Source organism: Cryptomeria japonica, chromosome 10, assembly GCF_030272615.1.
Source record: "Cryptomeria japonica chromosome 10, Sugi_1.0, whole genome shotgun sequence".
In the NCBI taxonomy this organism is placed as follows: domain Eukaryota; kingdom Viridiplantae; phylum Streptophyta; class Pinopsida; order Cupressales; family Cupressaceae; genus Cryptomeria; species Cryptomeria japonica.
In genome coordinates this window covers 586,254,740-586,398,918 of record NC_081414.1, presented here as the reverse complement: position 1 = coordinate 586,398,918, position 144,179 = coordinate 586,254,740, and the positions used below count along the sequence as shown (strand labels likewise).

The 144,179-nt window shown below is 36.6% G+C and overlaps 1 protein-coding gene and 1 pseudogene across 3 annotated transcripts; one reads left to right on the top strand and one right to left on the bottom strand.

Moving 5' to 3' along the window:
- Positions 1-64,729: 64,729 nt before the first annotated feature.
- LOC131071877 (DNA-directed RNA polymerase subunit beta'-like) lies at positions 64,730-65,623 on the bottom strand (annotated as a pseudogene).
- A 32,065-nt stretch (positions 65,624-97,688) lies between these two features.
- LOC131071898 (EID1-like F-box protein 2) lies at positions 97,689-121,178 on the top strand. 3 transcript variants are annotated; one of them, XM_058007868.2, is made up of 3 exons: positions 97,689-98,046; positions 105,269-105,340; positions 119,955-121,178. In XM_058007868.2, exon 3 carries the CDS (start codon positions 120,298-120,300, stop codon positions 121,057-121,059), a length of 762 nt encoding a protein of 253 aa, XP_057863851.1. In that variant the 5' UTR covers positions 97,689-98,046; positions 105,269-105,340; positions 119,955-120,297; the 3' UTR covers positions 121,060-121,178. The 3 variants fall into 3 exon arrangements, with proteins under 3 accessions (XP_057863851.1, XP_057863852.1, XP_057863850.1); XM_058007869.2 differs by having other exon boundaries at positions 105,264-105,340; XM_058007867.2 differs by lacking the exon at positions 105,269-105,340.
- The last annotated feature ends 23,001 nt before the right edge of the window (positions 121,179-144,179 follow it).

The following is a 144,179-nucleotide window of genomic DNA, read 5'->3' as shown; positions in this document are numbered from 1 at the left end:
GTTTGACATGTTGGTTTGTATCATGTATTTCACTTGCATGAGGTTACGACCAACAGGGACATGATCACAGTGTTAGTTGAGCACTGGCATTTGGAGACATGTTCTTTCCATTTACCTACTGGAGAGGCATCGATCACTTTGGAGGATGTATGGTGCATCTTACACATTCCCATTCATGGTGAGAGGGTTATATATGATTGTCAAGTTGGTATAGCTGGCATGTGCAAGCTTCATGAGTGTACAGAGGAGGAGCTCTAGATCAGAGGTCGATATGAGATACATTGGGAGGTGATGGATTACAATGACCTTACCATCGTGTTATGCAGTATAGTAGCAGGTATCTTGATTATTTATAGGACACATGGTTTCCCAGTTCGTTGGGGTAGATTCATACATGATATGATTGTGCACAGATGAGTGTTTGTGTGGGGTCCTTGTCTGCTTGCCACTTTGTACCATCAGATGCATGACATTGTGTATCTTAGATAGGGATCTATTGGATGTGGGGTTACATTGCTCCAGGTTTGGATATGGGAGCATATTGCTATTTCTTGACCGGTTGTGCATATAGAGCTCCAGGATGAGAAACCATACGCATATAGATATATAGCAGGGACTAGGCACAAGGGTGTAGGGAACACCCTATATTGGAGGCATCAATTGAATGGCTTGCAGTACTTCACTTGGAGGCCTTATCTTGGTTGCCCTGTTTGGGCCAGTGATGCACAACACTCACCTTATTGCAAACAATAGATATATTTGACTGGTTGCGACGTTGGTCGCTTTAGAATCATTGATATTCATCTTCCAAGTCGTGCACTCCAATAGTTTGGGGAGATACAAGGCATTCCTGATATGACAACTTATTTTTCTCAAATATGTCAGGAGGTTGGGGATTGGAGAGCGTGTGTTCAACCACGCCTTGCGATTGTTGAGTTTGATGCACTACTTCTATGCAGTGGGGTTAGCGAGTTGGGTTGGTTGATCCAGGGACTACGCCTCAATATGATGGTTGGTGGTTGCCACGTAGACCTGTTCCTTTGACGGATCCTACTGTTCCTATCTCACCATAGCAGATTCAGCACCAGAGGCCACAAGGAGCAAGGGGGAGAGGAGGATGGGATAGAGGAGGAGGACGGGATGGAGGAGGTGGACAAGTTGCAGCCATTGCGGCAACATATGAGGAGGAGGAGATAGAGGAGGAGGATGTAGACATTGGTGGAGACATCAAGTTTGGCAGCGAGGATGGTGGTTCATCTTTTGGATCATCTAGTAGTGAGGGAGATGATGAGGATAGCTCACATGATAGTGATTCGGAGCCTAGAGGGTAGGTCTTGAGAGCGTGGATACAAATCCTAGAGGATGCCTTGGCGAGGGAGAGGCAAGGGAGACAAGATGATAGGACCTTGTTCTAACAAGAGTATCTTGTTGTTGTGACTGAGAGAGATCATTCCATAGCCAAGCGAGATGATGCACGTTGATGAGCATAGTTAGTTTGAGATGCGTATGATCAATAGTTTTCTATAGGTACAGATATACGGACACAGTCTGACGGACTTTACTATGCTACTCAGGAGGCATTGTACTACAGAAATCTCTATCATGGTGTAGTTCCTGAGGGACAAAGAGCTCCTAGTTTTAGTGAGTTCAGACAATGATCGGGCTCTAGCAGGTCTACATCGCAAAGGACCAGTAGCGGGGGTGTTATGGGTCCACCTCAAGAATTGTTAGGACATATTGGAGTAGGATCCAGTAGGCAGGATCCTCCTGGTGATAGAGGCAGTGTCGGCTAACACTATTGATGATGTTACTTGAGTCATTGAGCCTTTGTTGTACATTATGACACATTATCATTTTTGAGTTATATGATATGCAGTTTTGGCAATGATCTATATGCTTGTGCATGTTTCTATTATGTAGTTAGTATATGTGATTTTACTTATGCTTTCTATGTGATACATGATTATATGATGCAGTTTCCTATGATGTGTGATGCAGTTCTATGTGATGGTCCTATATGATGTTTATATGATGATCTTAAAAGAATACAATATTATATGATTAAATGCCATGCAATTTAAGTGTATGTGACTATTTTTAATGATTGAATGCAACTAAAAAAGTGGTTAAAATGATAATGCACTTAAATGAAATGCAACTAAAAGGAATTAAATGATAATGAACTAAATGAATCAACTAGATGAATGATCTAAATAATTGGTATTTAAATAAATCAACTTTACGAATACAATTAATATTTTTGTTTCAAATGTGCCAAAATATTGTTTTATCCTTTTGACTCAATTAAAGTATTAGAAATGTTAGTAGGATGAAAGATGAGATGAGAGAGGAAAAAAAAGTTAAATGATGAAAATAGGAGAAAAAAATGAAGTCAATCCACTAAAAATGATGATCTTGATTGATACAATCAGCATGATAGGAAATGAAATGATATGATATGATTGATGATTAATAATCCTCTTATCTTTATTCATAGTGCAACACATTTTCATCACTGAGCCTTATTTTGTAATAATGAAGCTATGTACATCAGGGTATAAAGAACCAAGACATAAAGATATCTCATTGCAAGAAACAAACACTTAGTAGACTAGGAGTGAACCCTCCATTCTGGGAATAATGCTAGGGGTCGAGGTATGTGTGGCATTCACAAGCTGAACTCTCTTTATCACTGACACCCACTAGAGCCATTACCCCAAAACTTCAATGGTTCACACCACAAACAACAAACAAAGAAAAGGATTGTGTTCATCACAATCCCTCTAGTCACTTTTGGACATCCTTGAGTAGCAGATAAACATTATCTTCACCAATTGATAAAAGATAAAAAACCAAATTAGACAAAACTCGACAACTTTACTGACTATGCCTTTGCTTTGATTTGTTTGATATGATGGTTGATAATGTTTGATCTCAGAAAGTTGCGGACCCCGTTGAAGACTAACCTGTCTGATTTCAAGTGTATCCTCTTTTGTTTAAGACAAGATAAAGATCATTTTGATATGGATAATGATACAATTGATAAGACAGTTTGATCGATTTGGTTATAGATGTTTGATAAGATAGTTATATCTTTTGTTTGATTTCGTGTGAAGTGTTTGTTGGATATCTGCTAGGGTATTTGTTTCTCACGAGACATTTTATTGCAAGTTTTTTGTTTGATTTTTTGATGTTTTTGGATTTTGTGGATTATTTTCGAATGTTTTTGGTTGGTTTTTTTATTTTGTGATGTTTTTTATTTTGTTGTTTTCTTATGTTTAAGTTTTTCAAGATCATTTTTCAAATATTTTTGGTATTTTCTTTTTTTGATTTTTAGGAGTTTTTTCATGATATTATCTTCTTTTTAGGATTTTTTCATGACATTTTACAATCTGTAGGAATTTTTTCAGGACTTTTTATGATTTTTTGGATTTTTTTAAGGACTTTTTTATGATTTTTTGGTTTTTTTCAGTTATGCCCCCAGTATGCAGACCTATAATGACATAATGATACGCAAAAATATGCATGGATACAATGAAGTTTAAGCATGAACTTATGCTAATGCAATATGTCATATGAAGATGTGGGTCCTATTTTAACAAGGATGATTGTGTTTGTTTAGCATTTTGGAATAGACCAATTGAATTGGAGGTGCAAAATATTTTTATAGATGAGCAATCAATCGATCCTCAAGATCCCTTGGAACAAACAAATTAACACATTTATTGACTAGGATTTACAAATAGAGATGGGGAAAACTTCTCCATTGATTCTCAAAACTTTGATCTTCATTTTCCCATGTGTGTGCAAGTGGGTTAATTATCTCTCGTGTTCACTAAAGATCCTTGGCATCCTATATGACTAGCTACGAGCATTATTCTAACTTCAAAAGCATCCTGGATAGAGCCTCGTTGCCAGCAATATTTAAGGGCTCCCATGAGGTTATGCACCGTAGTCTCTCGAATATTGCTCCATTTCCAATAGGCTTCCATAGCCCTAATGGAGTTATTTGCATGTTCCCATAGTCAAACTTTTTGTCGCACTTGTATGTGTGATATTCCAGTTATATATCATTGCTCTTGTTTCCTTGAGATGGATATTGGCATAGAATTTTTTCTTTTCTTACCTTGACTTGTAAGTAATGAAACCTACTTGTGTATGACAATTACAATGGTGCTAAAGAAGAATATTGGATTTTTCACTAGTCATATGATCAACTAGGTGTCTAGAATGAATAAGAGATTTTATTAATGTGTGAGATATAGCAATTGATAGTGTAGATAGGAAAATGGAATACATCAAAGCAATACTAAACTAGCTCAACCACAAAAACTAGATTGCAATGAAATTGATTTGATTACACGCAATGAAGCTATGAAGACAAAATGCTAATAAAATTGAAAACCATAGAAGAAAAGAATCTCCTTCATATCTCTCCATTGTCCTCCTTTCTCCTCCAAATAGCGGATTTGTGGATCTCACCTACAAGTGCAAGAGCAAAGTGTGAAACAAAGATCAATTTTGATAGCGCAAGGATACTAGAAGCGTGGTTGATTCTGATGAGAAATGCATCCAATTTATAGAAAAATTGGAGAGATGACAACAATTAGCAAGAAATCGATATTAGATGCAATTGGACTCAAAAATGGGAAAAATTAAATTTAGAAAGAAATGACATTGCACACTTTCCATGCAAGAGGATAAGACTAGCCATCAAATCTAATGTTAGGATAAGATGCCATATCCAAACTCATGACGAATAAGGAAACATGCTTCCAAATTAAAGAACAAAAATAGAAGCCACTTTAGAGAGATAATGAGTTGGAAATTAGGTGGAAATAATGAATTAGAAATTAGGAAATTAGAAATTGATGAAATTAGAAATTAGGAAATTAGGTAAATTAATTAATGTTTTCATTCATTAATTAATTCACAAAAGAGGGGGAATTATTTAGCCAATTAAATAAATATTTAATTGTGACAAGAAGACTTAGGATAAATGAATAAATTATTTAAACTAGAGGGAAAATGACAAATAGGATTAAATGATTAAATCACAGAACCCTAGGAGATGAATTAGAAATGCAAGGACGATAATTAGGTCATGATAAAAGATAATTGATATAGGGTCAATTCGATAATGATTTAATTATGAAAATTGGATAATTGATAAAGTGTCGATGTTGATTGATAAAGATCAATGATAAATTGATCAAGATTGACAAGGATGCAATTGATAAACGCCAATTGATGAGGACCAATGATTAATCGATCCAAATTGATAAGAGATTGATAAATTGATGATTGATCAGGACTAAACCCTAATTTGACATTGAGAAGGGTTGATGATGTGCAATTGATATGATAATATTGATAATGGTAAAATATCACAATTGATAATGATAATGTTGATAAGACCTAATTGAAAATGCGACAAATGCAAGAAACACGGAAGAATGACAAAATGACGATAAATAATAAAGATCAAGTGTGTGACAAAGAAGAAATGTTAATAGAATGTGAAAACCCTAAAATAAGGTCATGCAGACATGTTAAAGTATGACACCGCAAGCATTGACCATTTTAGATGCCTATATTTTGCCCCTCTTTGAGACAATGCAATTATGAGAGTTGTTTCAAAGAACAATCAAGAAATATGCCCCAAACAGTGACAACATATATGGATGCCCCCTCAAGGAATTGGCCAAAAAAATCCAGAAAAGAGGCCAATTTATCAAAAATAATACCAGGACTAGACCAATATGACTGCAATGACTGACAGAAGAAATGTTAGTTAGAGGAAATTAGATGGAGAAGAGTTAGTGGTGAATAAAAATCTTGCTTTCACAAATGCACAAAGAGTACAGGTGAGAACCTTTATTTAATATTGCAAAATGGATGTAGCACATCATGGCATTGAAGGCCAAAGTGATAATGCAATCCCTTTGTGTAAAATAGACACATTGCAGACAAGGAATGAGTCAAAAACTGCCTTAGGACAATACATGTGTCAAAGGTCAAGGTATGTGCAGCGTTCACAAAGCGAATGTACTTGTCACGGACACCTAAGACATACATGCCCTAGAAATTTATGAAACAGTCCACAAACAGAAAAGACAAAAACAAAAATGATCATGAACCATCTCGACCACTCTAAATCACTCAGTGACATCATCGAGTGACATAGGAACATGATCAAAGATAAATCAATAAAAGATAAGACTCACAAATCCAAGCAAGTCAAATAAACATTTTGATCTTCATTGCCAAAAGGTGATAATGTTGTAGTGAAAGGACAATCATGATGTCTGGTTTCGGGGAATGCAGTACCCCATCTAAGACAGGACATAGTCTAGTTTCGAGTATACCACACCCTGCATAAGACCCATGATAATGTTGACAAAGGACTGATAATGTTGATGTTGTTCTGATAAGACAATTGAATCAGTTTGAAAGTTTGGATTGGTGAATAGTTCATCTGTTAATGTGTGATTTCATTTAAGCACAATGTTTAATGTATCATTTGTTTGACGTCCACCCAAATGTATGTCTATGTACAAAGGGGGTAGTTTATTGGCAAAATGAAATCAAAGCAATTGTTTTTGGAATTTTTATGTTTTCAAATTTTTAGGGTTTTTGAATGTTTTATTTTTTGTGCTTTTTTTCAGGACATTTTACAATTTTTTTGGATTACTTCATAACATTTTATGATTTTTTTGGATTATTTTGGGTCATTTTTTTATTTTTTTATTAATTTTTTCAGGAATTTATTTGATTTTTGATGGATTTTTTTTTCAAGACTTTATTTGATTTTTAGGGATTTTTTATGACTTTATTTGATTGTTTTGAATTTTTTTATGATTTTACCCCCAATGTCTAGCAAGGAAAGGAATATGGACAAATGGATAAAGAAGCTTTACTAAAATGTTGGTGGATAAGGAACTTGATAGAGGCCATTTATTATGGAGATAAATTAGATTCAATTCCCAAGGACTAGTGCATGATGGGATAAGGGACTGGATGTGACAATGTAGGAGAAATGGAAGGTCATGAGGGACATGTCAAGAGTTTATTTGAAACCATGTTTTGCATTTTTACGTCCTTATGTTTGATCAAGATCAAGGAACGGACTTGGACTGGACGATGATAGGATATGGATACGATAAGCAAGATCAAGAATGGATGAGGCATATGGACTAAAGGTTGTGATAGGCTAAAGGATAATGATAGAAGGTTACAATAGGCCAAGGAATATGGATGAAAGGTTATAATAAGCAAGTGGATAAAGACCAAAAGCTATGATAGACTGAAAGTTGTGAACAAGATGCATGATGTTCATTAAGATCCTTAGCCTTGTCAAGATCAAAGGTGGAAAAGGGGAAATGGACATGAGGGACGATAGGACAAGGAAGGGGTATGACATGGATATGATAGGATAATGATGGACAATAGGCTATGAAGGAGGAAACATGCCCGCAAGTGCGGTGTGCAAGAAGTTCATAAATTATGCATGATGCCTGTTTGCAAGGTTTTCATCATGGCACTTGCCCAAGGCACCTGTTTGCTAGGTTTTCAACAGAGGATGAATTATTTTTCTTTACTCTTTTTTTTTCTTTTTAATTTTTTTGTATTTTTGCATTTTTGGAAGAAAATGGACACTTGAAAAAGGATGGAAGAAGGACTCAAGCATCTTGTTGTCTGGATGGTACCCTTGAAAAATTGACCATGACTATTAAAAATGTGCTCAAAAATATTGGTAGGATAATGACATGGATATGAGATGGGACAAAGGGTTCAGGCCAAGGATTGGATAGGATAGATGAAATGACTGAAAAGAGGTGTTGGATAATGGATAGGGGTTGAACTCCAATGTTGGTTCCCACTTTTTCGTTCATCTTGATTTTTGCTGAAATCATACATTTTTTAAAAAATATAATGATTTAAGCTTTAAGAGGTCCCATTTGAAGTAATTAATTGATGAGAGTTAGATCAAAGGATCTTAGATCAAAATTTATTGGATAGAACCTCTCTACTTCTAAATCATACTTGCAATGGAGTCTCATTTGCATCTATCAAGTGCTGATAAAAAACCAATTTTACATTAGCTTTTGGAGGGTTATATCAATTCATTTAGAATTTTTTTTTAAATTATTTAGCCCTTATTATAAGCTTTCTAAAAAGTATAATTTTTAATATATTTTTATTTTATTTCTTATGAATGTAGTGTTTTCACCGAACATGAACTTCTTTATTCAATTCTTATGGAAAAATAGTAAACGTCACCCAAAAAATTGTGAAAAATATTTACGCACTAGTTATTGAAGTCCTCTTTCCAGCAAAAAAAATAAAATTGATTTTCATTACATATACAACAAGTTATGTAATATCAAATGGACATATGTCAAAATTACAGTTAACTCGACTTCAAATCTTAATAAAATATGAAATATTAAAGATAATGTTACAAAACCAATTGCAAACACTAGATATGGATGTTAGATAAACAAATTTGAAAGAATCACATTCATATCTATTATAGAAAATAAGTTATGCTATACATAGTGAGTATCATTCTTTAAAAATGTTAGTTTTTGAAAAAAAACTAGTTTTTGAGGGAGATGGAAAAATGGAAGCAAATTTATTCCAAAAATTATCAAAAAAAAAAATTATAATCTACATACAACATGACACAAATCACTAGTTCACATCATCTACAAATTCCTTACGGTTTAGAAGTAATAGGTGTCTGAATCTGAATTTTTTTTTTGAAAATGAATATTACAGTGTCAAAGTTGGTAAAAAAGTGTAACCCACTATTGTGGGTTCACCCTAGGGTATTGGAAGAATTGGGCTTGAGCTGATGGAATCCTGGCAAGATCATCATTGGCACACACCTTGAGGGATGGTGGACTGACAGAAGATAAGTGAATTCTAGATTTGGAGATTTGGATGGAGGAAAGGCTATGAATTTTGGGGCATAAGGACCCAAAATGCATGAAGGAGGTGATGGAGGAATATATTTAAGAGGTTTGGATGGAGGAATAACAATTTTGGATGCCAAATCTAGATTCTTCTTTAGGCTTATGTGCATCAATAAGCCTCTTAGGGATCCACGTGGTTTTTGATTTCTCATTCTTTTGTAGTTCCTTAGTGCTTGCGCAAGTGTCTTTGGAACCCATATAGATTTTGAATTTTCTTTATTTTGCTCAGTAGGCCTTTGTGGCCTTTTGAATTTTTCTTTTTTCTTTTTAGATCATATTTTTCTTTGTTTTGACATGTAGATTAGATTGGACATGTTGATCCTTGATTGTACGTGGATTGTTGCACTTATAACTTTTATGTTTGGCATCCAAATTGCTTGGAAAGGGAAAGGAATGCATGGATGGATAGGAATGAAATGGAGATCTTTTGGATGGGTAAAAGGTTCTCAAAGATGTGTGCCTTTGCGGATCTTGCATAGAAGATGGAGGGATATAGGGATCAAAATGGATGGAAGAGATGATGGGAAAGGTGTATGTTTGGATTTAGACTTTGTAGGGATACCAATATCTTGAGAGTGAGTTGTGTAGCTATGACCATTAACATTTTATTTGATATGGAGGGGTTCTTTCTTTTGAACATCTACCACTTTTTCTTCATAAAAATTTTGACCCGTAGGATACTCTTTGCTTTGGGAGGAAGATGTGAGTCCATTTTGAGGTAGATGCGATATGGAAGAAATGATGGGATCATGGAGTGGAACGGACTGGACTGAAGTGGAGGAACCCATTGTGCATGTAGGGAGTTCATGAACATCTTGCAGCAACATTTTCAAATCATGAGGGGGATTGGGATCATGAGGGGGATCAAGATCATGTGGTGGACATGGATCAATGATAGGCTCTTCATGAGATGGAATGGGAGGAATAATGGGATCATGAAAGTAAATGAGATCTTGGAGTGTGTATGGAGGATTAGGATATTTAGATGGAGGAACAAAGGTATCTTGTAGAGGATTGAAAGGAATGATAGGGTCTTATGGAGGATTTAAAGGGATGATAGGATCTTGTGGAAGTGAAGGAATAATCTAATCTTGACAAGGAAGAAGATCATTTGATTCCTCTTTAAAGATACTCTTCTCTCGATGTTCAATAGGATCCTTAGGAATGATGGAGGGGATATATTGATCTTGCTCAGGGAGTGGAATGTCAATGGGACTTTGGATGGGATGGACAGGAATAGGGGAATCATCATGAGTGTCTGGGAAGATAGGATCCTGGTCAACAATTGGATGGAATGATAGGGTTTTAGGATCTTGATCTTGATTTGTTTCAAGACTCATTTGCTTGTGCTCTAAATCATCCTCTTGACATGGGGTTGGACTTTGAACATGCATTGGGGATTCTGAAAAAAGATCAATGTTTTCGCATGAAGGAGATGCACTTTGAACATGTATGGTCAATTCTGGCAAGGACACAATGCTTGAACATGAGGAAGAGGGACTTTGAATGGGGTCCTCTAAAACTGGTAATGGCAATAAAGTGCATGGTGGCATTGGGTCTAGTATTTATGAAACATGAAAAGGATGTGCATCATGATTGGATTATCTTAGCAATCAATTGTGGATATCCCTTGGGTAATTTCATCCTTGGGTGTATTGTTTGATGAGGATGATATGGAAGGTTCTTGTAAAAATTTGAAAGGTGTAGGAATAGATGCCACTAGAGAGTCAATTTGTTTGCAGGGGGATGAGGCATTGCTAGACATAAGTGTATTATTTCGATTTTCCTCAAAAGACTCTTGATAATTTCCTTAAGATCCTCGCAATAAGGCCACCTTTCTTTCAAGGTTTTGACATGGTTGTATTTGGAATTTGAACTTTTTTGGTAAGGAGTTGGTTTTGGTCTAATGTCATGTTTTGATTACGAACTAGATTTTGGTCGAATTGGTTTGACATGTTTAAAATTTGGCTTGGTGCATGTTGAAATTTTTGTTCTTGAATGGCTAGTTGTAATTGTCGATACTGATTTGTTGACTGCATTTATTGTTGATATTCGACAATTGGTTGATACATTTGTTGATATGGTATAATTGGTTGATCAAATTGTTGAAATTGCACCATTGATTGTGTTGGTTATAAATATTGGACCATTGGTTGTGCTAGTTGAAAAAGTTAGATATGTTGTGTTGGTTGGACCATTGGTTGCGATGATTGAAAATGTGATTGATAGTAAACACCTTCTTATTCTTTTTGTGGAAGCACATAATGTTGTTGGATCTTCGCGTGAAATTCTTTCATCATCTCTATTTGTGAGAGGAGTGTAGGTATGTTTGATCATTCAATAAGAGATTGTTCATCAAATGACTCAATGTTCGAATCTAGAATTTGAAATTTCCAAAGAGCTTTCATCATTTGCGATCTAATCTTTCTCTATTTCTTGCTTTTTTGTTCTAAGATCTCTTTTTCTCAAGCTATCTTTTCCTCCAATTGTCGTATTTGGACACTTGTTTCATCATAAAATATTTGAGCAATATTGCCTTGTTGTTGGGTTGGATATAATTGTGATTGCCTTGGATTAAAACTTGATTGCATTGTGTTATTCATTGGTCCAATCATCAGTTGATATGTAAAACTTCATTGCATCATAGGAGCTTGGAATCTTTTTTCAATAGACATGTCACTATGCATTGCAATGTTTTTTTTTGTTGGGAATTTTGATTTTAAGGATGATGTATGCAACTAATGTAACTTAGGTGATTGACAATGCAACTAAATGTTTTTAAATTTTTGGACGTTTTGAATTTTTGGAATGACAATGATATGCAACTAAATGCAATCTTAGCAAATGATAAGGAAATATAAGGTTGTATTGTGTTATTCATTGGTCCAATCATCGGTTGATATGTAAAACTTTGTTGCATCATAGGAGCTTGGAATTTTGTTTCAATAGACATGTCACTATGCATTGCAATATTTTTTTTTTGTTGGGACTTTTGATTTTAAGGATGTTGTATGCAACTAATGTAACTTAGGTGATTGACAATGCAACTAAATGTTTTTAACTTTTTGGACGTTTTGAATTTTTGGAATGACAATGATATGCAACTAAGCCTATTTTTTTTTTGTTTTTCAAGATTTGGACAAACTCTTGGAATTCAAACCTAAAGACTCAACCTTGGGAAATTGAAATGAAGCCAAGACCTTAATTGACAAAAGGACAAAGGACAAAATGAAACTAGGACAAATGACAATGTCTCACCTATACGCTTGGATACTAAGCTAGGTGTGACAAAATGATGTTGATGAAAGGATAAATTTTGGACAAGGTAAAGACTCCCTAACAACAACTTAGGGTATGACCCAAAGTTTTGATTTTTTAAGTTTGGAAAACCTAATTTTGAGACTAAATGCAAGAAGGAAATGATAATGACAGGACCCAAGGATATGATATGATCTAGGGATATGATATGATAAAATCAAGCCAAGACAAGACTAGAGTTTATGAAAATGCAATGATAAGGATATTTGAGGACCAATGACTTGAAATATGCAAAATGCAACCTAAGCCAATACCTAATTTTGGTATGACAATGGCAATGCAATGGAGACTTAGGAAAATGATTCCAAATTTAAGTGCAAAGGAATTATGACAATGCAATGGAATAAATATGAAAGGAAATGTGAATGTCCTTGTTGGTATTTTGGTATGGTGTTGTCATTGATTTCAACACCTACTAAACACTTATCAACTCTGGCACTTTGGAGAATCAGTAACATTCATCGGCAAGCAAGTGACTCATGCACAGTCACCGATATCTGGTAGACCGGCAAGATATAATGATCACCGGCACTTGGAATGATATGGAAAACACTTGGTAATGTTGAAGACATCATTTGGACATCTTGTCCTGGAGTTTTGTTTATTGGTATATTCATATTTGCATATTTGTTGGTAACAACAAATAGGTCCAGGGTTACACCGGCAGGTTTATCTTTTCCAGATCAGCATGGCATGCTATGGAGATGATTAATTATTGTTGTAAATGCATTAAGATGACATGTTCAATCAGTTATTGCATCGGATATTGAATTGTTTGTAAAATGTTTTTATTGTAGTATCTTGTAGAGCCGACCTACTAAAATTGGTCTTAGGTTATGGTATAAATGTAAGATCTTATTTGTAAGATCATAGGTGGAATGCAAAAAAGGATTGTGTGAAGGTATATGCGAGAATAAGCAGAGCTATACACACAAACATCATTTGAAGATTAAAGGAGGGTTTTTGTGAAGACAATCAAAACTACACCGGTACTGAATCCAGCATATGAAGATGCTATTTTGTGCAGTACATTCTTATTGGATTTAACCATCCAACTGTAGTCAATGTGACTCCCATTTTGTGATTGAGCAGTGAGCTCTAGGCGCTTGGCCTTTCTGCATGTGCAGACCCCATTTATGTACACTTACTATCTGCAGTAGTATCATCTGATTGTGGGTAAGGTTTCCCACCGTGGTTTTTCCCCTTACAGTGTTTCCATGTACAAATATTGGTGTTATGTGTTGCGGATGACTTTGTCTTTATGTTTCATGCACTAATCCTTACCGGTATAGCAATTAACTGTTAAAATTGTCTACTGGCATATTAAACTGGTTTACTGGTATTAAGCATTAAATTGGTTAAGTTGTTTTTGGTTTGAATTTATTTGACAACTGATTCACCCCCCCCCCCTCTCAGTTGCCTCTGGGACCTAATAGTCCTAAGACCTAAGTTTGGACTATGCAAAGTCTAACCCTAAGTGACATGTATTTTGAGACAAGGATTTCCAATGTTTTGACAAGCCATGTTTGAATGTTGGATGAATACTTGGACAAGATCTTGGACCTTTGTTTGAACCTTGTTTTGAATTTGGTTTGGAGAATGTTTGGACTTGTTTGAAAAATGATGTAGGACTCAACTTTTGACAAGCATAGAAGACAAAGTGTTTGGACTTGGACTCAAAACAATCATGCTCATTCACAACATATCCTATGGCTGGCCAGGACAATATCTATTGAATCCTCTTGCTCAATACAACATTTAGTCAAATAGCTAGACGCTTGGTAGCACGGGCTCCCCCTTACAATGCACTCACTTCTCAAAAATACCAAGCTTCAAATTCAAGGGTCATCACTTCCCAAGAATTTTCTATCTCAAACTAAAGAGTACATGAGAGGTATCTTCAGCATGCCCGTATGACAATGCCTGAGCCAACAGATAGAAGGATTTTGGCATCTAAAAACAAGAGGTTCTAGTAAGGGCATTTGTTCAGGTGGTGTAGATTCGGCGAATTTAATCGTCGCTACACCATTCCAGCACTCGTTGTCTACAACTTGTGTTGCATCCACAGTTATTTAGAGTGGTTCGGAAGAGGTTCATCTTCAACCCTATCACCACTTAGGGTCATTCCCTCTCACCAATGCCTGTCGAGGTACCAAGAAAATAGGGAGGCAGGCCCACTATCTAAAGGTTAAAACATGCAAGAAAATGAAAAACAAACATGGCATACATGGTGTTCTTTTATCCCTTAGAAACGAAGAGTGTAACTATGATCCAAAAATACAACCGAGACCATGTCTCTCAAGTATGACTATCCCCTGACGGGGATGGTCTCGCTCCAGATGCACCCACCCCTGGATCTCCAGGAGGGTCCTGTCTCGATGGCCCCGTCACACCTCAGCTCTCAGATCGTGACCCAGTGGCTCGAGATCGACTCGATCTCGACTGCGCAAAACTCTCCACTCGCCGATCCCTGAGTACTGTAGCCTCATAATGCCGCCTATAATACTCTGCCTCTTGCGCTCTCAGCGTCAACTCTCTAAGGGTGTCTCTCATCGGACCACCTACCGCTGCTCTCTGCACACTCACCGCCACCTCCTCTGCTCGTCCTCGCCGCTCTATCTCGGTATCTCTCTCAGTGGTCAACTAAGAAATCTACCGTTGATAGGTCAAAATCTGCGCCTGTAGCTACTAAACGGTAATCTGCAAGGTCCGGATCTGCGCATCCTCCACATGACCTGGCACTCGAACTCGCAGTGGTACCTGTGCTGGAGGAACCCCTCCCACGCGGCCTGTCCTCGGTACTGGAAGTGGGAGTACATTCATCCTCCTCCTCTGTGCTGGTCTACTCAGCTCCTCCTCACCCCCCACTACAGCTAGCACCTCCCCCACTCTCCCCTCTCTCTCGGCTCCGATAGCCAATCCACCTCTCCCCCTGTCTATCCTCCCCTGCCGCACCGCTCTCTCCACACCTCTACCTCCCCGCCTCCCTCTGGCTCCTCTAGCTCCTCTAACTCCTCCCCCTCCTCCATCTTCCCCATCATCTCCATCATCTCCCCCGTCTCCCTCCTCCTCATCTGAATCAAACGATGGCCTCATCTCCTCAAGATCAGAGATCCTAGCCACCGCCCATACCGTAAACAATCGAGCGAACTCCTCTGTCATGCCCGCATCCTGAATCTCTGGGGCATAATCTCATATCTATCCAGCCAACCCCACAAACTCCTCCACTACCACCGCACTATCAATAGTCGACCCCCAATCGGCCACATCCTGTTGCCGCCGTGCATACAGGAACGCTCCCTAAGGAATCCCCTGCTGGCGCCCGAACTACCTCAAAACTCGGGTCACCACAAACCGCTCAATGACGAACGAGGTCCTCCCAATCAGATACCTCATCATAAATACAAAGGGCATCTCCAACCCATCCTCTACCCATACCTCACAGCCTGTATACGGTCTCCAAGTGACTGTATCTATGTCATCAAAAATCCTCCTCCAATGCTCTAGTTTGCCCAGCTTACGTTGGACAACTAGACCTCTATAACCGTAGGCATATGCTGCACCTACGGGCCTATCCCTGTCTGCTAGTGGCCTCGCTGCTGGAATGTGCTCCCAGCACCATACCTGTAATAGGGTCACGCCAGCTGACAAACTACCGTACCCGAGGTATACTACCTCATGCAGACTCCTGTAAAGATGCGCCAGCATCGCTGACCCCCATGCAAACCTCCTGCCCTGTGTGACCATCTCCTCCAACACTAACCCCCATCCCACCGAGAATCCCTTTGACCTGCGATCAGGACAAAGGAATCCCCCAATGAATCCTGCCAGTACGGATGGCAGCGGTGCATAATCCAAGTCCAAAAACTCCTACCAGGGGATCTCATAACCACAGACTGTATCATCCTGAAATATCCGGCGCAGTGCCTCTGTGCCACCCTCCTCAGACTGCTCGTGTGGTAGTAGTGCACCTACCACAGGAATGCGCAGAATCTGGTAACAGTCCTCCGGTGTCACTATCATCTCTCCAGTGGCAAAATGAAAGGTGTTCGTGTCCCTATGCCACCTCTCTACCAAAGTTGTCAAAAGCCCCCGGTTCACAGTGAACCGAGGCATATCCAGGAGAGAAGTCAATCCACATCTCTCAATAATGTCCAAATCAGCCTGCGACAACCGCGGTATCAATGTCCATGGTCTCGGGAATCTCTCCCTCGATTGTACAACACCCAATCGCTCCTGTCAACAAAAAATACAAATCCAATATCAGTTTCCACATCAAAACAAAGATATCACCATCAAAATCAACATCAACAACATGAAACAATTTGCTCGTCTCTATCAAAGTTCAAAATCCTATCATTTCATATCAACTTGTAAAACAACTCAAGTTCTCAAAAAACCATATCAAAACTTGTAACACAACTCAAGTCTCCACAATCACATAAACTTGTAACACAACTCAAGTTTCCCACCCATATTAGCTTGTAAAACAACTCAATTTTCCAACCCATATCGGCTTGTAATACAACTCAGGCTTCACACACATTGAATTTGAAATAGAACACACAAATACATCATATTCTGATTACCAAAACACGTTGATATCTATACATAACTTGGAAAATCGCAAATCAAAACAAGTTATACAAACACTCATATTGGATAAATTCATCAAAACACAACAGGCAAACAAAACAAATTTTCAAATCGGCCAAAACTGCAAAATTTTTCAAATGCGCTAAAACAGATATTCAATGCGCTAAAACATCCCCACGCACTAGGTTGTCTCTCCTAGGCGCTATTCTATCTAACCTATGCGCTAGATTCAGTCTACGCACTAAAATTTTCACCCCATGCGCTACCTAATCCACCCCATGCGCTAGACTCTGCCTACGCACTAATCTACCCCTCCTAGGCGCTACCCTTTTAGCCCTATGCGCTAGGTTAGTCCTACGTGCTAAACCCCCTTACCTATGTGAACCCTTGCGGCCCCTATGCCCTAGGTCACCCCTACGCGCTAACCTGTTGACGCGATGCGCTACCCGACACTTTCCATGCGCTATTCTCCATGCACGCGCTAACCTAATAATTTTATGCGCTAACCTATCTTTTTCGGACGTGACCCCTATATTTGAACTCGATGCGCTACTTAACACTTCGTATGCGCTATTGTAGACCCTAGACGTGCTAAACCGGAAAACCCGAACTTTGAAATTCAAAAAATGCCTAAAAATGACAAAATCAAAAATCAAAAAAGGGTCAAAAACGATGACTTACTGGTGGTCCACGCACTACAAGTCTCCGGTACCTCCAAACGTGCTCGAAACGGTGTCTGTGATAAGGAATAGGCATTTTCTCTCTAGAGCAAATTCTCTTTCTCCAAAGTCAACAAAGCACAAATGAACCTAAATCAAGCCCTTTTCCCCTTTTATAGGAGGAAAATGAAATTAGGGTTAGCCGACTGGACCTGTAATATGGTCGCGGTCTCCCCTATACCAAAAAATTTGTAACTTATCGAGAGATGAATCAATTCACACACATTTTACATGCACGAAATCATACACATCATACGCAACTCATCAAATTAAATCAAAATTTTTTATTTTTTTCAAAATATTGATTCATCTCCCTAGGGGGCATCACCATCAAATATCGAATCTGGAGCATCACATCAAATCTGGGGCACGACTGGCAAATCAAAAGAACGACACAAAAATTGCATTTGATCATAAATCATGATAAGGCATCATTTTCTTTGAAATAACATGTGCACACACGTCACTTCAAAGAGGGGCAAAATGTAGACGTATAAAAATGACCATATTCCTAAATGAATATTTTATGTTCATTTCTCTATTTGATTAAATCCAATTTAATTAAATTATCCACATTCCTCTATTTAATTAAATAAATTTCTCAATTTATTTAAATAAATTCACTATACCATTTAATGAATAAATCATTTTATTCAATTAAATCCCCCTATCCACTTTTAATTAAATTCAAATTTAATTAAATAGTTATCCTAAATTGAATAAATCTAATTTATTTAATTTCCCCAAATGGCAACCAAATTGAATTAAATTATTTCAATTAAATCCTATTATCCCTCCATCCACTTGCAAAATCCCAAACCCCTTTCTAATCCCTTCTAGAATCTTCTAATCGCTTCTAATTAATCGAACCCCTCCTCTAAACTTTGTCACATCCCTAAGAAAAGGGAAGTCACTTCTCAAACCCTCAAAGTCTTTGATAACCATTAAAGGCTTTCAGTCTTCAACCACTAAATGGCTCAAAGTCTTTGATAACCATTGAAGGCTTTCAACCTTCAACCACTTAATCCCCAAAGTCTCCAATAACCATTAATGGTTAACTCAAACCCTCCCACATGGTTAAAACATTTGTTTTGACTCAACCTCTATCCAACCCAAAGGTCTCATCAGGCCTTTAATGCTTTGACCATGATTATCTCTTAAACATTTGCACAAAGGTTTATGCTTGGATTAAATCTTAATCCAGTGGGTAAGCTTAATTTAGACTTGACCCTTAGCCTTTAGATAACCATGAGGTCTTCTCAGGCCTTTAATGCCTCCAACCCCTTCTCTCAACCCAACCCTATGTTGACACTTGTCACCATTTCATTGGTGCAATTTGTGCACATGGATCCCCAACTTTCAAGCTTAACCCTTGATTAAATCTTTCAATCCTGGCCATCCATTGCCCTGTTTGTGCTATAAATAGAGCTCTCATTCCTCCATTTTCAACAATCATCTTTCAAATTTGAAGCATTACACTTATGCTCAAATTCTTTCAAGCTTTCATATCATTTTTATGCTCATCATTTACCCTCTTTTAGATCAGAAATTAGACTAATATGCATGTTTAGAATAATTTCTTTATCATTTCAGCTCAATCATAGACTAAATATAGTATGCTAGGATAGTATTCATACTAATCTTGTCATCTTATCATCTATTTTATTGCATTTCTAAGATCATACATAGTTTAACATCCATTTCATACTAAAATACATCAAAGCATCCCTCATTTTTACATTTGCCATTCCTGAACCATTTTGCTCAGTGATCTGAGAGCAAAACATTGGTTTGAGGGACATTGTGAGATACAGAACCATGGGACCCTCCTTGGGAAGCTGAGTAATACGTTATTACTCCATAGCTTGCATCAAGAAGTCCTATGTGTGTGTGTGTGACTAGTATTTAGCAATATTTTCACATATTGAATTCTACCAGCCCACTTTTCCCGCATACAGTGACAAGTGTCATAAAGGTTATAGAAGATGTTGAATGAAAGGGGACATGGTGGTAGGTAGAATGGGTTAGGTTTAGAAATGGTTAGGTTTAGGAGTGGTAGAAGTTAGGAGAATTTGAATTTAAAAATTCAAATGATGGGAAAAGGCTAATTAATTTCAACAACTCATGAATTTTATTTGTTTTAATTAATTAAAGGATTAGAAGAAATGATTTTGGATGGGAGAAATTAATTAATTAAAGGGGATGAAATGAACCTATTAAATAAATCCTTAGATTTATTAATAAGTAGATGAAAGGGGGAATTTAATCAAATTGCTTAGTGAATTCAATTAAATTGGGGAGAGATTAATTAAATAATTGCTTATTCAATTAATTATCTTTAGACCATTTTTAGGTGTATACATTTTCTACTTTAAAAAACTAAAACTCATTAAGACTAAAATAATCTAAATCCAATTAAAACTAAAACTATGAAAATAAATTACAGACATAAAGCCTCACGCAAGGAATAAAAATTTCTATTACGGGGGCAAATGGTTGCAGGTTGGGGGCAAATTTTTTTACAAGAAATTTTAGATTTAATAATAGACCAATATGGTTGTAAGACAAATGAAAATTCATATTTAATTGCTTTAATCTGCACACAAGGTATGTAGGCTGTTTGTGAGCAGATAAGAATATTTCTTCAAGTAACCTACAAACAAAGTGTTAAAATCCTCAAGCAAAACCTGCAACTACAACAAGAGAAATCAGAATGTCAAAACTTCCATCAGGTGAAAATCATACAAACAAAAAGACAAATGTAAGTCCCATCAGGCTAGAATTCACATCAGGTTCACCAAGAAATGTAGATAGGAAAATGGAATACATCAAAGCAATACTAAACTAGCTCAACCACAAAAAAAAGATTGCTATGAAATTGATCCTATTACACGCAATGAAGCTATGAAGATAAAATGCTAATCAAATTGAAAACCATAGAAGCAAAGAATCTCCTTCATATCTCTCCATTGTCCTCCTTTCTCCTCCAAATAGCAGATTTTTGGATCTCACCTACAAGTGCAAGAGCAAAGTGTGAAAGAAAGATCAATTTTGATAGCGCAAGGATACTAGAAGCGTGGTTGATTCTGATGAGAAATGCATCCAATTTATAGAAAAATTGGAGAGAGGACAACAATTAGCAAGAAATCGATATTAGATGCAATTGGATTCAAAATGGGAAAAATCAAATTTAGACAGAAATGGCATTGCACACTTTCCATGCAAGAGGATAAGACTAGCCATCAAATCTAACATTAGGATAAGATGCCATATCCAAACTCATGACGAATAAGGAAACATTCTTCCAAATTAAAGCACAAAAATAGGAGCCACTTGAGAGAGATAATGAGTTGGAAATTAGGATTTAGCAATTAGGAAATTAGGTGGAAATAATGAATTAGAAATTAGGAAATTAGAAAGTGATGAAATTAGAAATTAGGAAATTAGTAAATTAGGTGAGTTAATTAATGTTTTCATTCATTAATTAATTCACATAAGAGGGGGAATTAATTAGCCAATTAAATAAATATTTAATTGTGACAAGAAGACTTAGGATAAATGAATAAATTATTTAACCTAGAGAGAAAATGACAAATAGGATTAAATGATTAAATCATAGAACCCTAGGAGATGAATTAGAAACGCAACGATGATAATTAGGTCATGACATTATATAATTGATATAGGGTCAATTTGATCATGATTTAATGATGAAAATTGGATAATTGATAAAGTGTTGATGTTGATTGATAAAGATCAATGATAAATTGATTAAGATTGACAAGAATTAAATTGATAGATGCCAATTGATGAGGACCAATGACTAATCGATCCAAATTGATAAGAGATTGATAAATTGATGATTGATCAGGACAAAACCCTAATTCGACATTTAGAAGGGTTGACGATGTCCAATTGACATGATAATATTGATAATGATCTAAGATCGCAATTGATAATGATAATGTTGACAAGACCTAATTGAAAATGCAACAAATGCAAGAAATGCAGAAGCATGACAAAATATCGACAAATAATAAAGATCAAGTGTACGACATAGAAGAAATGTTAATAGGATGTGAAAACCCTAAAATAAGGTCACGCAGAGATGTTAAAGTATGACACCACAAGTGTTGACCATTTTTAGATGCCTACAGATAGATTTTGGGTTAACAAGTCACAAATATTGAAATCTCTACCTAACTATAGGCAAAGCATCATCACAGGGTGATGTTGAAAATGAATGACCTGAGGATCTCCAAAAATTCGTGTACAAATATCTAAGAAAGGAGATGACCCTTGTTTGTCTTGAATGCAAACATATGATAAATTTGGACAGTTACCTTATTTTATTGATGCAACTAAATGAATAAGTAACAAATAATATGCAGCTACATGAGAAATAAATAATGATATGCGGCTATATATTATTCAATGGTGATATGCAAGCAACTATGATGCATTTTCAAATGGAGATATGTGATGCAATGCAGTAAAGAAATATGCAAATGCAGTACTGAAAATTTAAATGAACCCATCCCTTAGATGTAATATCTTTTTAGGTGCATGTTGTTCATAGGATTTGGGATTGGATCTCCTTCCATTGTTATTAGATTATAAGCGCCATTTCCAACCACTCTTGTTATTATAAAAGGTCCTAACTAGTTAGGTTCAAACTTTCTTGGTTTTTTGCATTCTACTAGGTTATTTTATTTTTCCTTAAGAATGATATCCCCTATTTCAAAGCAACGTGATTTTACTCTTTTGTTATAGCTTCATCTCATTAAGTTTTGGTAACCTTGTAAATGATTCAAACAACTTTGTCATTTTTCGTCCAACAATTCAAGTTCTTGCAAATGTGCGACTCTGTAGTTTTCCTTTGGTATGATTTGTTTCAAGGAGACTCTTAGCGATGGCAATTCTACCTCAATAGGCAAAATATCTTTCAAACCATATATTAAAGAGTATGGTGTAGCATCGGTAGCTATGCGGACACCGATTCGATAGGCCCAAAGATCTAGATTCAGTTGCAAATGCCAGTCTCATCTAGCTTCGTTGATAACTTTCTTTAAAATTTTCAATATGGTTTTATTTGTGGCCTCAACTTGACCATTGCTTTGGGGATAATAAGGAGTTGCAAAATGTTTTTGATTGTGGAATTGGTCGCAAAGTTTTCTCACTTCTTGATTTTTAAAAGGTCATCCATTGTTAGTAACAATACACATAGGGAATCCATATATGCGTGATATAATTCAAGATTAATTTAGCTATTTGTTTGCCTATTGTGTAGATCATGGGGATTGTCTCAACCCATTTGGTAAGGTACTCAGTAGCTGTGATTATGAACTTGTGTCTGTTGGAGGAGGTAGGATTTATTTTCCTAACAAGATCCAGTCCCCACTATGAAAATGGCCATGGTGATGTAATCAATTGAAGATCTTGAGCAGGTGCATGGATCAGGTTTCCATGTATCTGGTATTGTCTACACTTTTGGATATATTTGTAAGTGTCATTTTCCATCATTGGCCAATAGTACCCTATTCTTAGCAGTTTTTTCACTAATGCAGGACCAAAAGAGTGTGCTTTGCATATCCCATCATAAACTTCTTTTAGGGTGGTTTGTGCCTCCTCAGCATTGAGGCATCGAAGTAAAGTACCGTCTATTCCTTTTATGTATAAAGTATCAGCAATGATTGTGTGTCTTGCAACTTGATGGATAAGTGTCTTTCCTTGATTTCGTGAGAGATCAAGAGATATATATATTGATCATGAAGGTAGGCATATACATCTTTGTACCAAGGAGATTCAGGTCCTACTATCTTGCAAACATATTCAAAAGATGGGATTTCATATGTCGGTACCATGAGTTGTTCCACTATGAACTCAAAGTGAGTTCCATTGTTAGGCATATCCAAGAGGGAGCCTATTGTTGCCATAGCATTTGCTGCTATTTCTAAAACTCTTGGGATTTTCTCAAATGTTATATTGGTGAAATGTTGCTTGTATTCTTCCACCAATTGTTTGTAAGGTGTCATCTTGTCATCTTTTGTATTGTAATCATCGTTAACTTGACTGAAAATAAGTTGTGAGTCTCCATAGACTTGTAACTCCATTATTTTCCACTCTATAGAAATACGAAGTCCTATTACTAGAGCTTCATATTTAGCTATGTTATTGGTACAACGGAAGCCGATCCTAAATGATTTAGGAATGGAATCTCCTTGAGGAGTTATGAAGAGAATTATTGCTACTACTCCATGATTGGTAAAGGACCCATCAAAATACAATTTCTAGTTTGTTGATGTTGAAATTACAAACACTGATTCATTTGTAAAATTTACCACCATTGGATGACTATCTTGTAGGGGTGCCTATGCTAGTTGGTTTGCTATGATCTATCCTTTGATGGTTTTTCTGTCAACATATTCTATGTTGAATTCACTTAGTATCATGACCCACTTGGCGAGTCTTCTGGTTAGTGTTGCTTTGTTCAAGAAGTATTTGAGTGGATCAAAATGTGCAATGAGTTGGACTTTGTGACTCAACATATAGTGTCTTAGCTTCTGACTATCAAAGATCACTACGAGACATGCTCTTTCTATTGGTGTGTAGTTGAGTTCATATCCTATGAGTGTTTCATTGATATAGTAGATTACTCTCTCTTTTCCTTGCTCATCATGTTGTGCTAGGAGAGTACCTAAAGAGGAATTTGTTGTAGATATGTATAAGAGTAATGATTTCCCATGTATTGGTGGAACCAAGATTGGTGTGGGATAAAGATATTCTTTCAATGTTTGAAATTCTTCTTGGCATTGTTCTGTCCATTTGAATGTGACACCTTTTTTCAAAAGATGTTGAAATGGTTGGCACTTGTCTGCCAATTGTGCAATGAAACGTCTTATAGATTGTAGTATTCCTTGTAGATTTCTTAGTTGCTTAAGTGTGGTGGGTGATGGCATGTCTAGTATAGCTTTTACCTTTTTGGGATCTATTTTAATTCCTTGGTTTGATACAATGAACCCCAAGAGTTTACCAGATGTTACTCCAAACACACACTTTTTGGGATTGAGATGGACATTGTATTTCTCAAGTTTGTCAAATATTTTAGCTAAGACATCCAGATGATCATCCCTTATTGTGGATTTAGCCAGTAAATCATCTACATGTCTTCCATGATTTTGTGTATCATGTCATGAAACAAGGTGGTAATTTCCATCTGATAAGTAGCACCGAAATTTTTAAGGTCGAATGATATCACATTCCAGCAATATGTTCCCTAGGTACAAGTGAAAGTTGTTTTATGTTGGTCTTCTGGTGCAATCTTGATTTGATTATAACCAGAAAAACCATCCATGAGTGATAACATTTTATTTATAGATCTCAAATCCACTATCATGTCTATGTTAGGTACTGGAAAATCATCCTTTGGGAAAGCTTTGTTGAGGTCTCTGAAGTCAGTACAGATTCTAATACCTTTAGTATGTTTGGTTACTAGTACTAAATTTGAGATCCATTCTACATAGTCTATGGGTCTGATGAAACCCACATCTAACAATTTCTATAACTCAATTTTGACCAATAGGGCTATGTGAGGATGTATCTTACTGAGCTTCTATTTGTATGGTTTCGCTCCTAGGAGAAATGGTAAATGATGCAAGACTAACTCTGGATCTAACCTTGTTATATTAGCATAGGACCATGCAAACTTGATTGGCCTTTGTGTAAAGAATTGAATAAACTTTTCTTTTTCCATTGGATTCATAGATTTTTTTAGGTGTATCTTATGTACTGTTTCAGCATCTCCAATGTTGATCTCTTTAGTTTCTTCAACTTGTAATGTTGATTGTTCTTTGTTTATAGGAAGAGTATCCAATCTGTTGTGAGTTATACATTCTACTTCATTCTCATCATCTAGATTGGAAGAGGAGCTTGCTTCTCCAAAGTTTGTGGTTCTATCTAGATCTATGGCAAAACCAACTTTATGATCATCATAGGGAAGTCCATCCCTTGCACCCAAGAATCCAGCTCTAGCTTCATCATTTTGGAACCAATCTAATTGTGGTTGTCCTTCTTGCCCCCATTCTATTAGGTGAGGATACATGAGACAAAAATATATTTCTTTAGTAGGAGGAGATATTGCTAAGATCATGCAGATTCTATTGTTGAAAACATACTTGACTGATTTTGGGTTGATTGGTATGTCTTTCTATTCAATACCGTCGTCCATAATTGGTTGGTTGTCATAAGCTCTAAATCTTGAATATGTGTTGCAACTGTGTAGAGATAAAAACTCATAATCATGTGAATCCATTATACTCTATATATAAGTTTCTCTGTTTGATCCATCTTTATTAATTTCTTCAATTGTAGAAAGAGGATTTTTGGTTGTATTGATGATGAATGGGAGAGTATCTTGACTTGTAGACCCTTCTTCTATGATAGAGGCCTCATTGATTTCTTGAATAAGAGATAGGGGTAATATTGAATTACCATCTCTTGTTGGTTATATCCTTGTTTATGTTGATGTACTAGATGGTGATGATGGTGTAGAAGCATATGTTGCTAGTGCAACTCCCGTTTCCATCAGTATATTGACATGAGAAGCTGGATGAAAGACCATTTGTCTTGGTGATTCAGGGTCATGATCTTCACTTTTTATTATTGGCAAGTTTTGGATAATTGGGGTATCTGGTCGATTTGTTCTTCTTTTGCTTGTTAGGCCAGTGTATCCTAATCCCCAATTCTTTGGATTCTCTGAAGGTAATATGGGTTCTATGATACCTTGTGCATGTGCCCCCAAGCTTGTTGATCCATCATAACCATGACATTGTAACATCTTAAAACCATTTCCATATTGTTTTAAGGGGAGTTTGATGTTTGGAGTGTCATTTTCTTCTTTATATAGCCATCCATTGACATATGTGTCTAGAGATTCTTCATTAAGCTCTCCCCACCTGATAAATGAATAAGAATTAGAAAGAAAGACAATTTCTTACCCTTTATTTTTGTTCTTCAGATTTGGTGATGTTCTCCCAAAAGACCTGGGAGATAGGTGTCCTACTGGCAATGTTCTGGAACATGAATACTCACCACACCCTTCATCTTTGATTTGAAGAGGAGGTATTGTAGGTGTGCGTGATGATGTTGGTATTTCTGCAATCTTTAGAGATTCTATTTGTATGTAGAGCGGAGCTGCTTGATTGATGGGTACTTCATTATATGTGCTTGTCCTTAAGTAATTGCAATGTTGAAAAGGGTTTGGATCACCATGTATGGTGATCTTGATACCATTGTAAGGGAACTTAACACATTGGTGAAAAGTTGATGGAACTGCTTGCATGACATGTATCCATGGGTGTCCTAGTAGCATGTTGTACCCTAATTCTCTATCTAAGACTTGAAAGGTGATGTTTGTGGTAACTAGTCCTACTTGCACTGGTAAGCTTACTACACCCTTAGAGGGGCATTTCTCATCATCATTAGCTTTGATATTGATTCTCTTGGTAGGATCAATATTATGTTTAGAGTAAACCTAGAGCTTTGATAAGATGTAAAGTGCATATATTGAATCCAGCTCCACGATCTATGAGCACTCTTTGAACTTTCTTTCTGTGAATAAGAGCTTCTTGTTGGCATTTTGGCACTATGTTGTCATTGATGTCAAACCGCATGATGGCGATCCACATAAGGTGAGCATAAAGATTGAAGGTCTACTGATAAAGAAACCGATCTGAAGAATAAACAAACTGATCTGAAGGATGGTTGCTTGTTTATGATGAAGAAGTAGAATGTTAAATTTGTCTCACAGAACTAGAGGTGAAGATGTGCAACCGGTACAGGATGCTCTATTGATTAACAGAAGAAGAAAACTCTATCGACAAAGGGATATACCTATATGTGTTTTCTGGACTGACTATGTGTTGGTGGGCCATGTCTTGATCATTGTGATTCCATGTGAAGCATAGGTGGCAAATGTGTTGTGGTTGGTGAAGCCTCATCGATAGGGTTGATGAAATAGATAATCGCCATTAATGGAGGAGCCACAAATCACAAGATTGTATCTGATTGATTGCAGCTCGAGGAAGAAGGAATGATAGAGGAATATCAAAGAGTAGTTGGCACCTGAATCTATGCAAGGGAAATTCGATTCGAGAAGTCCTCAAAAAGAAAACTTCTGAAGCGCCTTATGTGTCGATTGATTTCGGGACAGAAGATCTAATTCGAGATTGCCATTTCCAAAAAATGTGCATTGGATAATGGAAAACATGTGCAGGTGCATCCTTCTAGGATAGGTGATTGATCCAAGATAGGTCTGATTGTATCTCATGAAGATTGTGTTGGAAAGAGCAAACCCTTACTGCTCAGTTTTTTGAATTGCATTATGGTGGGAATTCACCGTATAAGAAATGAGAGCTCCAGACAGAAAATGTTATTGATGTTGTGAAGATTGAGCAGAGAAGAGAAGTGAGAGGGAGCAAGGAGAAAAATTCAGAAGGAGTTCTGAGAAAGTTGTAGTGTGAGTGAGCAAGCAAACCAATGAGAGGATTCTAGCGGTAAAACCATAGTCTTGCAGTTGAGCCCAATCGGTAAGGTGTGGCTGAGCAGGCAGCATCCTAGTGTGACATAGTGTGTTGAGAGACTATGTGTGAGAGGGAGAGAAAGATAACAAAGGTCGAGAAACAGAGACAACAATCTCACAACTGGTAGTGTGATTTTCAGTGGAGGAGAAAAGACTGTCAACCGGTAGAGAGTTATTTGATTCAAGAATTGTAGAATTCATTTGCAACAAGAAGCCTTAATTGTATTCAAATAGTATTTCAATATACATCACCAAGTTGAAGCTTGGTGCAGGAGTTGGTGCTCCTTGGGTTGGTTCCCTAAAAGTGCAAGGGGTGGTGCTCCTTGGGTTGGTGCCCAAAATCTTTGTAAGTCTGTGTTTTACCTATGAGGCTGGATTGGAGCAATAGTCTCCAGTAGCTTTTCTCACTGAGGTTTTTCCCATATTGGGTTTTCCTCGTAAATCTGGTGGTGTGAGTTACTTGTGTGTGAATGGTCTCTTTGGCTTTCTTTCTTGTATTACCGGTGTGACTGTTTAAGTGGTTAAGTAAATAATTGATATTCTCAAGTTAGATCAGAAGAGGAAAGACTTAGGAACCACTAATTCGCCCCCCTCTCAGTGGTATTTTGTGTTCAACACTTCTGTGCAGGGGATCATTGTGCATGGGTCTATTTGTTGGTACATCCTACTCCATGAATGCTACCTTGGAAGCTGCCAAGTTTTCAACTATGGATTGGAAAGTATTCTCATCTATATCTCTAGCAACAATAGATTCTTGTAATGCTTTGGCTAGGAATTCCTTATGGGCTGGTGAGATGCAAAGTAACTCAAATAATAAAATTTCAATAGGATTCCTTTTTAGTTGGCAAACCATATTGTAATTTCTTGTTGGTGGAGGGGGGTTTGATGGTACCCATAGCAATGTTGCCTTGGATCTTTGGGTGATAACAACACAATCTCTGCTCCTTGGATTTACTGTAATTGTGGCCACTACATTATCTCCTGCACTGATTGCACTGATTGCATAATCATATGTCGCATTGGTATAATTTGGAGTGTTATTTTGTGCACCTGATTAGAAGCTTTCCCTTTTTCATGCTTAACAAAAGGGTCTTTGAATATGGTGTGGTTTGTGTAAGTTGATCCTTTATTGGCATCCACAGTGATATCCCCTTGATCAATAAGGTCATGTATCAAGTTCTTGAGTTTGTAACAACTTGTTGTTTTGTGGCCTTTGGAACGATGGTATTCACATAAATCATTGTGATTCCACCAAGTAGGCTTACAAGGACCAAATTCATATGGTCGAACCTCTAGCAAAGTTATGGCATTATTTTGTATCAACTTCTTGAGAGCTAACTCAATTGGTTCTCCAAGGGGTGTATAGTTCCTTCTAGGTGCACTGATCCTTGGGGGTCTTAGATTGCTTGACTGAACCATATTGGCATTTGCACTATTGGTTTGAGTTTGATTCCTATTAAATGAATCAATTGGTCCTTGAAGTGATACCACTAGTTGATCTCTAGTGACAACACAGGCATCTACAACCCCATCATTTGTAACATTCTTGTTTTTAGACCAAAACTTTGGCTTTTCATTGCTTGTATTTATGGTTGGTCCATTATCCTTGTGATGTTTCAATATTCCTTGTTCTAACAAGCCTTTTTCATACTTTATGCCTACTTGCTCAGCTTCAGGAATGTGACTGAGACATATGTGGTATAGAGCTCTCCATCTTTGTAAGAATGTAGCAAACGCTTCACTTTCCTTTTGTCTAGCTACACACAAATCCACTAGGGTAACTGGATTGTCTATGTTGTGTGAAAATTTTGTGATGAATAGGTCATCCAACTCACCCCATGAAGCAATATTAGGTGGCAGATGTGAAAACCATTCTAATGCTGTCCCTCCAAGACTTTGGGGGAATAGGTGCATCAAGTATGTGTATTCATGGGCTACTTCTATACATGTTGTGAAGAATTCTTTGACATGATCTTGGGGATCACCTTTCCCTCTATACTTGTCAAACCTTGGTGTCTCAAAATATGGTGGAAAAGGTGGCATATTCAAATTCCTATCAAAAGGATAAGGAAAAAGATCCTCCATAGTATAGTTCTTCTTGTCATTCATTGTTTGCATATTGGTCATCTGTTTTTGGAGATTCTCTACTTGCTGAGCCAAGATCTTTGTTTGGGTAAAAGGTGTGCTGACCCTATAAGTATTTCCCACAAAAGGAATAGTGTTTGAGTATCTTGGAGCTTGTTGGAATGTTGACTAACCATGTAATTGCATGCCTTGAATTCCACTAGGTGGTGTAAAATATGCAAATTGTGCATTGACATTTGGCTGACTTGAGCTATTCGTTTCTGTTGATCCTTGGTTCACATTCTAACCACTGTATGTAGATCCATTGGCAACTAATATTGTAGGTTGATATGTACTTGCCTAAAAATAATTCTGAGTCATGTTTGTTGTAGCTTGGGTTGAAGAATTCAACATGCTTGATGTTGTTTGAGATGTAACACTTGGTGTGGTTTGAGATGTGAAACTAGTGCTTGAAGATGCAGTTGTTGATTGAGCTCAAATGGTTGTAGCATGAGTTGTTGCTACTTGAGTTTGTACCACACTAGGTGCTTGAGTTACATTTTGGGTCAATGTCACTCCTGGTGAAAAGATTGCCGAAATATCAACACCTCGAGGCAACTTGGCCCCATTTTAAACTAAAAGTGTGAGATATTGATCTCTATCATTGTTGATAAGTGCATTGAGAACCAGGAGTAGTGTTGGATCTTGTTGGGCTACCTCCAATTCTTCTCGTGTTAGATTATGTTGGATTTCATCTATGGAAGGCATCATGTTGGTGTTTGTTGGTAATATTGCAGGTCTTTTACCTTGTGGTTATTGATTTGTGAATAAATCCATATTCCAAGTGGGATTGACCAAGGGGTCATTGTTTGGATCCATCTTAGTTTTTTGTGATCTTGTTAATGGCATCAATGTAGCTCCAAAGTGATCTTAACTCTCTATGACTCACTATGACTTTCTAAGATGCAAATGGTAGACTAAGATGAATGCAATGTTGGAATGCATTGATACCAGCTGTAAATTGAGAGGGGGGTGAATCAGTTTACTAACAATAACAATAGTTAATTTAATTATAAACCTTAAATTGGAGCACAACCCAATGAAGAATTTAACATGAAATCATAAAAAACTTAACACCAATATTTGACATGGAAAACCCGAAAAAGGAAAAACCATGGTGGGAAACTCTGCAGTAGTATTAAGAATAATTACAATGGGGTCTGCACATGCAGAAAGGCCACCAGCCTAGAGTGCACTGGTCATCACAAAGGGAAGTCTCACTGACTTACAAAATCATCGGACTACAATACAAAAAATAATGAAATGTGAAACTAGCATCTACTAATGCCTGATATAGTTTCAATTAAGTATTGATGTCTTCTCTACAATACAAAACCTTTCCAACCTTCACCTGAATGATATGACTTTATTCACACTAAATCCTTCTCTGTTAATGCAAACTTAACCAACCATAACCATCGCATGTCCATCTGAATTACATGAACAAGTCACCTATAAATACAGATCATCAATCTTATTGACAAGGTTGGCTAAACCCTAAACCCATAAACAAAAATTACATCACATGGTACCATCGGACCAATATTATGATTTACATTACATAGCATGGACCTAAATCAAGTAACCAAATAATTATATCCATCAAGGATTCCGCTAAGACCAAAATCCAACATGCTTCACTTGTCGATAGAAACCCTCAGTGAAAGTTTAACCTGATCCAAATAGGACCACCATAATAGCACACCATCCAAAGAAAAGTTGTCAAATGCTCAAGATATGATCAAGAAGCACCAACAGCCTGAAAGAAACCAATTCCATAAGACGGACCCAAAATCCACTGACCAAGTCACCAAAACAGCATATCGGTAAAGCTAACCAAGAACGCCAGAAGTTGGTAAAGCCAAAAGCTAGTCGGTAAAGGCATAAGCCAACCGATAACCAGAAAAACCAAAAGTGATAACCAAACCATGAAACCACTAGAATATAGCAAGCATATAACCATCAAAATAAGCATCCAAAACCGATTCTAGAGGTTTGATCATATCGGATCAAAATCACAACCAAAACCAAAATGATCACCAAGACTAACTGAGATAGATCCAACTGGGATAGTCTCCAACCGGGATATAGTGTTGAAATCAATGACAACACTTAACCAAATCCAACATATTGCCAACAATCTCCCCCTTTGGCATTGATGGCAACACTAAATGTGAAAAACATCCAAGTGCCAAGGAATGCCAACAATCTCCAAAACACCAAAAGATCTAGCAGATTTCACATGAATACCTTCTCCCCCTTTGACATCAATGACAAAGGATGAATACTAAACCAAGAGTACTGAACCAAACAATTGACTACTCCCTATGAGTAGTAGCACCATCTTCATCAATCCGGATCAGAAAATTATGTCTGATAAGCTCACCACATTGATGCATCTTTCCATCTCTAAGTCTCTTCCGAAGGGTTGGTAACCCCCAACTAATCTCTGAGATATTGAAAAGTGTCTTTAGGAAATCTTCAATTTTTTCCTTAGTAGGAACATAAACCAATCTGACTTCCTTTGCTTCAACCTTTTCTTTCAAGAAATTATACCTTATAGAAATGTGTTTTGATTTGGAATGAAATACTAGATTATTTGACATATCAATAGCAACAGTATTGTCACAGTGAATAACAATAGGCTCATCATAACTTACCCTTATATCCTTTAACATATGTTTCATCCATAAAATCTGAGTATAGTTGGTAGTAGCTGCAACATATTCTGCTTCAACTGTAGACAATGAAGTGCATGATTGTTTCTTACTAAGCCATGAAACCAACTTCTTCCCAAGAAAGAATGCACACCATGTCACAAACCCAAGCACTGTGATGCACAACACAAGGAAACCAAGGGCACACACCTTGCAATAATCCCTAAAGATCTGATCTTCAGAATTATTTAGCTTTACATACCTAGGAGTCTTTTAATTTTCTTGATTTGTTGACTCATTATGTTGTTCAACTATCACTGTTGAATTTTTTGATGCTCACAGGTTCACTATTCTGAACTAATTCTTGCATTATTGGTTCAGGTCTAATAAATTCATCTTCTAGTCCATAATCATATGCTCTAATCTGATTACTATCATGCTTATCCACCTTGGCATTTATGCTTTCCAATATCCTATTCAATCTTTTATTATAATTGTTACCAAAATTTTGCACATGCCAAATTTGGTGCCCTAATGAAGCCTTGCATTCATTCATTCTGAAAACATCAAATCATGAACCAGGGAGAAATGCTTTGTTTTTTCTAACTTGTTTGCTTCATGTGCAGATACAGGAAAGTAAGATAGCATGTGGGTTAAAATGTGGCTCCCACGAGGGTTGAGCTCAACATGTTGTAGATCACAAAGATATTATGCTCCATTACAGATGAAGTGGCGTAGCTATTAAAACCTTAAGGCCAAAAGAAACTTAGCAAAATGCAATTGGCCTATGTAAAGTTTTACTTGGGTGCCAAAGAGGGTTTTAAAAAGGCCTTAGAGTTTCCAAGCAATTTCAGTTGCCAAGTAGGAGGACCTTTTTATCCCACATTGGTCGTGCGGAGGGAGTTTATCACATTTAAATTTAAGGTCACATATAACTATAGTGCCAAAGCTAATGGGCTTTTGGCAAGAAGAGGCAGCTCGTGGCCTGGTGAACCCTATGCATGCGCATCTCAAGGTGTCCTAATTTTGTGACCAGTTGGCGGGAAGAGACTAAAGAGCGAGCAAGTTGAAGAAAGATCAATAGTGATCGCAAAGATCTAACGGTTGTCGCTATGTCGCAATGAAAAGATGCACACCAGATTATCATCGTGACTTGGCAACTGATGACATGGCAGAACAAAGAGTATAAGGCCAAGGATAGGTGGCAGTCTAATGGCTAGTGACATGGCACAGATGGGCGACATCAAGTAGATCTTGGCCATGATGAGTCCCGAAAAGGTTTCACCAAAGGCTCAGTTTCATCGACATAATAATATCGATGAAACCATAGGTTCAATGAAACGGGTAAACGGCTCGCCGAGAGAGTAGTTGGCCGAAAGAAAGAGATCCGACGGAGCAAGACGTGTGGCAGGCCCGATAGATAGGTGATGCCCAGGTGGATCTCATGAGCCAATCAAAGGGTGACACATGTTGACACATGGCACAAGAGAGAAGATCAGTCGATGCTAAAGATCAAGTAAGTTCTCAGAATGCCCCCCAAGATCAACGATAATCTAAATGATCTAAGGGCTATCGCTATATCGCTATAGAAAGAAGCTCGCCAGTTATCATAGAGACTTGGTGACAAAGCACGTGCGAAAAAGGCAAAGGGGAGGTGAGCGGCCAAGAGTTAAAGATTGAGCAGATTGATCACATCCAACGGTCAGGAAAAAGATCAGATTGGTGGTCGTTAAGCCACAAGGAAAAGTTGCTCACCCAATTATCAATGCGACTTGGCAACAAGGTGGGTCCAGGTCCAGATAGTAAACAAGTGGACCCTCGAGAAAATTAGAGGCTAACATGTGGCAAAAGTCTATAGATGAGCGAATGTCTATATTTTTAAGTCAACTTTGAACTTGAACTTTGAACCGGTTCAAAGTGGTTCAACGCTTCCAAGTGGTTCAATGGTTCAACGCTTCAAAATGGTTCAATGGTTCAAAGTTCATTATCGTCGCTCGTCCCCATGGGCCTAGGATGAAGAAAGCACAAGCAGAGATAAAAGCAAATGGTGGGGTATGCTAGGAAGTAAATGAAAAAGTTAAATGCAAGTGGTCATGGTCAATGCAGGCGATCCAGTGGCTGGCAACAATAAAAAAATTGCATGGTGGACTCAGAACTGGTTGTTCGAATGGTGAAAAGCCCGCCAAGCAAGGAGATGATTTCTACATGAAAGATTAATGTAGATACTTGTCTAAATATGCAAGTGTTACATACTATTGGAAAACTCGTGAAATAGGAAGATCATTTCCACAATCATTTTTTAACAGAAGTTTCAACACGGAGAGGAGTTGCCAGAGAATGCAAATTTCACATGGGGATAGCTATTTTTCGCATTTAGATATGCAAATTTTTAATAAGGAGGATCAGTGGCAGTCCTTTTGAGCAGTAAAGATTATTATTTTACAGTATTGTGCATGAGTTTTATGCCATTTTTTGGGCAGATTCACCCAAGGCTTTTCTTATGTAGTGTTTTTAGGGTTTTTGAAGGGGATTCATCATGATTTCTATATATTCCTTCTCTCCTTCTTTTTTCCCTCTGGCTCTTTCTTTTTGCATACACATTTTTGCAAAAAAGTATTGTAGCTCAGCAATATTTGAGTTTTGTAACAGCAACACTCCTTTATTTTCAGTAATTTAACAACAGATTTCCTTCTTGATACTTCTTGTATTATCTAGTTAATGAATGATTTGATAATTTCTTGTGATTTTATCCTCTAATTTATCTCATTCAGTCAATTTTTGGTGCAAGGAGATACGTGTTAATTGCAGGTTCTAGTTTGTGGTAGTTGATTTTAATTGCTTGAGGTTGTGAAAACTTATTGTTTTCCTTCATGCATGCATTAAATTCATCCCTTTCTAGGAAGTGTTTATGCATCTACATGTTCAGTTGAGTTGTGAAGCAATCAAGGTTATTTGTTGAAGGTTTTGTGAGTTAAGTAGGTTGCAGATCTCAGATAAAATGTGTGGTGCATCACCTTCATTAGAATAGATTTTCATTACATGCAAGTTTTATATCCCTTTTCTTATCAAAAGTATTTACAAGAGATTCACCAAACAAGAAGTCAGCCTGATCTCCGGAGATTCACCTTCACTTTGAGCAACCCACAAGCTCGAAGGTGTTTCCATGTTTCATAGGATTGCTTGTTTTTGAAATTAGCATCATGGGTGCAATCCTCAGTGACAACAATAACATCTATATGCTTTGCTCTAATTAGAATAATATTCCTTCAATACTTCTAGGATCAAACTTTCCTAATGCATCATCTCTTCTAATGTAACATTTGCTTCCAAAAATTTTGAAATATCTGACAATAGGAGTATGACCAAATCATAGTTCATAAGGAGTCTTACTAGTATCACCTTTAATGTGTACTTTGTTGAAATTGTATATAATGGTATTGACAGCCTCTCTACAATAGATATCAGGTAATTTATCTTTAGTCACCATAGTTCTTGTAGCATCCAAAATTGTTTTGTTCTTTCTTTCCACCAATCCATTCTGTTGTGGGGTCCTAGGTGCAGAAAGTTGTCTCCTAATACCATTCCTTTCACAAAAGTTGTTGAACTCACCAGATGTAAACTCACCACCATGATCTGATCTTAAGCACTTTATCTTCAGTCCTATCTCAGTCTCAACCATAGCCTTCAAGACTTTGAATTTCTCAAAAGCTTCAGATTTCTCTTTCAAAAATGCCACCCACATCATTCTAGAATAGTCATTAATAAGTAACATAAAATATCTATCACCTTGAAAAAATTTAGTCCTTGTCGGTCCACACAAATCAGTATGAATAAGATCAAGAATTTCATTAGATTCATCATGTACACTTTTGAAAGAAGTTCTAAGCTGCTTACTTATTTGACATTCTCTACATATTGGATTATGAGGTTTAACAATCTTGGGCAAATCTCTGACAGACATTATTGAACTTATATTTACTATACAATCAAAATTAACATGACATGTCCTCTTATGCCATTACCAACTTTCATAAATTTGAGCAATCAAGAAGCCTTCTCACTGGAGTTCAAATGAAAGATATTACCATTGGTCTGAGTTCCGGAAACAATCTCCAATCCAGATTTATTAATGATCTTATATTTTCCATCCTTGAATTGCAAATGAAATCCTCTATCCACCATCTGACCTACACTTAAAATATTATGCTTTAAGCCTTCAATATAATAAACATTATTAGTATTATTCTTACCATCCAATGATATTGATCATTTTCCTTTGATCCTACATGCCTTGTTGTCTCCAAATCTGACCAATCCACCATCAAACTCTTGCAATGATAAGAACTTTCTTTTGTCACCAGTCATGTGATGTGAGCATCCACTGTCTATAACCCATTCATCCTTTTCTTCAATTTTAGCAGCTAAGGCCTTTTCCTCAGTATGTGTTGGTTCAATGACAAATTCCAAAGAATCATCCTTGATAGCAATAAAGACCCAATCTTTGTTGGATGAAGCACCATTACCGGATCCACTCACAGGTTCATCATCATCACCAGCATAATAACATGATTTATCCTTATTCCTTCTAAATCTAGGTTTGCTCTGATATTCAGGATTAGGCTTATAATTCCTCATAAATCCTTCATGCTTCCTAGCAGCTCTTTCAAGATATCTAGATGCAAAATGACCAATCTTATTGCATGAAAAATATTTAAAAGGGACTTTTACTTCATACTTCCAGCTGGTCCTTTAGGAATTCTTCTAGCAATCGGGGCTTCCAGCTTTTTAAGCTCTCTTTCTTCTTTCTCAAATTCCTCCATATCCTTAGCATACATCTCCTTCCAATCTATCTTCTGTTTACCAGATACAGATGCTCTAAATGCAGTCTCAGTTTTAGCAGCACTCTGATCTCTAAGTTCAAAAGAAGTCAATTTCCCAAGTAGTGTATCTCTGGTTATAGGGGTACTTGACATTGTCTGGAGTTCATTGATAGCATTAGCCTTCATCTTGTAAGTCGGAGGTATAACTCTTAGAACTTTTGACACTATCTCATCCTCACTAACAAATCCACCATAATATTTGATACCCATGATAATCTCATTGACTCTATCCATGAAACAACTTTTCTTCTCATCTTCTTCAATCTTCAAAGTTTCATATCTTACCCGGAAACCTTCAAGTTTTGCAATCTTCACAGCCTGGTCACCTTCATAAAGAGTTTCAAGTTTTGTCCAGATCAGCTTAGCATTCTCCAACTCTATGACATTCAACATCTTTTCATTAGGTAGGGTTCTTAACAATGCTTCTTTTTCTCTTGCGTCATTTTCAACTCTCTTCAGTTCATCAGCAAGTGTAGGCGTTCCAGAATTAGGATCATGAGGTATATACCCTTTCTCCACTATCTCCCAAACATCATCTCCAAGACATCTGAGATGAATCTTCATTTTCTCCTTCCATATCTTGTAATTTGTACCATCAAATTTGGGACTCTCCTTTTGGTAAGGATTGAATGTAGAACTAGATGCAGTTGCCATCGGATTTCCTCAAGTGGTTAAGCTTTTGCAGAGAGGGCCTCGCTCTTATAACAATTGTTGGAATGCACTGATATCGACAGTAAACTGAGAGGGGAGTAAATTAGTTTACTAACAATAACAACAGTTAATTCAATTATAAACCTTAAACCAGAGCACAACCCAATGAAGAATATAACATGAAAGCACAACACACATAACACCAATATTTGATGTGGAAAACTCGGAAAGGGAAAAACCACGGTGGGAAACCCTGCCCACAATCAAATGAATAATTTGCAATAGTATTATGAATAATTATAATGGGGTCTGCACATGCAGAAATGCCAACAGCCTAGAGCGCACTACTCATCTCAAAGGGAAGTCTCACTAACTTACAAAATCATTGGACTACAATCCAGAAAACAATGAATTGTGAAAGTAGCATCTACTAATGCCTGATACAGTTCCAGTTAAGCATTGATGTCTACTCTGCAATACAAAACCTTTCCAACCTTCACCTGAATGATATGACTTTATTCACACTAAATCCTTCTCTGATAATGCAGACTTAACCAGCCATAACCATCGTATGTCCATCTAAATTACATGAACAAGTCACCTATAAATATAGATCATCAACCTTATTGACAAGGTCCGCTAAAAAATAAACCCATAAACAAAAATTACATCACATGATACCACCAGAGCAATATTATGATTTACATTACATAGCATGGACCTAAATCAAGTAACCAAATAATTATATCCATCGGGGATTTTGCTAAGACCAAAATCCAACACGCTTCACTTGCCGATAGAAACCCTCAGTGAAAGTTTAACTGGATCCAAATAGGACCACCATAATAGCACACAATCCAAAGCAAAGTCATCAAATGCTCAAGATATGATCAAGAAGCACCAACAACATGAAAGAAACTGATTCCATAAGCTAGACCCAAAATCCATTGACCAAGTCACCAAAACAGCATACCAATAAAGCTAACCAAGAACACCAGAAGCCGATAAAGCCAAAAGCTAGCCGGTAAAGGCATAAACCAACTAGTAATCAGAAATACCAAAAGTGATAACCAAACCATGAAACCACCAGAATATAGCAAGCATATAACCATGATAATAAGCATCCAAAACCGATTCCAGAGGTTTGATCATATTGGATCAGAATCACAGCCAAAACCAAAATGATCACCAAGACTAACCAGGATAGATCCAATCGGGATAGTCTCCAGCTGGGATACAATGTTGACATCAATGACAACACTTAACCAAATCCAGCATATTTCCAACATGTAAGACTTATGGGAGAACTAACTATGTATGCAATCTAAAAATCATGACACTCTAATGATGATTCTGACAAGGAATTGGGCTATCTACCATAATTTTTTCAACAAATTGTTGAAATTCTTCTTGTTCTCTTTGTTCCTTGATTTCTTTTTCTAGTTTTGTAATAAGGTAGATAGATTTTTGAATTTCATCATCTATAACTGTTAGAATCTCTGATACCAGGAGAAAACTGAGAGGGGGCGGGGGTGAATTAGTTTTCCACAAGTATAAGAAATTAATGCATATTATAAACCATTTACCAGAGCACAATATAAACAAAAGAGTTAAAGATAAAGCATGAAAGCACAGAACACACAACAGCAATACTTTTGACATGGAAAACCCGGTAAAGGGAAAAATCACGTGGGAACCCTACCCACAGTCAGATTATACTTCTGCAATAGTATTTGAAATAATTACAATGGGGATTGCACTTGCAATTAGGCCAACCGCCTACAGCTCTCTGCTCATCACAAAAAGAAGTCTCACTAACTTACATAAACATCAGACTACAATCTGGATAAAATGAACTATGAAAGTAGCATCTCCTAATGCTTGATACAGTTCTGGTTAAGCACAGATGTCTGCCTTGCAATACTAAAACCTTCTCAAACCTTTGTTGAATGATATATATCTTGTTCGCACATAAACCTCTCTTTGATCATGTAGACATAACCATCAAACTATACCGATATCCAAATTGCATGAATGGTCACCTATAAATAAAGATCATCAACCTTAATAACAAGGTCAGCTAAAGCCTAAACCCATAAACCATTACAAAAATTACATCACACAATACCACTGGACCAATGTTATAATTTACATTACATAGCATGGACCTAATTCAAATTACCAATCATTATATCCACCAAAAATTCCGCTAAGACCAATCTCCAACATGTTTCACCAACTGATAGAAACCCTCAGTGCAATAACATTTAACCAACTAGTTCCAAATAGGACCACCAAATCATCAAGCCAACCAATGTGAAGCCACAAAACAATTAAGACATGATCAAGAATGCCTTTAGCACATTGGAAACCATTTCTATAAGCCGGACCAGAATTAGTTAACCAAATCATCGAATATCCCCAACCGGTACCAGGTGAAGGGAAAAAGACGGAAGAAGAATTAAGGGACAAAGGAGATTAGAATGCAAATAAACCAAACAATGACACAATACGAATGCAAACAACCAACTTTATACCTTGTCCTTCACCTCTCCCTCAGATTGAGCTTTATGAAGTGGATGATGAAGATGCGCCCTTGATGCTCCACTTGATGTGCTCCTTGCTTGATGTGGATGTGGATTGCTCTCCAAATGCTCAACAAAATTATGTTTGGATTGGATTTGGATGATGAGGATGAATCAGATGAATTGGATTAGATGAGAGGATATTTGGGTATTATGAGGGTATGATAGGAAGAAGATAGAAGAGAAATGGGCAGCATGACAATGTATGAGAAGTGGATGATTTGTGAGGAGAATAGGCTCCAATTTATAGATTGGAGAAGGCCAATGGAGGGCCAAGATTGATTTGATTATGAAGGGTTGAGATTGATTTTAGATAGAAGGCATGGATCAAGGGTGCCTTGGGAAAATAAACAGGAATATAAAATTCCTTGGAAAAAGGGGGGAGAAATTTGAATTTCAAATATGAGGAATTAAAAATTCCAAAAATAAGGATGCATTGAGGGATTCATAACTAGGTTAATTAATTAAAATTAATTAACTGAGTGGGTTTAGAGAAAATAATTATTGGAGGGGACTTTAGAAGAATAGGGGAATAATTAATTTATTTGATAAATTAATTATTGGATAATACTGATAGGATTAATTAAATTAGATTTAATTAACAATAAGAAGAATAAGGACAACACAATTAAGTCAATTAATTATGTTGACGGGCTTAAATTAATTAAATATTAATTTTAGGTGTCTACACCAGGAAATAACAACCGGTAACCCAGAGTATAAGCGATAGCTTTTGGAGCACCAAATCATGAACCAACTGAATGTGAGAAGCATATAACCAACTTGAATAACCATCCAAAACCAAAACAACCAATTTAATCATACCTAATTAGAATCACTGATAACCAAGTCCAATCGGGATAATAGTAACCAACCGGGAAAGAACCATATCCAACCAGATCACAGTGTTGACATCAATGATAACACATAAGCAATTTCATCATATTTCCAACAATCTCCCCCTTTGGCATTGATGGAAACATTGAATGTGAAAAACATCCAAGTGCCAAGGAATGCCAACAATCTCCCCAAACAATCAAGAACCAACAAAGTATCTCTCCCCCTAAGATTTTCTAATTTTCACATAAACACTATCTCCCCCTTTGACATCAACGACAAAGGGTTGATGCCAAACCAAATAGTTGACTACTCCCCCTGAGCAGTAGCATCATCCCATCAACCTGGATCAGAAGATGTTTCTAATAAGATCACTGGATTGATGCATCCCTGCATCTCTAAGTCTCCTCCGGAGGGGTGGTGACCCCTAACTAATCTTTGAGATATTCAAAAGTATCTTTAGGTAATTGTTTTGTTACAATATCTACAACATGTTCCTTAGTAGGCACATAAATCAATCTTACTTCCTTTCCTTCAACCTTTTCCTTCAAGAAATTATACCTTATAAAAATGTGTTTTGATTTGGAATGAAATACCAGATTCTTTAACATATCAATAGAAGCAGTATTATCACAATGAATAATAATAGGCTTATTTTAACTTACCCTTATATCCTTCAACATTTGCTTCATCCATAAAGTCTGAGTGTAGTTAGTTGCAACAGCTACATATTCAGCTTTAGCAGTAGATAATGAAGGGCATGATTGTTTCTTGTTTAGCCATGAAACCAACTTCTTTCCAAGAAAGAATGCACCATTTGTAGTGCTCTTCCGGTCAGCCACATCTCCTGCCCAATCTGAGTCTGTATAGGCACATAATATGAAATCATCATCCTTTGGATACCATAACCCATAATCTGTTGTTCCTGGCAAATATCTAAATATTCTTTTAACAACAATATCATGACTTCCTCTCAAATCAAACTAAAATCTAGAAGCAATGCAGACAACATTCATTATATCCGGTCTAGTCTGAGTTAAGTACAACAATCCATCGATCATTGATTTGTATCTAGATGGGTTCACTCCCGCAGATTCATCTTCCTTAGTCAATTTGCAACCGGTTATCATAGGAGTACTAAAAAGTTTTGAGTTTCCAAGACCAAATTTCTTAAGCAATTCCTTCACATACTTAGTTTGACAAATGAAAATACCTTATCTTTCCAATCATAGACTTTTCAAATTCAATCTTCATATCATCATCAAATTTCATGCATAGATTTTCTTCTCCTCCAAAAATGATATCATCAACAAAGACTTCAATAATCAGTATGTCAACATGCTCAATCTTGTAATATAAGTTACTATCAGCATTACCTTTGCTAAAACTGAGATTTGAAAGATATTTATCTAATCTAGCATACCATGCTCTAGGGCCTTGTTTCAATCCATATAAAGCTTTCTTCAATCTGCAAACCATGTCCTTGTTCTCTGATAATGAAAATCCATCAGGTTGCTCAATGTAGACTTCTTCTTCAAGATCTCCATTCAAAAATGCACATTTAACATTCATCTGATATAACTTGTAGTTCTTGTGTGCAACATAGGCAAGAAATAGTCTTACCGCTTCAATCCTTGCAACTAGAGCATAAGTTTCATCAAAATCAACTCCTTCTTCCTGTGAATATCCTTTGCAAACCAATCTAGCCTTTTTTCTTACAACCTAACCTTCCTCATTTAATTTTTTCCCTGAAAAACCCATTTGGTTCCAATAAATCTGACCTGACGTATAAATCTAACCACCTTCTTAAATAAATATTTAATATTTATTTAAACCGCATCCCCTTATTAATTAAATATTATTTAATTAATTTCTTCATTTTCATCTATTTGATTAAATGAATTATTCAATTTATTTAATTAAATTCATCTAACCCCCTCCCTTTCTAGCCTTTACTTAAATAAATCCCCTTTCTCCATTTTAATTAAATTTATTTATACCACCCCCCCCCCCCCCCAACTTGTATTTTCATATAAATGAAAGTTGCATCTATCTTAGTTGAATTAAAATATTTTATTTTAATTAAAATTTTATTTCTCCCACTTGCATTCTCCTAACAAATCCACTTGCATGATTAATCTTCTTCTAGAGCCTTCTAGATTCTTCTAATCATCCTAAATTAGCCTAATTCATCTCTTAAACATTTGCACATTCCTTAAGAGAAGTCACTTCTCAAAAATCCCCCAAAGTCTTCAAAATGCAATAAAGGCTTTATGCCTTCAACACCCTCAAAGTCTCCCAAACCATTAATGGTTAACTCAACCTTACCACATGGTTAGAGACTTTCTCTCTAACTTAACCCTCATTTAACCAAAGGGTCTCATCAAGCACTCATTGCTTTGACCCTAGTTATCCTATTAACCCTTGCACAAGAGTTTACCCTTTGGGTAAAAGCTTTATCCACTGATTAACCATAACCTAACCCTAACCACACTATCCTAGGGTGACCCTCATGTCTTCTTAGACATTTAATGCCTCTTGCATCCCCTCTCAAGCCACCTCTTGTTGAAAATTGTCACCATTTCATTGGTGAAAATTGTAAACATGGATTGAGTAACTTTCAATCCTAGCCATTGTTAAGATTATTGAATCTTAACCATCTATTTCCCTATTTCATCTATAAATAGAGCTCACATTCTTCATTATCCATATCCAAGTCTTCATTCATCTACATTATAGTCTAATTATATCAAGCATTTTAGCCTCTCTTTGTTAGAATAGCATTTAAGTATTAAGAAGCATTTCATATCATAACATATCCATGTTAGTATATCATGTTAGGGTAGTTTGTTAATATATTTATCATATCATTATCTTCATCCTAGCTTAATATCATGATTTTGAACATATCATATAGATCTTAGAATGCATTCATGCATGTAGATCACAATATCACATGTTCTTGGAGTTTTCATTCCTAAGTCATTTGCACAATGATTTGAGAGCAAAACATTGACTTTAGGGATCCTATGAGATAGAGAACAATGGGACACACCTTGGGAAGTTAAACTAGTTCAAACCTAGTTAATCCTTGCACTCAAGAGTCTCATTGGTATGTTGGCCATTTTGATCTCAACCTTGATATTTTGATCATCATAAATCTTGCATACATTTTTGGCGCCCACTGTGGGGCTCGTCCCCAAAAATAACATCATTTTTCATGCAAGTTGACAATAGCAATCACGTCGGAACACCAAAATAGCACATGTGAGACCTTATGTATCGCATCTAAGGTCTGCTTTAGTGCATTCATTGTACTATTTAGCGAACAGGAACCATCCCTTAGCTCATTTGATCTTCTTTGTAGTGCATATTCCTCTCTAATATCTTAGCGCGTAGGAGTACTAGATTAGCGCATCAAGGCCTCATAGTAGCTCATAGACTCTATCTTTTAGTGATTTGGCATCAATCCCATATTTTAGCGCATAGACTAGGCAGAGAGCAAAAACATTGTAAAAGGATGAGAATTTAGGCTTGTGAAGCCCACCATCAGGATTTGATTTTTGCTAACTAACTATGTGCAGGTTCTAACAAGTTTTGTGCAAGAATAGAAAGAATTAGTTTAGTTTTCTTTGCTTTCTTTCAAAGTTAGTAAAAAGAACTCATTTTTCCTTTTCTTACAAAAAGCTTAAAATGAACCTCATGATTTCTTTTGGATGCATAAAATGAACTTCATGTTTTCTTTTGATGCTTCAAATAAGACTCATCTTTCTTTCTTGCACGGGTAAAAGGAACAACAAATTCAAATCTTTCTTTTATGCAAGTTAGGAATCACATTCCTTTGGGCTCTAAAAAGAACAAAACAAACTTTCCAATTTTCGCAAAGAGTTAAAATTAAACATCACTTTCCTTTGGTGCTCATTAAAACGAACCTCACTGTTATTTTGGAAGCTTAAAAAGAACCTTCACTTTACCATTTCAAAGCTTTCAAAATTGAGATCATTGTTGTTTAAATTGGCGATTTATTTTGTTGACAAGGGTTTACTTTCAAAAGTTTAAAGTTTTACTGTCTTCACACATTTTTATCTTGCGTTAAAAAGAACCACATGTCTTTTGGAGAAACATCCCCAAGATATCTTTTTAGAAAACAATTGCGATATTGGATAAAAAGAAAGTGTGTATTCCATGTTTTGAAGGTGTTAGGTATATGCTCTCCCCTTAATTGAGTGATCAAAAATACAAACACACCATTTTTAAAAGCTTTCTTTCAATTTAGCAAATACAACCTTTAGAGGGCATGTCTTCCCGAAGCCTTGAGGGGGCTAGTGAGAAGGATACGACCCAAGTGGGAAATGGCTTTATCGCCAAGTTTTCCAACCCACTATAATCAAACATGGAGGCTAATGAAAATCCCCTCCAACAGTTTTGCTCAATGATTAGCCTTCCCCTAGTATCTTTAAGGTACATAAAGCCTTTGTTCTAAAAGTTGGGAAGCCTCCTGAGGGATTTTATCACTGAAGACCGAACAAAAGCCTGATTACAAACCATAGAAGTAGAAGCTTTGAGCCAAGTCAGTTGCCATACATTGGCAATATCATAGTGCAAGGGTGGGGAAGAATCCACCCCCAAGATTACTCACCATATATCTCCCAAGATAACTACCTAATTCTGAAGCAATTCACTTTGGGTTAATTTTTGGAAAAAGGCAAAAAAATGGGCACCCTCTAGGGGGTGACAAGTTTGTTTGAGCTGACAAAGTATTGAGACTAGTGGGCTATGATATTGTTAATGACCCTTGAATAAAGAGTCTACTTGATATGTCTTCTTTAAATCGAAACCAGTGAAAATATCGGGGATTTGAACACATCCTCCAAAGAACATACACTATTTGTTAGCATAGGCAAAATGCTATTGCTTCTGTCTACTATGTTTTCAAATCATTTATTAGAAAATCATCCATCAAAACACAAATATCATTTTCAAACTTTCAACAAAATCATCAAACTAAGAAAATCAGGATAGTTAGTGCATCAGTATAGTGCATCTTAGCCACAAAATAACGCATTCAAACCAAAACTTAGTGCTTCAACAGATCAAATTAGTGCACAAGCAACAAAACATTGGTAAAAATCAGATAGCACTTGCAAATGCCCTCTTAGAACATAAAAACATCAGTGTAGCGCATAGCGACCATAGGATAGTGCATACGAACCAAAACTTAGTGCTTGAGCAAAGAAGACTAGCACGTTACAAAATCAACATTGTGTTATCAAATAGTGCTAAATAGCGCATTTCCAAGGTAGTATAGCACATATGACAAACTTTGTAGCGCTTTGAAGTCATCTTTTAGCACATAAGAGTTCTGTTTTAGCGCATGACCAAAATTGGCTAAAAATAAAGAACAATCTATCAACCTTTTGAAAATTTCATAACCAGTTTCAGATACCCTTTTGGGTCTTTTGAAAAATCCAATGCAGCTAGGAGAAATTGTGTCAACACAATATCAGTTAGTGATCACAAGTTTCAAATCAACAAATCCAAACATCAACATACCAAGTTAGTTTTCTAAAGTTGGTCAAATCAACTTAGTTTCCAATATCTAGGAAACTGTATCATATCCTTTGACACACTTGGTCATATCAATAGAGGCATATTGAACCCTCTATTTGACTGAGCAGACTTAGAAATCAAAACAAAGTATTCATCCAACCAATCTCTCAATTGAAACTTTGATCACTTGCATGAACACCCTTCAAAATATCAAGAAGAAGCATCCTTGTCTAAAAATTGGTTTTAAAAAGAGGCAACCTAGTCCTAAAGTGCTTATCAAGAGGAGAAAGTTTCTCTATCTCAACCGTCAACTCTTTATATCACACCATATTTTCCTACGTCATATGCGACTATATCTTCAAGGAAAAACTAACAAGTTTGACAAAGAGCCTTTGAGAAGTAGGGCTAAATTACACAGAAAAATAGCATTCAACCAATGTCTTAACAAAGGGAGAAAGATCAATCCCGCTTTCTTTCCAAAAATTTGCATCACTTACAACAAGGCTCGACCTAAGCCACCAACTCCACCAAGAACCCTACTAGGAGAAGAGGAATTCACTATGTTAGAGATATATTGATGTCCATTGTCACTCGATCTCAGAAAAATAAAGGAAAGGATCCACAACCAAAATCAAGTACGAGTCAAATGGAGTTCAATCATTTTAATAAATATGTGAACATGGGGGAAGCGAAGATCACCAAGGAGCTTATCCAACAATGTCAAGAGAATGTTGCTTTCCAAAAGCTCGTGGAAAGGCTTATAGACTCAGATAAACAAAAATATCTCCTCATGCTAACTAGTAAAGGAATCAGGATTCCTGAAGATTTTGACATAGGAAATTTAAGGAATACTGATGAAAGAATCTCACGAACAAGGGCAAGGACCTATACATACAATACCCAGAATCAAGAGTACTTAAGAGGATATGACACCCAAAATCATACCCATGAAAAAGACAATACCCATAATCATGACGACACTAGTGAACAAGGGGATGTTCATCATCGAAGGTCCAACGTGCCCCTAGCTATTATTACACAGCAACTCTAAGCACTCCAACAACAAATGCAAGATCTTCAACAAGGGTCTACAATGAGGTATTATTTGGAGTAAATTTATCCTTACCCTTTTGATAGGAGGCTAAACATGATACCTTTCCCACCAAATTCGAATATACCAAAGTATGATAAATACAATGGTAAGAGTGATCCCCATGATCACGTTAGGGAATTTTGTACTATGTGCCTGGAGTTTACTCATAATGATACATACATGATGCGGCTATTCCCAAGAAGTTTGGGAGAGCAAAAAATGGAGTGGTTGTCAAAACTCACACCTCCCATTAGATCATTCGATGAGTTGGTGAATAAATTCATTACACAATATTCCTACAATATCCAACATGAGATCACCATGCTTGACATATGTAATACAAAGCAAAAGAACAATGAAAACATTCATGGTGTTCTTACAATGATGGAGATGCATGGTCTCAAGGTATCCACGAGATGTGCCTGAAAAAGAAAAAATGGAGATCTTCATAGACAATTTAAATAGTGAAATGAGTTATCAACTCAAGCTACAATGCCTCCCTACTTTTGTAAAGTTGATCGAGAATGGCATCCAAGTAGAGGAAGCCTCCATCAAGAAAGGGACCTTGAAGTTCTCCAAGGAACGTGTTAGTTCATCAAGCAATAACACCTATAGCAATCAATATAACAACAACAACTCAGACAAGTCCAAATTTTGCACAAGAAATAAAAATGTTGTTAATGATGGTGTGGTAGACAATGTTAAATCAAAACTACCTATGTTAAACCTATCCAGAATTACTCCACTGACCAATCCTCAAAATAATAATAATCAAAGAAACAACAATTCAGGGACAACCAATCAAGGCAATATCAACCAAGGGAATAGCAATAACGCTAATCCAAAACTAGCACCATATCAAAAAAAGTTCATACCTTTAGGACAAACCCTTGAATCTGTGTTTCAAGAACTATTGGAAAATAAGGTCATTACATTACCAAACACGAGATATTTTGACCCCAAAATCAAACCACCATGGTGGAACGATACACACTATTGTGAATACCATAGAAACAAAGTGCATCGCATAAATGATTGCCTAAGGTTGAAAAACTTGGTTCAAGATCTAATTGATAATGGTGACATAATAGTAGATGGTCATAAAACCAATGATGATCATGAAGCCTTAAAAAATCCTCTTCCTAATTATGACAAGGGAGGAGCTTCAACTTTGAACAACAACAAAGGAGCCTGCATCAATCACATATATGAAAACACCATAAATCACATATCAGCATGTGACAATCAAGTAAATGTCATAAAAATCAAAGATAAACAAGAACATGCACCGGTAAATGTGACAACAAGGGCTCAGAAATATGTCTTGAATGGGAGTACATCCAAAACAACAACTCTCCCCAAGACTCAATATAACTTGGTCGACCAATTACAAAGGACACCCACTCAGATATCAATATTAGAATTACTCAAACTTTCACCAAAGCATTAGGATATCTTGGAGCAAGCTCTTGTAGAAATAATGGTTCCAAATGATCTCGATATCAATCGGTTCCAAGCCATGGTGGCACATGTGACAGTGCCACATAAAATATCCTTTTCAAAACATGATGACGTCTCCTTGAGTCATTCACACAACACCTCACTCCATTTGAAGTCCCAGTCTACAAACACTGGGTGAAAAGAGTGCTAATAGATGGAGGAGTTGGTCTCAATATATGTACCTTAAATCTTATCTGTGCATTGGGCTTCTTGGAGCAAGCTATTGATCCTAAAAAGAAGATCACTATCAAAGCCTATGATGATGAAGAAAGGTCATCCAAGGGAACAGTGGTACTACCCATTCAGGTAGGACCTGTGCAAAAAGACACAATGTGCCAAGTCTTGGACATAGACTTGGTATACAACATACTCTTAGGTCATCCTTGGATCCATGAAATGCAAGTGGTACCTTCCACGTACCATCAATGTCTCAAATTCCCCTACAATGGACAAGAGATTTCAATGTCAGCAGACACTAACCCCTTTTAGTACTGCAATGCTATGGGGGAAACACAAGATGTTCTGGTTCCACACAACAGGGAGGCCCAAGTCTCCTGATCATCCAATAATCAAGAAAGACTCAAGTCATTGTCCATAGACTTTGAGAAAAAGAGGAAGACAAAAGACCAAGGTATGAGGGAATACTCTTTTGAACCCCTATGTTTATCCAAGTTCCCAACATCACCAAGGTCTCAAGGACAACCTTCCACATTAGTACACCAAGTGCCACAACCCATCAAGAAATTTGATGGTAAATTTATCCAAATTGGCACACTGGCAGAAGAATCAGAAGACAAGGACATCCTTAGCTGGCTATACAAGGATGAGGAATAAATAAGAGTTGCTGCCCTAGAAGTGGTCATTCCCACATAACAGTATGGAAATGGGTTCAAAATCATGCAAAGAATGGGATACAAAGGAAAAGGACCTATTGGCAAGCATCAAGAAGGAATCCTAGAACCCATACAATCCCATTCACAACTTGCAAAAGACAAAATAGTTCTTGGGTATGGCCAGCATTTTCAACCTGTGAAAAAGAGAGATCACCATCAAAAACCCCAATGGAGAGAAAAGATAACACATAACGATGACTCATGGTAAGAGGTGCTACACCAAGTAGTGAAAAAGACAAGAAAAGAACAAGAGCATGAAGAAAATGAGAAGCGACAAGAAGAACTCGCTATCAAAGAGAGGAGGCTTCTTATAAAAAAAAGTACATCATGTACAAGAACTTGATCAAACCGAATGCGAGCCACAACCTGAGGAGATTGCTACTCAAAGAATGAAAATTGTGTATGAGAAAATCCAAAGAGTACAAATAAGTGCAGATCCTAAATTAGAACAAGCTACCCAACTGGTATCGATTATCTGTGAGCTCTTTTCGCCATACAACATTTTTGTCTAATTCATTGGGGTAACCTTGGATAGCGATTCTGAAATAGATTCCAATGAGTATGAATAGGATACTTGTTTAGATATCATTGAGGATATTGAGGTAGATACAATTCACACATACACACCCATTCCTTATGGGGGACAAGGCTCAAGATCTAGATCATTTGAATTTGGACCACAACATATCTATGAGGCTAGCGAGAGCGAACAACTTCAATATGAAAGAGGAAATATCGACGAGAGTACCATCGAAAACCTCGAGACTGTTCTAGACCTCACCCATGCTACAGACAACTATGAAAATATCTCTATCATAACTCTTACAGTGGCAGATCTTAACTAGCCAAATGACTCTCTACCTCGTATTTATCCTGACCTTATAGATTGGGAGGAACCTGAGCACGATAACACACCAATATTCCAAAATGATGAGGCCATTGTCCAATACCTTTGCTCAGTCAACCCTGAAACATGCTCCACCAATGAACCACATAATGATATCTGCAATCAGGAGAGTGCCAAGTCTCTTAGTTGCAAAATGAACAAAAACAAAAATTGATCTAATGGTGAAAACCATCTAATGGCAGTATTAGATCACAAAAAAGTAAAAACAAAGGACATATTTGATGGTGAAAACCTCTTTGAGGTGCTTGAAGATGAGAGAATTGACACTCTTCCTAAACATTACCAGGAGAGATCACCCATATTGATTGAGCCAACTCAATTAATAAATATCAGCACTGAAGTAGCAGCAAGAACCATACATCTGGCGAAATCACTAACAGAAAAGGAAAAACCTGACTTTGCCAAATTCTTCAATGAGAAGAAAATCAACTATTCTTGGTCTTATGCAGACATGCTAGGGATAGATCTAAATCTCATCATGCATCACTTGTCAATCGCTCCTGGAGCTGTCAAACAGAAATTAAGGAAGATGAACCCACATGTCGCCATATTGGTCAAAGCAGAGCTGAAGAAGTTACTTGATGTAGAATTCATCCAACCCATGATTATGCAGAATGGATTTCTAACATTGTGTCAGTCTCTAAACTAGATAAAAGCATCAGGATTTGTATAGATTTTATGGATATCAACAAGGCTAGTCTAAAGGATGACATTCCTTTACCAAGCATCGACACCATTGTTGATCTAACTGTGATGCTAAAAATGTTGTTAGTATAAGAGGCATACACATATAATGAGACAATATAATATAATTGAAAAGCTTAATTTCAAAACTAAATCAAAGATGCAAACCATAAGCCTTCCTTGAAATGTCCCATTTTCCTCTATTCTTGAGGACCTTGAAGGTGTTGGATTGATGGGCTCTCAGCGGAGCAATGACCTCCAAAGTGACAACTCAAGAGTTGAGTAGCTATTTGATCATGATTGACTATGGAGATGATATGAAATGCATGATTTAAGAAACTAGATTAACATGCTATGATTAATCCCAAATCTAATTACTAGATAATTGAAATACAAATTGCCTATAGTAATGATGCCTAAATTGATATGAGATGGGATCCTTATTGCTCCAAAATGGCAGATATTTATAGGAATTCCAAGGCTGAAGCTGAGGTGGCAGGAATCGATGGTCCAGATCTAATTTGAAGATATCAAGGGCCAAGATTGAGGAAGTTGGAGAAGAGGTTGGAGGAAGGGACACTTGTCATCTTTGTGGTGACAAGTGTCAAGGAGCCTTGCTCATGAGAGGGCAAGTGTCCAAGGGAGGAGACATGTAGCAAAAGTGCCATGTGTCTCAAGGAGAGAATATCCACACCATGAAAGGTTAGGATAAGGAGGTTAGAATGTGCAAGATGGGATAGGGTTAGTTAGACCCAAGATTAGATTGCATGGGTTAAGTTAGGGGATGGTTAGGTTGGGTGGTTAAAGTTAGGAGCCATGTGCTCATTTGAATTTAGAAATTCAAATAATTGGAAAATGGTAATTAATCTCAACAAACTTGAGTTTGTTAATCTTAATTAGGGATTAGAAGAATTGATTAAATGGGGGGAGGATTAATTAATTTGGATTAATTAATCAAAGGGAATTATTGATATGAACTTATTAAATAAATCCTTAGATTTATTAATAAGTAGATGAAAGGGATTTAATCAAATTGCTTGTGAATTCAATTAAATTGGGAAGGGGGGTTAATTAAATAATTGCTTATTTAATTAATTATCTTCAGACTATTTTTAGGTGTATACACTAACAATAGGACACGCAATGCTATCCCTCATGGATGGTTTTTTCTGGCTACAACCAAATCAAGATAGCTCTAGAAGATCAGGATAAAACTGCATTCACATGTCCATGGGGTACATACTGCTAGAACATCATGCCTTTTGGCTTGAAAAATATTGTGCAACCTATCAAAGAGCAATGACAACTATCTTCCATGACATGATGCATACTTTTATGGAAGATTATGTGGATGACTTGCTAGTCAAATCATTCATAAGAGCAGAACACTTGGATATCTCAGATAAAATCTTTCAATGACTAGAGCAATTCAATGTTAGATTGAATACTAAAAAGTGTGTTTTCGGGATCACATCCAGAAAACTCTTGGGCTACATTGTATCAGAAAAAGGCATCGAGGTGGATCCAACAAAGGTTCAAGCTATCATGGAAATGTCACCTCCAAGGAACATTAGTTAGCTATGATCTCTTCAAGACAGGCTACAATCTATCAGAAGGTTCATCACTCAATTGGTGGACAAATGTCTCCCATTCAACTATTTGCTTCATAAAAATGTACCTTTCTGATGGGAGGACAAGTGTGCGGAATCATTCCATCAGCTGAAGCAATATCTCATGAATCCACCTATTTTAGTACCAATAATAGCAAGAAAGCCACTCATCCTCTACATATCAGCAATGAAAGCATCACTGGGGGCATTACTAGCACAGGAGGACTCAACAGGAAAAGAAAGAGCCATCTTGATGCAGCCATAACCAGTAAACCCTCAAAAGAGAACTAACCAACTTATGCAACAAGAGTAACAAAATGAAAGAAACAAGAAAACATAGGAAGAGTACAGAAACAGATCATATTATTGTCTTAGAACCTTCGGCAACCAATCGGTTATCATCATACAATCATCATAGAACATCTGGTAGTCAACCAGTTACATGCAGGCTACAAGCCAGATATAATCCATCTAGGACTCTCAAAATCAACCGGGTCACTAATCACGAATCCAAATCCTTATTTTGATTTCTACTTCTTTTGTCCTACAAATGACTACATAATACCCAATATATACCCTCCGAAACATATCTGGGTCGGCCACAAAACATTACATTTACCAATGTAGGAAAATGAAATGTGTAACTAGGTTGGCCCTAAGAATGAAAGAAATTCTTCCAAAAAATAACAACAAAGAAGTGTGGATCAACAGGAAGGTCGGCCACATGCTAATGAACATCGACAAGACCCCAAATAGATCCACATGCCAAGAAACTACTCTGGAAATGAAGGAAAACCAACCGGTACGCATAAGAATTGTCTCGGAACCCAAAAATAGTCAACCGAGAGTGATAACTAGCTAAAAAAGAATCCAAATGGACTAAAAAACTGGAATTAAGCACATGAACCAACTTGGAAATTGAAAATAGCATATGCAATGAAAAGAAAGCAATGATCGGCACCTACCAGTAGGAACACAAAAAACTGCACACTAAATTGAACAAGATCTAAACTGAAAGGAAATATTTTTTGGTCGATGCAAGATTGCTCATAGACCGGGGATGCTCCTACATCACATCTATTACATTAGCATGATGCTCAATGGCTATGAACTCAATTACACTTTCATCGAAAAGTCTTGCTTAGCTATAGTGTTAGCTTCCCAAAAGTTGCGACACTATATGTTAGCTCATACTATCAAGCTAGTGGCAAAGATAGACCCACTAAAATATCTACTCGACAAAGCCGCTCTCATAGGGAGGTTGGAAAAATGGGTCATGATCCTAAGTGAGTTTGATATTCTGTACACAGAACAAAGGGCTATCAAAGGACAAGCAATTGCAGATCAACTGGAAGAACCACCTCTATTAGACAAACACCCACTGCAGGTGGAATTCCCAGATACAGATGTACTCACTATTACACCAAAGCAATGGATCTTATACTTTGATGGATCCTATACACACTATGGATCAGGTGTCGGCATCTTGTTCGTTACTCCAGAAGGATACACAATTCTGAGATCCTACGGGTTGATGTTCCCATGCACCAATAACATTGTTGAGTATGAAGCTCTAGTGACAGGTATCAAAGTAGTCGTGGAATGGAGAAACACAGAGTTGAAAGTCTATGGGGACTCTCAATTAGTTATCAATCAGATCAATGATGACTATCAGATGAAAGATGATAAGTTGATGCCTTACAAATGCATGGTGGATGATTTTAAAAATTACACATCACATTTGAGCAGATTCCAAGGCTAGACAACAGGGTTGTTGATGCAATGGCCACCATTGCCTCGCTCCTACAAATTCCAGATAAACAAAATTGTTATGAATTATTGGTGGAGAAATTGTTTTCCCTGACCTATGAAAAATTCAGGATCCCAAGTCATCTGTGCCCTGAACGGTTCTGATTCCCCCTTATATGAGAAGATCTGTGCCTATCTCAAATACAATACCCTCCCACCACACCTATCTCATAACAAAAAATGAAGCTTTATACGACAAGAAGCCCTCTATACCTTAACCGCTGATACACTTTATCATCGAGGTCTTGATAGTACTCTTCTTAGATGCCTTGATCATAACAAATCTAACTCCACCTTACATGAGCTTCATGAAGGTATTTGTGGGACACATTCAAGTGGTCCTACTCTTGCTAAGAAACTTCTATGGATGGGATATTATTGGCTGACAATGGAGAAAGACTCCTATCAGGTTTCTAGGAAATGCCCTAAGTGCCAAATTCATGGCAATCTCATACATGCACCAGCACAGGAATTGCAACCATTCACCACATCATGGCCTTTTTTTCAATGGGGACTAGACCTAGTAGGAAAGATTCATCCTTCCTCATCAAATGGATACAGTTTTATCATCACAGCCACTAAGTACTTCACAAAGTGGATTGAGGCAGTTCCATTGACTACAGTAACCGGCAAACAGATAGCTTCCTTCATTTTGAATTACCTCATCCGTCGGTATGACATCCCTAGTTTCATTATCACAAATAATGGAAGACCTTTCAAAAATCAAGATGTCCATGAGCTTTGTGAGCGATTCCATATCTAGCATCACTTTTTGACACCTTATTATCCACAAGGGAATGGCCAAGCAGAGTCCTCAAACAAGACAATCTTGAAAATCCTCAAAAAGACAGTGAATGATGTTGGTAAATATTGGCATGTCCAGCTTAAACCTGCACTTTGGGCCTACAAAATGAGTATCTGCACACCTATAGGAGATACACCATACTCATTGGTGTATGGATCAGAAGCTATCCTACCTATTGAGGTAGAGATTCCATCACTTCGGGTGTGATTGAAAGGCCTCATTTCAGATGAGGAATATCGAGTCAACGGGTTGCAAGAACTCGAGCTACTAGATGAACATCGCCAATGTGCCTTTGATCATCTCAAGGCATATCAACAAAGAATGTGCAGAAGCTACAACCACAAGGTCATCCCAAGGGCCTTCAAAATTGATGACCTAGTCTTCAAGGAAGATCCCTAGAATCAACAAGATCGAGAAAAGAAAGGGAAATTTGAACCCAACTGGTTGGGACCCTTTGTTATCATATCAGCTTATAGATCAGGAGCATATCAATTATCAACTTCAAAAGGGGACATGCTTGATGAGCCAACCAATAGCATTCATCTAAAGAAATTCTGCACTTGAGTCGTCTAATGCATGGATCAAGAAAAAAAGAAAAAAAAATCAAAAAGTATTAAAAATCATCACTAGGGTGAAAACCTGGCAAACAGGCGCTCTGTGACATTGAAAAATCAAAAAATACAAAAAAATACAAAAAAATGAAAGACAATCAAAAAGTGCAATAAAAACAAGTGGTGAAAACTTGGCAATAGGCACCATTTGTGAGAGAGCGGCTCCTCTATCTATCAGTACTTGTATCATATATTTGGCTCCATCTGATCTTAAGCCAATAGCCATCACAAAACACTTACACATGCAGCATTATCACATACATACTTAGTGGTCACTGTCCTTGATTATCTGAATCAGTTATCGGACTCATATCCCACCATGGCTTGGTGATCAATGTATATATCCAAATCGAAGTGTCCATAGTTGGGGGCAAAATCCCGATCTCAGTAGGGGCATTTTGCTTTAGCTTTCATAACACAAGCAGCAAACAAGGATCACAACATACTAAGCAGAGCAATGTCAAAACTACCTATCAAACTGGCAAACGGGATCACTGTCCAACTACACCCAAAATACAAACATGATGGATGATCTATTCTAAATTATGATTTGTTTACATTTAGCATTAAATTTTTGACTATTTTTATCTTAATTTATGAACTATTAGATCTCCTGAGCTACTCAAAGATGCACTGAGCTAGAGAAGCAACGAAGGAATCTAATATTTTCTTTGGTTTTTTGTCTATAAGGTGATCGTTCACATGGTGCAAATTTGTCTCGAGACATGATTGGACACATATCATTGAAGACAATTCCCATTTTGCACATTACAATGGTCAACTCTTGTTTGTTTTACGCAAACAACACTCAGGTCATCTTGATTCAATTATACCTCAATGCTTGTGTCATTTTGCCATATCAAAAATCATGAAAGTTATACTCAGGGCATTATGGTTCAATTATACCATTGATGTTTGTATTAACTTCCAACACTTCAAAATCTCAATGATGACAAAAAGAGCACAAACAAGTGACTAACAGGAATGACAACAACAGGATTAAAATGATCATTTAGAGGCATTTCATACAATTAGTTGCATTCATACATTTAGCTGCATTTATTATCTCATATCATTATCATTATCATTTGCATCTCATATCATTATCATTTACATCTCATTTTTAAGATACATTTCACATCATATCATTTCCTAAAAACATTACATTCATCATTGCATCCATCACATGCATATCTATCACATCATCATGGAATCTTTCTTCACTTTCATATCTTCATCATTCATCCAACTCTCATCTATCACGTCTTATACATGATGTATATTTCCTGAAACTAGACATTTTGATCAAGTCTTGTGCAGGATATATCGTTCCTGAAACTAGATGTTTTGATCATCTTTGTCTTATACAAGAGGTGTCATTCCTGAAACCAGACATGATCTCAATCTTATCAATTCTCTCAATACATTTCATCTGATCCATTCTATCATGTCTTATACAGGATGTATCTTTCCTGGAACCAGACATTTTGATCAGGTCTTATATAGGATATATCATTCTTGAAACCAGACGTTTTGATCATCTTTGTCTTATACAGGAGTTGTCATTCCTGAAACCAAACTTGATCTCATTCTTATCAATCTAATCAATCTTATCAAACCCATGCATGTCATCAACTATCCACTCTTCTATCTTTCAAATAACATTCTTCTTATTTTGAGAGATCATTCATGCCTTTAGTGCACGAACGATCTCCCAAGGAGGCATTATCATATCAAATCTCCATATCAGTTTCATATTGACACCAGCTTCATATTGACTTTTCATATCAAATCAATTCTTTGTATTTGGGGCATCATATCGATAATTTTGGCGACAACATCATATCGATAAAATTTTGGTAGCATATCCAACGATTTTCTTTGAATCAACATGTGCACACACGTCACTTCAAAGAGGGGCAAAATGTAGACGTATAAATCTGATCACCTTCTTAAAGAAATATTTAATATTTATTTAAACTGCATCCCCTTATTAATTATATCTTATTTAATTAATTTCTTCATTTTCATCTATTTGATTAAATGAATTATTCAATTTATTTAATTAAATTCATCTAACCCCCCCCTCCCCCCCTTCTAGCCTTTAACTAAATAAATCACTTTTAATTAAATCCCCTTTCTCCATTTTAATTAAATTTACATTTAATTAAATTGTTCCTTGCATATAAATAAATTAAATTTATTTAAACCCGCCCGCAACTTGTATTTTCCTATAAATGCAAGTTGCATCTATTTTAGTTGAAATAAACATTTCATTTTAATTAAAATTCTATTTCTCCCACTTGCATTCTCCTAACAAATCCACTTGCATGATTAATCTTCTTCTAGAGCCTTCTAGATTCTTCTAATCATCCTAAATTAGCCTAATTCATCTCTTAAACATTTGCACATACCTTAAAAGAATTCACTTTTCAAAAATCCCCCAAAGTCTTCAAAATGCATTAAAGGCTTTATGCCTTCAACAAGTTAACCCTCAAAGTCCCCCAAACCATTAATGGTTAACTTAACCTTACCACATGGTTAGAGACTTTCTCTCTAACTTAACCCTCATTTAACCCAAGGGTCTCATCAAGCACTCATTGCTTTGACCCTAGTTATCCTAATAACCCTTGCACAAGAGTTTACCCTTTGGGTAAAAGATTTATCCACTGGTTAACCCTAACCTAACCCTAACCACATTCTCCTAGGGTGACCCTCATGTCTTCTTAGGCATTTAATGCCTCTTGCATCCCCTCTTAAGCCACCTCTTGTTGACAATTGTCACCATTTCATTGGTGAAAATTGTAAACATAGATTGAGTAACTTTCAATCCTAGCCATTAATAAGATTATTTAATCTTAACCATCCATTGCCCTATTTCCTCTATAAATAGAGCTCACATTCTTCATTATCCATATCCAAGTCTTCATGCATCTATATTATAGTCTAATTATATCAAGCATTTTAGCCTCTCTTTGTTAGAATAGAATTTTAGTATTAAGAAGCATTTCATATCATAACATGTCCATGTTAGTATATCATGTTAGGGTAGTTTGTTAATATCTTTATCATATAATTATCTTCATCCTAGCTTAATATCATGATTTTGAACATATCATATAGATCTTAGAATTCATTCATGCATGTAGATCACAATATCACTCGATCTTGGAGTTGTCATTCCTATTTCATTTTCTCAATGATCTGAGAGCAAAACATTGACTTTAGGGATCCTATGAGATAGAGAACAATGGGACACACCTTGGGAAGTTAAACTAGTTTAAACCTAGTTAATCCTTGCACTCAAGAGTCTCATTGGTATGTTGGCCATTTTGATCTCAATCTTGATATTTTGATCACCATAAATCCTGCATACTAGATCAGAATCACTAATAACCAAGTCCAACTGGGATAGCTGTAACCAACCGAGAAAGAACCATATCCAACCTGAGCACAGTGTTGACATCAATGACAACACATAACCAATTTCAGCATATTGCCAACAATAACATCTTCGACTTCCTTGTATTGGGAAAGGTCAATTATCACTTCCCAAGCAAGATTATCCAAACCATCAATTATTTCTAATTGACCATTGTCTGGCCCAAGATTGGGTTGTTCAAATGGGAAATCACCATCGCCTTTTAAACCCATTCAAAAGATATTCTCTTAAGACTTTTATTGAGTGATGAACTGAAATGCAGACTGTGCAAGGGTTAACCTTGAAACTAAGATGATATATGTGGATTCTAATCCACCCTATTGTGATATACACGACCAAAGTGGGTCCTGAGATGAATTTAGATGATGATAATGCAATGACTAAACAGATGCAATTTTGACAAAGATTAAAGCAATTTCTACGTGAAGTGAGGATTTGTGCAATGACTCTGTGCAATATGAGGACACTAAAGAGACTATGCATGGACTAAATGCATAGGACCTAAGATCACAAAAGGTATAATATTCTCCATTTTTCTGAATGTGACAATGTTTGATTTTGATTTTTATGTTGATGTTGATACTTGGAGTTTTCTTTGAATTTTGAGATTCCTGTTGATGTTTTTGACAAAACTTGGTTGATATTCTACTTTGTAATGTTTGATCATGTAGCAAAGACACAATGGGAAAGAAAGAAATCCAATCTAACATAAAGAGAGCACTTGTTCAAAGGATTTTTTCAAACCCCTATAAATGTTGGAATCTTTCTCAAGACCCCATTTTGTTTTTGATAAATTTTGGTCATTCGATCATACAACAGACAGACTCTACTAAGGTTAAAAGGTCACGAATAATAACACAACCCACATCTTGATACTCCATCAACTCAAATAACCCTGTCAAACCCTAAGGTGTGCCCATTTTTATGCCTTTGTCTGAAAATTAAACCAAAGAGGATCACTCCTCAATTGGCTTGTTATCCTGGGAGACATATGGTGAGTGTCTTGGGGGAAGATTCTTCCCCACCCTTGCACTATGATACTATAATTGTCTGGTTACTGACTCAGATTGGCCTCTAATTTTCTAAAGATATTAATCAAGGTTTCGTTTGAGTGGTCATAATCAGTAGCGTTTGCCACTCTATTAAGGAGGTCTCCCAGTTTGTAGAGGTTATGCTCTATAGATTTTCTCATACTATATAGGCACTGAGGGAGGCATGACGTCGTTATGATAACATGTAACACTTGTTGCTTACAATTTTCATTGAAAACACATTTATTTATAGTGGCTTGGATCACTTGGCGTTAGTCATTGCCACTTAGGCCATTCCCTCTCACTTGGCCTTATGGGCTACTTGGGAGGCAGACCTGCTAAGGGTTTTATCCTAATGCAGAATTGACCAAAATCATGGAAAATGTGGGTCTGGCTTTTTGGTCACCTAGTTAAGGGGAGAGCATATGCCCATCACCTTGAAAACACAGAGAATAAGAGCTCTTTTATACCTTCATTGCAAAATTGTCTAAACTATTTGGAGACGTTGCTCCAAAAAAGCATGGTGTTCATTTTAATCGACATAGCAATGATGAGATAAAGCAGGTTTGTTGTTGTTCTTTTTAAAAGTACCAAAGTAAAGATTAGCTAAACTAGGTCCAACTATCCCTATAAAAATCCATGAAGATGTTAACACATTGTGGGCTCACAAGCCTAATTTGCTCTTTCGATTACATATTTGACTTCACAGTCTACGGGAACAGAACATTTTAATGATAGAGAATCAAGAAAAGACAGAACAGGAATGTTATGCTGGCTTCTGACAAATGTGAATCATCCTCTACACAAATGTGAATTGACCTCTGCACAATTGCAAATTACTATGCAGACAAATGCAAATTTTTGTCTACACAAATGTGAATTGATGTCTGCGCAAATGTGAATTGCCCTCTACACAAATGTGAATTAAGACACAGAAATAAAAGACAAAGATAGAATCAATCAATTATGACATGAGATGAATCCATTATCATATTTGACATGATCTCAATGTCATCAAGCATGTTGAATCTGTCCAGGTACTTCTACACAATGTGATAATATTAGGATAGGGCAGTCGTTTCTTCAAGATCTTGAAACCTCTTTTATGCTCTTATCCACTATCGATGTGCTCTTCTTTGTCTTATGTGCTCTTTCCTCTCCTTGGAACCTAAAATTTTAAAGGTCACTCTTCCTGCCATAGGGTTAGACACATCTTATGCATAAAAATATTTTTTTCCAAAGTTGAAAGATTTTTATGGGTTGTCAGCGTAAATGAATGAAAAGTAAGAGCAACACTTAAAATTGAAATTTTGAAGTACCCCTGCAAATGCAAATTGATGTCAGCACAAATGTGAATCATTATCAGCACAAATGCGAATTATTGTACATACAAATGCGTAGCATTTTTCTTGTACCTGTACAGAATCTGCAAAATCATAAAAAAACATCAGGAGGTTAGTTTCACGTCAGGTTCACCACTGTTTCGTATGGGTAAATTCAGTCATAAATAGCATTATCAGATGATAAGAGCGAATCACAACTCTAAAGTAATCAAAAGTACTCCTAAATGGCAATTGAACAATGCAAAATCAATTGAATTGAAATGAATTCTAATTTAAGACTCCCTCAATCTATTTGACAAAGCTTCCATTGCTCTTCTCTGAATTGTGGATCTAGGATGGCTCTTAGGTGTTGCACTAAAATTCCTATATAAGATAGACAATTGCTTCGAAGATTATAATTCTATGATTCTAGATTGAATTGAGAAAATGATCTTGTATTTATAGATTTTCAGGTGAGATGGGGGGAGAAATTGAACTGAAATGTTGATTGATAGTTCACTGATTTTGATTGATCAGTTAAGTGGATTGATTGATTTGTTAACTCATTTGATTGATCAGCGGACTAAATAAATTATTCAGATGAGTGAATTGATTGAGGAGAAGACTGAATTGATTGATTAGTCAAAAAAGGTGATTTGGAGTGAAAAGGGGAGATTAGAGAGTTAATTGATCAGTTAATTGATTTGATCAATCAATTCTGATTTTCAACATGTGTTGTAGGAGATTGAATTGAAATTCATTTTCATTTTCATTTGAATTTGAATTTAGATTTTCAAATGCTGAAAAATACATGAGATTAACTGAAATTCATTGAAATTCAGATTTGGTGAAATGTGAATTTGGGAGAAATGAAATTAATTAGAATTATTTGAAACTTGAATTTGGGGATTTCGAGGAATAAGTTAATTAATTAAATAATTTGAATAAAATTATTTAATCATTAGAAATAGAATTAATTAAATAATATATATGTCTCTTTAATGGAAGGTTATGTTAATTTATATTCATTCCCCAAAAGGATATTTTTTATTTTTATTTTTTAGCTTTCAATTTTTGAAAACTTATTGAGTTCTTCTTTTAAGCCTTGTTCGATAAAACGATCAAATCCTTCAAGTTGTATTTTACCAAATTCGGGAATTGTAAATATTCCTTTATTTTAATCTAATCGCATTGAATGTTTCCTATTCTATGTATATATATAGTATATTGTATATTTCGATAGTTATTCCTCATTGATCTATACGAATAAATTCAACAAAAAATTGACATGTATATTTTGTTCACTATATCCCAAAAATAGAAGAAAAAGAAGAGGTCATTTTCTATCATCTTTTCATAAAGATATGATATTATTGAATTAATAATAGAGGTATTTATCTCTCTCCCCCATTGGAGCCATAAAGGATTGTCTAAATCAATTTATTTTTGTTCATAAGCTTTAAGAACATCATCATAGCTATAAAATGAAGGCGAGACGATCTTCTTTTTTGAGCTATTTGGATGGTACCTATTTTCATAAATACCCTAGTTTTTTTGAAGAGTTGGTCTATAAAGTCCTAGAAGAATATCTTGAGTCGGTACACAAATAGGATCTCCTATGGTTGGAGAGATAAGATTGAGATGAGAAAACATAAGTAAATGAGCTTCTGTTTGAGCTTCCATAGATAAAGGTACATGGATAATCATCTGATCTCTGTCAAAGTTTGCATTAAATCCTACACAAACCAATGGGTACACATTCGTTTATTAAAGTAGGTATAAACGCTTGTATTCCTAATCTATGTAAGGTGGGTGCTCGATTTAACAATATGGGATGTTTTTGCATAATCTGTTTAAGTACATTCCATATAATAGGTCCCCTATCTCGAATTAAAAATTCAGTAGCTCTTAGATTGGGAGAAATCTGTCGTTCAATCAGATCACAAATTAAAAATGCTTGAAAAATCTCTATTGTGATTTCTTGGGGCAATCCACATTGATACAATGAGAGAAGAGGACCTACCACAATAATAGAATGACATGAATAATCGACTCATTTTCCAAGTAAATTTTCACAGAATCTTCCTTCTTTACCTTGGATGAAATCTGAGAATGATTTATAAGGTCTATCATGACTATCTCTCACCGATTGTGTGCCTATACTGTTATCAAGAAGTGCATCTACGGCTTGTTGGACTAATTTCTTTTGGTCAGGCAATAAATCTGGTATTAGAAATGCACTAGTGGTTTCTATGAATTGTAAAACATTATTATTTCGATGAATAACCATTTGATAAAGTTCATTAAGATCCGAAGTAATCACTCTACCTTCATTTAATTGAAACATTGCCTCAGGTCGGGAGGAAGAACTAGTAATAGGCATAGAACCATCCATTGTGGTTCTACATTTGTTCGAAGCAAATACTTAGCAAATCTCATCCGTCTAACCAAAAGATCCTTTCTTCTTCGAAGTTTTTGCTCCTTAAATTGAGCATATATTTTTCTATTACTAAATTGATTCTCTAGCTCCAAAAATAATATAGATATTATCTCATCTATTTGCTTCTATTCTATATATGAATGATCTATAATCATTTGTAGATTGGCCCTCGATCTCGATCTTGAACTGCGGGTATCTAGACCAGCTAATTGTTCTCTAATAGCTTTTCCTCTAGTGGAAATTTCTCGCTCTTGAACTAGCCCAAAATCCCAAGAGAGATAATAAACAATCTTTTATGCCCAGGATTCATACTTAGATGGACGTAAACCCTGAAATCACAATAAAGTTGGCTTTTTAGCTGTGGGCCTAGTAATACAAACATTTGGATAGGTTTTTCTAATCTATTCCCCCCCCCCTTAGAATCAGACATGAAAGTTTCCTCTCATCCGGCTCAAGTAACTATACCGAAATGGAAAGTGATTATGTATCATTATGCAAAAACATGTTTTTTGCTCTCCATTCAAACTAAATAGTTACTCTTTGCTCAAGTTCCAAGTGAATTCTATTATTGCTTTACGATTCGTATTATGACATAAATATGGAATTAGTGAGAAGTCTTCTCCCTTTTGAATGATACATTTCTTTGTGAAAGACCTTCAATTCATTTGAAATTCATAAGGGATTTACTTGTCTATGTCTGGTTATAATCGATCCTGTAGGTTTATGTTTTACTTCGATGGTTACAATACTATTTGAAGCATGTGTGCGATGAATAGACTCCTATAACCATATCTTCTTTTTTATCTAAAATAAATAAAGGATAATAAAAATGAAACAAATTTTTCATTCCATTTTTTTATAATAAAAGAAGTATTTTTAAGAATTCCAATTAGCAATTTAATAATATACAAGATATTAACCCTAGATTGATTCCTCTTTATCAACATCTTTTTAAGATGGTTTTAATTATGAGCTTCGTACTACTCTTCCCGAGGGGCGTGTCAGAGCTAAGGGCATACCCATTAGATTGAATAGGATGATAGATCCATAAGGAATAAATTGCAATTAATTAAAATATTAATATTTGAGAAAGGGTTTAATGATGAATTGATTAAAGGATAGAAATTGAATGATTAATAATGTTGAAGGGTGATGATTGAGTTAGTTTAGAAGAAATAAGATCAATTAGATTAATTAAATAATTAAAGAATCACTTAATTAATAAGATGAATAAATTAGTACATGATTAATGAGACATTTTTAGGTGTCTACAGTGAGTATATAAAGAAGGTGTTGAAAAGATTTAACATGCAGAATGCAAAAGCAGTTGGTTCACCTTTGACTAGTCATTTCAAATTGACTAAGGAGATGTGTCCAAAGACATAGGAAGAGGTAAATAAAATGTCTAATATCTTGTATTCATCAGTTGTTAGCAGTCTTATGTATGTGATGGTATGCACACGAATAGATATTGCACATGCAGTGGGAGTTGTGAGCAGGTTTATGAGCAATCCAGGAATGGAACATTGGAATGTTGTCAAATGGATTCTCAGGTATTTGAGAGGTACTACTAGAAAGGCATTATATTTCAAAGGATCAAATGCTACTCTGCAAAGATATGTTGACTCTAATCTGGCAGGTGATATTGAGACAAGGAGGAGTACTACATGGTATGTTTTTATTGTAGGGGGAACTACAGTTAGTTGGATTTCTAGAATGCAAAAGGTTGTTGCGCTTTCAACCACTGAAGTTGAGTATGTAGTTGTTATTGAAGCTAGCAAGGAGATGATTTGGTTACAACGTTTTATAGAGGAATTGGGCCAGATGCAGGAGGATAGCCCATTGTATATTGATAGCCAGAGTGTCATTCATCTTGCAAAGAATTTTGCTCTTCATTCGAGGACAAAACACATTCAGCTTAGGTACCACTTCATACGGTCTGTTTTGGAGGATGGCTAGTTACAGCTTGAGAAGATTCACACAAGTGCAAATCCTGTTGATATGTTCACAAAGGTAGTCCCATGGGAGAATCTGATTTCCTCCTTAGTTTCTCTCAATCTTCTTGACAAAAAATCATGGAATTAAGGAACAACTAAGTCCAGGAGTTTTATCCAGCGGGAGATGCAAGTTTAGCAATGTTGTCCAGGATCAGTCTCGAAGTGGTAGATTGTTTGGTGTGGAGCCTGATCAGTCTCCAAGTGGGAGATTGTTGATATGTGGTGGTTGATCATGTAAGTATTATACACTCGTTATGTATCCTTGTCGAGGTTCGAGGACACAATCCTCGAGGAATTTTTTTTTGTCATTTTTTGTTGAAAAGTCAACATTTAAAAAAAAAACCCTAAAAATAACCAACTTTGAGTGTTGCCCTAAAAATTGCTTGTTATAAGTGGCTGGAATGTAAAAGGGCATGGTAATGGTGTTGTACTGATTTACTGGGTAATAAGAAAAGATTGGACGACTGTGTTATGTAGATGTAGCCCATCTTGGGTGAACCACATTAAATCTCTGTGATATTTGTGTTATGTATTTTTCTTCATCTTTTTTGTGTTTGTATTTGCTCCAGATCTGCCTAAATCCTAACAGCCACAACTTTTCCAATTGGAAATGTCTACTAAATGTATATTTTATACCACTTTGGGTCTAATTACCCAAAAAAAAAACTTGATGTTTCAACAAATTCCTACTCTTATAAATAAATAAAAATTTGAAATGCAAAGATACCCTTTTATAGATCTATAAGTGAATTTTCCAAAATATATATCTTTTAATATTTTAATTAGTTTTTAATATTTAATATTTTATTTTTATTGAAAGTAGGTCATCAACACTAAAATACAAGGTTGATTATCTTGTCAAGGAAAAATACTAAAATTTATTTAAATTTTTTGAAAAAAATATGATGCAGTAGAGAAAAGTATCTATGTCAAGATGATATAATTCTTTTTTAATTTGGATAAATAATTAAGAAACAAGGCAGCAGTTGTCGTGCCTGTGAAGTGTGATACCTGTAGCTGCAACACAAACACTCAATAGATCATTACAAGCATGGTTAGCAAATAATAAGCAAATGAAAGATGAACCATGACAAAGCGACCTATCGCCTCCTAAGAGATGCGAGTATGGATTTTCTCTCAGATCTAGATAAGCAATCTCAGTGACTTGACTACACCTAGATGGAGAGTTTGAAATGATAATGATATGCAAAGATGATATTGATTAAGCTAGATTGATCCAAGAGACAAATTAAGCTAAAGATATGCATGATTAAGTTATGATGATGATGCAATTAATCTAGAAAAGAGATTGATTAAGCTATATGATTCAACAATTATGCTAGAAAATGATCAAATTAAGCTAAATCTAAGATACAATTGCCTATAACAACAATGCTCAAATGATATGCCTATAGTAACAATGCCTAAATTGATAATGAGATGGGATCCTTTGTGCTCCAAAATGGGGGATATTTAAAGGATTTCCAAGGCTAGGGATGAGGTGGCAGGAATCAACGGTCAAGATTGAGTTTGAAGATATCAAGGGTGAAATTGGAGGAGGTTGGAGAAGAGGTTGGAGGAAGGGACACTTGTCATCTATGTGATGACAAGTGTCAAGGATCCTTTCTCATGATAGGGCAAGTGTCTAGGGGAGGAGACATGTGGCCAAAGTGCCATGTGTCTCAAGGGAAGAATATCCACACCATAAGAGATTAGGATAAGGAGGTTAGAATGTACAAGATAGGATAGGGTTAGGCAAATCCAAGGTTAGGTAGAATGGGTTAGGTTAGAGGGATGGTTAGGTTAGGTGGTTAGAAGTTAGGAGGCATGTGGGTAATTTGAATTTAAAAATTCAAATAATAGGAAAAGACTAATTAATTTTCAACAACTCATAAATTGATTTATTTTAATTAATTAAAGGATTAGAAGAATTGAATTAGAATGGGGGGAGGATTAATTAATTTGAATTAATTAATCAAAGGGGACTAGGGAATGGACTTAATGAATAAATCCTTAGATTTATTAATAAGTAGATGAAAGGGAGAATTTAATCAAATTGCTAATGAATTCAATTAAATTAGGGAGGGGGATTAATTAAATAATTGTTTATTTAATTAATTATCTTCAGACTGTTTTTAGGTGTATATATTTTGCCCCTCTTTGAAGCGAGGTGTGATGACGCATTGATTCAAAGAATAATCTCATTTTGATGATGATATTGGTTCGATAGGATGCCCTAGACATTGATTGATAAATTGCAGTACGATGATGCCCCCTCGGGAGATCAATTGAGATAATTGATTTTTTGGAGTGTGTGAATTTTTGTGAAATTGATATCCCAATCAGAAATGATTTGATTTCTGCAACTTTGGTTGATAAAAATGCAAGTTCTACAATCACGATGATGTGGTTCTTGATTATTGATAAAGCTTGATTGATTAGATTGATAAGATCGAGATTCAGCCTAGTTTAAGGAATGACACCTCCTGTATAGGACAAAGATCATCAAAGCATCTGGTTTCAGGAATGATATATCCTGTATAAGACATGATCAAAATGTCTAGTTCCAGGAAAGATACATCATGTATAAGACATGATAGAATCGCTTTAGATGCGATCGATTGATAGAATTGATAAGGTTGATTGAGCAAAGAACTAACAAATTTGTTGATATCAAGTTGCAGGAAGATTCAGATATGTTGATGTTGGTTTTATTGAGGGAGTAACATTAAATTTGTGTTGGGTTGACTATATCTCAAGAGAGAGATGAGTCATCGATCTGATTGTGTACACACTTATGATGATACCTTAATGATTCCTGCAATAGATTTAACATTGGATAAAATGAGCATGCAGGATCCCATGCAAGAACTAAATGCAAATGAAAATGCAAAGCTATGACCGGACCAGTCACTAGGTTATTGTGTTTTGTCATCATTGAGCTTTTTAAAATGTGGGAAGTGAGTGCAAACATTGATAGTATAATTAAACCATGATGACTCGAGCACTACTTTCCTAGATTTTGATATGGCAAGTTAGCACAAGCATCGAGGTATAATTGAACCAAGATGACCTGAGTGTTGCTTGCATAAAACAGGCAGTATTAACCATTTCTATACGCAAATTGGAAATGTCTTCGATGATATTCTGATGATCATGTCCTTAGACAAATTTGCACATATTAATGGTTAATTTACAAACAACAGACAAGAAAAATATCATGTTCCTTCCTTGTTCCTCTAGTCAGAGACATCCTGGAGTCACTCAAAAATCATGATAGCGAAAATCAAGATAGAAAAGTTGAACAATCATGTTAAAATAATTATCCTAAAGATATCATCTATTGAAAGGTGTGTGAATGTGCTTATACTAATATATGATAGTTTGATGGTTGACAATTTGATCTTATGTTTAACGTTGGATGTGTCTCAGTTTTTGTTTGATAAGAGTTGCTTGACTATTATTCTTCCTATTTGATTAAGCTCAAAATGATTGATAATTTTGCCCCCAACTAGGTGCAGGATTTTTCCCCAAGCCTAGAAACAAATCATTATGACATACCCAATGGTCCAAACCATGGCGAGAAGCCACCCGGGATGCGTGCATATGTACAAAGGCTTTATTATGGATATGAATAGCGCTGACGGGAAAGAATGCAAGTAGAAGGATGCATGAACCAATAGATGAAAGAGCTAGCTGACAGATTGCGTCTATTTTCCAAGTTTTCACCATCTGCTTTTATTTCACTTTTTCTCATATTTGATTTTTTTTTCACTGTTTTTGTATTTTCTGCTTTTTCACTATTTTTGGATTTTTCTGCTTTTTCAGACATAAAAATTCTTCAAATGCATACTATTGATGGGTTCCTCAAGCTAATCCTTGTCCTGTGTTGATAGTTGATATGCTCCTGACCCAAATACTGTTGTGACCACAAACGAACCTAACCAGTTTGGTTCAAACTTCCCTTTCTTTTCTCGATCTGACTGATTGCATGGATTTTCTTTTAGTACTAGTTCCCCAACTTGAAATGTTCTTAGTTTGACCTTATGATTATAACTACGACACATTCTTTTCTTATATACCTTTAATTGATCAAAGGAATTTTTTCTTCGTTCATGGATCAATTCTAACTCCTGCAATCTAGATACTCGTTGTTCTTCATCTAAGATAAGACCTTTTAATGATACTAGTAGAGAAGGTATCTCTACTTCTATTTTTGATCCATAAACAAGAGAGAAAGGTGTGGCACCTGTTGGTGTGCGGATACTAGTATGGTAGGCCCATAGAGCAGGGTTCAATTGAATATGCTAATCTCTGCTAGCATCATTCACTATCTTTTTAAGGATTTTCAAAATAGTTTTGTTTGATGCTTTTGCTTGTCCATTCCCTTATGGATAGTAGGGTGTGGAAAATATGTGTTGGACCTTGAATTTCTCACATAGTTCTTGGACATCCTGATTCTTGAATGGTCGCCCATTATCAGTGATAATGGTCATGGGTATTCCATAGCGACAGATGATGTAGTTCAAGATAAATGCAACAATTTGTTTTCCTGTGATATTGATGAGAGGTATTGCCTCAATCTATTTTGTGAAATATTTTGTAGCTACAAGGATGAATTTGTGACCATTAGATGAAGAAGGATTTATCTTTCATACTAGATCAAGACCCCATTGGCAGAAAGGCCAAGATGTTGCCAAAGAATGAAGTTCTTGTGCTGGAGCATGAATCAAATTCCCATGGATATGACATTGTTTGCATGTTTTAGCTATCTGAAAAGAATCTCGTTCCATAGTTGGCCAATAATAGCCCAAGCATATGAGTTTTTTTGAAAGGGTAAGACCACTTGAATGAGTGCCACAAATATCATTATGGACTTCATTTAAGGCCTTCTCAAATTCTTCTTGTTCGAGACATCTTAAAAGAGTACCATCCAGACCTTGTTTAAAAAGGTATCTGTGATGAGAGTATAATGGGAGGATTGGCGAATAAAGTTTCTCTTTTGATGTTTCGATAAGTCGGGAGGGAGGATATAATCTTTCAGGTATGTGTAAGTTTGGCCATATCGGGAGGAATCATGCCCAACAAGGTGACAGATAGTTTGGGAATCAGGACAATTATGAGCAAGGTAAAACAACTCTTCCACCAGGAATTCATAACACTCTTGATTTTCCTATGTTTGAAGGAGAGAAGCAAGTGTTGTCATGGCATCTACTGCTTTGTTGTCGATCCTTGAAATCTGCTGAAAAGTTATTTCTACAAAGTATTTCTTGATATCATCAACCATCTTTTTATAAGCAATTAACTTTTCATCCTTTGTTTGATAATCATCATTGATTTGATTGATGATGAGCTAAGAGTCTCCAAAGACTTGAAGTTGTGTAATGTTCCATTCTATAGCCATTTTGATACCTATAACCAAATATTCATATTTTGTTGTATTGTTGGTACATGGAAAGCTTATTTTGCATGCTTTTGGAATTGTATGACCTCATGGTGTGATGAATAGAATACCTTCTCCTGATTCATGTTGTGTATATGAACCATCAAAGTATAATTACCATGTTTTTGTGGTGACCGTTAGGATATCAGCATCGGGAAACTCAATCTGTAAAGGACGATCATCTTGAAGTGGTGCCTCTGCTAGTTGGTCTGCAATGAATTGCCCCTTGATAGCTTTTTTGTCTACATACTCAATATCAAACTCACTTAGAATCATGATCCATTTTGCTAATCTTCCTATTAATGTTGCCTTGTTGAGTAAATACTTCAATGGATAGATTTTAGCTATCAACTTGATGGAGTGAGATAGTAGATAGTGTCTAAATTTTTGAGAAGCAAAAACTACCACCGAGCATGCTTTTTCTGTTGGTAAATAGTTGATCTCATATCCCACTAATGTTTTATTGATGTAGTAGATGGCTCGTTCTTTTTCTTCATTATCCTATTGTGCAAGAAGAACTCCTAATGATACTTCGATGGTTGATACATAGAGTAATAATGGCTTTCCTAGAATTGGCAACATTAGGACGAGTGGTTTCATGAGATAGGCCTTGATTTTATTAAACGCGTCCTCACATTGATGGTCCCACTTGAAATGAACATTTTTGTGCAATAGATGAGTAAATGGTTGATATTTATCTGCCAATTGAGCAACAAATCTTCTGATTGACTGTAGTCTTTCTTGAAGTGATCTTAGTTGACTGATATTCTTGGGAGATACCATTTCCATGATTGCTTTGACCTTAGTTGGATCTACTTCGATACCTCTAGTTGAAACAATGTATCCCAATAGCTTGCATGAAGTGACGCCAAAGGCACATTTCTTAGGATTTAGTCGTAGCTTATACTGTTCTAACCTATCAAATATCTTTTCTAGTATTCCTATATGGTCTTCTCTGTTGTATGATTTGGCCAAGATGTCATCCACATAATCTTCCATGAATGTATGCATCATGTCATGGAATATCGTTGTCATAGCTCTCTGATATGTAGCACCTGCATTCTTTAGTCCAAAAGGCATGACGTTCTAGCAAAAAGTACCCCATGGACATGTCAAAGTTGTCTTTTCTTGATTTTTAGGTGCTATTTTAATCTGATTGTATTCAGAGAAACCATCCATTAGAGAAAACATGGAGTGTCTAGCAGTTAAATCTACAATGATGTCAATGTTAGGCAAAGGAAAGTCATCCTTTGGACATGCATTACTAATATCTCTAAAGTATGTGCATACTCTGATACTTTTGTTTGGTTTGGAAATAGGAACGATGTTGGATACCCATTGTGGATAAGCAATAGGTCTGATGAATCCTACATCCAGTAATTTCTTTAGTTCTTCTTTGACCAGGAGAGCAATATGTGGATGCATCTTCCTTAATTTTTGTTTAACTGGTTTGGCTCCTAGACTGACATTTAAGTGGTGCATAATAAGCTTTGGATCCAATCTTGGCATGTCTGCATATGACTAGGCAAAATTGATTTGTCGTCATTTGAAGAATTCCATATATTGTTGCATTTCTTCTTCTGATAGAGAAGTTGTTGGATGTAGGATCTTTGGTTGCTATGTTGTCCCAATGTTATCTGCCTCTATTGGTTCAATCAAAATTGATGACCTTTCTTGATAGTACTTAGGTAAAATGTCAAATCTCCCATCTTCTGGCACCTCGAGGAGGTTTTCACTGTTAGATGCATCCTTTCTTTTTACTTTTTCCTGATCTAATGTTGCCAAGAAATGGTTTTCAGCATTAGACTTGATATTGTTTTCTTTATTTATTTTTTTGCGACTAGGAGATTTGGCACCCACTTGACTGTAAGATGTGTTGCTAAAATTCCTAGTGAAAGTTGTTGCGAGTTCGATTGCATTAAGATATATGAATATGGCATGGTCATTCGGAAAAGTATCAATGGCAGTATGTCCTTCATTTTCCCAATTAATAAGTTTGGGGTGGATTAGAGGTAAGGGGTCCTCAGGTTGAGATGTTTCGAGGGTATCAAGGGTCATGATAGATATGTCAAAGTTTTCGATATGTATGTCAATGTCTAGAACGGTACTCTCATCACAATGACCTCGCACAAGGAGTTCTTGATCATCCTCGATTAAGTCCAAGTCAGCCAAATGTGATTCTTATACAGGATATATCGTTCCTGAAACCAAACACTTTGATCATCTTTGTCTTATACAGGAGGTGTCATTCCTGAAATCAGACTGAATCTCAATCTTATCAATCTAATCAATCAAGCTTTATCAATAATCAAGAACCACATCACCGTGATCGTAGAACTCGCATTTTCATCAACCACAATCGCAGAAATCAAATCATTTCTAATTGGGATATCAATTTCTCAAAAATTCACACATTCCAAAAATCAATTATTTCAATTGATCTCCCGAGGGGGCATCATTGTACTGCAATTTATCAATCAATGTCTGAGGCATCCTATCGAACCAATATCATCATCAAAATGAGATTATTCTTTGAATCAATGCGTCATCACACCTCGCTTCAAAGAAGGGAAAAATGTATACACATAAAAATGGTCTGAAGATAATTAATTAAATAAGCAATTATTTAATTAATCCCCCTCCCTAATTTAACTGAATTCATTAGCAATTTGATTAAATTCTCCCTTTCATCTACTTATTAATAAATCTTAGGATTTATTCGTTAAGTTCATTCCATAGTCCCCTTTGTTTAATTAATTCAAATTAATTAATCCTCCCCCCTTTCTAATTCAATTCTTCTAATCCTCTAATTAATTAAAATAAATCAATTTATGAGTTGTTGAAAATTAATTAGTCTTTTCCTATTATTTGAATTTTTAAATTCAAATTACCCACATGCCTCCTAACTTCTAACCACTTGACCTAACCATCCCTCTAACCTAACCCATTCCACCTAACCTTGGATTTGCCTAACCCTATCCTATCTTGCACATTCTAACCTCCTTATCCTAACCTCTTATGGTGTGGATATTCTTCCCTTGAGACACATGGCACTTTGGCCACATGTCTCCTCCCTTAGACACTTGCCCTCTCATGAGCAAGACTCCTTGACACTTGTCACCACTGTGGTGACAAGTGTCCCTTCCTCCAACCTCTTCTCCAACCTCCTCCAATTTCACCCTTGATATCTTCAAACTCAATCTTGACCATTGATTCCTGCCAACTCATCCCTGGCCTTGGAAATCCTATAAATATCCCCCATTTTGGAGCACAAAGGATCCCATCTCATTATAAATTTAGGCATTGTTACTATAGGCATATCATTTGAGCATTGTTGCTATAGGCAACTGCATCTTAGCTTTAGCTTAATTTGATCATTTTCTAGCATAATTGTTGAATCATATAGCTTAATCAATCTCTTTTATAGATTAATTGCATCATCATCATAGCTTAATCATGCATATCTTTAGCTTAATTAGTCTCTTGGATCAATCTATCTTAATTAGTCTCATCTTTGCATATCATTATCATTTCAAATCCTCCATCTAGGTGTAGTCAAGTCACTGGGATTGCCTATCCAGATCTGAGAGAAAATCCATACTCGCACCTCTTAGGAGGCGATAGGTCGCTTTTTCATGGTTCATCTTTCATTTGCTTATTATTTGCTAACCATGCTTGTAATGATCTATTGAGTGTTTGTGTTGCAACTGTAGGTATCACACTTCACAAGCACGACAACAACAATTAGAAAAAGTTATATTTCAGCACACACAACTTTTCAAATTTATTGTTCAAAATATATATTAATAAAAAATAGTAAAAATATATCCATGCACTAAAGTTTCAAGTTATCAATATACAAAAAAAGAATGAAGAAAAGGTCAAATTTATAAATAAAGTGTGGTGGCTTGTGTAACTTCAATTTCAACATTTTATCAACAACTAAATTGTAGTGTTTACTTTTTAAAAAACTAGATTCAAATAATTTTTTAATTTTTTTTTTTAAATTACGAACATAAAATAGACAAAAGAATATAAATTTTATTAGTTTACATAATTTTAAAATTCAAAACATATATTTCACTTTCTATTGATTTAATTTAAAAAGTTGAATTAGCATTGACCATTTCCTTTATAAAAGTGTGGCACAGATTTGTACTTTTAACCCAAGTCTTTTCAAAGCATCATCTAAATTCCATAATTTAAATAATTGAAATATGTTCAACAATTGTTCCAAAAATAAGATGAACAATAAAAATATAAAGAAAATCCTCATGAACCAAAAATACCAAAACTCTAAGGTTCTCCCTAGGAAACTTGTTAGAAATCGGGATCTTATGATACTAATCATTATAAACAACATACAAAATAAATAAGATGAGAATCGTACAACCATAAGTTTACACATTACACAAGATATACATGGGGAAAACTCTTTCGAGTAAAAAACCCCATAAAGCACTATTTTATTAAAACACTTACAAAATGTAGTCTATCATAAATATTTCAAATATGGGGATACTTCTCCTTATTTTCACATGACCCATAATGCCTATTGTGCACAGTGGTATAACTCACTATAAAATCTCCAAATTCACACACTCTCAAATGAGATATAGCCTCCTTAAATATAGGAGGAATGGTGGCTTCACTAGTCATATCTTTTCAATAAATCCCAATCATAAATAATTATTAATTTGATAGTTATTAGATTATAATTATTTCAAATGGGATATGCTTAATAAAGCATATGATACACAAGATTTTATAACCTTATGTTAGAACAAAACATAAATGTTATAATGGTATGACCCCTAATTACATTATGTTCTAACAAAACTAAAACACTCTAATAATGAGTCTAGTTGGGGGTATGTCCCTCTTATAAGTACAATGAGAATCCACCCATCTATATGAACATACCAAAATAGTGGATGACTATGATAATAGACCTTCATCATAACAAAGAAGGGTCATGGCTACATAATTATTATGATATAAATAAGACAAAACATAACACACACAAAAATAGATACAAGGTAAAATAATTGTAAGGAATTATGTACAAAATAATAACTTACAACCAATGAAATGAAGGCACATATAAAATGTATGGCTATAGACACAACCTACATATTATTTCAATTCAGACCCTACAAATAATATCCATGATATAAGGCCATGGGCAAGATGTTAAATTAATTGTCTCTATCAAATAAAATCTTGTTGGAGGAGGTGATCTCCCTCAAACCAAAGTTGTCTGCATGCATCAACTTGTGAACATTGCTCAAGAAGTGAAGAGCTAATTCACCAAAGAATTTTTAATAATAATACAACCATAGATAATAAGTGTTGGACCTATTCCATGATGAATCATGCATACACACAACAACATGGAGTGAAACTTGAAAAATGAGGTCAATGTCAAAAAGAAAGAAACTCGTGAAAGAAGTTAAATCTCCTTCACTCATGAGTGTGCCATTGTCATACCTATTGATGTCCTTATTTGAATTGAAGCAATAAAAGACCTCCAATTCACATGGTGAACAAAATTGTGCTAAACTACAATGTTAATATGGACAAATATCTTCATCTTATAAATCAAACAATTTTTTTAAGCTCTAGCACATTATTAAGTTGGGTAACAAGATGATCTTCAACATGACACACATGTTGCTACTCAACCTCATCGACACTTATATATTGAACCACAAAATGATTCCAACTTAGACATGTACACCATTGTCATCCAAAACATTAAAAGCCACACCATCACTAATGAAGACTTCTTAATCAACATTGTCAAGCTCTACCTAGGATGATAAGAAACCAACATACATCATTGCAATGCATGTTGATGCATTCCCTTTTTGCATAAAACACTTGATCCACATCCTCATCATCATCATCAACAATAATAACATAAGAGTCAACACCATGAGACAACCATGTGAAGAACAATATTCTTTCATTTTCTTTTCATTTTAAATTCAATTTGACAATCCATTATGCCACACAAACAGTTAAAATCATATCTGGCACATTTCTTCTTCCACAATCACTACAACAACATTATCTTATGACCCATTTGAAGCACAATTTGCATGAGGAAGACAACAAGTCTTACACTAAAGAAATAGGTTCTCATGTGCATCAACATTATCATTGTCTACATAACCTTCAAAAGTAATATCCTCAAACTGAACACCATTGATTGTACTAACATATCCTATTAATCTTATCACCAATTGTAGTCATGTCCACGTCAGTCTCATGCAAACAATTATTAGTAGCTTCATTATTAATAACATTGACAAAAGATGACAATATATCAAGCATGAAACTAGTTTCTTATGCATCTTCTACATCATACACATGCAAATATTGCATACAATCAACTTCAAGAGTTGATCCACTTGAATACCCACTTGTGCGCACCTCTTCCTCTTTCCAATTTGTTGCCACAAACAATAGGGCCATCTTCTTCATTCTTAGACTGAACATCATCATAATATTTCATCAATGCATTAATCCATGAATGACTTATCCTATTGAAGGTACCTACTATACATTGTCTTCATCATAAGAATTGCTATCATATGACACACCAACAATGTCTTTCAGTGAAAGGTCAAAGACAACAAACAAGCATGAAATGATTTGCAATTTGATGCCACAAGTATGCAATGTTTAATTTATTTTCTTAATCTCTCTGACTTATATATTATTTTCACATTCCAACATCCCTAGATGTGATCAAAATGACTTAACTAATGTCTTTAAATATAACAACATATCGAACAAATCAACACAAATGTACACTAGGTCACCTCGAAATGGCTAGTAGGAAGAAGTCAATAAAATTCATTTTAACTTTAAATTTTAAAAGTTCAAAGTTTAGAAATCATAACCAATCTCTAAAGATAAATGATATTAAGATTTTATATACTATGAATAATGGTCTAATAGTTACCAAAAAAAAATGTAACAACTAAACCGTATTGTAGACACTTAAATGATATTGAATTTGATTCCTAATTGTATATGATGAAAAGTAAATAATGGAAACAACGATATTGAAAGACTAAATGAATTCAACCACAAAAACCCTAGCCTAACAACAACAAAGATCCACCATAACATATAAAGATTACCTAAGACAATACAAATCAACAAAATCACAAAGATTATACCAACACATGTCCACTAGGGTTTGAATATCCATTCTTCCTATCTCCATTGATCTTGCTTGATATATTTGCTCTTAGATTTTATGTGTGCACAAGAGCTCAACAAAGAATGGAAATGTGGTTGATAGTTTGATTGCAAAAAGGCTTGATTGCATAAGATTGATTAAACAATTAGAATGCTTAGAATGCTTAGGGTTGACAATGAAGGAAGCATCCTCTTATATAGAGAACACTTTAGGAAATGGAGGGATAAGATTAAGAGGTGTAAAAGATAGATGGTCGGCTAGGATTAAAGGGTAGGTAGAAGAAATAATAAAATGATAAAGGTAGGTAGTGTAGGAGTTAAGAAATGAATGACACGTGTCATGGGTAGAAAAAGGTAATTAATTAATTAATTAAATAAAGATTCATTAATTAATAGAGGAAATGGGATCAATTAAATAAATAAAAATATTTATTTAATTTAGGAAAAGGACAATTTAAATAAATAAATATATTTATTTAAATGAGAAAAGGCTTAGAAGAGGATAAATGAATTAATTAAATAAATAAAAATTTATTTAATTAATAGAATAATTAGGCTTAAATAATTAAATAAATAAAATATTTATTTAATTAGACAGGACAATTTTAAGTGTCTACATTTTGCCCCTCTTTGAGACAATGTAGCTTGTCACATTGTTTCAAAGAAGATAAGATGAACTAATACAAAGTTGCCCCGTGATGGGAATGATATGCCCCCTCGAGAGATTGGATGAAAATGTTTGAAAAGATCACAAACAATCTCTCGATAAGAAAGAAAGGCTAGAAAGGACTGACAAGATAGGATAGAGTGATAGAGTCACGAAATAAAGAAGATGGACTCGGGAGACTAGGGCTAGGGTAGTCTATAAGATAGACTACGAGGGAAAACATCCTCATTTTCATCCACACACCTAAGAGATCAGAGTGCAAAGAGAGCAAAGAGAAGTCAGCAGCGATGGCATTAGTGCATAGATTCAATCCCGTTCGTCGATATCAGAGGCCAACAGATGCAGGAGAGCCAATGAGTACCACAAAACCTCCTTGTACTTTGTTGCATTAATTGTTGTCATAAATGCATGTTTGGTAAGTCAATAAATGCATATAGGTATGTCATAGAAACTTGTCAAGGGGGGAAAAAAACGTTAAGGCACGTCTGGGTTAGTGCCAGTCGTGTCTGGATAGGATAGGCGCATCTGTGTTTGGTCTGAATGCATCTATGATTTGAAAGATTTCTATGACAAATGCGAGCGTGTTTGTGAAATGTAGAAACATTTGTACAGATCAGGTGTGTATATGCATGACAGAGCCACGTCTATGTAATCCAGGCGCGCCTATGAAATGTAGGAACGTTTGTGTAGTATTTAAGTGTGTTTGTGTCATGAATGTGTGGTTATGTCTTCAAAGTCAAATTGACAGTTCTGTGATAAACATACACTGTCGATTGGATAAGTTGCTGAGAGGATACACTCAAACAGGTCCTTTAGGGAAGACTAGGATAACAAATAGGGCTAAGATTGACAATTACGTGATAGAACATACGTTACCAATCAGGAAACTACTCAAGAAGATACACTCAAGCAGAGGCCCTATGATAGGATAGAGCGAGGCACTTTGTGATGAATAGGGAGTACCATAAGAAATTGACAATTTTGTGATAAAACATATGTTGTCAATTGGATTAGGCTAAAATTGACAATTTTGTGATAGAACATACGTTGTTAATTGGATAAGCTACTCAAGAGGATACACTCAAGTAGGTTCCCTAAAAGATAAGATAAAAGCAACACTTTGTGATGAACAGTGAGTACTACTAGGATAGAGTGCCATATGATAAATATAAGCACTAGGATAAAAAGGTAGCACTTTATGATGAACAGGGAGTACTACTAGGATTGACACAATTGATTCGCTTGGCTGCAGGAGGACCTACCAATGCTGGAGTCACGAGAGAGATGCCCTTCGACTCAGGGATTACAACTAGAGTTGACATTGGGGATAGAGCAATAGTTGAGGCCATGAGATTATAATATATTATGTATATGCTTGAGTTTTAGGCGAACATGGGGTTGCTGACTGCATTAGCCGAGAGATGGCACTCAGAAACATGCACATTTCATTTACAGATGGGTGAGATGACAGTCACCTTAGAGGATGTGTACTGGATACTTCGGATACCGATCGATGGGGAGTCGGTTCCTTATGATCGAGAGGGAGATCAAGAGGCATTGAGACAAGTGTTCTAGGATCCAGGACTGGAGATGAGGGCAGGACATGTGCCCTGGGACACCATGACAGCTACAAGATTGGCTCTACTGGCGGTGCTAGCATGATTTATTAATGGGTTTCTCTGTCCAGACAGGGCAAAACAAGGATTGGTTGTGGGATGGGGGAGGACTCTAGAGACATTGGTGATGGAGCACACCAGGTTTGCATGGAGGGTGTGTCTGTCAACGCACTTGTAGTATGAGCTGCATCAATTTGTGTATCATGGATCGACGGTATTGGGGTGTGGAGTGACATTATTGCAAGTATGGGCATATAAGCATCTTCCGGTTACACGACCAATACACTTTAGAGGCAGGGGACATGGGTGCAATTATGTGCATTTGTATGATATGATTACATCCCAACCACGGATTGGGAGGTTAGAGTATTGGCGTCGAGTGATCGATGAGGTAGACAGTGTGATATGGAGGCCTTATTGAGATTGTGAGGAGTGGGAGGATGACGCAGTTGAGCTGCCATATGTGTTCAGGAGTAAGTATCTGATCGGGAGGATACCATACATCATTTAGTGGTAGTTGATTAACAAAGTATGCAGGTAGTTTGGCAGGATACAATGGATGCCACGTGGCTCAGGGATGTATGCACAGACAATGAGAGATCAACCAAATTTAGGTATGTTATTGTCTTATGATTAGGCAGTGGCACACATGCAGGAGATGGTTCCCATGCCTTGGGAGATTTTGGTAGATGGGGAGGACACAGGGATGGATGCTAAGTATAGCACATATTAGGCAGATCATCCATTTCCACGACTAACAGATCCAAAAGAGTTGATAGAGGGTGATGGTGGAGATGATAGTGGGGATGGTGGAGGCAGAGGCAGATGATGGAGGCAAGGTGGAGTAGCAGAATGGAGGGTAGCTCGGAGGAGAGATGGAGGAGAGGAGAGACGGGCTCATGTAGTAAGAGGTAGAGGTGGACTGCCTTTATAGGTGCCAGCAGCATAGGTTCGAGGACAAGGATAGGGACAAACATAGGGATAGCCACAGGGATAGGGTGAGGAGGGAGGAGAGGAAGAGGAAGAGCTATTATTCTTGAGAGAGATCTGCCAGGGACAGGAAGATGAGATTCAGGATCTAGAGAGGGATGTGGCTAGGCTCAGGATATAGCTACGGGACACTGAGAGAGAGAGAGGGATCAGGCTATTCAGCGCTACACGGAGGTTGAGGAGGCACCGAGGGTAGGGAGAGGAGAAGTAGAGGACATTGGGGCCGGATATGCCTATGTTCTACAAGTAGGGGAGGAGATAGCCTACTAGAGAGACTTGTATTATGGAGTTGTGCCACCTGATCAACGGGCTAGGAGCTTCTGGAGACCATCGTGGACTATGACAACCACTAGAGGGAGAGACAAGAGACAAACGTCTAGTGGTGGGGTCATGGGTCCTCCACCACCACCAGATAGAGGGGGCAAGAGAGATGATTTTGGGGCGAGGACTCCGTCAAGGTCGGCTAGCTCCGAGGGAGGGAGTTCATCATAGCCTTAGATGGCTCCCTATGTATCAGTTTTGTACCATTTTTGTATGATGATGTAGACACCTTCGAGTGATTTTGTAGCCATATGTATTTTGACTTCACTGTATCATGACACTTATGATTTTTGAGATATATACATGAGATGATTGATCCTTGCGACAACTATATGCATGTGTACTTATGTGATGTTGCTTCTATGTGATGCATGTTTCTATGTGATGCTTATGATATGGATGGGAAAATGTAATATATTTTGTTCTTTTATGTTTTTAATATGTTATTCATATGTGAATGTATGAAATGCAGATGAATATGATAATGTATAGGATGAGATGCATGATGTGTATATGATATACTAATCAATGGTATGTGCAAAATGTGATGTAATTGTGATATCTATATGTATGTATGAAATGAGATATGCTAACATGTGATGATGCAGATGCAGACTACATGAAATGCAGATATTTTTGGCATGTCATTATACTCAGTCATGTGATAGCGGGCTACACGGATTCAAGAAGGATGATGGAGGTCAATCAAGAAACGGGGATGGAAGGTAGAAGATATGAAAGTGAAAGAGATTCTTGTGCTTTATCATCATTGAGCTTTATTATGGCAAATAGGTTATGACAATCCAGATATAGGTTCGACTCAGAAAGTCATTGTACCCATTTGCATGAAGATCAAACAGTCACAAACAAGGAATGCCCAAGTTCACACTAGACTCACAATGTCCTCATATCCTTGGACAAGTCATAGCATTACTAAGAGACAATCCATAGACAACAAAACAAAAGGTGAGCATATCCCATCCTCGCTTTTCTAGTCAAAGACATCCTGGAGATATAATCTCTAGTCAGAGACATCCCAGAAAAGCTAAAAGACATGTCACCAAAAAGATAAAATCAAAAGAAAATCAAGACTTGACACCAACATCCACTGTAGTCCTCAAGTTGAGTGTCTCTTGTCGCTTGTATAAGTCTATTTGACTGTGGTCACAATGTTTACTTTTAGAAAAAGGATAGATAGCGCTAAACCATAATGTTGTATGAGTCTGCTGAAAGAATTGATTTGTTGAAGCTCGTTGTTGTTGTTTACATTTCATCTGAAACTGACCGAATCCAATGAAACTGATACTTTATTACGGAGAAGAATGAAACTTTATTGCGGATCCGTGATGTATGCCTTGCTTTATTACAAATTGTGCACCTATAGACTGAAGAAAACTGGAAGAAACTGTACTCCTCCGAACGTGTGATGCTCTTAGTTCCACACCCATCACTAGACTTAGGATTTGCCTTAGCCACAGATAGGAGTTGATTTATTATGGAGGGATTATTATGAATGGCTAACCAATCTTAGGTAGATAAATAACAAGCCATGATGGGAATGGGTAAGTTTTTTATGGATGGATAGGTTGTGAGTGTGTGAAAATGAAAGGATGAGATTGAATCCTAAAGGAGAGAGGAGCAATGTCTCTATGCATGGTGCCAGTAACCTAGTTTTCACCATGGTACTTGCCCAAGGCGCGACCGAAGTGGTTTTCACCGTTGGATGAATTTATTTCTCTTTACTTTTTTCAATTTTTTCAACAACAAAAAATTTGTGTCACAAGGCGCCTATTTGCCAGGTTTTCACCAAGTAACGATTTTTTTTATATTTTTGATATATTATGATTTTTTTTGTATTTTTGAATTAAGATATGCTGAAGAGCTATGTGTAAAACTTGCAAAGGTTCATGCTATTGAGAGGATCCTCCAAAGGTTCTCCCTCTGGTGTCGAAAGCTGATATGCACCTGATCCATAGACTGCGGTGATGGCATAGGGACCAAGCCAATTTAGTTCAAATTTGCCCTTCTTCTCTCGATCTTACTAATTTTTAGGATTTTCCTTGAGAACTAAGTCACCTACCTCTATCTCAAATGTACAAGGCTTAACCTTATGATTGTAGCTGCAACTCATTCTTTGTTGATAAGCCTTCAGGTGATTAAAAGCAGTTTATCATCGTTCATCCAATAGTTCTAGTTCTTGTAAGCGAGAGACCCTATAGTCTTCATCACTAATAATGTTGTGCAAAGAGACTCACAAAGATGGTAACTCGACCTCAATAGGCAATACAACTTCAACACCATAGACAAGTGAATAAGGTGTAGCTCTTGTAGGTGTGTGAACACTTGTGCGATAGGCCCAAAGTGCGGGATTAAGTTGGATGTGCCAATTTTAGCCAGTGTCATCGACTGTATTTTTGAGGATTTTGAGAATGGTTTTATTACACGCCTCAGCTTGACCATTACCTTGGGGATAGTATGGAGTGGAGAAATGATGGTTAATATGGAAGCGATCACAAAGTTCACGAATATCCTGGTTCTTGAAGACGTTCATTATCAGTGATGATGGAAAGAGAGATACCATAATGACAAATGATATAGTTAAGAATGAATGCAGCAATTTGTTTTCCAGTGACTTGGGTGAGAAGTATGACTTCAATCCATTTTGTAAAATATTCAATGGCAATGATAATGAATTTGTGGCCATTGGAAGAAGGAGGGTGAATCTTGACTATGAGATCAAGTCCCCACTGAAAAAAGAGCCAAGGAGTCGCAATCGGTTGAAGTTCTTGAGTTGGTGCATGAATAAGGTCTCCATGAATTTGACATTGCTTACATTTCTTGACAAACTGATATGAATCTTTTTTCATACCGGGCCAGTAATATCCAGTCCTGATGAGTTTCTTGGCCAAGGTGGGACCACTAGAATGTGGACCGCATATACCTTCATGGACTTCTCGTAACATAATCTAAGCTTCGTCCCCTTCTAGACATCTAAGAAGAGTGTCATCTAGACCTCGACGACAAAGGGTATCGGCTAAAATGACATATCGAGAAGATTGGCAAATGAAAGTACGATGTTGGTTGTTGGATAGGTCAGGAGGAAGGATACTGTTACGAAGGTATGTAAAAATGGGACCATACAAAGGGAAATCAGGACCAACGACACATCATCTCAACAAGGGTGATCTCATATGAGGGGACCAAAAGGTTGTCCACCAAGAACTCATAGTGGGTTTCATTCAGAAATAGATTAATCAGCGAGGCAATAGTATCCATGACATCTGCAACTCGATTGTTTTCTCTTGGTATCTACTCAAAGGTTATCCTTACGAAATATTGCTTAAAATCATACCATTTTCTTGTAGGGTGGTAATTTTTCATCTTTTGTTTGGTAGTCATCATTTGCTTGACAAATTACAAGTTGAGAGTCCCCAAAAATATGAAGTTCTTGGATCTTCCACTGAACTGCAATTCGTAATCCAGTTGTTAATGTCTCATATTCTGCTATATTATTAGTGCAAGAAAATGACAATCGATATGATTTAGGAATATAATCCCCTTGAGGTGTGATAAAGAGGATGCCAGCTCCTACACCATGCTACGTGTATGAGTTGTCAAAGTATAGTTTCCAAGGCTTCGTGTGTGATACCATCAAAATGGATTCATCTGGAAACTCTGAAGTTAGGGGAGCATCATCAATCATGGGTGCATCTGCCAACTGATCTGTGATAGCTTATCCTTTGATTGCTTGTATGTCCACATATTCGATGTCGAATTCACTCAAGATAATAACCCATTTAGCTAGTCTGCCAGTGAGCATTGCCTTATTGAGAAGATACTTCAGTGAATCTATCCTTGCAACAAGCTTAGTTTTATGAGTTAGCATGTAATGTCGTAATCTTTGCAAGGCAACAACCACAACAAGACACACATGCTCAATTGGTGTGTAGTTAAGCTCATAACCAACCAAAGTATGACTGATGTAGTATATTGCATTTTCTTTGCCTTCATTGTCTTGTTGCACCAAGAGTGTCCCTAGTGCTATTTGTGTAGCTGATATGTAGAGTACCAGGGGTTGTTCTAGAATTGGTGGCATCAAGACTGGTGGATTCAAAAGATAATCTTTGAGTATCTAAAAAGCCTGTTGACAATTAACATCCCATTTGAATTTGATGTTTTTGTGTAGCAAGTGTTGAAAAGGATGACATTTATCCGCAAGTTGTGCTATGAATATTTGTATGGACTGGAGTCTTCCTTGTAAAGATCAAAGTTGACTGATATTCCTTGGCGGTGGCATTTCTAATATATCTCTGACTTTTGCTGGATCGACTTCAATTCCTCTTTTTGAAACAATATATCCAAGGAGTTTCCTAGAGGTTACTGTAGACACTTAAAAATAATTATTTTAATTATTTTTAATTCCTCACATAATTAATTAAATTAATTATGTTAATTAAAATTCTTCTCAATATTAATTATATATAATTAATATTGTCACTATAACATATGATTGATTTATTTAATAAATCAATCCCTTTCTTTATTTTTCTAAAAATTCAAATCCTCACAAATCTTCCTCTTAGCTAATTAATTTCAATTAATTAGTTAACCTACATGATTCCTACAAATCATCTTCTTAATTCATCATTAACCTAATAAATTCTTCTAAAAACTCCCTAAACTCACTTAACATTATTCTTCTAATTTTTTATTCCCTCCACTCATTCTCTCTCCTAGTCAAATTCTCCTACAAATATAAATCCCACCTAACATTTCCTCTAATCCCACTCCTAATGAGTCGTTAATGGCTAATCATCATGATTAGCCACAAAGTCAACTCTTTGTCCTTTCATCCAGCCACTAACTTTAAATGCTCTTTTTCTAGATGAATGTAAGATTTTTGAAATCTCACATTCCTCTAGGCATTTCCCTCTCCCAAAGAATTTTTAATTCCTTTTTATTCTTATAATCCCCATAATATCTATTTTTGGAGAATTTTTAATTCCTCCAATGCATCTTGTAGAGTGTGGAGATATGAAATGCCTTTAAGGCATATTTATTGGTCTCCACACCCTCTCTTGGACCTTGTGTGAGCTCACAAATAATTCTTAGCCCTTCATCTCGAATTCATCCTAGCCATCTGTTTTCCTCTCCTTTTCCTATAAAATAGGGTTCCATCCCTTCATTCAAAACATCTTGAAATCCAGTAAGCTTATGCTGCCCTTTTGAGCCCAGGAAATCATCTTGGCAACTTGATCATCTCATCCTTATCATTTGTGCACAATATTGGAGAGCCATCCACATCCAGCAATCAAAGGAGCATTATCAAGGGGCGCCTTCACTTCATCGAGCTCAATCTGAAGGAGAAGGTAAAATAGCAAGGTGAAATGGTCTTTTAATGATATTTTAGCATTCTGCATGTTTATTTCGTTATGTTTTGATTAGTTTACCTTTCAAATATGTTTTCCCCTCTTCAGTTACTCCAAAGACAAATTTCCTAGGATTTAATCTTACTTTGTATTTTTCTAACCAATCAAAGACCACTGAAAGGATGTCCAAATATGGGTCTCTTTCTAATGATTTTCCCAAGAGGTCATCAACATAATCTTCTACAGTTACATGCATAAGATCATAAAAGATAGTAGTCATAGCTCTTTGGTATGTAGCACCTGCATTCTTTAGTCCTAAGGGCATGATATTCCAACAAAAAGTTCCCCAAGGGCAAGTAAATGTTGTTTCGTTCTGGTCCTCAAATGCAATTTTTATTTGGTTATAGCCAAAAAATCCATCCATCAAAGATAACATCGCATGACCTGCTGTGAGATCTATCAAGTCTATGCTTGGCAGCGAAAAGTCATCTTTAGGACAAGCTTTGTTGATGTCTCTGAAATCTGTACATATTTTGATGCCGCGATCTAGCTTACTGACTGGTACTAAGTTGGAGATCCATTCAGGATAATCAATTGGTCTTATGAATCCGACATCCAACAGTTTTTCAAGTTCCACCTTTACTAATAATGCCACTTGTGGATGCATTTTCCTTAATTTCTATTTCACTGGCTTTGCCAAATGGTGCATTACTAGATCAAGATCTAGTCCAGGCATATATGCATATGACCATGCAAAATTGATTTGTTGCTCTGTGAAGAAACTTATGAACTTCAGTCTTTCTCTTTCTGTCAGAGATTGTGCCAAGAATATGTTATGTGGAATCTCTTATGTACCAATGTTCGTTTTGATAGTCTCATCTACCAACATGGATGATTTTTCTTCATATGATGCTGGGAGAATGTCGAGCCTTCCATCTTCGAACGCCTCAGAGAGGTTTTCACCCTTAGATACATCCTTTCTTTTTATTTTTTTAGAGTCAAACAATGCCACAATGTGGTTTTCATCGTAAAAACAATGATTTGTTTATATTTTTATATTTTTGCAACTAGAAGGCCCAACACCCTCACCAAAATATGCCACACTGTTGAGTTTTATAGTGTATCCTGCCTTATGGTCCCCAAGCGGAAGATCATCTCGTATGCCAAAATAGTCTATGAATGCCTCATCATTTTGAAATGTGTCAAGTTCTAAAGGTCCTTCATGGTCCCAATCAATAAGTTGTTGGTGAACAAGGGGAAGGCCATCAATGTTTTCAAAGTTAGCGGGAGTAAGGGTGAAGATACAATTATCTTCAGGTATATCAAGGTAATTGTCGAGGTCATCACTAGCACTCTCCTCATCTGTCTTGATTGTGAACAAATCCAAATTGACATTACTAAAAGAACGTTCAACAATGGGAGTCCTCACTCTTCGTGATTTCGACCTAGAACCTAAAAACAAAGACTATTTGGGATCCTCAGGGTTTTTTCTTGACCAACTCTGAATTTTCTATAAAATTCCTCTTCTTCTGTGGGTTCACCTGGTTCTCTGAATGTTTCGGTGAGCTCATAATCACTGGATGATTTGTTTTAACCCCATTCCAATTCATTGGAGTCGATGGAATATCGGCTTTCTTGTTGATAATTGGGATTTCTGATTTGCAATGCTTCTTCAGATTTGTGAGTGCTTATCCTGAAAGGTATGAAACCAAGCCCTTTTGAGAGTTGATTCTTAAATGTCAATTCTGGTTCAAAGGTTGAGTGATACCTTCTTTTCTTAAGCCAAGAGGACTTTTACCATCGTACCCAAACTTTTGTAGGATTTTGAATCCTTTACCATATTTTTCGCATGGTAACCTGATGTGATCTTGTGTATCTTCTTCAAGGTCTCTGTGAAGCATTTTGTATAAATCCTCTTCTTCCATCTCACCCCACTTTTAGAATATAGTACGATCCCATTTTAGTGTAATGATAGATACCTGGTTAGAAGGATGTGGTCGTCCATATTCTTTCGGTGAATCCATAACTTGCCTCAAGTACATGGTTTGATTTAGAGTGTATTCACCCATGCCTTTATCTTGATATTTCCCTTTAAGCTCACCTTGTTTTGATGTAGAAGGTTTTAGTGACTTAGGATCAGTATATGCGGATGATGGGATTGCCTCTCTATTAATTGGAATTATTATCTCAACTTTTGGCCTCAAATTATTGCAGTATATAAATGGATTAGGATCACCATTAACTGTCACTTCAACTCCATTATGAGGAAACTTAATGCATTGATGGTGTGTAGATGGGACTTCTCTCATCTCATGAATCCATGGATGTCCTAGAAATATGTTTTATGTGAGATCGAGGTCGAGGACTTGACAAACCACATCCTTCATAACTGGCCCAACTCTGAGAGGTAAGGTGACTGTGCCTTTAGATCAACGCTCTTTGTCATCATATGCCTTGATGGTAATTTTGTTTGTAGCATTCACAAATTTATCCGAATAGCCTAATTGTATTATTGTGTTCAAAGTACATATATTGAGACCGACTCCTCCACCTATCAGGACTCATTTTATTTGGTGTTTGTGTAGGACAGCTTCAATATGTAAAGGTGCATTATGCAGTTGGCTTACATAGGTGTTGTCAGCTTCGATGAATGCAAGAGAATGTGGAATGAAAAGGTATCCCACCATGGCTTGAAACTAGTCCATGTTTAGATCATTGGGTACATAGGTTTCTCTTAGGACTTTGTCGAGTATGGCTTTATGCAAAGGAGAGAGACACAACAGTTCTAGGATTGAGATAAGCGTGGGTGTTTTCCCTAATTGTTCTACTAGGTCGTACGTAGGTTTGATCGATGAGGAAATGGTAGTTTTAGCTGGAGCGCCTTACAAGGTGATTTTACCTCAAAGAGTTGTGACATTACATTTAGAGGTAGATTCAAAAGAAGTTCCAATGCCTTTTAGGACAACTTTGGCTCTTTGGGTAGAACTTTCAGGCGTTTTGTCCTTTATGATAATAGTAGAAATATAGTTGTCCATCGAAATGTGGTTAATGGTTGAATCATATTCATAGGACACTTTGGTATAGTTAGCTTGCTCATCTGTGGCTTTAGCTTTTCCCTTGTCATGTTTAGGGAATGGTTCCTTAAACATCTTATGTTCTTGATTGGATGTATGTCCATTGATCTCAATGTCACCTCTATCAATAAGATCCTGTATAATGTTCTTCAAGCGATGACAATTTCTTGTTTTATGTCCCTTGCTCTTGTGATATTCATAATATTCATCGTCATTCCACTAATTTGGTTTGACTTTTGGCTCATATGGAGGATTGTCTGGAATTGTTATTATCTTGTTTGCCACTAGCTTCCTAAAAACTAACTCAAGTGGTTCTCTCAATGGGGTGTATTTTCTTCATGGTTTTGAAGTTCCTTGAGTATTTACTTGATTGTTTATAGAAGAACTTGGTCCTGAAAGAGTAATTTTTGGTCTCACTATGTGAACATCATCAATGCCATCATTTATTGTGTTCTTGTTCTTGTTCCAAAATCGTGGCTTGTCCTTTCCTTTAAAATCCTCTTTATTTTCTTTGAATATCTTGATGATTCCTTGCTCAATCAATACCTTCTTTTTTGCTAAGCCTTTCTCAATGACGTCCTTGAAAGTGGACAAACAAGCTTTCCCCATGTCATAACCAATTTCTCTGTTGGCATTCTTTGTAAACATCTCTACCATTTATTTTTGTGGAATTTCACAAGAGCATCTACTTGCTAAATTCCTCCATCTTTGTAAGAATGATGAAAATGACTCCCCGTCTTTCTGTTTGGTTGCACAAAGTGGCAACTAATATATCTATCTCTATGTTATATGAGAAATGTTGTATGCAAGCTTTTGCTAGATCACCCCATGGCTTAATTCCAGGTGGAAGTTGGGAGAACCATTCCATAGCTTTTTCACCTAAGCTTTGTGGGAACAATCTCATCAAGTATGTTTCTTCTGCTTCTACCTCAATGCAAGCTATGAAAAACTATCTTATATGTGCCTTAGGATCCCCTTTGCCTCATTATTTATCAAACTTTGGTGTTACGAAGTGTGTATGAAATAAAGGCATTGGAATGCTTCTATCAAATGGATAGGTCATATATCTCTCCTTGTGTAAGCTAGTTTTGGTGCATTGATGTCCTCCATCTTCTTTTGTAAGTCCTGTATCTGTTGTTCCAAATTGTTTTTGGGTGGAGAGCAACTTCTTAGACCATATCCCATGCCTGAGCCACTAGTTGGAGGAGGAGGATAATGCATATATGGATGGTATTGATCGTAAACATGTTCATATGGAGGAGGTCTATAATGATAATGCGTGTAGGGACCACTTGATATAGGGTCATAAGGCATATCATGAGTTTGCTCTTGTGTATTGCCCCCAAATTTGACATAGGGTTTTCTTGTGTCCAAATTTTGAGCATGCCTCTGGATATCCAATTGCTTTTGAGTTGGGTCCTTAGTATTGGTATGCGATTGAGTGTATTTATTCACATAAGATTTCCATAAGGGTCTATGTAGACAGAGTTGTTCATGAGATGTTCTTTCATGAGTATCATAAGCTTGACCATGTGTATTTGGGATCTCAAGTTTTTGAAACAAGGATGATGGTGACTCAGGCACAAAACGTGGTCCTCTATTACCTCCACTATTAGGTCTCCTTTGATCCATGTTGAGTTGACTTTCTTGAGTAGGTCGATTTTCTACTATTTGGGACATGTCAAAATCATGAGGTATCTTAGCTCCACTTTTTGCCATCACTTGTAGGAAATATTGTCTATCTCTTCTCATGATTTCTTGTATCATCTTGTTGAAATGAGGATCCATGATTGCATCTTCCACCTTTGCTGAGTGTACTGAAATGTTGTCGACATTGTCATTTTGTGCATCATTGTTGTTTGTGTCATCCATGTTCTCAACATTCTGAATGTTTCTATAGATGTCCATGCCAGGTAATGTGGTATGATCAGAATTGAAAAAGATATCACTATCATACTCATAGCCACTCATGTTTGTGGACTCTTGAGCGTCTTGAGCTTCCCTCCTAGATATTTGGGAATGGGTTTCAACCATGAACTAGGTCTTGACCAAGATGTGTGAGACTAGATGAAAATGGAAAGAGTATGGAAGACCAAGAGTTGGGTGGAATGTAAATGAATCTGAGGTGTACTTGCAATGTGTTGAGTGTAAGACCAAGTATGTATGTAGTAGAGTAGGTGTGACTTCCAAAGAGATGATAAATCTCTTGATGAGGTAAGTTGACCTTGACTCTAAGTAAGACCAAATGAGACTCAAAGGTGATAGACCTTGATGAGGGACCACTTAGCAAAATGTTGTTGTATGTATTGTGTTGACAAAGTAAGATGGGGACAAACAAGTGACCTTTTGACTCAAGTTTAGACAAATGTGAATGTAACGCAAGGTGTAAAGCAATGATGAACTTTGTGAGACCCAAAAATAGGCTGAATTCTAGATGAAAACTTGGAGAAATAACCTAGGAAGCTCAAGAATTCTGAAATTGATTTGCTCTTGTTTGCTGGACTATAAATTTTCCCAATACCGAACACAAACGTGCCTGTATACTTCACAGATGTGGTCACCCAACACGAACTTGAGTAGATATTGCGCAAACGTGTTTCTGAGAATCTTGTGAATACAATTTGCTACGATGACACAGATGCATTTTTGTCCTACACAAATGTGGTTACAGTACATAGGTGTGTTTCTATCAGACACAGACGTGTTTATAAAACCTGAGTGCAATTTTCCTAATTTGTGAAGTTGTTGTTGTGACCAAATCTGAACTTGTGACCGTTTTTCGTGACAAGAGGACACCATGTTGATGAGGACTCTATGTTTGCGGGTGTTTGGACTCAAAATGACTCAAAAGAAAGTGTGTTGTTTGATGTAAAAATGTATTACATACACTTGAAGACACAATGTTTTGATGTTTGGTCTTGAATGTTTGAATGTTTAAAAGAAGACAAGCACAATTCCTATGGTTGGCCAAGACAATAGTTGTTGATCCCACATGGGGTTTCCCCTAAGGCTATGCTATTCAAAGCGGATACTTAGGTGCTTGACCCTTCTGGCTCCACCCTCGACACTCAATTCTCTGGGGCAGCCAAGCACCAATCCCCACGAAAACTCCCCATGGCAAACTTTGTACCTCTACTAAGAACCGTACGTGTGTGGGCTGCTCCAGAGGTCTGACCTCCTGCCCCAACAACTAGAAGGATTTTGGTTTTCTAAAACAAAAAGGTGCTAGTAAGGCCATCTGCTCGTGTAGCCATACATACGACACTTTCAATTCTGTAATTACAGATGACTCCTAGCTGGTAGGGGTTACACCCTTCTATTGATCAAATAAATTTGATCAAACGGGTTTATGGGGAGACATAGTGTCGGTATGGACTAATTAGCACACGTTACCCATGACTTTCACCATTGATACAATTATTTATAGTGGTTCAGAAGAGGGGGTATTGCCTCACAACCACTTGGGTCATTCCCTCCTCACTAGTAGTCCTAGTGACCACACGGGGAGGCAAGCCCTCTAAAGATAAACACAAAAGAGTCTATTGCTCAAGACACAAAAGACACTGGTTCAATTTTAGTGCACCAATTGAAGTGTTTGTTAATCTATGAAGACAAAACACACAATTAAAATCAAAAGAAAACCCTTGCCAAGGTCCTGCAACAAAGATTTGTTAGTAGTTTGGGTTGTTTCAAATGATTACCCCTTCATGCAAGCAAACAAGTTAGGTTTATTTTAACAAAATCCCAAAACACTTTGTGAAAATTAGGGGCCTTTGACACACGATTCACTTTCAAAGACAAGTTGCACCACTTCGATAGTTGGATCACAATATATTAGCTCAAATAAACCAGATCTGAAACCTTAAATGACGAAACGAAAACTTAAATTAGAATTGGCAAATTTGAAAATGCTCAAAAACATAAACGCGACTTTACCAATCACAAACGCGGTTCTAGAACACAGATGTGTCTGAATACTTCATAAACACGATTCTACAAAAAATGCCAAAACAGAAAACCCTGCAAAACACATATGCTGTTAAAATGATCATAGACACGATTATATTTCCCAAACGAGGTTAAATCTCCCGCGTATGTGCCTATAATGAAAGCCTGTAATCTGGAAAATAAAAATGTTGTCAGAAACACATGCATGATTCAGGGATGCACAAACGTGTCAGAAAAATAAAAACATGGTTCTAGAAGGTGCAGACACGAAAAGTTGAAATATCGTCAGAAAATGTCAGATCTACAACTTTAAAAACACAAAATTTACAACCAAAAATGTTAAATGTAAAAGGACAAGAGTCCCACCGGGTGTGCCAAAATGTATATGGTGAAAAGTGAATAATGAAAACAACGATATTGAAAGACTAAATGAATTCAACCACAAAAACCCTAGCTTAACAACAACAAAGATCCACCATAACATATGGAGATTACCTAAGACAATGCAAATCAACAAAACCGCAAAGATTATACCATCACATGTCCACTAGGGTTTGAATCTTCATTCTTCATATCTCCATTGATCTTGCTTGATATATTTGCTTGATAGATTTTATGTGTGCACAAGAGCTCAACAAATAACAGGAATGTGGTTGATAGCTTGATCGCAAAAAGGCTTGATTACATAAGATTGATTAGACAATTAGAATGCTTAGAATGCTTAGGGTTGATAATGAAGGAAACATCCTCTTATAGAGATACACTTTAGGAAATGGAGGGATAAGATTAAGAGGTGTAAAAGATAGATGGTCGGCTAGGATTAAAAGGTAGGTAGAAGAAATAATAAAATGATAAAGGTAGGTAGTGTAGGAGTTAAGAAATGAATGACATGTGTCATGGGTAGAAAAGGGTAATGAATTAATTAAATAAATAAATATTCATTTAATTAATAGAAGAAATGAGATCAAAATATTTATTTAATTTAGGAAAATGACAATTTAAATAAATAAACGTATTTATTTAAATGAAAAAAAGCTTAGAAGAGGATAAATGAATTAATAAAATAAATAAAGATTTAATTAATAAATAAAAAAATTAAGCTTAAATAATTAAATAAATAAAATAAGACAATTTGAAGTGTCTACACTAATAATAATAATAAAATTAAAAAATGGTGTAGTAATTATTTGCTCTTCTTTCTAATTTATTTCAATTTAAAAAATAAAAATCACTTAGCTGGGTATGAGGTTTGACTTACTATTTAATTACTAAGTTAGCCAAACGACAAACATAAAAAAACACTTCGAATCTGCAATGAGATCACTCAAATCATGAGACCAATAAGAGTTGGCTAGTCTCACATTTATAAAGATCGGGCTATATTTGCGATAGGTTGAAACATATATAAAAAAAAAGAATCCTCAAAATAAAGTGATTATCCCTTCCAAACCAAACATTTTCTTCACCATTACTTTCAACTTTCGACTTTCAAGTGGGCATACTTTTTGCACGAGATTAAGTTGCCAACTCCCCCGGAAACGTTAAATGCCACGCCGCACAATCTCATATTTCCCACGCCGACACCCTGCTCTGTAATCATCGACGGCAATTGGTTTTTCAGAACCCTCGGTTTCCTGAAAACCGCTTTCAAAAGAATTCCAGGCGTTAAATGCTCCCGTTCAGATCTGTCGTTTATAAGGGCTTGAGCTAAGGCGGATTTGTTGAACTGCTTGGAGAGACCTCGTTCGATCTGCTAAGTTAAGAGAAATCTCTGCTTCAAAGGTTAGCTTGGCTTTATCTTCTTTTTACAACGCTAGTTTTTTATGCTTTACTTAAATAACATTTTTTTTCACATCGCATTAGGGTTTGTGTAGCTAGATAAAGTTTCGCGTATGTTTGTTAACGCATTTTTTGGCTAATTTGGAGTTCGTTTGAAAAATTCAACGGGGATGTGATAAGGTTGGATATGGCTGGCGTTTTCTGCTTCGTTCGTTTTGTTGGTCAGAGTCGGAGAATTTTCATTTTCGAGAATTTAAGCTGTTTTTAATAACAATTTTCGAGAAAATGCCGAGGAATTGAACTGTTAGATTTCCTATTTTTGTTACTTTTTTGTCTTCAAAAAATGGAGAACGTAGGGTTTGGACTTAGTATGTAATATTTAGTGGCGCCTGATGAATTTGGAGTTAAAATGCCTTGGTGTTTGGAATTTTAGCTGATTTTGTTTGCTCGGCTCTAAAATTTGACGCTTGTTAGTTTTCCTTGTAAATGCTGAGGAATTTCACGTTACATTCTTCCAAATAAATTTAATTTCTAACTTTTAAGCTAGAATTCTCAGAACTGTGCAGTGTATAGACGTTTGCATGATTATCTATTTTATGTTTTGATGCTAATTATGTACAAGAACTCCGGATTTGGAGTTAATTTGATTATTTTAGCAGTGATCCGATGAAAATAGAGTAAAGAATGCTGGCGCTTTACATTTCATCAGTTTTTCGCTCGGTATCAAGGAATTTTTCATTGTCGAGAAAAGAGGGGTTTTGTATTAAGTTCTGAGCAATTCTGTGTTACATACAGCTAAATAAATCTAATCACTCTCTGGTATCTAAAGTTGTTGGAACTGTAGTTAGTATTAAGGTTTTGGTAGTTAGTTATTGCCGCTTTGATTCAATTTGACCAATTTAGTGGCGATGTGATGAATTTGGAGCTGAAATGGCAGAGATTTAAAATTTCATCAATTTTGTTGTTCAGTGTATTAGAACTTATAATATTTGAGAATATGGTGGTTTTCATTTTGAATGCTAAGGAAGTGGCTGTTAGAGGATGCCAAATGAATTTCTGTTTTTCAGCTAAAACTATAACAATTGTATGCTAGGATTTATATAGTTAGATCCTAATATGGATGAGGGCACTGGATTTGTGCATGAAATGTCATTTTGTTGGTCAGTGTTTGAATATCATTATTTTTGGAATTTTAAGGAACTTTTCCTTTATTTGTAGTAGATGGTGAAAATTTGACATTAGATACATCATACAACAATAACTTGATTTCTGCTTGTTGCAGTAAAAATTATAAATGCCTTTTTTGATTGAAGGAGGGGACAATTAATTTTAATAATCTGATTTGTTTGGGGATGTGCTTCATTGTTTCTGTAGGAATTGATGCGGTTCTGTGAAAATACACCTGCTTTGATAAAATCTGGAAACCCACAATCTCTAATATTATTGTTTGTAAACTTAGGATGCATAGTCACGTTCTCTTTACTTTAGAATCTTAGATGAGTGGAGCAAATTTAATGGATTATTTTAATATCTGATTTCTGGAGAAATGCCTGGAAAACTTCAAATCATAGAAGCAAAACCTGTTGGTAAACTGTAGGTATCCAGCATCCACCAACTTCAGGTGGTCAGAACCAGAATGCCTGGTTTAATCAATAAACCAATCAATGCTAGCCAAAATTGGGTAAAACCAGCCAAAAACTGGGCAGATGTAAAAAGTATGCTGGTTACATGCCATTTATTAAAAAATATGCTGGGTTTATCAAAACTGTGGTGGGTTTTTCCTTATAAATCCCTCAAAATTTATTTATGTGGGTTTTTTTCTATTTATCTGCTGTGTTTTCCATTTTAAATTTGTGTATTTGAATTCCATTTACATTTACAGTTTGCTGCTGCCGCCGCTGTGCAAGTATGATGTACTATGCTTCAAACAATTGTTGTATATGATTTACAGATTTTCTTTGTGGGATTGGAAATTGATGGTAAAGGCAAATTATTATCCATGCTGTCATTTTCTTTCTTGAGAGGTTCAGAATCAATTTTGCAGAAAGAAATGTGTTTATAATACGTATATATGTATATATACACATATACATACACACTGACATACAGACATATAAGTATGTATAATAATTAATGTATACATGTTATATCATATATTTATATGACTATTGACAGATGTTGACACAAGGATGAAAGATATGAGTGCAAATGGTATTATATGGCCCCAGTATTACCCATAAATTATTGTCAGTAAAAAATGAAGCTTAGGAGAGTAGCTAGAATTAAATATCCTGGTAGTCCTAGCTGTAAATAACGGGTATTGTACTGTGTGTATTGATCCATATATTTTGGTGACTAGCATCCTATGCTGCCCAGATGGATGTGTGTGAATCGATAAGATGAAGGGTCAATATTTCTTCATTAGGGACAAGAAGATTGATGCATGTGACAGCCAATGTCTTAGTGTTCCTTTAATTTAATCCTTTTAAGTTCAAAATTTGGCAAGGTTTGAAAAAACCAAAAAAAATAAAATTAGAATCTGCCCTAAAATTCATACAGAAAAGGGCTAGGGCCTTATTTCTAAGTTGGTGGTAGGTGAATAGAATGAGATTCGGGTATGTTAGTAATGGTTTTTCCTTGCAAGATACAAAAATTATACATAGTGACTATACAAAATTTAAAATATATTTGATACTTAATAGTAAAAGTTAAATAATAGAATTGAAAATACATTTCACAATTCACTCATATTTCTACTTATCAAATCATTACAAAACTTGAAATAGTAAATACAATCAAAAAATTGTATCTTCCTCTCCATTCAAAGCATCTACGTAGTGATTCAACTTCAGTTGAACTTAAGCAATCATAGTGCCACTCCTACTAACTACATGAACATTATATGTAGGAGCCTCAACATTTTCTATATTGACTTAGACAAGCTCTAAAACAAATGCGTCCAAGTTGGCACACTTATCCCAATTCTTCAGTGCCCCTTCCTTGTAGCCAACCTCCTCATGTCATAGGAATGGATGTAGACCAAATCTTCTGCCTTTGCAGCTAACTAGTTGCACTTAATTGAGTGAATCGAGGAGTATGTACTTCAATTTTGCTCAACAGAAGGAGAACTTCCAACTTGTTAAAATTGGAGACAAAGTCAGTACAACTTAAAAATGCAAAAGAATGGTAAGAGTGTTAAAAATTAAAAATTAGAAATGCTTACTTGTGCTAGGATTTTGATTGCAAAAGGTTGGAGGAACAAATAAGTTTTCCCATGGAGGTACCACCATGTATGAATGTTTGTTTTGTACTTGTCTTGAAGAGCATGAATACTATGACCCATCCTATGATCAACCTATCGAATTTATTTTTCAGACTGATTTTTCATACCCATTCTCCTAGGCAAACAATGTTTTTTTGTGTTGTAACATTTGGGAGTTGATGCAAGGGTGTAATCATCTTGCTCCAACAACAAAGATTGATTTTTTTCACTCTTAGGAAAAATGTTTCTTCAGGCTGACTCTTCTTAGTTATTATGACCCTTATTTTCCTATCATGGAGTCCATGCCATCATAGATTTCTCTTACAAATGGTGGATTTGTCTTAATGAACCTGATCATACTTATGATGAGCTCAGTGAAACTCAAGAAATAGTCCACACTAACCCCATTGATGAAGGGATACTACCCTTACAAACCCAAACACACAATAATAATAGATAAATAAACAAAAAATGCAAGAAATAAACACTTACTTTCTATTAGCCCAATGAAATGAGAACTACAACATTCAAAAAATTACATGCTATAGAGTCACATGGGCTCAAATCATTATAGAGAAAAACAACTCTCTAAGAAAACCCTACAATCTTAAACCCAATTTGTACTGATGGAGCTATCCCTTGTAAACCTCAGTTCACCTCTTTATTTAGCACCAATAACCGCCTTAAAATGTTCTAGAAATTGTAACTTTTCTTCTTTTTGACGCCCTATCGGTCCAACAATCATTTTCCCACCCAAGTGGGTTTTTCATTGAAACTTGAGTTTTGGTGGCACAACTTCTAGAACCCATAACTTTTGACTCAAGCGATCGATTTTCTATTATAACATATCATTGGAAAGCTTGCAAAGAGATCTACAACAACAAATACATCTAAAGATCTATTTGTCTAGATTTCAAACTTTTTCGGGGCTTCTAAGGTCTTCAATTTTGAGTTTAAAACTTCCCTTTAAAACCTTAGTTCACCTCTTTATTAAGCACCAATAATTGCCTTAGAATGTTCTAGAAATTGTAACTTTTCTTCTTTTTGGCACCCTATCGGTCCAACAATTCATTTTCCCACTTAGGTGGATTTTTCATTGAAACTTGAGTTTTTGTGGCACAACTTCTAGAACCCATAACTTTTGACTCAAGCTTCCAATTTTCTATTATAACATATCATTGGAAAGCTTGCAAAGAGATCTACAACAACAAATACATTTGAAGACCTATTTGTTTAGATTTCAAAATTTTTCGGGGCTTCTAAGGTCTTCAATTTTGAGTTTAAAACTATATTGGAGAAATTTCTCAGGACGAAAAATTTAATATCTTCCAAATGGTGGAGGATATTGAGATGATTCTTTCACCAATCATTTTATTTTTCAATTTTGCTCCTTGGGTTCAGTTTTAATGTCCGTACGAATCCAAATAGGTCAACTTACTAAAAATAACAGGTGAATATTTTTGGCCATTTCAAGCCTCTAATTGTCCTACACCTTGTATGTGTCATCATGGGCTCCTAAACAACTAAAGAAAACTATAAAACAAAAGGAAAATTCAAAATACAATATTTTTGGGTGATGCAGATTACCCTTACACCATTGGATGCTCCTGCATCACCACCAATCATCATCGAGGATCAATGATTTGACCATTTGGGCTCATTGGTTGCTATTGACCATGACCATGTCACTCAATGCCTCTTGCACCTTCACAAGTCATCTCAAAAGGATTGTATGCGATGCAAAATGAGTCTCAACAACCTAATGTAGTGTAAAGAATAAGTTAATAGCAAATTAAAACTTAAATAAGTGAATATGTTGTTTAAATTAAATTTTAAAAAAATATATAAATTTCATACATTTATGCTTAATAATTAAAAATTGGAGAAGTCCTAAAGGTGGCTTGTGACATGAAGATTTGTCACAAACATCTAAATCTCCTCACCTTTGTTGTGTAAATTTTTCATCTAGTTAATTTGAGTGCCAATCTTTACATCACCAAGTTGAGTGAGTGGATGATATGGTGTCCAAGAAAATGTTCTTGCACCTTTCCTTAGAGAAAGCACTTGTTGCCATGCAATTTTTAGCATTATTTGTTATGACTTGGACAATATTCTCAACACTTACCATCTCTATGAACTCAATGAGGATTTTGGAAATGAAGTCTACTTCCTTCACTTGCCTCTCACAATTAATTGCCTTAAAAAACATTTCTCTATTAGGGGATACTGCAATGACATTTATTAAAGGTTGGCTTTTACAATCTTCCCTTCCATAAAAAAAAAATGGGCACTCTTGTTACAACCCATGAATCTTTGATTGGTTCAAGTGACGTCTTTACAATTTTTTTTTCTTTTGACAATATGGTGATGCACACCTCTTCATACCCATGACCTATGCAACTAGAGGGTATTTGACTAATTTCCCACCAACATGCAATGTTTGCATTTGTATTGCCCCTCGCTTCATTTATCTTACCAAGTTGAAAGGAAGATTGTTGGCCTAATTGCAACATGCAATGTTTGCATTTGTGTTGCCCCTCACTTCATTTTGAAATGCCTTCTGCAAGGGGCCTCTTTTGTGGGAAGAAATAGAGTGATTTTCTTCTTGGGTAGATGACGTCTCCAAGGAAGGTTGTGGGGTGGAGGCTTCCTTGATCCTTTCGTGGCTAAAAAACAAGATCTTAATTTTGCTTTCTTTGACAACATCAACTTCTTGTTTTCTACTATGTCATAATTTGTTCCTTTGGTATAACCTTCTTGTTTGGCCTGTAACGAACTCTAATTTCTAGGCTTGTCATAGCACAAAAGTGAGCTTTCACTTGAGTATACAAGCTCTTATACTTGATTCCATACTAAGTACAATGCCAAAGACAAGCTCCACCTCTTGGAAATTGTTCCTTTAGGGCCATTGAACTTGTTTTATTGGCCATTTTGAATAGGTGGTTGTTATATGAAAAAAAAAAAATGTAGCCTTTGCAATGCATATAAACATAACAAAAATGAAAAACAATTAAAAATATATATTTAAAACTTAAAAAAAAAAAGTTAATTTTTTTTGTTGAAAATTAATTAAAGAATTCCTCAAAAAACTTGAAAGAAGTCCACAAAATACTTACTTTTGATTAATAAATCTCTTTTAAGCAAGATAGTTCCTTCCTATAGCTCCTTCCAAATGTCCTCGGCATCTTTGCAATCCTTCAACTTTCGAAACAACCAGCTAGTTTCACAAATGCAAAAATGGCAAATGAATGATATTAGTTGTTCTTGTGCTTTGTGATTGTGAAATGAATGGTATTGATCACTTGTAGGATTGATATTCATGTTTGAGGATTTAGTAGGCTTTTAAAATGTTTTTTTTTAAGTTAAAATATGTTTTTTGGTGAGAAATTCATGCTTGGGCTTTGGGCATGCATGGGAGTGCTTGGATGCAACCAAGGCATGCCCCCTACCACCTTGGATGCCTTGTGGGTATGTTGTCCCAAACGTATCCACAAGGTTCTTAGGGTGTACCTCAGTTGTCTTGTCCTTTGTCTCTCTTCAACCTTTGTATCCACTCCCATGCCAAGGGCTAAACTACATGTTTCTAGGAACTTAGTTTTTTAATAAAAATATATTTTAAAAAGCCATTCTATTAGGGTTTATTTGATCTTTCTTGTAAAGTAGAATTCAAGGCAAGTTGGAACATAGTGAATGTTTCAATAGTGTCTTCATTCTTTGTTGTGTGAGTTGCAAAGATATATTGTTCACTTGCATTATGGTGGTAGCCTAGGAAAAGATTGTTGTTGTAGAGTGTTGAATGTGACTATATTATCAAATTGTGGGAGGCAATTGTTAGAGATTGACTATTGTGCAACACAAGGGATTACGTTGTTGTTTGTAGATGATGATCAATATATCTAGAACTACTTGCCAAGTTGAGACTCAATTCATAGATCATTGATCTTTTCTTCTCTATTAGGACAGAACTACCTTTTGCAAATAGTAGTGACTATGAGAGTTGAAGGTGAGCGCAACAAGGGGCTGTGAGAGAAAAAGGTAGGTTGCACATTTCCTCTTCATTCTTCTTACTTATTTGTTTTCTACTCTATCATCTTCTAAGTTTTCTATTGACTTTTTTGATTGTTTAGGTCTTATTCATTATTTATGTATTTTGCGTTGAACACACCACAGGACTGAGAGGGAGGGTGAATCAGTCCGGATCAGAAATAATACTTAGTTTCTGAATTTCAAACTTAAAACCTCAACCATGTAATCACATCAGTAATAAATCAAGAAAGCACAAAACATAACAAACACATGAACACTAGATCTACGTGGAAAACCCAAGCAGAGAAAAACCACGGTGAGAATTGAATATAATTTATTACAATGTTGCCTATGGAACTCACTGCTCCTGAGAGGACTTGCAAAACTAAGACACACAACCTTAGGCCAAGATACAAGTGACTTGTAGAGCTGAAACACACTGTCTCAGGGCAAGATACAGTAAGCTGCCAAGAGACTCACTGTCTTGCGTTAGAGAAAGGAATAGCTGAATTGAAAGAAACAAGATCTCCTAATCATGAAATAGTCCTTGAATCACTATGTCAAGCGACCAAAATCATGGCATACACATTTGACTTCAGATTCTATCTTAAAACACTGTCATATAGAAGATATCATGATCAAGGCTCTTTACAACTGACTTTCACACAACTCTAACCTCAAATCTGCTTGCAAACTATCAATCCTTGCAATATCAAAACAACTTCCAATAATAGGTTCCAATATATATAATACAATTACATGTGGACACCAATGTCTTGAATTATACATTTAGAACATTCTTAGAAATTAAATGACAATACGGATAAATGAAACTTTTTCCATCTTGCATGTAATCCTATGCCACTCCCATGGATTTGCTAGTCCCCAAAAATAGTTGAGCACCAACCAACCATGTGGTGGTACCCTTGGGTGCACTCACTATGCTAGGAGATAGTCACATGGGAACAACAAACACATTCACACAAAACAAGGGGAGGATGGCTCACACACATGCAAAACACTTTGATTACAAAAAAAATATGAACACATACAATCAAGGTCTCAACCAATCACACAGATGAGAGTTAGTCTTTTCATTGGATACAAAATCCAATGACAAGATGGATGAGGAGTCTAGAGGCATGACAAGGAGTGTCATCACAATAGCTTCATGGCTATGTGGGATTGACTATGCATCTTTGTCAAGACAAGGGTACGTAATAACATTCAATGGCACCTATTGGATCCCAAAAACATTGCTCCACTTCCTAAAACAAAATTCCATTCATAAGGCCCAAGTTGTCATCAAGCGAGAAAAAATGGCTCATCAACAAAATTATGGAGGGTTTAAGGTCAACTCTGCAAGAGTGGGTTCTATCTCCTACAATTCTAGCTCCACTTAAAATTTTGAGGGTATTCCTCGAGGTTCGTCTAAATATAATAGATAATTGGAAATAATGGGTAACCAAACCCAAATTGTTGATGCAACGCCAAATATTTTCACTGAGCATGAGAGCAACTAGCTAACCCTACTACCTCTATGTAGCCGATTACATCATTATAGTGAGTGCAAGCTGCATGATTCATAGAAATTGATAATATTATTCCCTACATGCAATGATATCATGAACTGCATAGACTAAAACTAAATTGAAAAGAAAGTGTTTATTGATTTGCTTTGAATTTGTGTGATTGGAGAAAGTACATGGGAGACCAGTGCTAATCGGAAGGCAACAGAGTCACAACTAACAAGGAGAGATGGTAAGAGAATAATAAATACAAACTTGATCTAGCATCTAAATGCAATCAAAATAGATTATTTTCATTTCCACATTCTTAGTTAACCCTTAATGAGTTGAACAAATTCATATGCAAACACAAGATGATCTATTAAAAAATGTTGTGATAGGTTTAGAATCCTGCCACATTCATCAAATTGTGTTTACATTTACAACAAGTGTGGAAGAGAACATTCAAGAATTGGCTTGTTTTCTGAATCTGCCCATATATTAATGGAGACACAAAAATGAACAATAAGTTTATAATAACCATTTAATGTTTTGACATTGCCCTTGCCTCCTTAAAGTTGCTTTGAATTTGATTTTTTGTGTGTTTTTGCCTTTTTGGATTATTCCTCTGCTATTCATGCACCCCAATATTATCCAATGATCAAAATGAGGACCAAAATATGGCATTAACAGTAGGGTAAAACCTTAGGTCATGGCATTGTAGTAGTGCCAAATCTATGACCAAGGATGAATCTTGCTCAAAATGGGTGTCATAGAACAAAAGAGAGGCCGAACAATAACTTTAGAAGCTAGGAAACTGTTGTACAATAATGGTGGTAGTTGGAATCAAAATCTAATCACTGAAACTTTGGTTTCCAAACACATTTACGAGTCCATCATTTAAAGCCATGGTTGGTGAAAGATGCTTTAATGGCATCCTAATTTGGCAAAGGAGTAGGTGCTAGGCATTCGTAGAGCAAAATCAAAATTTGGACATTCTAATGCTATCAAAGCCATCTCCATGTTGAAATAAAGCATTGTAGGATACAAGGGTCCATACAAACCAATTGTAAGATTTCACCACCGAATTGAACTTGTGGGGAAGTTCCATGGGAGTGAGCCTATGAAGAAAACCCATTGAGACTATACCTGCCATTTTCACCTTCCCTTGATGTTCAGTTTATATGGAAAGTTCCACTAATGAAATTAGCAAAGGGTAACGTAAACATGACATCATCATGGACTGGGGATGCTTCAAACAGGGTGACATCAGTAGGGTGGGATGATGTCAGTAAAGGGCATGGTGACATCAATAATGGATAGGATATGGGAGAAATCGAGTGGATTGGTTTGTGGGCAAGACCAACTAAATCAGATTAGGTGGGTTTTGAAATGGTTCAATTCAATTGGTTGGATCTTTATATCGAAGTGTTATTTTAGATTGGTTAAAACTATTAAGAAAGTTTGTCAAAATGTGTAAAATCTAAGAAGAAATATGCTTGTGGGTTTTTTTTGTCCATCCAAACCATGCCTAGTTCCCTTGGGTTTCCTCACATGGTCCTGTTTGGTTGGATTTCCTCGCAAAAGGAATAAAAAATGAAAAAACAGTTAAAAGTATAGCTTTTGTGGGAACCTACATCTAAGTGAACCTCCCCTTTTAAGTTTTTGGGTTCAGTGCATGTGCCTTTTCCTGCACATTCGGTTTGGTTAGAAGATCCCACATTAAAACCCCATGTCTATATCACACATTTGATCCATACATTCATTACAATCATCAGCATAAAAGTTCATTTTCTGAGACACCTCATGTGAATAACTAAATTCCTCAAATTGCCTATTTCAAAATCATTAAAGCAGTCCTATATGTTATATATGTTGTTGAAATTAGACCTGTGGCACACTTCTTCCACATTCATTTCCACAATAACATTTTTAGGTGACCCTATTGAAGTACAATATATGAGGGAGACAACAAATCTTGTACCTAATGAACAGGTCATCATGTGCATCTACATAATCACCATCCTTGCAATTATCAAGGGCAAAGTCTTCAAACAAAAAATCATTGGTACATTGACACTTGTTTCAACATTACTATCATCAAGTATTGCCATGTCTAAGTCACCATCATGCAAACAATGATCAGTTTCTTCAATATTAAAATTAGGGACAAAATAGGGCAATACATTAATTAAGAAACTATTTTCTTGTTCATTCTCTACATCACCATCATGTGTACATTCTATACAATCAACTTCAAAAGCTGACCCATCTGATTGTTCACTAGTACACACCTATTCCTCTCTGAGCATCTCACTGTTCCCAACAATAGGCTCATGTTTGTCATTCTCAAATTGAGAATCAGCATCAATCTCCTCATTACAATCATCCACAGATGATTAATCCAGCTAAAGGTAGGTGCACACACTATTGTCATCTTCTATACTATTGTCACATAGTGTACCAACACCTTCCTCTACCCACCTGCAAACACACTCATCACTTGATATTGTGCTTGATTGAACCACATGAAACATCCTTGCAATCGCTGTCTACAACAATACACCATAACCAACAACCTTTGTATCTGTGGCTAATGATTTTGCAATCATATCCCTTTACACTTCCCCAATGGAATAATCAATAAAGGAATAAGTATGCCCGATGCTTATTCACCAAATTAAATTCGTCTTGTAGTGTACTTAGACCAGCTTCATAGGCCTCAAGGAACATATCGATAGGCTTTAGGTCTGGAAATTTCTAGTATCTTGGAAAGGGTAGATGCAAACCTGTGATTGAACTCATTGATAAACTCTTCTTCTTGCCATTTGGTTTGTTCTACCTCTTGTACAAGAAAAATAGGGTTTAGATGCAATATGAACTCTTCTTCAAATGCAGCCACAAGGTCATTCTAAGAAGCAAAGGAGCGCTTTGGAAAACTTTCATAACACTTCTGTGCCTTTACATGCAAGGACCTAACAAAAAAGCTCATCCACATTTCTTCATCTTCAAATTGAATTTTTTTCATAAATTTTGAAAATGCCTTGACATGTGTGTCCCCTCCACTGCAATCATACCCATCAAACCTAGGCATCTGGTTGTAGACCTTTCTTGTCCTGATTTTCTTTTCATAATCAACTCAAAATATGTAATTGTCTGTAAATAGTGTCCAAGGGAATGATAGGAGATTAAGTTGGCTATTTGTAAGAGCAGGATGGGCATTGGATTGTAATGCCTTGATTCTTTCTTCACATTGTTTTTTAATCTCATTGAGCTCATCAATCTTTAATTTGTTTTCAAGCATGGATGCTTGTAGGTCTGAATGTGAATATTTATTTTGTCGAGGATTTATGAACAACATGAAGGTTCATCCTCATAATATTCCTGGACATTTAACCAATCATAACACCTAGGGTTCATATTATATGATTTACATGAAGAAGCACACCAAGGGTCGATGAGTCTATTCCAACCATCCATGGCTGGTTACAAATTAATTATCAGGGTAGAAAAGAGATAGGAATAACTAATTTGTTTCTTTGTCACAAAATAAACCATTCTTCAAATTTTTGAAGAAAAGAACTTGTACCTTTCATTCAACAATAGCAATAACTTCGTTCTTTGACAGCAAAGTTGCCACTTCACCAAAAATGAGGAGATTCTTGAAGTATTACAAACCACCAAGGCACAATTGTGATTCTGGGTTGTAGCTTGTTGTGACGTATTCACACGTCACCCCATTGTAAATGGGGACCCCTGCTTTTTGCTTTCTAGGGTTAGTTTTCTTTGCTTAGTTGTCTGGTCTTGGCTTTTAGCCTTTACATTTGAGAATTGTCAGAGGGCTCATTAGGATAGGATGGTCTGCTTAGGCTCAAATTGGTCAGTAGGTGGTCCAGGTCAGGGTCTCTTCAAAGGCCTTCTCTAGGTCAAGCCTTTGCTCTTGTTTCTAGGTTAAGTCGTGATTGAGTTTGACGAAGTCCTTATATCCTGCTAGGAGTCTTGCCTTTTTGACCTATGTCTTTGAATTAAGGAAGTGTCAGGTTTGTGAGTGAGTATCATCAAGGATTTCCCTTTGAGGGTTTGAGATTGGTCCAGTTGATGAATGATGAAGTTCTAGGCATTAATTGATGTGAAACTGACCTATTTATCCTTGGAGAACGCCTAATGATCAAGTTTGGACTTGAAAATTTAGAGAAAGGTCAAGAGTTTGAGCATTTTAGATAATTTTGCACTTGACCCTTCCAAAGGGTCCAGAGCAAAATTCTTGGATAGGCCCTGTCCTTCCAAAGGTACCTAGGCGAAATTGTTAAGATGTCTTTGTAATCCAACTTTTGAGCCAGGAACTCCTTTAAGGTGGTTTGTTAGCATGTTTTGAGGTAAGAACAACATGAATGAGGGTGAAGATTGAGTGTTTGGGTGGTATCTAAGGCTAATTCTTCAAATTCGCTCCTAACCCTTCCAAAGGGTCCAGAGCAAATCTCCTAATATCTCCCTTCCTGGTCTTGATTTGCCTCATAAACCTTGTCCTTATGACATTATGAAGAGAGAATTGATGTGTTAAACAAAGTGAAGTGATGAAAAGTTCAGGATTTGAACATAATTGTCAATTTCGCTCCTGACCGTTCCAAAGGGTTCAAAGCGAAATCCTTCTAATAGCTTATTTCTTCACTAGGGACATTGAATGGTGGTCATGCATGGAAGAGAAAAGGATCAAGGATCAAGTCTAAAGCAAAGATGAATGAAAAAGAATGAGAATTGAGCCTAATTGAGCAAATTTGCTCCTGACCCTTCCAAAGGGTCTAGAGCAAAATTCTTTTTAAGCTCCTGCCCCTTCCAGAGGGTCGAGAGCGAAATTCCTAGCAAGACTTTCTATTTTGCCTAATGTACTAAATAAACCTTGTTTTGATAGCAAATTGACTTGATGGTGATGGGAGGAGGTGTGATTGGTTAAATTCAAGGCAAAGAAAGGACGAATGGATGAAGAAATTTGGCCTAGGAAGAATTTCGCTCTTGACCCTTCCAAAGGGGTCCAGAGCGAATTCTCCTAAAAACACTATTTTCCTCCTTGTTCAAACCAAGATCTTTGTTCCTAGAACATGGTTGAGGGAGGATGGGTATATACTTGCCTTAAGAACTGAATGGAAGTGAAGGCAATGATGGATTTGAGGTCAAAAGACAAAATTCGCTCCTGACCCTTCCAAAGGGTCCAGAGCGAATTTTCATAGAATCTTCCCTTTGCTTCAAATTTGAACTAATTTTGTGCCTTGGAGCCTTAGCTAGGATGTCATCATGCCTTGGAAGCAATTGAGGGGTGAAAAGGTGGAGGATTTGGGCCTAAATTGCAAATTTCGTTCCTGACCCTTCCAGAGGGTCCAGAGTGAAATTCTTTCTAAGCTCTTGACCCTTCCAAAGGGTCCAAAGCGAAATCCTTAGGACTCTGTATTTCATCTAATGCACCCAAAAGGATCTTGTTTTAGGCCAAATTGAGGGCGAATTCACTTGAAAAGAAGAAGAATGGTGTCAAAATGCAAATTTCGCTCCTGACCCTTCCAAAGGGTCCATAGCGAAATTTCCTAAAAACTATATTTTGCTCCTTGTTGAGATCAAGATCTTGATTCCTAAGGCATTGTTGGGAGAGAATTGTTAAGTCTTGCATTGAGAAGTGATTTGTAGCAAAGGAAATGATAGAATTGAGGCTAAATCACAAATTTTGCTCCTGACCCTTCCAAAGGGTCCAAAGCGAATTTTCTTGAAACCTCTTTTGCTCCCAATTTTGTGTCAAGCCTAGCGTTGATTGAGGTGGAGTGAACTTAGAAGCATCCTTAGGCATGCATTTGAGTGAGTTGTGGTCACAAAATGTGAAGAATTTATCTAAAAATGCCAATTTCGCTCCCGACCCTTTCAAAGGGTCCAGAGCGAATTTCATTATAGGTCCTGTCCTTGGCCAAGGTCCAAAGCGAAATTCTTCTTTTAGGCCTTTTGGGGGTCAAATCAATGATGTCTTCAGGAGAGAGGGATTGAAAGGTCAAGTCAAAGACAAGGCTAAGTGAAAGGAGTATGAATTGAGCTTAGAGGATCAAATTCTCTCCTAACCCTTCCAAAGGTACAGGAGCGAATTCTTTCAAAATCTACCTCTCACCTCCAGTTTGGGTAGAATCCTTTGTTCAAGAACTTTGCATAAGGAAGAATGACCTCATCCAAGCCTTAAGGACCTATAATCATGGTTTGAGCTAGTAGAAATGAGTAAACTTGATGAATTTGAACACAAATGTCAAATTTGCTCTTGACCCTCTCTAAGGTACAAAAGCCAATTTCTTCTAAAAGTGTGTCTTTTCCTCCTAGCTTCAAGGGAAATTGATTCAAATATTCTTCTTATTGATGATTTAAGGTAAGAAATGCCATGTTAGAATGACTATATATCATGTATTCTTAATCATCTTCTGTTTGTTTTGCAGATCAACAAGACATGGCTAGAAGGAAGAACAGACAAGGAGGACCTATTCAAGTTTCATCATCACTAAGGATGCCTTGGATACATGAGAAGGTACTCAAGGTGCTACTAAATTGAAGGACTTCGAATGATCAACAATTGCAAGCAATGTGTTACAAATATCCTCAAAGAGATCACAGGATGACAGAGAAGAAGGATCTTGTAAACATTTCAAGGCAAGATGGGCTACTAGAGGAGTGACTTGATCGTGAAGAGGCCTCATCAAACACATGAGGGTCAAGGAGAGGTACATCATCCATCCAGTACATGAAGGACAAAAGAAGATCAACCAAAGTTAATGCAAGGGTACGTTGAAGAAGCATATAGTTTCATAAGAGTTAATCAAAGTTAGCTTCTCAGCATCACCAAATTGAGTATCAAAAGAGACATGAGCAGGTACTAGACAAGGTGGCGTCCCAATCACTGTTCCTCTAGCCAAATAGGTCCACATCAGCATGCCCAAATTCAATGTACCTGACTCACCAATGATGTCACAAACTTCGAGGCACCTACCCTTGCTTCCTATTGGTTCTCAAATATTGAATGTAATTTTCTCATTGGCTAAGGGAGTTTGTTGTAACAAACCCTAATTAGGGTTTTCATCTTGTAATCCTAGCCATTGGTTGTAAATCAATCAGAGCCATTGAAATGTAAAGAGCTCTCTATATAAAGCTCTGGCTCTTCATTTGTAAAGGTTAATAGTTAGTTAATAGAAATATGCATGGTTTCTTGTTGAATCTTCATTTTAGATGATGGTTAATTAGATTGAATGAAGGAAGTTATTGAATGCACTCACGTGGAATCCGCCTAGTCCAAACCATTAGCCTCTTGCTGACTGTAAGTGCGCCCTACGTGGTCAACTGGCATAGAATGAGCATAATCTTGAGTTGTTACACGTCTATTGTTCATGCATTATCTTGAATGGTGATCAGTGTCTGATGGTGTACGATTTGAACATATTCGAAGCATCCCTTAGAAGATCACACTGAGTTGGTGTTGAATTGTTCAGCTTGATGGTGAGACCCAGCCCAGTAGGACTCCACCTAGTCATTCATCCATCTTCTTGCATTCTAGGTCTTAGATTAGATTCTCCAAACCCTGTATCTTTTGCCATTTCTTTATTATCCTGATGATTAGATAGGACTTAAGTCCCAACAGATTAAACGCTGAGGCAGTCGAATGTAAGTCCCCTTGTGATTCCAGCAAAATCACATCATACCAAAAGAGCTTATCCACACGAAGAGACCCTACATATAAGAACCTTGGAGTTATTTCGATTGATCCTTAGGCAAATCTTCAGCATTCGGATAACTTTGTTCAAGAGAGGATAAGATACCTTGGTATTTTATTTTGTGTTCGCATGTGCATAAAAAACACATCAACACAGCCCTAGCAAAGCCTTCAGATTAATCTCAACGCGTTGGCTGCTTGCCAACTTACACCAATAAGTTCCTCTTTGGCAATGGCTCCATTCTATTGGTGTGAATTGACAGGCTATCAAGCTCACCCAAACAAAATGCAAATTGTGAACCTTCTATTGCCGAGGTTTTTCAATATGTATCCAATTGCCTAAGCTTCAGGAACAATGACACCATTCTGCTGGTTTCCAACTCGTTGCTCCACTTCCTAAGACAAAATTCCACTCACAAGGCCATGGTTGTCATCAAGTGAGTAAAATTGGTTCATCAACAAAACAATGGAGGGTATAAGGTCTACTCTACAAGAGTGGGTTCTCTCTCCTACGCTTTGAGCTCGGTTTAAACTCAAGAGGGTATTCCTAGACGTTTGTTTAAATAAAATAGATAACTGGAAATAATTGTAACCAAAGCCCAAATTGTTGATGCAGATCCAAATATTGTCACTGATCATGAGAGCAACTAGCTACCTGACTACCTCCACATAGCAGATTCTGGGGGCAAGCTGCAATGATTCATAGAAATTGATAAATACTATTCCTTGTATGCAATGATATCATGAACTGCATAGACTAAAACTAAACTGAAAAAAATTGTTTAGTGATTTGTTTGGAATTTGTGTGACCGGGGCAACTACACAGGAGACCGGTGCCAATCTGAGGGCAACAGAGTCACCTGACAAGGAAAGATGGCAAGAGACAATATTAAATATCCACTTGATCTAGCATCTAAATGCAGTCAGAACATATTATTTCATTTCCATATTCTTAGCTATCCCTTAATGAGTTGAATAAAGTTCATATGCAAACACAAGATGATCTATTACAAAATGTTGCAATCATCACATGGTGTTTACATTTACAACAAAAAATGCAAAAAATGCAAAAAATGTGTTGAAGAGAACATTCAATAATTGGCATGTTTTCTGAATCTGCTCATACACTAATGGAGACACAAAAATGAACAAAAAATTTACAATAGCCTTTTAATGGTCTGAAGTAGTTTTTTTGTGTATTTCTGCCTTTTTGGATTATTCCTTTGCTATTCATGTGCCCCAGTATTGTCAAATGATCAAAATGAGGACCAAAACCTAGCAATAAGACTCAGCAGGGTGAAACCCCAGGTTGTGTCCACAAGTTACCTCCTCAAAGCCTTCATAACTTCCTCAAAGTAGACCTATGGCTTCTACTACTTGTGTCCGCAAGTTTGCCAAACTCAACAATGGCCTCCAAAAGTAAGATCTTGCAAACCAACTTGATTCACCAAGTTATACCACAAGAGAATGAATCAATTAAAAAGAAAACTAAAAAACTACTTTTCCTAATCTCCTAGGCATATGCTATGCCATTTACAATTAATGCTTTTGTCCCTTCTAAGATTAGGATAAGATCCCTTACCATATCATTCAAGCAATGGCATCTCAAATTCTAGTATGCTTTGTCACCACAATGACATCGCAACACAATCCATCATTGAATTGGGCATAGAAATGGTCGGTTTTTCGATTGTTAGTAATGTGATTGTGTTCTATGGTAGTAACAAAGCTTGAAAGGGAAACCACTTTGCTGACACAATAAATCCCAAATTCTACTTTTACTTCAATACGTGGATTGAAATGGTTGCTCGGGCATATTTGATTCCCATGGCTTCTACACCACTAGGCTTCCAGCAAATGTTAAATATCACCATCTCCTACACATTTTGCTACAACACTAATTAGAGATCACTCATTCTATACAAGGATAAATCATAACAATCATAAAATATGTTGAAAGTAAGTATAAAATATGTCATCTGCATAGTCAAATTGTATTACTCAAAGTTCACTGAATACATGGCTACCACTATTATTATTCGAATGATTTATTTAATTATAAAATTTGAAATGTGACAAGAATGTCAGGTTCACTAAAATGAACAACGGCTTCAATCTATCTGTTCAAGATATCTCATGCATGTCTACAAGGTGTGCCCCCTGACAAAGTCTGATACGATTTTCAACCTTTTGTGGCATATGATATTTTGGTTCATTTTCTAATTATAGGTATGTCCTACCAATAGAAGCTGGAGAAAAGCTTTCTTCTTTTATGTATAATTTGGCAAAGCCATATGCTAAAATTAAATGCATTTTTTAGCAGAACTCAGGCACTTCTTGAATGCCCCGTGCCTCCAAAATTGGTGATTGTCTATCTGAACTTGGATAAATAAAGCTAAACCTATTGATTATTGGTCTTACCATTGTATGCTATTCAGCAGGCAGTTGTCCCCAATGATTTTTGCTTAGAACTTTCAGCTTAGTTTGTTATCCATGATGTTTTCAATGTTGAACTAATGTTACATGAGCCATCTTAGTTGGAGTGAGAGGTTTTCATCACTCTTCCGGAGGTTACCACTGAGGATTTTAAACTTTGATAATTTTCTCAATGTTTGAACTCGCACCAATTGAAAGATGAACCACTACAATCTTGATGAACTGCAAGTTTCTCTTTTTGCACATGATATGTGATTTTGCATGATTGCTTTTGCAGAGAAGCTTACTTATCTAAAGTAGGAAAGACAACTTATTCTCAGCATAGATGAAATAATGGGAATGACTATTTCAAAATTTTCAATTGTTGTGACTAGGTTCACTTTTTGCAAACTTTTCTATGTTCCACTGTGTTACCAAGACAGGGATGTCACGAAACATAGAAATGCATTTCTGAGACATCAGGAGATGGGGGATCTTTTTAAGGGACAGCAGGGGATGACAATTACAAAAATAGGGAATTTTTTAAAACTACAGGAAATTTAAATTATTCATATTATATGGCATTTATCACATTTCTTATAGAATTACGTTACATTCCATTAGAGTTGAATTGAGAATTCACATGGCAGTTGACTCTCAAATCAACAAAACGTCAACAGCAATCTTTGATGACTGATAAGAAGAGAATTTGTGCTACTTTATAATAAAGGAAAGGAGAGAAGCAATTGTTGTTTTATTTCAAAAATTACCAAAAATGCCTTAGTTTCTTTTAATTGTTTTTCAGATTCTGTATGACACATGTTCTTTGAATGCTGTATTTCTGAACCATCATTGGAATGTAGCAATCTACATGCACAGATTTGTCTATGCTCAGGCAGAAACAGAATAAGTCTCTTAAAGAACTGCAATAAAGACAAAATCAGGTTCTATTATTCTATACACACATTTCCCTGATTGTGCTTTGTTTGAGAGTTTGATCTGTTCCAAGAATTAAACCATTGAAACAGACTGTGATCCATGATGTTTAGGCAGTGATAATATTTCAAAGCTTAACAGGTGTTTAGAAAAAAATTCTCGCTACCATACAGATTTTCAAATAAAATAGGAAACAAAAACAAATAAAATCAAAAATTTTCTATTTTCTGAGAACAAAACAGATTCTTATTTTAATGACCTCGTAGGGCCCCTGACTACTCCCTCTCACAGGCAGCAGCTCTTTACATCTACGGTGACCTTGGAATTTTTCATACTACTGCTCTAATACCATGCTAATTTCAGACCATCAAATAGTTTCTACACTCAAAAAAAATAGTCCTAAAACAAGGTAGCTTAAAACACAAACTTATATCATCTCTAACTATGTTAATCTACAAACACATATTGTTGAAAATGTAAACAATGAATACAATAGTCTTAAACTTGCAACTGTCTTCTTATTAAAGCTGTAAAAAAATACACTACACTGGGATACAATTTAGAAAACAGATCCATATGCATTATAATTAAGATCAGAGTATGTGCCCTTTAAATAGACACAAATGCACTGAGAATCTAAGATACTTTAGAAGCTTACAACGTATTAGAGTGACAATCAGATTTATTGATCAATCAACTAGTCTGACCAATCAATCAATACATTCTCACAATCAATGACTCCCAATTAAAGTAGTTGTAACTTAAGTCACATAAACAGATCGTTTAAGTCTCAAATATCAACTACATGCTAATCTCAAAGAAGACTTTCTACATACCTGGGCTCTATTCTTCTTTATTAGTATGCCATCTGCATGTCAATCTCTTTGCTGTGCACAGTTCTTGATCTGCTGCTGTCGCTGTTGTGCCATCATTGTGAGAACACTATCCAATCAACAAGGTAAAAAATTTAACAATGAAAGGAAGGACGGCAGCAAGTTAAATAATCATTAATCAGTGCTGTTTGCACCAATTTTGCTTGAAATAACACATGAAAGTTTCAAATTATCACGAGGAATTCCAGTTGTACTTCACTTGGTAACATATTAAAATAAGCATCTTATAAGGTTGTTACAACTCTCATTTTGCACCAATATACTGCATATAAGGTCCTTATGAACATTTCAATATTCATTAAGGCAGCAATTGCTGATTTAGGTTATCTGGAGACAGTTTGATTACAGCTTCGAGTTTTGATTGGTGATTACTATTGGGCTATTGATTATATTCGTCACAGCAGTCACTTGCAAAGGGTTGAACAGTTATCATCCTATCAATGCTATATTTTGCATTTATCTTTGAATGGTGGAATAAATTTCATGCATAGCTCCAAAGAACAGGAAAAATGAATAGACACAAATAAGATATTTTCTGGCTAATGGATAAGGCAGAATTTATATTATATATAGGCGAAGCTCCAAATCTGTTTACCCAGCTATTGCTGGAAAGCATTTCCACATGAAGCCATCCCACACAGCTGGCTGTGCTTAGACTAGGAGGCATACATGTATCAAACAGGATTCTGGAAAGGAGCACAAACTAAATGGTAAATATCGAGTTCTAGTAGAGAGAACCAAAGGTGCTTTAGAACTGTAATATTAGCCAAATTCTGAACAAATGTACAAATCTTAACCAGCAAAAATATTGTAAGGGCAATGACCGATGCCTATAATTGCTGTATATTTTTTATCAAAGAGTTGGCAACAAGTTTAAATAATAAAGGAGGAAGGCAAATGAATTACCTCACTTCTAAAGATGATTTTCTCTTAGTGTAAGGACTTTGGTCAAGAATGAATGGGAAAGGTTCTGCTATGGTATAGTGATAGCCTGCATTTAAATTATTGATATGCTATGGATAAGACTGAATTATTTTCAGTAATATGAATGTTGCAATTTATTTACAATTTGAAATTGAATTAAACATTAACATGGTATTTATTCATGGGTGTGTTGGTATAAGCTACTAACAAGCATTTTTGTGTTTCAGATTTCTTGGGAAGGTCAATTTATGCTAGCAAAACAAAATTATATACCTTAACGAAGGCCTTCCATTTGACAATTCTCTGTGAAAGAACACATTGTCAAGTCCATGGGAGTCCCTCGTATGAATACATCTAGCTTATGGATTGAACAGCGGAGACTGGATGACAGTGTACAGGCAAATATAGACACAGCATATATAGTGGGGGCTGCTATTTTTTGTGGGCCTTTTCCAGGTTTACTGGCAACTGTCAAAATTGTACAATGATTTTTGGCAGCAGACAAATGTAAGATGTCCTTTTTCGGTCCTGCATCAGTAACTACATATTGAGCAAGCAGTAAAACGGAACATGACATCAATGATGCCAGCTAAGCGGCTGCGTTGCATACACTCACGTTCATGCATTTGCACCAATGGCCATCTCAATGAGACAACAGTTTATCTGGTATTTAGGTCTCTGAACTGGAACCCAAAACTTTTATGTTCCATAGCTTGTGTTTGCAAATGGTTTGAAGATCTTGCAAAGAGGGTACTTTGGAAAGAGTTTTGTTTGTCACGAGCACCAAAAATGGTTACTGACCTTGCTGGGGTTGGTCACAGTACCATTGATGGGAATTGGAATGCTCTTGGGAAGCTCATGTTTTACTGTGCTGGATGCCACAGTACTAATAATGGGTTTCTGTCTAGATCTATACCAGGTCACTTCGTAGATAGGACAAGATTTTCACAGACTGCTGGCAAGAGTTTTCTTGTTCCACAATGCAGAACAGATACACTATATGTGACGGATCCATGCGAGCATCTTGACCAAGCAGACGATGGTGATGTGGGATTATTCCGAGGTGTATTTAAGGCATTTTCAAAATCTAAAACAAGGAGGATGCTCATTGAGAAACGAGCCCAACTACATCCAAAAGAAACTTGCCCTTATTGCCGGACAAAGGTATGGAGCTTGCACCAAGAAAAAATGATTCCCAAAAGTGCTTTTAGAAGGTTGGATGCCTATAGAGATCAATTAGAGTGTTTCCTATGCCTGAATGGGCACTTGATTGGCGTCTGCACTTTTCTTCCCCTTTCAGATTTTGACAGTGCATCGGAAGGGGAAGAATGAAGGATAACCTAGTATAGGAAAATGTTCTGTAATAATTCTTCCTTCAGCTCTATTCTACATTTCCTTGTATACTCAAATCATTAGGATAATTTAGATATGTGATTGATGGTTTTCCTCTAGTTTTTGGTTTTTCCATTGTCTATATAATATTTTCACATTTGTAGAATTTTGTGTCGTATAGATTAAGTTTCAACCTTATAATCTTGATAATAATATAAAGGAGCTAGCCCTGCAGTGCAATCCTTGTGAAACTGTATTCCCGTTTACGGGGGCCTAAGATAAATTAAATTCCAACAATTTCTCTAGTAGAAGTTTAATCGATTAATATTATAGTTCCAAGTTGACAACAATACAAAATTTCTATCCAAAAGGTTCAGACAAATGCAAATGAAGGTAAGAGAAATCAGTTTGGGCCCATATAAAAACATAATTTAATTTTTTGTACTAATTAAAACATGTTTCTACAACTTAGATTAATTTGCCTGCATCCTGAAATGAATTTGGTTAAGCAATTCTGTGAAAATATACACAGGTATATATTTACTATTCTTTTGGTGTTGCTTTATACATCAAAAACAAGAAATGCATCTATGGTGGAGGTTGATTGGTCATGTTGGATAACACATTTAGGGGTTGCATCTCCCATGTGTCTGTACTTAAACCACACTTTGCTCCAACATCCCTGATTGGTATGTGGGGCCCATTTGTATTGAATGGTGGCATCTAATTTTTCACATCCTAAAGCATTATTGTAGTTGCTATTAATGTTGTTATGGCAATCCTTCATATCCGTTCGTTTACTATTCATATATGGTCTTATGAAGTATCGTCGTTTACCAACTAATTTTTAACATCTTAAAACATTATTGTAGTTGCTATTAATGTTATTGTGTATGAAGCATTATCCTTGAAATTGTCATATATCCAAATTTTAAATGTGTAATTCTATTTTTTCTAGAATTTGATCTGTTTTTTAAGTTATCTTACAATGACTTCCAAGAAAAGTATTTAGACTTTTCTATTTATATCGGTAATAATTAAGGGGTCATACACAAGCACCTCTACAATTTATTCATATATCTTTATGAATAATTATGTCGGTAATAATTAAGGGGTCATACACAAGCACCTCTACAATTTATTCATATATCTTTATGTTCAAAACTCATTGAACATTTATCCAAATTATTTAATAAAATTATAAAGTCGAAAAAATAAAATTTATTATACATTAATTTTATTCCAAAAATGAATTATTTTTTAGATAGAGATTTAAAGTAGCATACTGCATCTATCCAACGCAACAACATTTCAACTGGGTCTATAGCATTCTAGAAAAAGCCCAAATATTTCCTTAAGTGCTTTACACATTGTTTCTGTATCCTGCAAAATAAATGATAAACGATCAATGATTTTCATTTTAGTAATCATATCCCCACCGAATCATACTAACCTTTGCACAGTGATGTTAACTTTCCCAGAGTCAAAAATAGAGAGAGATATCTTATATTTCTTCCACTTATAATATAAAGCCATGAGAGGATTCCGGGTTAAACTGTAAATAGTTAAACTGAAATTAGTGAAGCTTAAAAAAAATTCACTGTAACTTACCTGAAATCTGAACTTCTGTATCGCTTTTCCCATAGTCTTCTATCTTTGTTAAATAGAGTCTAAAGCCCGCATTCCAACTTGCCACAATATTTTCAATATTAAAACACTCTAGTTAGCATTTTTAGTAATATCAGATGATAAGATCAATAGAAAAGTGAATATTTAATATATAATGGATGGTTGTAAAGGTGATGGCCCCCAAACCAACCTCTTTTTTAATTTTATTTTAAGCAAAAGGCCATGGTCTATAATATATTAATAATTGAAGATTTACATATACTTAGATAAAAGAAAATAGAAAATAGAAAATGACACTACCTCCTTCTCCATACTAATACAATTTTGAACTAGATACAATTTTGAAAGAGCAGCACCCATTAATTAGTTAAAAAAGAACAATAAATCTATGGCTAGAAGATAGCTAAAATGTAGACAATAAAATTGCATTGCTTTTGGATTACATCTTTGATGAATACAAGCATGCTATATCAAAGAGAGACGGGCTCTGAGCATTAACTAATTAATGTTAATTTATTAAAATTTATATGTAAATTGCACCTTACATTTGGGTTTTTTATGTGGCATTAAGGCAGTAATTCCTATTCCTAGGTCATCAGGTCTGGATGATCAAGGCCATGTCTATCGTAAAAAAAGATAAAAAAAAACTAACATACCTTGCGTTGCCTTGCAACATAATCATGACTTTACTTTGTATTTTGTTTACTTCATACCTTTCTAGTTAGTCTTAGCCCATGTGCAAATCTGCAAACATAATCTATCCTATTCTAATTAACAGATTCATCTAGAAAGAGACCCAGTCGGGGGAGTTCTCGGTCAAGTCTGCTTACAGACAGCTCTTGAGACCCATTGGTGATGTTGAATGCTGGAAGAAGATATGGAACCCACGACTTATTCCAAAAATTAACTTCTTCTGGTGGTCTCTTATGCATGAAAAAATCTTGACTCTGGACAATTTGAAAAGGAGGGGATTCCAAATTCCCAACAGATGTATCTTATGTAAAGTTGAGGAGGAATCTATTGGCCATCTTTTCATCCATTGCCCTTTCGCAGGGCACTTGTGGGCCATCACCCTTGAAAAATGTGGTATACAATGGGTTTCTCATGATAACATTCATCAGTTTGTTAATGGATGGTCACCTCCCACCCACCACCCCCTGATTATACAGCTATGGAGGTAGATCCCTCCTCATATCTGTTGGAGTGTTTGGAAAGAAAGAAATAACAAAATCTTCAGAGATGTTGAAACCTCCCCTGATAACATTTTTTCTAGTTGTTTTAAAATGCTTATGGATAATATATCAGTGACTAGGTGGAAACCCCCCCCAATCCTCCTAACCCGACTGATAAAAGAATTGTTGAACTTTAGAAGCTCCCCCCAGAGTTTAAACTCTTCAATAACACTTCAAAGATCAACAGAAAAAGGACCAAATGGTTAGCCCCAAACCCCTCTTGGCATAAACTCAATTTTGATGGGTCAGCTCAAAATACCTAGTAAGCGGGTGGTGGTGTTATTTGTGATCATCAGGGGACTACTATTGCCGCCTATGCGGGTAGCTTGAAGAATCATACTGTCATTCAAGCTGAGGGAATGGCTCTGCTATGGGGCCTGAAATTCACCACTGCTATAGGTATTGGACAACTAAAAATTGAAGGTGATTCTAAAGTTATTGTGGAAGTTGTCAGTGGTAGATCTATAGCGGGTTGGAAAGTGGATTCTATTTTGAGGGATGCAAGAATGTTTCCGGCTAACCTTGACTATTTCACTATCCGCCACATTTTTAGAGAAGGGAATGTAGCTGTTGACTCTATGGCTGCTATGGGTAGGCTGCAAAACGACTTACGATGTTGGAGGAACACTGATCTGCTACCAATGACCACCAAGGAGATCTTGGAGAAAGAAAAAAACTAAGACTTATGACGATTTTTTCTAATTGTTATCGGATGAAGAGCATCAATTTTCAAATTTTGAATTTGAAGGGGAAACTCGCCCATCATGGGTTGGGATTGCCACGTAGCTGCATATGGCCTTGTCATTAGTCTCAAGCGGCTTTAAATAATGATGATACTTATTGGCATAGTACCAATATCGGGAAAGACAATTTTCTATTTATCATCCGAACGAATGTCATTGGCTGTGATGAAGGCAACAACTGGGCTCGACTAAATCACATTGGGTGGATTGATTGGTCACACGAGTGTAATAGATTTCGTGATGGGGAAATCTGTCTAAACACAACTTGTAATAATCACGATGATTATTGCATGATTTTATTCCAGAATTTGTTGAGTTTTCTTCTCGACTTTGCTTCTGCTCTGGTTTGGCTTTGTATCCTTGTTGCCCTGTTTTTCATTTGCTCTTCTAAGTTGGAAGAAACGATCATGGGGGGTGACAGACTGAGACTTGAACCTGACAAAACGAATGAATTCAAGGTCAGGTCGACGGTTTGGTTTGTTTGCTCAAAAGGAGGCATTGATAAATTCATGGAGAGCATGAAAGGAAATGATGAGAGACCGTCGAAGCAATTTGTGGCCTCCTAGGAGGACAGAAGGGTCACTATGGGTGGTATCTCGTTCGAAGTCAACGAAGATGTGATTGCTCAGTCAACGAGCCTGTCCATGGAGGGTACGAAATGGAAGAAATAGAGCCGCATATCGGACACCACCAGCCTAAACCAGTTTTTCTGTGATGGGGAGAACCCTGTGAAGAGGGTTGGCTGCTTCAACCGGGAAGAGCTTTCGCCGCCTTGGGACGAGGTCTGCTACATCATCATGAAGTATTTCACCCTTGAAGAATGGTATGGGGTTTTCTACTACTATCACCTTCCTTTCCTTAACCATCTTAGGAATAAAGATCTTATCTCCATTCTTTTTTTTCTGTTGCACTCTATGGATTCTAATGTGAGAGATATTGCAAAAGCCAAGAAGAAAGGCAAGGACTTTACTATTCTCCACCAAGGCCGTATCCTCCACCTTTACAATTTCCACTTGGTCCTCTGCCCTCCTTGCACGATTTCTATCCAAAATGTGCCTGAAAGCCAATCTTCGGCCATAGCTGCTGGTAACCCTGACATAAGCTCTCCTCGGTTGCCTGAACCTGGCTCCTCCAGTAAGAAAAATAAAAAGCACTACTTGGAAGATTCAAAACCCCCCAAGAAAGTGAGAATTAAGGAAATCGACTTAGATGTGGAGATTACAGATGAAGCTAACACTCCCTGCCGCTCTGTGAGATTAGTGTCCAAATCCCCTGAGAAATCGTTAAGGGACCCCTCCTCATCCCATGAAACTGGGAATTCCATCTTCTCTGGTAATGCAACCGCGTTTCAGTCCACCTCGACCCCCCACTCTGTCAGCTCCACCCATGTGTCTGAGGGCCCTAAAAATTCCATGAGCCCAGATGCCGGTCCCAAATCCCGGGCAAACTCTTCGTCCCCTACTCTCAGGTTTGATAAGATGATGGTGGTGGAGGAAGTGAGCAACATCAAGGAGGAAGCGGATGACAAACTGACGGATTTGGAAAAGAAAGTGGATGGCATGATTGAAAACCTGCAGGAAATTACCAGTAGAACGGAGGCCATTGAGAACAAGCTGCATGACGTCTCCAGGTTTGCTTTGAATGTCATGCACAGCTCTGCGACCACTCTTTGTCTCTTGCAGGTTAGCACACTCAAAAGCAAAGGAAAGGAGGATGAGGACTACAAGGACCTCTTTAAATTCCTCACCAAGGAATGGGCAAGGAAGCTCCTCCCCAAGAGGAGCCATGGAAAAAAGAAGTAGTCGTGTTTTCTATGGTTTGGGTTTCTGGTTTTTTGAATGGCCCTAATGGTATGTCAGCTTATAGTTATGGTTTCTGGTTATTCCCGAACTTGACTATCTTTTGCCCTGCATGGCATATTTTAATTATGACTTTTATATACTTGGTTAATATGTGTAGCATGTTTAAAGTTTTTGATAGAGGAAAGTTTAGGAGGCTGTGATTTTGCTGCTTCACAATTGGTTATCCACTGTTTTATTATTTGTACCTGGGACAACCCCCTAGTTTTGGTTGCTTTTTATATAAAAAACATAGGTAATAATTTCAGAGGGCTATGTGATAATTTACTGCAATTATTTCAACAAATATAGGTAATAACTTAAAAGGGTTATGTGATAATCAACTGAAAGAGTCTGCATGAATACCATTTCCCCACTTCTAAATAACAATGATGTGGTTTTCATGATCAGTGCAGTAAAGGCCTATTACCAAATTCCAATAACAGTTAATCTGAACTTAAGTAACAATGTTGAAAAACCAATTTATGAAGGACAGGGTAAGTCTCATACCATGGAATTATACTCAAAGTTCCTGGCACGTGGTCCTATTTTGTTAAGATCCATGGGGCAGCAAAAATTTGCACATGATATAACATTTTTATTCTTTCCATTAAATAAAAAATAAAATAAAATTTAAATCATATATGTCACACTAATATGTCTTACAGTACCATATAGTGTTTGTGTTTAACAACTTTAACTTACTCAATGGTAGGAATGAACATATGTTATTATTATCATCAAGCCTTTTAACTGTTGAGATTTTTTGGGGAAATTCTAAAGCTAGCTAGCGGTCTCATGAATATAATATCTTTGTATGTGCATAATAAAAACAAGTAAAAATAATTTATTTCCCTTCAAAACTATTTTTTAATAGAAATTAAACTTAGATGTTTGACAAGTGGCAGATAACATCCCTAAGCCGGTGGGGCAATTTCTATCCCCACCCCTTTTTCACCCACTCAAATTTGCATGTCTAAAACGTAGGGGCTTCTATTTATTTTTTTGGAAAAGATTCCTGTAAAGCGGAAAATCGCAGTCGAACCCTAGTTGGTCTCCCCTCTTCTAACTCCTAGGAGAGAGAAGGGAGGTTCGCTAGGATTCGATGGGTTTTCACTTAGGGGGAAGACTTTACATTCAAAAGAGGGGTTGAAACTCATAAGATTCAATCCCACACGATGTAAGATTGGATGCTAAATGAATTTCAAGGGTTTGGAAAGCAAAGCTACCCTCTTTTGTAAAGAATGTTGATTAAGGAAATTAAGCTAAGGATGCATAGAAAGTCATAAAGATTCGCTTATAAACTGAGTTTAGGTTATAGGATGAAGCTGCGGACTTGGAATTAGCAGTAGAATGTCGATACGGCGCTGTCCTGCAAATTTGAGAAAAAGTTGTGGGGACGATGGCGCCCGGCGCCACGGTCCTCCGAAAAATCCGCGAAACGAAGGGGGATCTGTTCGTCTCTGCACAAGGATTCCAGATCTTCAATTTCAGCCGCGTACCTGCAACCTACACACAGAAAAGCGAAGACGATTGGGGGGTTAGGGATTAGGGGTTTGCCTTTAGGTCAAACCCCGGTTTTGGAATTAACCAAGAAATGAGCAAGAGCTGTAAATGTAAATGACTGTAAAACAAGTACTAATACCTTGTTCTAAGGATGTTTGTATCCTTATGTGCGAAGGTTTAGATGTTGTATGTTGTAGTATGTAGTATGTGATCTCCTCTTCAATGGTTGAATCCTTGTCTTGAATGCAACACTTAGCCTTGAATGGAGACTTGGAATGATCAATGGCTTGAATGCTTGAATGCTTGAGTATAATTTCCACGCTTTTTTTCATCCTCCGAATGAAAGAGGAAAATGTAGTTTATATACTTGTCATTTAGGGCTAATAGACTGATTTTCCTGACCTTAGGCCGACCAGGGAAAGTATATTTCCAAATTGCAATCAAAAAGACCCGATACCACTTAGGGAACCGGGCCCAAAATAGGACCCAGGGACCAGGGCGCCGGGCGCCCTGGTCCTGAGGGACCAGGGCGTTGGGCGCTCTGGTCCCACCTCCCGGGACATTAGGGTGCAAGGAGGTTCAGGCCAGGGTGCTTGAAAAATGCAGTTTTCAGTGTCGTGAGCGAGTTTTGGGGTCTCCATTCAGGTTGCGTGTTGCGTCGCCATCGTGAAGACCGAAATGCAGTCGAAATTGCAAGTGTCGCAATTTTAGGATGCTACATTTAGCCCCCACTTTAGCGGGAGTATGTATGCTCATACTTCCGGTAAAGTACAAGGAAACAACGTTGAAAGACTTTCACCACGTCAAGGAGGCAAGATACACCAAGCCCCCAGTGGACTAAGGATCTTACAACTTCGATTGACAAAGTAAAAGGGAAGATCACGAGGGAGAACCATGACTGTCAGTAGTAAGGTTCCCTCACTATGAGTCATGCAAAAGAAATACCAAAAATCTTCAAGACAAAACTAAGTTTGCCAAGAAATTTTCAAGTATCTTTGAAAGGATAGACAGGGTGTATGCCCCCCTACGTTAAAGCGATCGCACACGCCTCAACGGGGGTGATTGTTTTAACGTAGTGATACACATAAGAAATGAGAAAGGAAAGGAGCCCATTATCGCAAGGATTTAGCCCCCAAGTGTGAGATAAGCCCAAGGATAATAGACACAAAACACAAAGCACGAGGTGACTTCGCTTTCCTTGGGGTCAGTATGCTGTATGATAAGTCATGTATATATATCATATGTATGTATGCATAATTGTTCTTCATTCCCCAATCAAGGAAGGTCACCTAGAAGAAGGGAACACATGTGTCTTTTGAGTCAACATGAGAGAGATCGAGAGATCTCAATGCTTTGCATCGTCCTCAAGTAGACAACACTAAGGACGACAAATAGAAGAATGAGAATAACATATAGAAGAAGTAACAAAAGAGAGGGGGAGAGAGTCTGCTATGCTAATGTAACTAGTCTAGCATGTCATCTACCCCCCGATCTTGCTGATCAATGTTTCGGGAAGGCAGGGAACACGCTAGAGGAGGAACATCCAACACAGCAGATGGAGCTATCACAAGATCCAAACAAGGGCTATGTTCATGTTCCAAGCCACATTGTTCTTGTCTAGGAGCTAGGATAAGTGCTTTAGAAAATTCATTAGATAAATGGTTATCAACATCAACAAGTTCATATTCACTATCAGAAGCAAGAGGAGTAACATTTTCATCTATATCATCATCAAGATTTATAAAAATAGGATCTTTAACTCGCACAGGATCAAGACCATCATGCATCTTATGTTTAGGAGATTTAGGCTCAATATCCGGCTGAGGGGAAAATGGAATAATGCTTGTTGAAGGTGTTTTTGGAGATTGTAAAGTTTGAGAAGCAGCTGCTTGAGCCCTAAGACGACGCTTTCGTCGACGTTCCCGTGCAGAACGATTACGTCTAGTCTTAGTAGGAAGTGCAGAAGATAGAGGAGGAGGAATGTTCTCATCCTTATCACTTGGGTGTTTAGGTTGTGGTCTCTTAGGCTGGATAATAGGAGAAGAAGAAGGTCTCTTCTCTCTATAGAAGGCAGGAGGAGGAACTGCTCCATATAAAGGAGGAGTTTTTGGTTTAGGAAGAAGACCAAGTCCATCATGACGAGGAGGTATAGGTCTATTCTTGGAAGGTTTATCAGGCATAGACATAGTCGCATCCATAGGGACGAGTTGGGAATCTTCTTGGGGAAAGACATTAGTTTTGTCTTTCAAAGGAAGAATTTCCTTCTCAAGAATGATAGGAATGTCAAGTTTAGGTGCTCTAGGTTCACTTAGAGATAGGATCATATCTGTTTTCCACTTTTGATAAGATTTGAAAAGATGATCACTTCGCGGAGGAAGAGATTGGAATTGTTTAGGCCAAAAGTAATCAATAGGAACACTAGAGGTTCTTTCAGCTGATTTAAAGAGACTATGATTGACAGTAACGACTTCACCATTATGGGGAAATTTCAAACACTTATGAATAGGAGAAGCAATAGCTTTCATGGAAGATAGCCAAGGATAGCCAAGCTTCACACGAAATTGTTCGGAAGAAGGAATAATAGCGAAGTTCATATCAAGAGATTTATTATGGACCTCAATGGGCAATGTAATAGAACCAATTGCAGGAGAAGAAAATGCATCAAATAATTTCACAATCACATCTGTTTTGTCATAGATCACTTGATTCAATTGCAAAGTAAAAAGAAATTCTTCAGTAATAACATTAACCATGCACGAAGGATCAATAAGCACTCCACGGCAAGGCATATTCTTGACTTTTGCAACTATGTATAAAGGACCATCAGGTGCCCTAATGGTTTCGCTAGAATCAAATGTGATGGAAGGTTCTTTAGGGTTTTCTTGCTGCTCTACAAAGTTAATCACATTCGGAGTCATAGACACAAGACCATCAGATGAGAAAGAGGAATCATTAGCCTCAATCACATTAGAGGTATGAGAGGTATGAGAAGGTAATGGATCAGTAAAAATCTGAAGATTTTGGTTAGGAGGAGCTACAGATGTGTTGCCTTTATCATTCACTCCAGAAACAGAAATAGTATTATTATCAATCAAATCTTGAATTTTACCCTTTAGAGAAAAACATTTTTCAGTATCATGCCCAGGCTGACGATGAAAGTGACAAAAAGCTTTGTGATCAAAATAAGGTGAAGTAATCTTTGCAGGATCAATTTGTCTTATAGGAGGAAGGGTAAGCACATTTTGTTCCAATAACTTATTCATAATACCATGCAATGATTCATTCAAAGGAGTATACTTTCTTTCTTTCTTGAAAAATTTAGAAATAGGAGGCACACTTGATGTTGCATTCACATTGTTGTTGATGATGTTTTCATTGAATTTGATGGAATCTCTGTTCGGTTTAAACTTCCCAAATGGTTGTTGACTGCTATCACCCTTATCACTCGGAGCCATAGGATGTGATTGTTCCATTTGACTCACAGTCAGTTGATAATTATGAAGAGTGGCGCACAACTGTTGGAAAGAAGTAAACTCAGAAAACAGAAGTTTGTCTCGAATATCTTTTTGCAAATTAGAAATAAAGATTCTTTGAATATCATTATCAGGCATTGGAAAAGAAATTTGAGCATACAAATGCTTATATCTACCAATGAAATCAGTCACTTTTTCTTTAACACCTTGTTTACAATGCATTAAATCAATCAAAGTAACTTTAGGACTTATGTTATTTTGAAATTGTTGAATGAAAGCATTTGCAAGTTGTTCGAAAGAAGTAATAGAATAAGAAGGCAACGAGCAATACCATTGTAGGGCTTTGTCTCTTAATGTTCTGGTAAATAGTTTTGCAAGCAACCTTTGGTCATAAGCAAAATCAGTACATATTGTTTGAAAAGTCTTAACATGTGTTAGAGGATCTCCTTTACCATTATAAAGCTCCAAATGCGGGATTTCAACATGCTTAGGAGGAATGGCTCGAACAATATCAAGAGAAAGTGGGCTTGCAACATCAAATGTGGGCACACTAAACTTAGATTGATTCATAGAGGCAATTTGTTGCTGTAAAGAAGAGACAGTTTGTGCAAGATTATTAATGGTAGCTTCAGTCGAAGAGTTCATATTAGGTGTGTTAGATTGAGATGGAGGTGTGATGTTATTGAAAGATGGTAAAGAGTAAGGTGGTGGGACCCTATGATAGTCAACCATAGGGGATGATTGGATAGGAGGAACACTACAAGGAGGAATGGAATGGTTAAATGAATTGCCCCCTTGTGTCATGTTCATTTGTGAAGATGTAATAGGAACACTTATTGAAGGAATGAATGAAGAAGTCGGATTAAATGAAGGAATAGGGTTAATTGAAGAAGGAGGATTGCCCCCATGACTGGTAATCACAGGAGGAATGTCTTGTATAGAGGTAGCCATGATGTTTGATGTAAAGGTAGGTAAAATAGCAATAGAAGTGGTCAAAGGAATAGAATGATTGACTTGTGTAGGAGGTTGTGTATAACCTAAAGATTCGGCACAACTCTTCATAGGCATCACATTCGAACCCACAATGTGTGCAATACCACACAAAATATCAATTCCATTCTTATCACTTTGAAGCATGCGTTTTAGACCCTCAATTAAAGGAAGAGCTTGACTATCGGGATACTCATGAGACATCCATTGGTGAAAATCATCAAATTGGTTATCCAATTTGGAAAGTTGTTCAACAGAAACTTCATGAGGAGCTTCTTCATCATTAGGAGGATTAGAGGAATTACCCATGTCCTCGTTAAAAGGCTACTCAAATTAGGTTCCATCTCCTCAGTAGTTAAACCTCGGAAGGACTTAATTCTACGGCTTCGTCTAACGGGAATAGTGTAAGTAGGGCTTATTGTTGTAAAACTCATGCACTAGAGAGAGAGAGAAGATTTTGATCTTAGAGGTAGCAATTTTCAGTAAAACCAGCCAATCTTCCAGATTTAAGCTGTTAAATACAATCACAATAGTCTCCCGAAATTTCGGAAAAAATGTCCGGGACGGTGGCGCTCGGAGTGCAACACGGTCCCTGCAACTTTTTCCGAAATTTGCAGGGATGAAAGGTATGATGATTTTAGAGCTAATCTGAAAAAATTGAGGGATTTTACGATCTGTAGATAGGCCAAATTAAAGTTGCAAATTCAAAATTGAACCCTATCAAGATTGTCGAAAAATGCAAAATTTGAATTTTGAAAAAGAGAGGGAAACTGAGATTTTGAATTTTATGATTTTAGAGGGAATGTCAAGAGCAATGCAAATTTTGAAATTTGAAAATTGACTCAATTTCACGCAAAATTCAATTTTGAAAGCGGAAATCAAAGTTGTTGTAATTAGGCACTTAATTTCAAAAGTCACAAAATGCGAATATTTGAATAAAGCACTGAAATTTCAAATGAATGCAAATACAATTTTCAGATCTAAGACAGTAAGAACACAATTTTGACACAAAATTTCAGTTTCGATAATTTTTGAATGATTAGGAGCCTTAGACCAAGCAATCACAAGACCAACTTTGACTGTAATTTTGAAAGTGTTATAATTGACAAAATCAGCCAAAATTCTGGATTTTAGCAGGAAAATACAGCAAGATCTCGCTCCCGAAATTTTGGAAAAAATGTCGGGGACGATGGCGCTCGGAGTGCAACACGGTCCTCGCAACTTTTTTCCAAATTTTCAGGGATGAAAGATATTGTGATTTTATTGCGGAATCCAAAGTTACAGCTGATTTGGAGATGTTTTGATCGGTCAAATTGTCGGACAAAGGTTGAATCAAGAGGGTTTCAAAAATTAGGGTTTTGACTTTTAACCACTTAATTTTCAGAATTAAAGTACAAATATGAATTGATAATTTGTAATAGAAGGACAGATCTGAAACAAGCATTAACATTTAGACATTTCGCAAGTTTAATTACTAAAAAGAAATTTTAGGGTTTTAATGCAATCACCTCTAAAACTTTGCAAAAGATCAAACATGGAAATGTAATCAATTTTTTCAGATCTAAGCATGAAAAATCAGAAAGGATGTTCACGTCGGGTTCACCAAAATGTAAAGCGGAAAATCGCGGTCGAACCCTAGTTGGTCTCCCCTCTTCTAACTCCTAGGAGAGAGAAGGGAGGTTCGCTAGGATTCGATGGGTTTTCACTTAGGGGGAAGACTTTACATTCAAAAGAGGGGTTGAAACTCATAAGATTCAATCCCACACGATGTAAGATTGGATGCTAAATGAATTTCAAGGGTTTGGAAAGCAAAGCTACCCTCTTTTGTAAAGAATGTTGATTAAGGAAATGAAGCTAAGGATGCATAGAAAGTCATAAAGATTCGCTTATAAACTGAGTTTAGGTTATAGGATGAAGCTGCGGACCTGGAATTAGCAGTAGAATGTCGATACGGCGCTGTCCTGCAAATTTGAGAAAAAGTTGTGGGGACGATGGCGCCCGGCGCCACGGTCCTCCGAAAAATCCACGAAACGAAGGGGGATCTGTTCGTCTCTGCACAAGGATTCCAAATCTTCAATTTCAGCCGCGTACCTGCAACCTACACACAGAAAAGCGAAGACGATTGGGGGGTTAGGGATTAGGGGTTTGCCTTTAGGTCAAACCCCGGTTTTGGAATTAACCAAGAAATGAGCAAGAGCTGTAAATGTAAATGACTGTAAAACAAGTACTAATACCTTGTTCTAAGGATGTTTGTATCCTTATGTGCGAAGGTTTAGATGTTGTATGTTGTAGTATGTAGTATGTGATCTCCTCTTCAATGGTTGAATCCTTGTCTTGAATGCAAAACTTAGCCTTGAATGGAGACTTGGAATGATCAATGGCTTGAATGCTTGAATGCTTGAATGCTTGAATATAATTTCCACGCTTTTTTTCATCCTCCGAATGAAAGAGGAAAATGTAGTTTATATACTTGTCATTTAGGGCTGATAGATTGATTTTCCCGACCTTAGGCCGACCAGGGAAAGTATATTTCCAAATTGCAATCAAAAAGACCCGATACCACTTAGGGAACCGGGCCCAAAATAGGACCCAGGGACCAGGGCGTTGGGCGCTCTGGTCCCACCTCCCGGGACATCAGGGTGCAAGGAGGTTCAGGCCAGGGTGCTTGAAAAATGCAGTTTTCAGTGTCGTGAGCGAGTTTTGGGGTCTCCATTCAGGTTGCGTGTTGCGTCGCCATCGTGAAGACCGAAATGCAGTCGAAATTGCAAGTGTCGCAATTTTAGGACGCTACAATTCCAAATAATCTCGTAGCACATTTTTTTTAATTCATGGGACTGCCTCTTCCTTAAAAATAGAGCTTAAGTCCCCCTTTGAATTTTGATTATAATTATTTCAGATAATTTAGGAGGTTCTAATGGGCCCCACCTTTGAAGTTTGATTATAATTATTTAGATATAACCATATTGCAATTATTAAGAAAAAATATGTGCAAACAAAATTGCAATTTTTAATCATTGCATACCATAAACTAGTAAAACATCATGAATGAAATGACAAATCACCACAATCCTAGGACTTCTCAAAACCATCATCAAAATCTATTGTCACACTATGACATGTATCACCCTAGTGTGTTGCATGTAGTTAAGGTTGTGACAAAGACATCACCGACATCCTAGGATTTCTCACTCATTAACAAAATCTTCTATTTCTTTTTCTTTTCCTCCTTATAGTTTCTTCTAAAATGGCTAGTCTTGCTACAGTTCCAAAATTTTGCCTTGGACTTATTATTGGGAGATTTGGATCTCCCATGAGATTTTAGATCTAGACTTGTTTGCTTACAATTTTCTTCTTGTTTTCTTTCTTTATACCACAAACAACTACAACCTATTCAATAGGTTTATAAGTCTTTCTTTACATCTCTATGAAAAGAGATGATGCCAATGCATTATCCATTTGCAACTCGATGGTATTGTTTCTAATAGCCACAACAAGGTGGTCTCATAAATCTAGTTAAGAATACAACAAAGTCAGTGGTCCTTGGCCAGTTTTACTCCAACAAAGTGCAACTAGGTAACAACCATGTTAAATGAATTTAGGTGTTTGACGACAAAGCCACCATCCTCCACCTTGAGGGTATACAACTTATTAAAAAGAGTTTTTTAACCAAAGAATTAGCATGGTACAAATCTTCCAATCTTTTTCTAACAAGTGCTATGTAGCTCTCTTCATGTATTTATAAAACAATATTGAATTGGCCAAACATAGTCTAATTAGATCCTTGTATTTTTTGTATTTTGTCCTAGTCTTCTTGTGACAACAATAGGCTTGGATCTAGAGACTACAACTCATAGAACTCTAATAATGAGAATATCCCCCATCTTGAGCTTCCAAAATTAAAGTGTCCTTTAGAACTTCTTCATTTCTATTCTAGATGTGCTTGGCATCTCTTCCTACAATAAGATCAAAACCCCTACACAAGCTCCCTCTCAAATGAAGTTTACTACCCAAAAACCTCTAAACAACATTTAGAATTTGAGGTGATTACCAAATGAAAGAAAGAAATGTATGCATAGATTGTTCCTAAACTAATCTTAGAGGAGAGTGATATGGAGAATTCAAATCTTTATAATTATAGAAAGGAGGAACACATAAAACAAAAAAAATATATACAACACATGTATATAGGGGGAAACTCTTTGAGGAGAAAAATATGATAGTCCAAAGTAGCCCAATGTATTATTTGTGTTTTGTCCTAGTCTTCTTGTGACAACAATAGGTTTGGATCTAGAGACTACAACTCATAGAACTCTAATAATGAGAATATCCTCCATCTTGACCTTCCAAAATTTAAGTTTGTCCTTTTATAACTTATTCATTTCTATTCTAGATGTGTTTTGCATCTCTTCCTACAATAAGAACAAAACCCCTACACAAGCTCCCTCTCAAATGAAGGTTACTACTCACAAACCTCTAAACAACATTTAGACTTTGAGGTGATTACCAAATGAAAGAATAAAATGTATGCATAGATTCTTCCTAAACTAATCTTAGAGGACAATGATAAGGAGAATTCAAATCTTTATAAATATAGAAAGGGGGAACACATAAAACATAAAAAAAATGTACAACACATGTATATAGGGGGAAACTCTTTGAGGAGAAAAATATGATAGTCCAAAGTAGCCCAATGCATTATTTGTATTTTGTCCTAGTCTTCTTGTGACAACAATAGGCTTGGATCTAGAAACTAAAACTCATAGAAAGTTCTAATAATGAGAATATCCTCCATCTTGAGCTTCCAAAATCAAAGTTTGTCCTTTAGAACTTCTTCATTTCTATTCTAGATGTGCTTGGCATCTCTTCCAACAATAAGATCAAAACCCCTACACAAGCTCCCTCTCAAACGAAGATTATTACCCAAAACCTCTAAACAACTTTAGAATTTGAGGTGATTACCAAATGAAAGAAAGAAATGCATGCATAGATTCTTCCTAAACTAATCTTAGAGGAGAGTGATATGGAGAATTCAAATCTTTATAATTATAGAAAGGAGGAACACATAAAACATAAAAAAAATATACAACACATGTATATAGGGGGAAACTCTTTGAGGAGAAAAATATGATAGTCCAAAGTAGCCCAATGTATTATTTAGTAATATAAAATGGTTATAACATTAACAAAGAAATCATTTACAAGAGCATCACAAACTAGAGATCTGATGTAATTATGACTGTTTATGGTAAAAATGGAATAACAGTATTGAAAGACTGAATAGATTCAACCACAAAACCCTAACCTAACAAAACAAAGATCCACCATAACATATGAAGATTACCTAAGACAATGAAAATCAACAAAATCACAAAGATTATACCATCACATGTTCAATAGGGTTTGAATCTCCATTCTTCCTATCTCCATTGATCTTGCTTGATATATTTGCTCTCAGATTTTATGTGTGCACAAGAGCTCAACAAAGAATGGAAATGTGGTTGCAAGTAGGCTTGATCGCATATAAAAGTTTGAATGCTAGTCCAAGAGTTAGGGTTGATAATGTCGGAAGCATCTCCTTATATATAAGACACTATAGAAAATGGAGGGATAAGATTGAGAGGTATAAAAGATAAATGGTCGGCTAGGATTAGAGGGTAGGTAAAAGAAATAAGAAAATAATGAGAGGGTAGGTAGTGTAAAAATTAAGAGATGAATGACATGTGTCATGGGCAGAAAAGGTTAATGAATTAATTAAATAAATGAAGATTTATTTAATTAATTAATAGAAGAAGTGGGATCAATTAAATAAATAAGATATTTATTTAATTTAAGAAAAGGACAATTTAAATAAATAAAGGTATTTATTTAAATGAGAAATAAGGCTAGAAGAGGATAAATGAATTAATTAAATAAATAAAGATTTATTCAATTAATAGAAGAATTAGGCTCAAATAATTAAATAAATAAAAATATTTATTTAATTAGACAGGACAATTTTAGGTGTCTACATTTTGCCCCTCTTTGAGACAATGCAACTTGTTGCGTTGTTTCAAAGAAGATAAGATGAACTGATACAAAGTTGCCCCAAGATGGGAATGATATGCCCCCTCAAGAGATTGGATGAAAATGTCTGAAAAGATCGCAGACAATCTCTCGATAAGAGAGAAGGGCTAGAAAGGACTAACCAGATAGGATAGAGTGACAGAGTCACGGGATAAAGAAGACTGACTCGGGAGACTAAGGATAGGGTAGTCTATAAGATAGGCTACAAGGGAAAACATCCTTATTGTCATCCACACACCTAAGAGATCAGAGTGCAGAGAGAGCAGAGAGCAGTTAGTAGCGATGGCATTGGTGCACAGATTTGATCGTGTTCGCCGATATCAGAGGCCAACTAATGTAGGAGAGCCGGTAAGTACCACAAAACCTCTTTGTACCTTATTGCATTAATTGTTTTCATAAATGCATGTTAGGTAGTGCAATAAATAAGCTTTAGGAGTGTCGAAAAAATGTCAAGCGGGGGGGGGGGGGGGGAATGTTAAAGCGTGTCTACGTTGGTGTTAGGCGCATCTATGATTGTAATAGCATTTGTGTTAGATGCGAGTGCGTCTGTGTATTCCAGGCCCGTTTGTGCAAGACAGGCACGTCTGTGCAGAACATAGGCATGTCTGTGTGTTTTAGGCGTGTCTGTGCAGGGTAGGCGCATTTATGAAGTGTGCAAGTGTGTTTGTGTCGTAAATGTGTGTTTATGTCTTCAAGGTCGAATCAGCAGTTCTGTGATAAACATACGCCATCGATTGGATAAGCTGCTGAGAGGATACACTCAAACAGGTCCTCTAGGGAAGACTAGGATACCAAATAGGGCTAGGATTGACAATTCTGTGATAGAACATACGTTGCCAATCAGGAAACTACTCAAGAGGATACACTCAAGCAGAGGCCCCTGGATAGGATAGATCGAGACACTTTGTGATGAACAGGGAGTGCCATAGAAATTGACAATTCTGTGATAAAACATACGTTGTCAATTGGATAAGCTACTCAAGAGGATACACTCAAGTAGGTGCCCTAAAAGATAGGATCAAAGCAACACTTTGTGATGAATAGGGAATGCTACTAGGATAGAAAGCAACACTTTGTGATGAACAGGGAGTACTACTAGGATAAAAGAGCAGCACTTTGTGATGAACAAGGAGTACCACTAGGATAGAGTGTCATATGATAGATATAAGCACTAGGATAAAAAGAAGCACTTTGTGATGAACAGGGAATGCCATTAGGATTGACACAGTTGATTTGTTTGACTGCAGGAGGACCTACCTATGCTGGAGTCACATGAGAGATTCCCTTCGACTTAGAGTTTACGACCAGAGCTAACATTCGAGGATAGAGCAACAGTTGAGGCTATGGGCTTGCTATATATTTTGTATGTGCTCGAGTTTCGGGCGAGCATGGGATTGCTGACTACATTAGCTGAGAGATGGCACTCAGAGACATGCACGTTTCATTTGTCAATGGGTGAGATGACAATCACCTTAGAGGATGTGTACAGGATACTGAGGATACCAATCGATGGGGAGTTGGTTCCTTACGATCGAGAGGGAGACAAGGATGCACTAAGACAAGTGTTTCAGGATCTAGGACTGGAGATGAGGGTAGGACATGTGGCTTGGGATACTATGACAACTACACTACCGACGATGCTAGAAGGAGTTATCAGTGGATTCCTCTGTCCAGACAGGGCAACACGAGGGTTGGCAGTGGGATGGGGGAGGACTCTGGAGACATTGGTGATGGAGCACACCAGGTTTGCATGTGGGTCGTGTCTACTGGCACACTTGTATTATGAGCTGGATCAATTTGTGTATCACGGATCAACAGGATTGGGATGCAGCGTGACACTGTTGCAGATATGGGCATATGAGCATCTGTTGGTTACATGTTTGATACACTTTAGAAGCAAAGGACATGGACGCAGTTATGTACACCTGTATGATATGATTACGCCACAGCCATGGATTGGGAGGATGGAGTATTAGAGCAGGGTTATTGATGAGATAGACAGTGTGGTATGGAGGTCATACCGGGACTGTGAGGAGTGGGAGGATGATGTAGTGGAGCTACCATATGTATTCCGGAGTAGGTATCTGATTGGGCGGACACCATATGTTACTAATAGGCAGTTGATAGATAGGGTATGCAGGCAGTTTGGCAGGACACAACATATGGCACAGGGGTCGGGGATGTATGCGCGGACCGTGAGGGATCAGGTGCATTTAGGGTCATTATTGTCGTATGATCAAGAAGTGACACAACTATAGGAGATGGTTCCCATGCCTTGGGATATTTGGGTAGATGTGGAGGATGCAGGGATGGATACAAAGCATACTGCATATTGGGCAGAGCATCTGTTTCCATAGTTGGCGGATCCAGGGGAGCCGATAGAGGGAGATGGTGGAGGTGATGGAGATGATAGTGGAGATGGCGGAGGTAGAGGCTGATGACAGAGGCGGGGACCAGTGGTAGAGAGGAGAGTGGAGAGGAGAGACAGGCCCATCAGGCTCATGTAGTGAGGGGTAGAGGTGGATTGTTGTTATAGGTGCCAGTAGCACAGGTTCCCAGATAGGTACAGGTTCCCAGACGGGTATACGGATGGGGACAGGGACAAGAGCAACCACAGGAGTAGCCATAGGGACCGGGTGAGGGGAGAGAGGAGGAGGATGAGCTACTATCCTTGAGGGAGATCTACTAGGGACAAGCAGATGAGATCCAAGATCTGGAGAGGGATACAACTAGGCTTAGGAGATAGCTGAGGGACACTGAGTGGGAGAGGGACCAGGATATTCAGCGTTATACGGAGGCTGAGATAGCACTGAGGGCAAGGAGGTAGGCAACATAGGACACAGGGGCCGGATTCACCTATGTTTTGCGGGTAGGGGAGGAGATATCCTACAGGAGAGACTTGTACTATGGGGTGGTACCACTAGATCAGCGGGCTAGGAGCTTCCAGAGACCATCACGAACTATGACGACCTCTGGAGGTGGGGTTATGGGTCCTCCACCACCACCAGACAAAGGGGGCAGGAGAGATGATCCTCGAGCAAGTCCTTATAGGGCTCAGACTCCGTCGAGGCTAGCTAGTTCCGAGGGAGGGAGTTCATCATAGCCTTAGAGGGCTTCCTATGTATCCGTTTTGTACCATTTTGTATGATGATGTAGACACCTTCGGGTGATTGTAGCCATATGTATTTTGACATCATTGTATCATGACACTTATGATTTTGATATATATATGAGAGGATTCATCGTTGTGGCAACTATATGCATGTGTACCTATGTGATGTTGCTTCTACGTGATGCATGTATCTATGATGCTTATGATATGGATGCAAATATGTACATGACGAAATGCATTTTTTTTGTTCTTTTATGTTTTATATGTCATGCATATGTGAATGTAAATGTGTGAAATGCAAATGAATATGATGAGGATGTAAAATGTGCTAACATGTGTTGTGTGTAGGATGTGATGTAATTTTGATATCTATATGTATGTATGAAATGAGATATGTGGTGATGCAGGTGCAAACTATATGATATGCAAATGTTTTTGGTGTGTCATTATACTCAGTCATGTGATAGCAGGCTACGCGGACTCAAGGACGATGGAGGTCAATCAAGAAAGGGGGATGAAAGATAGAAGATATGGAAGTGAAAGAGATTCTTGTGCTTTATCATCATTGAGCTTTATTATGGCAAGTAGGTTATGACAATCCAGGCATACGTTCAACCCAGAAAGTCATTGTACCTGTTTGCATAGAGATCAGACAGTCACAAACAAGGAATGCCCCAATTCACACTGGACTCACAGCATCCTCATATCCTTGGAAAAGTCATAGCATTACTAAGAGACAATCCACAGACATTAAAGAAAAAAATAGGTGACGATACCCCATCCTTACCCTTCTAGTCAAAGACATCCTGGAGATAAAATCTTTAGTCAGAGACATCCCAGAAAAGATAAAAGACATGTCACCAAAAAAAAAAATCAAAAGAAAACCAAGACTTGACACCAACATCCACTGTAGTCCTCAAGTTTAGTGTCTCTTGTCACTTGTATAAGTCTATTTGATTGTGGTCACAATGTTTTTGTTAACAAAAGGATAGATAACACTGAACCATAATGTTGTTTGAGTCTGTTGAAAGATTTGATTTGTTGAAGCCCATTGTTGCTACTGTGTCTCATCTGAAACTAACTGAATCCATGAAACTGATACTTTATTTCAGAGAAGATGAAACTTTATTGTGGATCTGTGATGTAAGTGTTGCTTTATTGCGGATTGTGCGCGGATAGACTGAAGAAAACTGTACTCCTCAGAATGTGTGATGCTCTTAGTTCCACACCCATCACTAGACTTAGGATTTGCCTTAGCTACATATAGGAGCTGATTTATTATGGATGGAAATGGGTGAAAAGGAAGGATTATTATGAATGGCTAACCAATCTTAGGTAGATCAATAACAAGCCATGATGGAAATGGGTAAGTTTATTAAGGATGGATAGGCTGTGAGTGTGTGCAAGGTGAAAGGATGAGATTGAATCCTTAAGGAGGGAGGAACAATGTCTCTACACATGGCATCGGTGACTTGGTTTTCACCATGGTACTTGCCCAAGATGCCACCAAAGTGGTTTTCACTGTTGGATGGATTTATTTCTCTTTACTTTTTTTTTTTTTGTGTCACAAGGTGCCTGTTTACCAGGTTTTCACCAAGTAACGATTTTTTATTTTTATGATTTTTTTGTATTTTTGAATTTTTTATTTTTTTGTATTTTTGAATTAGGATATCCTTAAGAGCTATGTGTAAAACCTGCAAAGGTGCATGTTGTTGATAGGATCCTCCAAAGGTTCGCCCTTTGAGTTTGAGAGCTGATATGCACCAGATCCGTAGGCTACTGTAATGATGTAAGGACCAAGCCAATTTGGTTCGAACTTGCCCTTCTTCTCTTTGTCTTGCCGATTTTTGGGATTTTCCTTGAGAACTAAGTCACCCACCTCAAATGTACGAGGCTTTACCTTATGATTGTAACTCCATTGATCCTTGAGTGAATGATGTGTAGCTCAAGTGACTATCTTCCTTGATAAAGGAACTAAGATAGAATTACTAGCGTGTGGACTAAGTTTGCCCATATGCATGTCACCTAAAGAAGTTTGGGCATCCCTGATAACAAAGTCCTTCAAGGAAGTTCCATTAAAGGTCCATGATGTATCGCCAGAAGGGAATGGATGTGTGGAACAAGTGGATGAGTTATGAAGGCTTATGATTGTGAAAAGAAGTGAAAGTGGGATAGCATGATGGAGACTTAGGATCAACAAGTATGATTTTTGACTTGAAATTGTAGAACTTTTTCCCCCAATTATTTTGACATTAGGGGAGATCATCTCCTGCTCTTTTTCTTTCATAGGACTTTTATCCTTGACATTGATTTTTGCAGAGTCCAATAGCTTTTGATTTTGATTTGTACTAAAGGAATTTTAATTATTTTTTACTTTTAGATTTTTCTTTTCAAGGCTTGATTTTTCATCCCTAATGAGTAAGGGATTTTGTAATTCTTGTTGATTCAAGTCTAGGAGCAAAGTGGAAATGGAATGAATGGATGAAATGGTAAGGCTATATGATTTCTCAAGAGGGTTGGCGATACATTCAATA

Excerpts from the sequence above, each read along its gene's own strand:
- LOC131071898 (XM_058007867.2), top strand. The coding sequence starts at position 120,298 with ATGACATCAATGATGCCAGCTAAGCGGCTGCGTTGCATACACTCACGT.